At 59.9% G+C, this 122,182-nt stretch overlaps 7 protein-coding genes, 1 long non-coding RNA gene and 2 other non-coding genes across 31 annotated transcripts; 7 read left to right on the top strand and 3 right to left on the bottom strand.

Moving 5' to 3' along the window:
- Nucleotides 1-6,737: 6,737 nt before the first annotated feature.
- Nucleotides 6,738-22,359, top strand: PWWP3A (PWWP domain containing 3A, DNA repair factor). 5 transcript variants are annotated; one of them, XM_037018375.2, is made up of 14 exons: nt 6,738-6,816; nt 8,481-8,605; nt 9,166-9,251; nt 10,357-10,427; nt 11,890-12,720; nt 13,737-13,838; nt 15,645-15,715; nt 16,777-16,853; nt 17,167-17,227; nt 18,704-18,779; nt 18,982-19,032; nt 19,544-19,980; nt 20,247-20,310; nt 22,038-22,359. In XM_037018375.2, the coding sequence occupies exons 2-14, from the start codon at nt 8,549-8,551 to the stop codon at nt 22,127-22,129; spliced, it is 2,076 nt and encodes a 691-aa protein (XP_036874270.2). In that variant the 5' UTR covers nt 6,738-6,816; nt 8,481-8,548; the 3' UTR covers nt 22,130-22,359. The 5 variants fall into 5 exon arrangements, with proteins under 5 accessions (XP_036874270.2, XP_036874271.2, XP_036874267.2 ...); XM_037018376.2 differs by having other exon boundaries at nt 20,222-20,310; XM_037018372.2 differs by having other exon boundaries at nt 10,339-10,427.
- Nucleotides 22,360-24,257: 1,898 nt separating this feature from the next.
- Nucleotides 24,258-24,330, bottom strand: TRNAF-GAA (transfer RNA phenylalanine (anticodon GAA)). The gene has a single exon. It is a non-coding gene; the product is annotated as a tRNA-Phe (tRNA).
- Nucleotides 24,331-24,455: 125 nt separating this feature from the next.
- NDUFS7 (NADH:ubiquinone oxidoreductase core subunit S7) lies at nt 24,456-29,890 on the top strand. Of its 3 annotated transcripts, none has more exons than XM_037018417.2 (8): nt 24,456-24,888; nt 25,721-25,754; nt 26,527-26,595; nt 27,021-27,138; nt 28,287-28,466; nt 28,548-28,594; nt 29,270-29,358; nt 29,737-29,890. In XM_037018417.2, exons 1-8 carry the CDS (start codon nt 24,801-24,803, stop codon nt 29,832-29,834), a joined length of 723 nt encoding a protein of 240 aa, XP_036874312.2. In that variant the 5' UTR covers nt 24,456-24,800; the 3' UTR covers nt 29,835-29,890. The 3 variants fall into 3 exon arrangements, with proteins under 3 accessions (XP_036874312.2, XP_017519711.3, XP_017519710.3); XM_017664222.3 differs by having other exon boundaries at nt 24,469-24,816; XM_017664221.3 differs by lacking the exon at nt 24,456-24,888 and adding an exon at nt 24,909-25,051.
- On the top strand, nt 24,460-24,533 carry TRNAN-GUU (transfer RNA asparagine (anticodon GUU)). The gene has a single exon. It is a non-coding gene; the product is annotated as a tRNA-Asn (tRNA).
- Nucleotides 29,891-30,463: 573 nt separating the features above from the next.
- GAMT (guanidinoacetate N-methyltransferase) lies at nt 30,464-33,242 on the bottom strand. Of its 2 annotated transcripts, XM_037018418.2 has the most exons (6): nt 32,981-33,238; nt 32,073-32,218; nt 31,806-31,869; nt 31,509-31,576; nt 31,295-31,405; nt 30,464-30,776 (listed from the first exon to the last, which is right to left on the bottom strand). In XM_037018418.2, the coding sequence occupies exons 1-6, from the start codon at nt 33,159-33,161 to the stop codon at nt 30,636-30,638; spliced, it is 711 nt and encodes a 236-aa protein (XP_036874313.2). In that variant the 5' UTR covers nt 33,162-33,238; the 3' UTR covers nt 30,464-30,635. The 2 variants fall into 2 exon arrangements, with proteins under 2 accessions (XP_036874313.2, XP_036874314.2); XM_037018419.2 differs by lacking the exons at nt 31,295-31,405; nt 31,509-31,576 and having other exon boundaries at nt 32,981-33,242.
- An 8,407-nt stretch (nt 33,243-41,649) lies between these two features.
- Nucleotides 41,650-61,554, top strand: DAZAP1 (DAZ associated protein 1). Of its 6 annotated transcripts, XM_037018090.2 has the most exons (13): nt 41,650-41,883; nt 48,766-48,806; nt 49,261-49,427; nt 49,640-49,705; nt 50,818-50,928; nt 51,934-51,982; nt 54,767-54,849; nt 57,211-57,364; nt 58,114-58,143; nt 58,214-58,354; nt 58,946-59,122; nt 59,733-59,805; nt 60,629-60,767. In XM_037018090.2, exons 1-12 carry the CDS (start codon nt 41,855-41,857, stop codon nt 59,789-59,791), a joined length of 1,107 nt encoding a protein of 368 aa, XP_036873985.1. In that variant the 5' UTR covers nt 41,650-41,854; the 3' UTR covers nt 59,792-59,805; nt 60,629-60,767. The 6 variants fall into 6 exon arrangements, with proteins under 6 accessions (XP_036873985.1, XP_036873984.1, XP_036873983.1 ...); XM_037018089.2 differs by lacking the exon at nt 59,733-59,805 and having other exon boundaries at nt 41,654-41,883; nt 50,821-50,928; nt 60,629-61,554; XM_037018088.2 differs by lacking the exon at nt 59,733-59,805 and having other exon boundaries at nt 41,654-41,883; nt 60,629-61,554.
- A 3,577-nt stretch (nt 61,555-65,131) lies between these two features.
- Nucleotides 65,132-66,829, top strand: RPS15 (ribosomal protein S15). The gene is made up of 4 exons (XM_017672513.3): nt 65,132-65,199; nt 65,564-65,649; nt 66,365-66,599; nt 66,683-66,829. The coding sequence occupies exons 1-4, from the start codon at nt 65,197-65,199 to the stop codon at nt 66,794-66,796; spliced, it is 438 nt and encodes a 145-aa protein (XP_017528002.2). The 5' UTR covers nt 65,132-65,196; the 3' UTR covers nt 66,797-66,829.
- Nucleotides 66,830-69,476: 2,647 nt separating this feature from the next.
- APC2 (APC regulator of WNT signaling pathway 2) lies at nt 69,477-90,874 on the top strand. Of its 6 annotated transcripts, XM_037018149.2 has the most exons (16): nt 73,471-73,664; nt 74,749-74,894; nt 75,936-76,094; nt 76,256-76,346; nt 76,470-76,650; nt 77,458-77,566; nt 77,672-77,788; nt 78,396-78,473; nt 78,673-78,771; nt 79,280-79,661; nt 80,252-80,347; nt 81,277-81,416; nt 81,863-81,940; nt 82,094-82,210; nt 82,538-82,752; nt 83,565-90,874. In XM_037018149.2, the coding sequence occupies exons 3-16, from the start codon at nt 75,954-75,956 to the stop codon at nt 88,504-88,506; spliced, it is 6,786 nt and encodes a 2,261-aa protein (XP_036874044.2). In that variant the 5' UTR covers nt 73,471-73,664; nt 74,749-74,894; nt 75,936-75,953; the 3' UTR covers nt 88,507-90,874. The 6 variants fall into 6 exon arrangements, with proteins under 6 accessions (XP_073076781.1, XP_036874040.2, XP_036874041.2 ...); XM_073220680.1 differs by lacking the exons at nt 73,471-73,664; nt 74,749-74,894 and adding an exon at nt 69,477-69,875; XM_037018145.2 differs by lacking the exons at nt 73,471-73,664; nt 74,749-74,894 and adding an exon at nt 70,368-70,501.
- C13H19orf25 (chromosome 13 C19orf25 homolog) lies at nt 90,838-93,470 on the bottom strand. 5 transcript variants are annotated; one of them, XM_037018152.2, is made up of 4 exons: nt 93,335-93,470; nt 93,047-93,178; nt 91,812-91,961; nt 90,838-91,078 (listed from the first exon to the last, which is right to left on the bottom strand). In XM_037018152.2, the coding sequence occupies exons 2-4, from the start codon at nt 93,174-93,176 to the stop codon at nt 90,852-90,854; spliced, it is 507 nt and encodes a 168-aa protein (XP_036874047.1). In that variant the 5' UTR covers nt 93,177-93,178; nt 93,335-93,470; the 3' UTR covers nt 90,838-90,851. The 5 variants fall into 5 exon arrangements, with proteins under 5 accessions (XP_036874047.1, XP_073076782.1, XP_073076783.1 ...); XM_073220681.1 differs by having other exon boundaries at nt 90,838-91,100; nt 91,858-91,961; nt 93,047-93,423; XM_073220682.1 differs by having other exon boundaries at nt 91,858-91,961; nt 93,047-93,423.
- A 29-nt stretch (nt 93,471-93,499) lies between these two features.
- Nucleotides 93,500-94,709, top strand: LOC140845741 (uncharacterized). The gene is made up of 2 exons (XR_012124600.1): nt 93,500-93,707; nt 94,156-94,709. It is a non-coding gene; the product is annotated as an uncharacterized lncRNA (long non-coding RNA).
- The last annotated feature ends 27,473 nt before the right edge of the window (nt 94,710-122,182 follow it).

The raw sequence follows: 122,182 nt of genomic DNA, 5'->3' as shown, positions 1-122,182 counted from the left end.
TCCACAGGCAGAGTGTGTGCCAGGGGCTGGGGAGGGGTGGGGTGACTGCTCATGGGGACGGGGCTTTTGGGAGCATGGAATGTCCCGAAACTGGGCAGAGGTGGTGGCTGCACAACACCGTGAATGCCACCGAACTGTACACTTTAAATGTCTGAGTTGCGTAGTCTGTGGATTTTATCAGCCTAAACCTACTTAACATTCGTTCAAATTTCAATAAAACCAGTTTTAAATGTTTGATTTAAAAGAAAAGGGCAGCCGACATCTAATTTTTAAAAACATAAGCCAACTTTCCTGCTTCTGGAAGCTCATGTGCACGTGAGTCCCGAAAGCTTTCCTGTCGGCCAAGACGCGACCGCTACTGGGGCCTGGGGTAGTGAGGCCGACGTGACATCCCCGATCCAGGGCGGCCCTGAACCCAATGACGGTGCCCTTGCAGGGAGGGAAATTTGGACACAGACCCACAGGGAGAAGACAGGTTGTCCTCTACAGCCAAAGGGCACCAAGGGACGCCGGAGACCCCAAAAGCTGGAAGAGGCTGGAGGGAGCCTCCCCGGCCCCACCCCCCTTCAGGTTGGATTTCTGGCTTCTAGAACGGGGACACGATAAATTTCCATTCGGGGCCCTTTGTTAGGCAGCCCTGGGAAAGTAATGACCGATGTGATCTGCATGCTGGGCAGACACCTGCCGGCACCCGTTAGCATTCTGCCCGAGACACACTCATCCCGCGGTGAGGGAGCCCCTGTGGGCAGCCGCACATCGGTTGCCCCAGGAGCAATAACCTCATTCATGCCAAGTGCAAACGGCTGGCCGCTGGGGTGGACAGGCCTTGGTGCTCAGGAAGGAGTGTTTTGGGAGGAATGGAAAATTAAGCTCCGTTTGCCTAAATCAGTTTGGAATGCCGGGAGGTGGTGACGGGGAAAGCAGGGCTCCCCACCTCGGCTGTGACCTGCCACCCGAGGGAAGTCCAGCCCGACAAGTGGAAGTTCCGGAAGAGAGAGCTGTCAGCTGCAAGGGCCGTCCTCGTTTCTGTTTACTCACACACCAGGTCACAAGGGGTGTGGGGGACCCCGCTAGTCCCAAGGCCCCCCAGGGGGCAGGCTGACCCAGAGGCAGTTACTTCCAGCAACGATGAGGGCGATGCAATTAGTTCTTGGCTGTGGGCCTCACCCGGGGGGATCCTGTCCCTGGGGACACTGGGTCGTGTCTGGGGATGTGTGTGGTTGTCACAGCTGGGGGTGCTCCCGGCATGGAGTGGGTGGGGGCCGGGGTGCTGCTCGCAGTGCCCAGGAAGGCCCCGAATGGGTGGCAGCCGAAGGGGATACTGTGCTCTGCGGCTTTAAAGCGGGTCAGTGCAGAGAAGAGGGGCACACGCTCCCTCACGGTATCGGCAAAGCCACCATGAGTCCCAAAGCCCCTGTGGGGGGCCTGGGTCCCCGAGACAGCCGGCGTGGGGCAGCCGCAGGCAGGGGGCAGCCGCACTGCATCATGCATCAGTTCCTGGGGGCTGGAGGGGGCCGGTCCCAGACCAGGAAAGGGTGCGCATTACACAGATGGTTTAAAATATTTTACTTTCTTGTTTTTTGCTTTTTTTTAAGCAATTACAGAAGTAATGCGGCCCCAAGGTAACCGGACAGAGCAAAGGCACAAGGTGGAACGAAGCCCACGCGCCTCCTCGCCCAGCATGGCCCGGTGCCCGCTGACAGCTCGGTGTCGTGGCCGGGCCGCATCCCTGGGCCTCGGATCTGTGTGGGCCTGGGCACGTTTCTCCCTGGTTTGTCGACAGACTCTCTTTGGGTTTCTTGTGAACTGCAGGCATGTTCTGACAATCATCTCCGTATGTATCCTCGGGCTGGACCCCGTCGTACTGCATGCCTCGGGGGCTGGCCGGGCGCCCCTGGGTGACCCATCCGGCTGGCCGGTAGGCCTGTTCTCTGCTTTGGCTGAGCAGGTCTGGCCTGGGCGAGTCTGGCCGATTCCGTTTCCTGGCACAGGGCCTGGAGCAGGACGTGGAAGGCCGCCTGGCCTTCCCTCCCCTCCGCCCCGTCTCCCTGCTGCCTCCCTGTCTCTTGATCTCAGGGGTCCCCACCCCCTCGGACTCCTGTCCCTCTCCTCCCAAACTGCAGCTCTTTACTCATGCAGAGGAGTTCGCGGCCGCTCTGGGAGCCCTTTCATCTCCTGTCCTCGGGGCCTCTGACTGTCCCCTGGTACTAATTAGGGACTTTTCCTGAACAGGCCCAGTCACATCTCTAAAATGAGTTCTTGTGCCAGCTGGTAAAATTAATTTTTCCCCTACCCTCTATGATACAGTGATGAACGGCACACCGTCTCTCATCGGCAGGGAGTCAGCGTCTGGGGGAAGACGACCATGTAAATAATTACACTGCGGTGTGAACCAGCAAGGCTGGGCGAGGTAGTGCCGCAGCTCAGCGTCGACCAGCCCACGCATGCTGGCTGGACTGTGCTGAGTGGAGTCCCCCCAAATTCACATCCTCCCCTGGAACCTCAGAATGTGACCTTACTTGGAAATAGCATGTTTGCTGACCTAATTAGTTAAGGGGAGATGCCGCTGGATTCAGGTGGCTCTAAATCCAAAGACTGCGTGTCCTTAGAAGAGGGGACCCGGGGGGAAGGAAGTTCATGTGAGGATGGAGGCAGCTGGGGGGGGACATGTCTACAAGCCAGCGCCAGCCAGAAGCCGGCAGAGAGGTTTGGGGTGGATTCTCTGCAGCCCCCGGAAGAAACCAGTGCTGCCCGCACTCTGCTCTCAACTCCTCCAGAAGCGCAAGCTCATACGCGTGTTGTTCTAAGACACCAGCTCATGGTGTCTGTCACGGCAGCCACAGGAGCTCACACACCAGCCGTGTGGCAGGGCTCAGCTGTGTGTCACGTCCTCCTGATTCTTGGGCGCAGCTGACAGGGCAGCCAGTTTCCAGGGCAGAGCTGGTCCCTGGGGCAGACGGCAGGGGAACCGGGAGAAACGCATGCTGGCCACAGCGCTCTGCTCACGTTCACTGGCCAAAGCATGTGCCACGGACACGTCGTCGAGTGTGGCCGCAAGTGCAAGCCACCACGTGCCCTGTGGAGGGGAGGCGACCAAGGAGAGGAGACCAGCGCCCATGGCCACCGTGCTTTAGATGCAGACCCACCATGGGCTCCCGGGGAGAGTTTCGGGAAGGACCTGAGACGTGAACTGGGCCATTTGAGAGCAAGGTGGTCGGGGAGAGCACAGAAATGGACACTGAGGGCGGCACGTGGGGGTGCATGGAAGCTCCTCCCCAGTGGTCGGAGTGGAGTGGCACCAGGTGTTTGTGTCCCTCTGTGACTTAGCAAGTTGCCACAAACTCGGTGGCTTAGCACAAGCCCATCTGAAGGTTTCTGCGGGTCGGGGGCGGGCACACGGGGCTGGATGTCCCGCTTAGGGTCTCCATGGCGGTGTAAGCATCTGCGGTAGCCCCTCTTCCAAGCTCACAAGGTCACTGGCAGAAGTCCTTTCCTGGAAGTTGCATACCTCACGACGTCCTGCTTCTTGGTGGGCACAGGACAGCCTCTGCGACCTCAGGAGGACCCCGTTCTCGTTTCTGAAGAGGTCCCCTGATTAGGTCAGGTCCACCCAGGATGTTCCCTTTTGATTAACTAAAGGCCAAGTGATTAGGGACCTTAATTCTATCCAGAAAATCCCTCACCTTTGCCGCGTAATATCCCATAATCAGGGGCATGCCACCCATCACTCTGCAGGTTCAAGGGGAGGGGATCACACAAGGGTATGAGCCGCCAGAGACCCTCTTAGGATGCCGCCTGCCACACAGAGACACTGAGAGCAGGTGGGAGACTGGGCCAGGGGTGGCTGAGAGGAGGCCGGAGGGATGAGGGCTACAGGTGTGGCCGGTGGCTGCGGGCAGCCGGTATTAACAGGAGCAATTCAGGATACGTGGGTGCGTTTCTCTTTGAGGTCTGTTCTCAGACCCCTGGGTCACAGCACCAGCCTCCCCCACATCATCTTACCTGCTTCGGGTAAGGTTCCTGAGTGACAGAAGCTCTGCTCAGGTCTACAAAGGGCTTCCGTGCACCAGCCCCACAAGGCAACAACTGTGCAGTCACTCACTCACTGTCATTCCCTCACAGGGGGGAGGCCCAGCTTCCCCCTTCAGGCTGGGCGGGGGCGCAGACGGGCCACCGAACCCTCTCTACAGGGAAGAGGCCGTGGGATCCGGGAGTGGCGCCTGGTGCTGCCTCCCCAGTCCACAATCAGCCAGGCACAGTGGTGTGGGTGTGCCCTGTGCGGCATGGGGTACACGGCGGTTATCCAGCATCTTGATCCTGCCTTCTACTCCCCCTTGATCCCCTGCAGGGAGCAGATGGGCCTCAAAGATGCCCACATCCTCATCCCTGGCAACTGTATATTAAATAATAGGGCAGAAAGGATGTTGCGGGAATGAAAAACAACTCTTGATTTATGCAAGAACTTGGGTGCATCTCTGGGGAGTTGTGCTGAGTGGGAGAAACACATCCTGAGGTGACGTGCGGTACGGCTGCAGAACGTGCTCATGAGGGCAGGTTACAGCATCGCGGTGCCCGGGGCTGAGGGTGGCGGTGAGGTAGGCAGGATCGTGGCGCAGCTGGAGGCAGCTCTCTGTGAGATGGAGATGCCCTGAATCGGTAGGTACATGAATCTACACATGGTACAACAGCACAGAAATCTACACACATGCTGTACCCACATCAGTGTCCCAGTTTTGAAATTACCCTGTAGTCACATAAGCTGTAACCATGGGGCTGAGCTGCTGCATGAGGACAAGGGACCTCTCTGTACTGTTTGTGCAAATTTCTGTGAATCCGTAATTACATCCAAATAATAAATTAGGAAAAACAACCCCTTCCAAGGACATGTGCAAGCCCTGAGAAACTTGCTCTGCTTTCCCTCCACCCGCTAGTTCCTAACCTGGTCCTGGCCTCACCAGGCTTCACTAGGTTCCTCTGATCGGTTGGGCCTTCCGCCACCCCAGGGCCCCTGCACAGTTGCCAAGCTCTGAAAGCACTCTCCCAGCGCCTGGCGGGTCAGATGTCCCGTTTTAGGATTCAGTGCCACTTCCTTAACTGCCTCTACCACCCTGGGGGCATCTCTGTTCCTCTCAGCTTCCTGCACTTCTCCTGGGTTACCTTTGCTAGAATCCATATTGACACTATTATGGTGCAGTGGTTGATGGTGCACTTTGGAGGTGAATGACCCGTTTCAAATCTTAGCTCTGACTTGGACAAGGGACTTCACCTTCGCTGCTTGATTGCCGTGTCTGTAAAATGGGTGTCGGGGCCCCAGCAGGTCACACCCGGTACGGTCCTCTGCCCAGATAGCTGAGCTGGCCCGCTGATGCTTTGACCAGGAACAGCGGTGGCGGGGAGACCCCCCCAGTCCCAAGCCCTGGCTCCGGCACCGGAGCCTCCCGCGAGCTGTTCCTTTTCCACCGAGTGTCTCCTGGATGGGCTGTGGTTCCCTGCGGGCTGTTTCACCTGCATTCCACGCCGTCACCGTCACCCAGTGGCACTCAAGCATCTGCGGAAAGCATAGTCACAGGTCCCAAATCATCAAGGCTCACGGGTGCATGAAAGGCTCAAAGGGGACTGACAGAGTTGCCGGGACCCATCCTTCCCAGAGAGCATCATGGCTTTAATTAAAAACTCTCCCTTCTGGAAATAATCACGCACGTTTCCGTATTGGTTTCTTCCCTCTGTCTGCTAACTGCGCCCCCACGGTGGGACACTCGGGGAGCCGGATTTTTTTTCCAGGAGAAATCATGGTGGAGAAAGCATTGTGGCTTTCCTCTTGGCTAGCCTGGGGACTGGTGAAAACCGGGTAACTTTGTTACCAAACCACAAATGAAGGCAAAGATTGAGTCTTTTGCACGTGCACACAGCCAGGGAGTCGGCCCTGGGTCAGAACCGAACCCAAACTTCCTGATGTGAATGAACCGTCACAGCCAAACAGCCTCTGAACTGAGACCCACGGGGGCCTTGAGCCATTTGAGTCCCCAGGTGAAGAGAAGGGGTCCGCACTGGAAACTGGCGGCCTGGGTCTCTCAATCCCATGGGTGCCGCCCGTGCGGCCCACCTGCCCCGGGGCCTTCAGAATGGGGGCCCCCAGCTCAGCCTGGGTCTCGGCCGCGCGACCCCGTCGCCACCCGCTGTGGCGCGCGTTTCAGGGACTCGAAGCTGCTGGAAGGTTCTGGAAGGCTTGCTCAGGGCCGCGTGGTTCAACTGTAGGCTGCGGCGCGAGGCGGCGGGCACCCGCAGCAGCGCTGAGGGTGGCGGTGGGGTGGGCAGGGTCCACGGGGCAGCGGGGGGCAGCTCTGTGCTGATGGAGATGCCCTGCATCCTGATCAGCGGTAGGCACACGAGTGTGCACACGTGGTATTAAAGCACAGAAATCCCGGTGCGAGGCCAAAGCTGGTCACGGACCTGCGTGCAGGGAGCAGTGCAGAGGGAGCCAGTCCGCCGCTCGGCGCCCGGCGGTCAGTCGGTCAGTCAGTGCCTGTCCGCCCGCCCGTTGATAAGTCAGTATGTCAATCTGCGCCCGCCCGCCCGCGCCGAAGTCAATCCGTCAGTCAGTCTGCGCCCGCCCGCTCCGCGACTGCCTGTCAGTCACAATCGCGCCCTCCAGTCCTCCCGTCAGTCTGAGCCCTCCAGGGCGGAAGGGGCGGAGCCTCCGCGGGGGCGCGCTCGCCCATTGGTCAGAGGCGGGGCGGGGCTTGGCGGCGGCGCCGATTGGCCCGCCCCTGGCCCGCGGGAGCGGCGGCGGCGGCGGTGGCGGAGGCGGCGGAGGCGGTGAGCGTGGACTGGGTGGGCGAGCGGGTTGCTCGGCCGTTGGGCCGCCGGGGCCTCCTCGCTGGGCGCGGGGCCCTGCGCCGGGGAGGCCGGTCGCCCGGTCGCCCGGTGAGCCCTGCGGGCTGCGCCGCTCGCGTTGGCCCGGCCGGGGTCTGAGGCGGCGGGGCCGCGCCGGGCCTGGGGGGAGGGGCGCGCCCGGAAAGGCCCCGGGGGCGTTGGCCCGCCTTCCGCGGCGCGGGCCCCCTGCCGCCCCGCCCCGCCCCCCGTGGCCCTCGCCGCCTCGGCTGCGCGACCCCACTGCGCTGTGTGCAGCCCGCCTCCGTGCCCCGAACTTCCACCGCTGCCTCCCGAAGCCCGTCCTCCTCCGCTGCGGGAACCCCCTGCGGGCCGGCCCCACCTCTGCTGTGGGGGGGCAGCCTGTTCGCCGAACTTCCTCCGCTGCCCGCACCCCCTCTGCCCTGTGAACCCCCGACTCTGCTGCCCGCACCCCCTCGTCTGCCCTGTGAACCCCCTTCTCTGCTGCCCGAACCCCCTCCTCTGCCCTGTGAACCCCCTTCTCTGCTGCCCGAACCCCCTCCTCTGCCCTGTGAACCCCCTTCTCTGCTGCCCGCACCCCCTCTGCCCTGTGAACCCCCTTCCTCTGCTGCCCGAACCCCCTTCTCTGCTGCCCGAACCCCCTCCTCTGCCCTGTGAACCCCCTCTGCTGCCCGAACCCCCTCCTCTGCCCTGTGAACCCCCTTCTCTGCTGCCCGAACCCCCTCCTCTGCCCTGTGAACCCCCTTCTCTGCTGCCCGCACCCCCTCTGCCCTGTGAACCCCCTTCCTCTGCTGCCCGAACCCCCTTCTCTGCTGCCCGAACCCCCTCCTCTGCCCTGTGAACCCCCTCCTCTGCTGCCCGAACCCCCGACTCTGCTGCCCGAACCCCCTCCTCTGCCCTGTGAACCCCCTTCTCTGCTGCCCGAACCCCCTCCTCTGCCCTGTGAACCCCCTTCTCTGCTGCCCGAACCCCCTCCTCTGCCCTGTGAACCCCCTTCTCTGCTGCCCGAACCCCCTCTGCCCTGTGAACCCCCTTCTCTGCTGCCCGAACCCCCTCCTCTGCCCTGTGAACCCCCGACTCTGCTGCCCGCACCCCCTCCTCTGCCCTGTGAGCCCCCGACTCTGCTGCCCGAACCCCCTCCTCTGCTGCCTGACGCCCCCTGCACAGACAGCCCCCCACCTTCGTCTCGTCGGTCCGCAGCGGCAGAGTGTGCCCCATGGACGGGAGGAAGGCGCGCAGCCGTCCTGCCCTTCCAGGGACACGCAGCCCAGGGCCCCTGCTCCGGTCGGCTGTGGACGCCCCAGCGGGAGAGGGTTTTCAGCTTTGGTTTGAAACGCGCCTCTCCTGCCGAGGTTGGCGCAGGCCTTCAGCTCAGAGATGGTGTATTCAGGGCCCTTTTAAAGATAACGGAGACACAAGCCGGGGAGGGCTTCTGGCTGTATTTTATTTGTGGAAAAATGTCGGGCGCCTCCCTCAGAGCTGAGGCCGGCCGTTTCCTTCTGGTCCTGAGCATCTGGGTGTGAGATTCTGGAATTGAACCGCCTACCTGAGGATAAGCTCCGCTCACCTTTGCCCTTGAGCATCGCATGCAAGCAATTTTATGAACCAGTGTGCACATGTTGTTTCAGGGCACATCGAGGCAGACCTTCAAGAGCTCTGTGCCAAATCATTGCCGCTTGCCACATGAGTCTAGATCATGACGGATGCCGAGTATGTCCTCTGCCGATGGGAAAGCCGGTTATGGCCTGCAAAGGTGACAGCCATTGTCCCATAGTTTCAGGGATTACAAGTGACTTTCGGGTGACAAGTAAAATCTTTATCAGGAGATACCTAGGAGCTGCTTCAGAGAAATAGCTGAGCTTGAGATTTAGCTCCTCTATCTGTTGGCAAGGATTGTCTTTCCCCGTTTAATGGGGTTTTGGTCGAGTGCTTACAAGGTTATACTTGTGGGAGTATCTTTCTTTCCTCACTGAAAAAAAAGAAAAGTCAGCTGTAAAAAGGCATGTGGGGCCATAAGCCAGGGGAATATCTGGCAGGGAGCCCCGTGATAGTAAATAAGGGGAGTTTTCCCCGAGACTCCAGCAGCGCCATCAGGAGAACGCTGAGTGACAAGGCCAGATCCTTTGCTCCTTGACCAGGTCTGCCCCTGACCTGTGCCTCAGTGTCCCCAACTGCGAGACCGCAGGGCTTGGACGGGGCCTCCCTGAGGGAGCGCGGCTGCATACCGTAAACACCTGCGCCATTTGCATGTGTATGTTGCTGCTTTCTGTCAACTGTTGTGTCTCAATAAGGATTTTTTTCTTTTAAATGTAGGTTTTGGCCAGAACTGAGATGTCAACAAAAAATAAGAGGAAAAAGGAATTCCTTCTAACTGTTCAAATACTCTCCCTAGACAAAAAGTTAAGTGTTGTGTCTTTTTTAATGCTCTTATTTTCCAAATGGGATTTATGATGCTGTATCTCCCCCCAACCCCCTGGCACGCACACACAAGTGAAGTCTGCTGTTAAAAGGTATTATTAAGTCTTTAGTTATTTGAACTGATTAGTGCCCACAGTAACCTTAAGAGGGAAAAACAATGGATTTTATTTATGTTCAGTTTGGGAGTTGACGAGCACAAGGCATTCTGGGCCGATCTGCAGGGAGATCGGCACAAACACTGAATATAACTTAGACACAGGGTGTACCCCGTTGGGGTCTGGGCAGGGATAGTTCCTTCCCATGGATCTGTTTGTGTTTGTTTTCAGAAATTTGGGTAACAGCCCCATCAGTTGTGAAATACTCGGTTTCTGGACCTGTCCTTCTAATAATAAACCGTCACAGAGCGTTCAGAGGCACACATGGGATTGTGGGGCCGCACATGGCTCTCCTGCTCTGAGTCGCCCAGTGATGGGCAGCCATAAGCTCTCGTGGCGAGGTTAAAATGCCCAGATGGCATACGACTGTGGTGATGTTACGTCTAATGGAAGAATTCCCAGCTCTAAATAGAGAATAAACCCAAACCAGCTCCCGTGACAGGTTCCCCGGGTCCCAAGCTCACAGGTTCCTGCGGCTGGGAAGATAATTGAATACTGGAGATTTAAAAGGAAAGCACATCCTTTTAAACCAAAACACACCTGCTGGGCTGTAAACAGCTTTTACTGACATTATCAGCTACTCTGAAAAATCTAACAAAGGGTTATCTGTGCAATTGAAAGCAAGGTTTGCCTCTTAAAAGTCACAATTGAATTCATTTTTTACTCTTACATCCAGCCAACCTTTTCTGTCTTAAAAGAGAAAAGAGGGAAGGAAAAAAAAAACAAAAAACCCCATCGCAGTCACCAGGGTCCTTGCTGCCTGTAACCTCAGGCACATGAATTCCTAGTTGGCTGTGACTTTCAGTTTTAAGTGGAAGGCTGAGAAGGAAGAAAATGAATCTAAAGCTTTTGTCATCTAAAGAAAAACACGTTTGAAAATGTCTTCGCGGCCTTGGCTGTTGGCGGATAACAGCCGTTTCTGTCCCTGCAGAATCAAGGTGAAAAGTGCAGAAGCCCAGACCCTGGAGCAGTCTCACATCGAAGACATCGCCTCGTCCTTAGGTGAGAGCAGGGCACTGGGTGAGCACTAAGTCCTAACAAGTAGGAGGTGGCGTGGGCAAATGGAGGGGCTCGGCTCCCCGCGTCGGAACCGACCCTGTGCACCAGCTCTTCCCTGCACGCAAGGGAACGCACAGTCCCTGAGCTGAAGGAGAGGAAAACAGGTCTGCTTTCCAAACCTTTCCCGAATTTGCCCCAGGACCTATCCTGTTGTTGACTTCCAGGGTGGCCAGCAGCGAGCATGCAGGGCACAGAGGGGGTCTGCTTCTGTGAGGAGAGGGAAGGACCCTGCCTTTTTTTTTTTTTTTTAATTCCTCTATTAAGACTAAAACAGTTCTGATGCTGGTCTGGTGTCTGCCTGAGATGTGAGCAGCAGTGGGCTGTGTATGTAAAGTCCACGGCCGAGTCTGGGGCAGAAGGGTGTGCCTGTTCAGCCCAATGGGGAATCTGTGCCTTTCGCAGGTGACAGCTGAGCTGGGGGCACATGCTGCATGCATCTCCCTAGGAAACAGGGACTACATACTGCCCCTGTCTCTGTTCTGCAAACCGACATGTGAAGGTGTTTTTTTCTCTCTGCAAAGTGGAAGTGCGTGTGCCATATGCAAAAAAAAAACTCTGCCTGTCTCTTGAAAAGATTGTTCAGAATCCCGTCCAAAGGTGTTTACAAGCAAGGGTCTGTTTTCCTACATCTTTGGAAAAACAGCCATTGCTGAAAGCGAGACCCTCAGGCGGGGTCACCTGTCACCTCTCAGACAACCGTGGTTGTTCAGGTCCTGTTGGGGGTGCCAGTGATACTAAGCAGGGAAATGCTGTGCTGATGAGGCATTACACCCACTGAGTTGTGACACCGCACTCATCGTCTTGTTGGGATAAATGGTGCCCTGTCTGTGTGTCTGAATGAACGAATACAACTATTGCGGGGCCCGGAGGGGGACCTGGGCTGGACTCCCAAGCCTGTGATGCTGTCTCTGGAGTTTGAAAGGCCCTTGCAAAGAAGTGTGGAAAACACTGGCCCATGGAGGCTGCTTTCTGTCAGCTGCCCCCACCCTGCCCCACCCCGAACACGTTGCCAGCAGAGTTCATTATTTGTGGGCATGAGTTTTTACTGACCCTGATCGAATTTGAAATTGTAATGCCGAGAGAGGATTTGCCAAATGTCTGAATGCGTCCTGTTGGCGGTATTGTTCTGTAACCTGAGAGAATTCATCTCTGTAACCCAGTCGTGTTAGAGGTCAGCCAGTTTGCTTTTAAAAAAACTGGAGCCCCTGAGCCCAGAAGGAGCAGCTGTTCTGCAGCCTTGTCCCCTGTGGGGAGGATGTAGGTGAGAGGTGTTAGTCCTCCCCGCAGGTACGGAAGCTAGCGATCAAAAGTAGACCAGTGAGCGTGGCGCTTGTGGAGGGAGGCTCCACAACAGGGCCCGGGAGTCTGGGTGTCACCAGGCTTTCTTTGTTTCCTGGCTGTGCAGGCTCACAGAACCAGGTTCCCGCTGAACCCCTGGAGGAGCTGGTCTACAGACGGTCGCTTCGCGTGGGTCTAGATGTTCTGAACAGCAGCAACGGGCCATGTCAAGAAAGCTCGTCATGGGAAGGAAGAACTGCCCTGTCTCCACGAGAGAAGCCCACGGAGTGGGCCTCTTCCGGCCCCTGTGACCCCAGTGCTTCACCTCCTTCCCCCCGAGCTGTGTATGACGGAGCCGAGGGGAAGGCACGTGCACACCAAAGGCTGTGGGGGTCACCCACTTGTGTAAAAGGCCCCACGTGCGAAGCAGACCAGCATCAGGGGCTCTGGAAGAGTGAAGGTCCACGAGGCCTGGTGGTCTCATCTGCTGGGGGTCCTCAAGACGGCCGGGGGTCAAAGACACACCGCAAAAGTCGGACAACCCCCAGCAAAGGGGAAAGAGTTTCGGCCCAGGAGCCGCATGCATGCCAGAATGCACCTTCGTCTTCAGAGGGAGGCCGCAGGGGAGCAGACGAGGAGGAGGCCAGCGGTCCGGCCTCCCCCAGCTCACCTTCCAAAGTCAGGGAGGGGGGCATGTGGGCCAGAGGGCCAGACCCAGGGCAGCCTGCGGGCAGCCCCACCGTGCTCCCGGCCCCCAGGCACCTGGCCTGCCCCGACACCCAAGGCCGCCCTGCCAAGCGGCGGTGCCCAGACGGCAGCCAGAGGCCTCCCACCGAGCCGGAGCCAGGGGCAGCGCCATCCCCCAAGCGGGGGCCCAGGCGACTCACGACTCTGAAACCTGGCCTGCCCACCCTGCGCGTGCCCGCAGAGGAGACGAGCCGTCGTGCCGGGGAGGAAGGTAAAGGACCGCCGGCTGAGGGATGGTGTGGTGCCGGGAGAGGGTGGCCGTCTGGTGCCCGGGCCAGGCCCCGGGCCAGGCCCTTGTGTGTTCGCAGCCACATTTTAATGAGATCGTCACCAGAATAGATGCAGAGCAGAGATTCCCTGATTCCTTTTTGTCGCCTCCCAGCTGGGCTGTGACGACTCCCACTGCTCCCGAGTATTTGTGTCTTTGTCTGTGCTCTGCACTGGAGAGAGGGAAGGGGGACAGGGGGCCTGTGACGGGGTGGCGGGGCGTGGCTGGAGAGGCAGGACCGGAGAGCGTGGCCGTGGCCACGCTGCGTCTGCGCCCCGGGGACCAGAGCGGTCAGCACCGCCATCAGATTGGCAGGAGTCTCCCGAGGGAGGGAGCCCCCGGGCCCTGCTCTTCAGGAATGCCTGCACGGCTGTGCCTCTGGGAGGCCTGCAGTCAGGCGCCGTGGTGTGTCCATCTTAGCATCGCAGCGTCCCACTTGTTTCCGAAATGCTGATTCAGAAATGCTCGTTTCTGCGCGGCAAGGAGCCCGGAGGTCTGGCCACGCTTGCTATGTAGGCTTCGGCCTTTATTGTGAGGCCACGTCCCAGTGTGTTGGAAGGCTGCAGAGAGCCGACCCGCCTTCCCAGCCACTTCCTCATCAGAAAGTGGCCGCAGCTGCCCTGCCTGCCACCCTGCCCGCTGCCCGTGTGCCGCTGAGGGCTTCCACGCGGGATCAGCTCCACAAAGGGAGCCACCACAGGGCCCAGGCACCTCCCCGCAGCCGAGAGCTGCACTCCTGCTTGCCCTAGTTCATGCCTCGAAAGCCGGTCCCCCCTCTGCGCTCTCCCACGATCTCCTTTTACGTGTGCTCTGGGCGGCGTGCCCCCTCCCGAATCCTGCCATGCAAGTAAGCGTAACGCGGGAGCTTTTTGCAGCGATGCTCGTGTATCAGGAAATGTTTCTCGGGGGTGAGTCACCAAGATAACGGCGGTGAGGGTCTGACCTGACATCTTCGGCAGGCCGTCCGCATTCTGAAGAGTCCGTGGAGTTCGGGTCCGTTGATTCTATCTTGGAGGAAGATGAGGAAGACGAGGAGCCGCCCAGAATCCTCCTGTACCCCGGTGAGACGGGAGGAGTAGCCCCAGCTGCGTCTGGTGGTGGATCCGGGGTGTGTCGCCAGCACTCCCGCAAGGCCTGTTGCCATTTCGTTTTCCTCCCGCCGAGCCGAGACCTTGAGTGCCAGGTGTTTGGTCCTTGTCTCAAGGATGGGGACACAAAGGGAAGGACCCCCAGGGAGAGGGCTGGCCCGGCCTGTGAGCACTCCGTTCCCTTCATCAGCACCCTGGCCCCTCATGGGTCAGCCCAGCCCTGGTCCTAGAGGGGTGCTGCAGCCTTGGGGGCCTCTGGGTGGGTGTGGTGTCTGTCCAGGCGCGATCTCCGGCTGCGGGAGCAGCGCCCCGGCACCCCCAGGGCTGCGTGCGTGCCTCGAGCCCACCTAGGAGGGGTCACGCACCTCCCCAGCTCATTCAGGACCACCTTCAGCGTGGAGTCATCGTTAACTATCTCACCATAGTCTAGTTGGGTTTTAATTTAGTTTTTTTTATTTTGAAATAGTTACGGATTCCCAAGACATTGCAGACATAGCACACGGAAGTCTGGGGGCCAGGAAGCCGACCGGTGTGCCCGAGCTCTGTGGGCACACCCACTCCCATGGTTCTTTGCTTCCCAGCCCATGTGCCACCACATCGGCACATTTGCACAGGCCTGTCCTCCCCTGTTCTTAACCTACGATGAGTCGGGCAGTTTTGACACCGTTACGTGGTGTCAAAGTTAGTGGCACCTACTCACTGCTTACGGGACTGGTGGGTGACCCCTTGCAGAGCCCTGCCCTCGCCTGTCCCACCCCTGGGGCTACAGTGCCCGTGTGTGTGCTTATGGGAAATACTGGCGCATCAGCCCCCCTGCTCAGGGCTCACCAGGCCCCAGATGGGGCCGCACACCTTCTTCCAAGCGGGTGCCTCCTTCGCTGCCAGCTGGGGGTCCGGTCACCCCACGGCGTTTGCGTTTGTCCTTCCCCTTTGGTCTTGTCTCCCGGCGGCCTGACCTCTGCCTGGTGGCTCCCTGGCTGGCCCTTGACACGGCTGCGGCCCATTTGTGCTCACGGGGCTCTGACGTCCCTCTTGCGCGGGTCTGTGGGTGGGTTATGACCCCCCACGAGTCGGCTGCAGGCCCTTCTCCAGGCGGCCTCCCCACTCGGCCCTGAGGTTTCATCTTTAGACCTTTAAATTGTCAGGTGGTCGGACATGGCAGCTTCCCCCACACAGGGTGGCTTAGCCTGGGTCCAGAACGGCCTCTGCGAGTTTGTAGCTGGCTTTTTGTCATTTATTTGCTCATTCTGGAGGCTTTTTCTTCTGCCTTCTGGTTGAAAACATAGTTGTGTTCACAGATAGTTCTCCAGCTACCTGACAGTTACTCAGTTCTTTGTTTCCCTTTTAAGACTGCAGCTTCTCAGACGGTGAGCCACGTAGAAAACCGGTTCTCATGTTGGTATCTCTGTCATGTGCCCGTCTCCCTCCTGTTTTCGTGCCACATGCTTCCTTAAAAATGATTTATTCTGGATTGATTTGAGATTTACAGATAAGTTGCAGAGATGATACAGGACCCCCCCACACCAGCTCGGCCTCGCTTTCACCCCTGATGGGACTGTGGCATGCTGCCCTGGAAGCTGGCCGCACGCCCTGCTTGTGACCGTTTCCCGTGCCCACGGCCAGCTCTTAGGCTTCAGCGGGCATCACAAACCCATCTTCCCTATCCTGGTGTTCCTGACGCCAGGTTCCAACTGTCCTGAGAGCCGTGTGTGCTCAGGCTGCCTGCGTTTGGCACCTGATGATGGTCCTGACCTGTCTGTTCTGTTTCTCTAATTCTAGAACCGCGTTCCTTTGAGGTCGGAATGCTGGTCTGGCTCAAGCACCAGAAATACCCCTTCTGGCCAGCCGTGGTAAGAGCAGCAGCCCTCCCACCCCGGGCAGCCGGCAGCCGCGCCTTCTACCCTCCCCTTTCGGGCGGCTGAGGAGGATGGCCCAGGAGCAGGGTGTCCTGTGGGGACACATTCGCCCAGTCGGGGAGTCCAGTCCTTTTGTCCCTGTGAGGAGGGTTCCCGGGCAGCTGGTCGCCCAGCAGGTGCAGAGAACCGCCCAGGAAACCGCCTGCAGTTTGCTCATCTTGAACATTGTGGGCGTCAGGCCTGCCCACCTGCTGGAGCTCCTTAATGTGTCAGCGTTTAGGGTGGCTAGGGCTCAGCTGTGCATGTAAAGGCCGGTGTTTGAGTCCTGTCCACGCCTCCTACATGGTGCGTGAGCTCCGGTGCAGCTAAACCCTGGGCTCGGCTTCTCTCCTGGACGGGCAGCTGGCCGGTGTGCTTTCTGGGCAGAGGCCCCTTCCTGTTCCCTTATCCTCCGGCAGGCGGGGTTCTGGGACCTGGTGCTCCGCTAGTCAGAGACAGTGGTGCGCGGGGGCCTGCACTGGGGCAGTGATGCTGGCGCCCTCACGGGTCTGCCCACGGAGTCGGCAGAGCCTCCGTGTGTGGGATCGACCGTCCCAGTGGCTCTGGGGTAGCCCTCTGCACAGCACTTCCCTGGGGGTCATGAGGCAGGGACAGAGGCCCAGGGACAGGGTCTGGCTCAGCTGTCGGGGCTGTTTGTCCAGTCCCCTCAGCTCCCCTTGGCACGGCCTTCCATTTGGCGCCCACACCCCCTGGCCCCTCGGCCCAGCCCCCTCCTCCCCTTCCCCGGGTTAATGGGTCATGAGGACAGACTGCGCAGAGGTGGCCGGCCCAGACGGGAGGAACCCCACCTGGGTCTGCCCGGCGGCAACTCCACCCGGGTGGTCTCTGAGCATCAGATGGTGTCCGCTTCGCCTGGGTTGCCCTGAGTTGGTGGTGCTTGGCGTCACCCATGCAGGCATTTGCGGTCCCGTGCAGCAGGACAGTGTCAGGAAGATGTGTCGGTGCGCGGCTGCCCCTGGGCTCTCCACACTGTGTTTTTCTGGGTTTGCTGGCAGGTCAAGAGTGTCAGGCGCCGGGACAGGAAAGCAAGCGTTTTGTTCATCGAGGGACACATGGACCCGAAGGGCCGGGGGTGAGCCTGCTCACTGCGTCTGCCCTGGGGAACGCCTCCTGTGGGGCTGGGGGCCTGGGAGGGTGGGGTCGGGGTGCAGACCAGGGACACGCTGCCTGGACGCGCACGCACCGGGATGTGCCGGCCGCAGAACAGGAGGCGAATGCCTGACCCTTGTCACGTGGGTGTGGGACCCCCCCCCCTCGTGGGGACCTTCCTCAGACAGTTGGGGTGGGCAGCTGCTGCACGAACAAATGGCAGGCCCCCCCCAAGCACTCCCCGAGGGGGGCACCCCGGGCCCACGCTGCCCTGACTCCTGCCTCTTTGCCTCAAGCATCACCGTGTCTCTCCGGAGGCTGAAGCACTTCGACTGTAAGGAGAAGCAGGCGCTCCTGGTAGGTGGGTCGCCGGTGCTGTCCCGGGGATGAGGCGGGGGGTTCTCCCTCAGGCTCCTTCGCACAGCCCCGAATCCCAGCTTGTGTGCGGGCGATGGGGGAGAGGCCAGGCTTCTGCGGCCCGGCTCCACCATTGGGCCGATCTCACAGCCGCCCTGCAAGGTAGCCAGACGTGTCTCCATTGCAGGGGTGAGGAAACGAGGCCGAGCGTGGGGGGGCAGCTTGCCTGGGCACGAGGCTCGCTCCTTCCAGGGCTGTTGTTCTCAGGTTGCCCGTGGAGCGGGCACTGCAGACCCCGGGCCCCTCGGAGTGCTGCCACGTGTGCTGTGAGCCAGAGCCTGGCACGGCTGTGGCCGTGGCCCCAAGTCCCGACTTCTCTGCTTGGCGGTAGCTGGGTCCCTTCGGTCCTGTCACCATCTCTTTACATCAGTGCTATGGGGGGCTGTTCGTTCTGCTCTGAAGTAGGGCGGGCTCTGTGCCACCTTCCTGGGAGCAGACCTGGGCTGGGTGGGCCGGGCCTGTGCCTTCCACAGCCGGGGTCACAGTGCAGCGAGCTGATTCCGTAGCTGTGGCGTCAGGAGTGGGAGGCCTCGGGAACCTCCTGCCTGCAGGCTGGCTTCAGGTGCGGGTGGGTGTTTGGAAGGTGGGCTCCCATGCCGGACCCTTAGGCTCTGCCTGCCTGTCCCCAGCGTGTCCAACCCCGGCATGAGCCTGGTGCCCTGCCTGTCCCCTGCTGCATCGGCCCCTGTGAGGCTGCGCGACGTGCTTCCCATGCTCCCTGGGGAGCGGCCTGCGAGCACATGCGGCTGATCGTCTGGCCCTGTTCCCACTTTTGGGGATTGGATCGCTTTCCCAAAATGCCGGGGGGTGGGTGGAGGGGAGGGCACGAGTCTTGCTTTGAGACCCAAGTGCCTCGAGCACGAGAAGATGCCCCATCATAGGGAACCCAGCTTACAAGGGGGTGGTGTGTGGGGATGCCCAGGGGCTGTCCTGTGCCTGCCACCCCTGCTTCCGGGGAAGAGGCCTGGCCGAGGGCAGGAGCCCAAGAGGGGTTCATCAGCCAGCCAGGGTCGCTCTGTGGTGTTCCCCTCAGTTTGAGGACCACCAGGCCTGGGTGGGTCCTGCAGCTGTGGCCCAGTGTCCCTCCCTGCGGGGGCAGCGCTTCCTCTCAGCTGCCCCGGCCCCCTCAGTGACGGGCACAAGGGCGTCTCAGTAGGGTTTGCTGCAGCCACTCTGAAGTCTCCACCTGCAGTGGTGGCCCAATAGTGGCGTTTTCCACCTGCTCTGCTTAGGTTCTGCTGTTCTGGGCAGCCCCAGCCCCAGATCTGGCATGACATGTCCTTCCTGTCTGGCCTTGGGAGCCCTGCACTGTGGTGGCTGCTGGGTCCCTCATGGACAGGAGACCTGAGGTCTCAGAGATGAGGTCAGAGGAGCTCTGTGCCTCCTGCAAATGCCTGCCTCTGGGTCTTGTTGCAGAAGGAGGCCAAGGAGGGCTTTGACCAGGCCATTGGCTGGTGCGTCTCCCTGATCACTGACTACAGGGTCCGGCTCGGTACGTGGGGCCTGTGCACCTTCGGACAGCAGGGTCAGAGGGGGCGGCAGTGCAGGCCCCCTGGGAGGACTGCCTGGGTGGTGAGGGTTTATGGGAGCAGCCCACTGGGGCCAAGATGCAAGGTCAGGCCGTCTGGACCCTGTGGCCCCGGCGGGTTTCTAGAGGGTCTGTGACATGCGGCGGGCTTTCCCCTCCTCCACAGGCTGTGGTTCTTTCTCCGGCTCCTTCCTGGAATACTACGCGGCTGATATAAGTAAGTCCCCCAGCTCCTCTGTGAAGGTGTGCTGTTCCACAGCCGCGATGTTCTGTGGGGGGCGCTCTGGAGGGCTGGTGTCCAGGAGGAGGCCCTGCCACGTCCTGAGCCCAGTCCTGCATGCCAAGAGCAGTCCAGGACCACACAGGTCGTCCGGGTGCCCATGGGGAGGGCGCCCCGGTCTCTGGGGCATGTGGAGGCGGCACTTTCTGCCCGCCCTCCCCGTCGCTTGCCGCCCTCAGGTAACTGGCAGGCATGCCGAGCCCCAGGCTTTCTGGCTGATACAGTGCGGCGGATGGCCGGGCGTCCTCAGGAGGGCAGGGCCGGGCCGAGGGGTGAGGGATCCTGACAGACGAGGAGCCTTTGGGGAACGTGGGTCTCTGCGTGGGGGGCTTGCCTCGGGCCTCTCCCCACAGTCACCAGTCTGTGCGGTTGCCCAGGGCTGCCCGGTTCATGAAGGGAGGCGGCAGGGACCTGCCAGCGGCCTTCTCACAGACGCACCTTTCTGCAGGCTATCCCGTCCGCAAGTCCATCCAGCAGGACGTCCTAGGGACCAGGTTCCCTCAGCTGAGCGCGGGGGGCCTCCGGGAGCCCGTGGCGGGAGTCCCCCAGGGCAGGAGACGGCCCCGCAGGAAAGTCCTCCCCGACCGGTCCCGGGCCGCCCGGGACCGGGCCAACCAGAAGCTGGTGGAGTACATCGTGAAGGCCCGGGGCGCGGAGCGCCACCTGCAGGCCATCTTGAAGAACAGGAAGCCGTCGAGGTGGCTGAAGATGTTCCTGAATTCAGGCCAGTACGTGACCTGCGTGGAGACGTACCTGGAGGACGAGGAGCAGCTGGACCTGGTGGTGCAGTACTTGCAAAGGGTGTACCAGGAGGCGGGCAGCAGGGCCCCGGTGGGCGTCAGCAGCGACCGGATCCGGTTCATCCTCGACGTCCTTCTGCCTGAAGTGAGTGGGCTTCAGCAGAGGCCGTTGTGCGAGTTAGGGGGCCTGTGGTGTGGGGGGCCTGCCATTCCGTCTCTGCCTTTAGTGACCGGCACTCGTGTCTTTAGTCCAAGAGAAAATGTTACTGATTGAATCCAGAAACTTCATTACAGGCAGAGATAGGCGGGATTCTGTAGAGTTTGGTGACCCCTGACCTGGGAGTGTGCCAGCTGACAGTGCACTGGCCCCCACTGCCCTCTTGCAGGCTATCATCTGTGCTATTTCTGCAGTTGATGCAGTGGATTATAAGACTGCTGAGGAGAAGTACATCCGAGGACCTTCGCTCGGCTACCGGTAGGCGCCCAGAACTCAGTTCCCACCCATTTCCCACTTTGTCTTCAAAGGCGTGTTTCTGACCATGCGTCACTCAAGGCCACTCTTCCTGACACTTTAACCAGATGCCTGGTGGGTAAATGAATCACGTCAAGTTGGAAATACACGTTGGCACTTGGCCAGGGGATGGCCAGATGGACCGAGCGAGGCCAGCAGAGGCCGCGGGTGGGCGGCAGGTCCAGGGCCCGCCTCGAGGCCTGCAGGAGACCGGCCAGCGCGGCCCGCGGGTGCGTGCTGGGGGCCGCCAGGTCTGCTCCCCCTTCACAGGGGGCTGATGTTCGCCCCCCGAACCTTCTCCCTTTGCCCCAATGTCATGGCTGTCGGAATAATGCAGTGAGATCAGGCTACCGCCCCGGCCATCCCTGGCTGGTGAGAAGCGTGCTGTGATCGAGATGTCTGTCTCCACTGGTGTGGGTAGCCACCCTTGGATTTTTGGCCCCCAGAGCCCCTAATCCTGTCTCTGGGCTGGCTGCCAGCCTCGGGGGCAGGCGGGCCGCGTGGCTGTGACAGGCGGAGGACTCAACTAGCGTCTCAGGCCGGGCTCTCCGCCCAGGGCCAGCCGGACCCATCACGGGACGCTCGGTGAAGACTCAGGGCCTGCAGAGGCCCCACGCCCTCCTGAGCAGGGCCCCCTTGTGCTCCAGGGCGGCTGGGCCGCTGGTGGTCAGGCCTCCGTGCACAGGGAGGCCTGCAGGACTGTCCATATAAGAAGAGACGCGGCTCCATTTGCAGCATTCCGACTCAGCTGAATTGATAGGGCCTTTGGAGACAGAAACTTGGCATCCCTGTTGCTGGATCTCCACAGTCTGTCTCGCCTGTTGCCCCTCATGCATAAACAACCTCCTCCTGGGAGAGCGGTTGGTGCTGGCACATACCCACCGTGGCCCGCGTTTTCCTGCCCCTCGGCCGAGGAGCTGCCACTCTGCCGTAGTGTCTGTCTGTCCGCCTTCCTGTTCTTCCTTCTGTGAGGCTGCTATCAGGGTGCCTGGGGTCAGGGTGCACCGAGTTCTTCAGCCTCTGCCTGCTGTAAACATCTCCAGCCACTGTGCTGAATTAGGTGCATGCACGGGCTGCTGTTCCGCCCCCTCGGGGACCTGGCCTGAGCAGCAGGACCCGGGGGCGGAGGCCGCTTGCCGTGGGCCCCAGTTCCTGTTGCATGGTTGTCCCTCCCAGGATCCGCCCTCCCTGATGTTGGGTGTCCTTGGTTCATGCTGCCTGCTGACACCTCGTCTTGTCCTTACGTTTAAGGAGTTGGCACAACCCTGGCTTTATGCGACCTGGGCATCTCGTGGTGCCAGTGAGCCATTTCCCCAGGCCTTCTGAAGGGGACTCCTGCGTCTCCCCTGGAATCGCCGCACCCTGGCCTGGCCCGCCTCCAGCGTTCTGCTGAGCAGAACTGCTGTTGCTTGTTCTCTCTGTCCTGCGAGCAGTGGCCAGCCAAGCAAGGGTTAATGCAGTTTTTCTTACCTGGGTCCCTTTAGTGGACAGTTTGCTACATCGTATTCCTTTAAAACTTGCCATCTCAAGTACACGGCTCAGCGGCTGTGCAGTGCCCCCACCATCACCCCAGAACTTCCCGTCTGCCCAAGTGGAAGCTCTGTCCCCGTGAAACAGCAACGTCTGTGTTCCGTGCCCTTTAAAGCATGGTCAGTTACTAAAACGGCAATGTCTCCATTTGTTTTCCAAAGGGAAAAAGAAATATTTGACAACCAGCTCCTGGAAGAAAGGGGTCAGCGCTGCTGAGGCTGGTGGAGGCACGCGGCAGACGGCGAGCCAGTGAGCGCTGCCTGGGAGGTGGGCTTGCCTCCGAGCCGCCTGCGGGTTCTCTTTTCCGGTTCTTCCTGGAAGCTACAGTTGCTGCTGGGAGGTTTTAGAAAGGATAAAGATGAATAGTATTTTGCTTTATATCATTACAGCGACTGATTTAACATAAGGTACATGTTTGTTTTTTACGTTAAAAAGCATTGTATCCAGTATTAAACAGGAGTTTTAAAGCGAGTGTGACCTGCACGCGGGACTCCAGAAACCTCCGTGTCTTTTGCCTGCCCTCCTCTGCGTGGGCTGCCCCAGGCGGCTCCCGGATCGCTGGTGAGGGGGGCGGGGAGGCTCTGCACACGGTGGCTGCGTCTGTCCCTGAGCTGAGCGCCATCACTGCCAGCCTGCCAGTGGCTGCGACTATCCTGGGCGTGATGCTCCTGCCCTGGCATAGCCAGGCCCGTGTGCGCGGCTGAGGTCGCAGTGTGGGGAACGCAAGAGTCCATCACAGGCCGAAGCCCTGGGCCAGCGAGTTACTCTGAGCTGAAGGAGGTCGGATACGGGAGTAAACGCTGGCAGTGACTCAAGACCCTGGCTGGATCGGCGCCCCCCGCCAGAATGACTGCCCTGTCCCCGCAGCAGCCTGCAGGGCGAGCGGGAGGGTGTGTGCTCCAGGGCCGCCGGCCACCCCTGTCTTGGCCGAGTGGGACATACAGACGTGGCCCTGCCGATCCGCCTCTGCCCTCTCAGGAGGGAAACGGTCGTCATTGGCCAGGAAGGCTCGTGATGCTGGCTGCCTGGCCCTGTGCCGGCAGGTCATGCTTCCCGATGGGCCGGCCCAAGGAGGACAGACCCCGGGCACAAAGTGGTCCCCACCCCCTTCCAGGGAAATGTGTGCAGCCCACCAGTGGGGGTTCCCTACAAGAGCACCTCCGGCTGCCGACTCACATGCCCTCAGCTGCTCTTCCCCGGGTCCCGGGCTCCGACCCTGAATGAACTGTTCAGACGCGAATGAAATGCCGTCTGGGAGCAGCCCTTGCTCCTCAGGCCTCACCCATTGCCCGCCTGCCACCTGGTCTGATGCAGGGCGGAGTCCACGTCAGCCCCAGCTGAGCAGATGCCTGCCAGTCACGCCGGCTGCCCACCTGTGTGCCCGCCTGACTGTGTGCCACCCTCCCTGCTCCCTGAGGCTTGTGGGTCAGAGGGCGCTTGTCTTCACACTTCATGCTCAGGCCATGCGTGAGGTGGGGATCTGCTGACTCCAGAGCGGGAGCGCAGGCTAGGGCACGACTGGCTGCCCACCCACCGGCCCGCCCCTGCTCTCCTGCACCCCGCCATTCTCTATAGCGACCGCACCCCTTGGCCCAGCTTACCCCTGGCCTCTGAGCCTGGGAGCCCTACACTGGCGTTACCCCTGCGGCAGTAACAGCCTCTCCATGGGCTCCCACCCTCCCAGCACACCATCCCATCCAGGCCCAGACCCTGACGCTCTTCCAGGGGTGCCAGGACCCTAACGGAGTAGCACATGTGGACACTCCCCAGTTCTGGGGTGGGCAGTTTGCACCCCTGCGGGGGCACCTCAAACACAAGTGAAGGGTGGCCCACACCCAGGGCAAGCGTCTCAAAAGCACAGGGGTGCAGAACCCCTCTCGCCCGATTCCCAGCCGCAATGCCTGGGGACCTGTGCCCGCACCCCTCCCCTCATCCACCCCCTGCTCTCTCACTGACGCTCGGCCCACCCAGTTCTGTCCCCTGAGGCCCCAGCTCCTGGGCCGGGCTCTTCCCTCCCTGCCCATCTCACCTCCCCTTCCTATCAGGCCCGCCCTTTCCCGCCGCCGCTCCCTCCTCCTGGGCGGCGGCACGGCCTGAGTGAACACGTCCCCAGCCCGGCCCCGGCCCTCCTTCCCCAGGGACCTCGAGCTCCCGGAGGACGGGGACCCTGGGGCAGAGCGCGAACCCCAGCGCAGAGCGGGGACTGATACGCGCCGGGAGCCAGCGCTGGCGATCACGTGCATTGGGTGACGAGGCTCAGTTTCCCCACCTGTGGAAGAGCAGAAGCGATACCCAGCTGATTGTCAAAACTGAACAAGGCGACGTGTTTAGGGAAGGAATTACTGAGAACAGTCGGAAGCTCGCCGGGGTGCCAAAACACGTGCCGAAACCCGGGATCGAACCAGGGACCTTTAGATCTTCAGTCTAACGCTCTCCCAACTGAGCTATTTCGGCCGCGCGGCAAAGGCCGCTCTCACCCCGACTCCGCCCCGCGCCGTGCCGCCCGCGCGCAGGCGCAGCTCGCCCCGCACTCACCGGCCGCGCATGCCTCGTAGGGTCATGCCCGGAACCTGCCACAGCATCGTCTCTGTGGCGCAATCGGTTAGCGCGTTCGGCTGTTAACCGAAAGGTTGGTGGTTCGAGCCCACCCAGGGACGCGCTTTAGACTTTTGCCTTCCTGGGGGGGGAGAAAGTGGACACCTGATCCCTGCTTTTGCGAGCCGGCCCCCGCGCACCCCCTTGTCCCTCTGTTCCGTGTGGGGCGTCCGGGGGCGCGCGGCGGGGACGTGGCCACGGCTGCGGAACGTCCCGAGACCGGGTTCCGGTTTCCGCGCACCAGCCGAGCCGCTTTGGTCGAAGGCCCCCGGGCACCCGGAGCGCCAAAGCGGAAGGACCCGGGAGGTTGTCTGAAGGCCGAGGGCAAGATGGCGGCGCTGGCGGGTGAGCTGCCCGGGGCGGCGGGGTCGGGGCGTTGTTGGCTACGCTCGGATTTGCAGGGAAAGCCGATCTGCAGTAAGAAAATGGTCGGTGCAGCAACGAGGCGGTTTCCTTCCCGTGCTGGGTCGCGGGGCTCTTAGCTCGTCGCCGTCCAGCGGCCTCTGGCCGAGAGCGGTGGGTGCAGAAGCGAGGGGTATGCACTGCGCTCGGAGCCGGACCCAGAGCCCCGCATTCTCAGGTGGGGGGACCGAGGCTCGGAGAGGAGCGGTTTGCACCGAAGGCGGGCCGAGCGGGCAGTCAGCCCGTCTTCCCGGCCCAGCGTCCGAAACCCCAGAGCCCCCAGGGCCTGGAGCGTCGCTGGCGCCCGTGACCCGGCGCACACCTGTCAGGCACCGCCCAGGCTGAGGACACACCCTGGGGGGGAGGCGGGCACCACACAAGTGTGGGCATGGAGGTAGGGCAGGAGACGGGGCGAGGGGGCCTGGGGCCCGCGTGTCCCGGGGCGTCCGAGCTGACACCTGCCCCGTGAGAAGGTCCTGCACAAGCGGGCAGGGGGCTCTAGTGCAAAGGCCCTGAGGCAGGAGCGGCACCGACGCGCAGGAAGAAGGGGAAGGTGCCCTGCAGGGAGTTTGGCTTTTTGTCCCTGGGCCGAGGGATTCGAGGCAGGGATCCCTCGAGGCAGGGAAGGGGCAGTTTGGTTTGTGTTCTGAAAGAGCCCTCTTTGCCAGCCTTTTATTACGTGACCTTGACAGAGACTGAGTGGGGGAGGGAAGGTGAGCCCGGTGTGGGCATGATGGGCAAACAGGTGGAGGCCGGACCCTGCGGTCGGACGCAGAGGCCCGAGTGCACGCGTGGCCTGTGAGGGTGCCCGCAACTCACTGCCCCCACCCTGCACTTCCCCCTGCAGCTCCTGGCCTGCTCCGCCCGGTCCTTGCCCTGCGGTGAGTACCTGCCTCTCTGACCCTGACCACCTGCCCTGGCTGGGGGGTTGGGGGGCTCAGACGGGAGGTTTCAGAGTGCCTTTGTGCGGGGAGGGGCCCTCAGCAGCATCAGACGGGGCGGCCTGCTCAGGGTCCCAGCGCAAGTCAGAGGCCACACCGGGGACAGCAGTGTACACTCCAGCCGGTGACGCTGGGGCCCTCGGTGGGGACAGTCCGTGGTGGCGGCGCCTACATGCACCTGCCCTCGTGTCCTCAGAGCTCCCGCGTTACCTGCCGCAGGAAGGCACTTGGTGCCCTGGCTCAGAGGGCAGCCCCGCACAGGGACAGGAAGGCAGGTGGCCGCCAGACCCTCTGCGAGGACAGAGCGGGAACCAAGCCCCCAGCACGCTGGGACCAGGGACATGGCAGATCTAAGGGGAGAGTCTTCCGGATGGAGGGGAGTTGGGGGGCTTCGAGGACGCCACAGGCCGGGGCTGACTTTGCCTGGGGTTGATGAGGGCTTCTTCCTAGAAATGAACTACACATTCACTGCGGATCAAAGGGAATACGGGACGGGGGTCACAGACCCTGTGGAGGGGCGGGAAGCACGTCTTCAGTGTGTCCAGACCCCGCACCTCTGCCTTTGGAGGCCAGCAGCAGGCAGCACAGAGGTGGATGATGTGTCAGACCAGGCAGAGGGCCGCGTTCGGCTGTAGTCCCACCCTCCCTGCCCCCAGGGCAGCCCCATCACGGCCCCTTGGGGCTCCTCTTCACATGCACTCTGTGCCCACAGCTCTGGCGTGGTTGCGGCTCTGCAGGTCAGAGATGTCCATCTGAGCGTGGCCACTGATGGTCCTAGCAGGTGAGGCCGCCCTCCTGGGAGCCAGCACACCCCAGAGCCCCCTTGTCCCCGCAGAGGCCTGGGGTGACTCCAGGCCCTCCCGGCACCTGGCAGGATGGAGTGGCTCTCAGAGGTCTGCCCAGTACCCCCCTGGTGTCCGGCCAATGGCTGCACGTCCCCAAGCGAGAGGGGTTCCCGCCATAGCGTGAGTCAGCCTGCCATGCTCCAGAGAGGGAACCGAGTCCCCGAGAGGACGGGCCTGGTGGGGCCACTGCCAGGCAGGCCACCTTCCGTTCCTTCGTGCAGCAGGCAGGTCCCGCCCAGGCCCAGGCTGTGACTGCAGCTTTGTCCTGTCCTCTGAGAGGCCACTGTGGCCGGACCCAGGGGTGGGCTTGGGGAGAGCCACACCCGGCTAACGCCTCCCCTGCCCCATGTCCTGTGCCCAGCACCAAACCTGCTGTGTCCACGGCCGGAGCTGTGGTCCCCAAACCCAGCGCACTTCCCAGCAGTCGGGGCGAGTATGTGGTGGCCAAGCTGGACGACCTCATCAACTGGGCCCGCCGGGTGAGCCCCCCACCCCTCCCGTCCCTGGGGCCTCCCCCTGCGTGCCCACATGGGTGATGTGCACACACACACATGCACGCCGGCCCGGGGCTTGAGACTGTCTCAGGGTGCACGTCCCACCCTGTCTGCTCCTGGCCCTGATGTCCCCTCAGCTTTTCCCGTTCTCTTTTTCGTCTTTTAACATAATTTTTCTTAACTTGAAAAGCAATGTACTGGTAACAGCCCCTTTCTAGCAAAAATCCAAAACCATCCCCGTCCCCAGCGTCACCCAGTGACAGTTGGTGCGTTGTGTCATCTCTGACCATGCGCGTGTCCGTGTAGCCCACTGGATATGTGTCCTTTGTCGTGGCACAGTGGCTTCTTTCAGTGCCCGCGGGGTGCTGGGCCAGGCCCGGCTGCAGTCCGCGGTCTCCCACGGACGTGTGCTGCTGTGTCTGCCTTCTGCCAAACACACTGCAGTGAAGGCCAGCCAGGGCTGGCAGCTCCAGATGGGGGTGTCTGACATGCATACACAACCCAGAGACGCTGGCAGGGTCGGCCAACATGGCAGCGGTCAGGTGGCCCTGTGTGCTGAGCAGCCCTTACCCACTGTACCCGCATCGGCACCGCAGTGGGATGCTGGGGGCCACTTCTGGGTCCCAGACTAGACATGGCAGAGAAAGCTCTGGAAGAGGAGCTCAGCTGTGGGGAAATCAGGCACCAGACAGAGGGTGGCTGTGGGCATCTAGGAGGGCTTCCTGGGGGAATTGGCACTTGAAGTCCTTGGACACAAGGAAGCACTGGGGACAGGACCCTAGTGAGGGCTGAGTGTGCCACATGTGGCTGCCAGTGGGACGTGCGCAGGAGGATGGGGCTTAAAATTTACCAGGTCACGTGAACTATTGTTACAACTAATTTCACCTAGTATTTTAGCTTTTCTTCCTTTTTTGGTAGCCTGGCTGCAGGCAAGTGTTGACCTGTAGGCCTCACACACTTCACCTTCCTTTCTGGTAGCCTTTTGGGGCCTGGGGGCCACATGATTGCTCTGGGGGACGTGGCTGATGTATTGTTAAGAAAGGCTAGAAATCAGGTTTTTCTATGTGAATCACCCCGTTTCCTTAAGCGTGGCGGGCCAGTCACCCACGGGCTGACCACCTTGGCCCCCGCAGAGCTCCCTGTGGCCCATGACTTTTGGCCTGGCCTGCTGCGCCGTGGAGATGATGCACATGGCGGCACCCCGCTACGACATGGACCGCTTCGGTGTGGTCTTCCGGGCCAGCCCGCGCCAGGCGGACGTGATGATCGTGGCTGGGACGCTGACGAACAAGATGGCCCCCGCACTCCGCAAGGTAGGCCCGGCCCTGGCCCTGCCACACGCCTCCCTGCGCTGGCTTGAGCCACACACAGACCCACCCTGCTGTCTCTTCCAGGTCTATGACCAGATGCCAGAGCCTCGCTATGTTGTGTCCATGGGGAGGTGAGTACCAGGCGGCTGGTGCTGTGACAGACACACCTGCGACACGCTGGCCCACTTCTTCCTAATCTGTGCCTCTCTGCATGTTCAGTGAGGTCGCCCTGTGCGCAGAGGACAGTGAGACACATCTGCCCCATTCCCGCTGCCCGCCCCCGCCCCCAGCAGCCCATCTGATTTCCGTGTCCCTGCTCTGGGAACATATGTGCCGCCTCCTTTCTCACTGCCACTGTCACACAGGCCTTTCCCCGCAGCGTTCTAAGCTGTCCAGCCACTTAACGTTTTTGTTAAGGTAGAATTCAGGTGCCGTGAGGTCCACCCTCCTGAGGTGTATGGTTCCTGGTTTCATGGTGTTCAGTGCTGGGAAACCAGCACCGCTAATTCCCAAACATCCCATTGTCCCGGAGAGCAGCCCTGCCCCTGGGGGGCAGCCCCTCCCCAGCACCCGCAAGCCCACGTTCTGTCTGGGTTTGCCTGCTGTGGACGTTCCACAGAAGAGGGTTCACGCTTTGTGGGGCCTTCGGTGTCTGGTGTCCACCTGGGCACCATGTTCAGGGCCCATCTGTCCACTTCTGCCCCACCTGCACCCACATAGGCCTTGGGCCCCATCTTTTCCTGTGTCTGGAAGGTGGGAGAGGGCGGTGCAGGCAGCGCGGCCCTGACAGCACCCCTCCCCGCCAGCTGTGCCAACGGAGGGGGCTACTACCACTACTCCTACTCGGTCGTGCGGGGCTGTGACCGCATCGTGCCCGTGGACATCTACGTGCCAGGTGAGCCCCCGTGAGGAGCCTGTGCCCACCCCGCCCCTGAGGTGGCTCCCTCCCCTGAGGACGAGCCGGTGGGGTCCACAGGGGCACCAACACCCAGACGGTCCCTCCACCGCCCCTCGAGCATCTCCTGGACCGAAGGGCCTTGGATTCAACCAGACGTTGGACCAGGCCTGTGTCGGGGTTACACTGAGCTGTGGGGGGGCTGTCACCTCTAAACTAGTTTCATGGGGCTCCACCTGCTAGGGACAAAACCAAAGCAGAAGTGTGGTTAAAACAGAAGAGCCAGAGACAGAGTCCAGCGCCCGAGGGGGAGGCCCGGACCACCATCCCTGTGGACAGGGAGACCGAGGCACACAACCCCCACCCCCTGCCCCGCAGGCTGCCCGCCCACGGCCGAGGCCCTGCTCTTCGGCATCCTGCAGCTGCAGAGGAAGATCAAGCGCGAGAAGAGGCTCCAGGTCTGGTACCGCAGGTAGTGCGGGCTGCCTGGCCTCCGGGAGCCGGTCAATAAACCTTCATACCCGCCCCCCCACCACCCGCCCCGTGTTGCGCGCAGAGGGTCTGGGGAGGTGGGAGGGCGCGGTCCCAGCAGGTCCGGCCTCTCTGTCCTGCACCTGCGCATGGACGTGCTGGCTGCAGAGGTAGCTGGCCAGCCCTGACAACCCGGTGGGTGGCGCTGGGGCGGGCAGTTCGCTGGGCTCAGGACAAGGCACTGGATGAGTGAAGAGCCGCAGGCCTCATGCACAGCGCCTGGCCACGTGACCTGCACTCCCCCAGTGGCCCCGGGGGCCTGACCCGCCAGGTTAAAGGGGTTACTGCTTCATAGTTCACTCTGACCGGGTGGGACCAGAGGTCCTCCCTGGTGGCCGGAGGATCTGGGCCTTGGGGCAGCCACAGTCTGCAGCCCTGACCTGGTGTGGCCTCTGCATCGCCAGTGCCAGAGAGGAGAGGGACTTTGACAGCCCTGTCAGCCTTTGCGGAAGGACCGTGGGGGTGGGGGGCGTGGCCGTGGGCAGGCTCAGAAACCAGCACCTGCCATTTTCCTGAGAACATCTGATAGATTATTTTTCTTTCTTGGGGATGGGGAAGCGGCTGAACAAACAAAGTTGGATGGCACTACTGGCCGGCCCTGCGGCAGCTTTATTTCATCCCCAGGGCCCCGGGGTCAGGTAGCTGTGTCCACCGGGGCTCGGGAAAGCCTGCTCCTACCCATGTCGCTGTGGTGGGGCCTGAGCGCACAGCTGGTTGCAGAGGTGCCGAGTGGCAGTGGGGAGGGCTCAGTGCTTGGTGACCAGCGGTGCGATCACGCGAGGGAAGGCATAATAGCGGCAGTCGGCCGGGGGGACCAGCTCCATCTCCTGCGTGTGGATGTTCTCTCGCCTGAAGCCCGCCTCCAGCAGGGCCGGCACCTGCGTCTCCTGGCGGGAAGGAGGTGCCAGGTCACCTGCAGGGCCCTGGTGCCCCCGCTTCCTGGGACAGTGTCTAGAAACGCCCAGAACCCTGGGGCCAGCCAGGGGCCGAGCAGTCCCCTCCAGAGGCCCGTTGGCCGCAGAACGAGGAAGCCTGAGTTTCACGGGACTCCGGGTGTGTAAACACGGCCACAGCTCCCTGGCTGTCACATCACCAGGCTGCCCACTACACGTCCCATAGGGGCCAAGACTGGCATGGCTAAGCTAATAAAGATGTACTGGGTAGAGGTGGGCCTGTCAGCCGGGGTGGGAGCTTGGGCTGCACCCCCATATCCCAAGGGCACTTAGGAGCCATGGAAGGTCCAGGAGCTGGGGAGGCACCTTGTTCAGTATTTTAAGTAGAGGCTCGTAATCCACCCAGATGACCCCGAGGTCGGGGGAGGCCATGCCAGCTGCCTCCAGGCCCAAGGATGCCCCCAGGCTGGGTGGGGAGGGGAACCCCAGGGTGCCCCCTGCAGCTGCCACACCTCGAACATGGTGGTGAGGTCAGAGTACTTGGACTTCATCAGTTCCCCCCAGGAGGTGAGGTTGCAGTAGGTGAGAACGCCCCCTGGCTTCAACAGGCGGAAGGCATGGCCCTGGGAGGGGGACAGCAGTCAGGAGGGAGGGGCTGGGCTGGGCTGAGGCAGTCACCAGCAGACCTCCCGTGTCCCGGCAAGTCAGCATGGCACCCGGCCCTACCCTGATGAAGTTGAACTGGTGTGTGTGCCAGGTCTCCTCGGACAGTGGGTATGTGTCGTACAGGATCCCTGCGTGGGAAGGTGGGAGCCACATGCAGCCAGGAACCCCAAGGGCTGTGCCCAGAGGCTGCCATGCTGCCTCCACCTCTGCACACCTCCCGTTTGGCTGCCCCTTTAGGCACCCACCCAGACTCCCCGAGTGCCAGGCCCTGTCCATGTGCTGGTATCCCCCCAGGCTCTGTCACCCCAGATGACAGAGTATGCCCTTCAGAAGGTCCTTCGGGCAGAGCCTCCTCACCATCAAAGTGACCGTCCGGCAGGGCAGGTGCCACCTCTTCCCACAGGCCTTTCAAGGGAACCACCTGGGGGCAGGGAAGAAAAAAAAGAAGGCTGAGGATCAGAGGGGTCCCAGGACTTCCCACCTGCTCGGGAGAGGCCAGGGGCTCCCCAGGGAGAAGGCCGCCTCTCCCATCTCTGCAGACACCTCGGTGCTCAGTACTGTCTGGGGGCAGGGCCTTCACCCTAAGCAGTGGGCTGATGGAGACCCACAGGCAGAGGTGGGCACCTTGTGCGGCTGCCGCTGGGCCCAGTCCTGGAGCCGCTGGAAGACGCCGTCATTGCACTCGATGATCCAGTGTTCATCGATGGGGGCCTCCTGCAGCTTGGAGGCTGCGATGGCCATGCCAAAGCCCACCTCCAGGACCCGGCCCCCTGAGCAGACAGAGCGCCTGGGCAGCATTCACCAGGCCCAGACTGGGGAGGCTGCCCAGAGGGAGGGCAGGGGCGGCCCTTGGCACACACAAACTTTGCCACAAGGAGGCGAGGGCAAGTGGGGCAGAGCTGAGGGGGGGCACAACACAGCAGCCCTGGTGGGGAAGAGCGCGGGCCCTGGCCAGTGGCAGGGAGGCAGCGGACGGCAGACCCTGGACTTTGAGCCCCGGCCCACGCTGCTGGCGCGGCGGCGTATCTGTCCCCTCCCCTGCCGCCCTCCCACCCTGGAGTTCACAGAGAGGGGTCAGGGAGGACCGGGCCAGGAACCACTGGGAGGCCCGAGTGTACCTCAGGCGGAGAGACGCCCTATGCACGAAGGAACACTGGGTGTCCTGCCCTTACACGGGGAGCCTGGGGCCTGAGCACCCCTCGGGCTCGGCTCGGACACCCGCGGTGCGAGCCCGTCCCGCCCCCGCCCCCGCCCCAGCTGTCTCCGGCCTCCCGCGATCCCCGGCTATTCTTATCCAGGGGGCGGGGACAGCCCTCCCTGGCGTCCAGTAAGCTACCCTCGGGCAGGGGCGGCGGGGGCCTCATCACCGCTGGAGAGGAGGTCCCGGTACCGGCGGGCTCCTGCGGTGCACAAGCCCCGTGCCTGCAGCACCCCCGTGGGCTCCCCGTTGCTCCCCACACAGGCAGCCCCCTTTTCCAGGCGGGGAAACGGGGGCACAGAGCGGCGCCGGCGCGCACCGGCCGGGGGGCTACCTCTGGAGGCGGCGGCGGCTGCGAGCGCGTGCATGTAGGGGGTCTCCCAGCGCTCCATGACCGGCTTGCCCAGGATCTGCAGGTGCGTGTCCGCTGCGTCGTAGGCCGCGGGCGCCGCACGCCACCCGGGGCTACAGTTCTCGCCTGGCGCAAAGATAGGGGTCGGGGCGGGAGCGTTCATGCTGCTGGTGGACGGCGCGTGGGTCCTCGGGCGGCGCGGCCTGCAGAGCCTGCGGGGCCTTGTGGGCCGGGGGCGGGGCCGTGCGGGGGTGGGGGCGGAGGGGCGTGGTCGCGCCGACCGCGGGGCGGGGCGTGGTCGCTCCGGGGCGGGGCCTGGACGGGGGAAGGCGCGGCGGACCCGCCTGCGGACTGCGCGGCGTTCCGAGCGGCCTCTAGCGGCCGCTGCGCGAAAGGCGGCCCGAACGGTGTCCCGGAACCCGGCCGCCGCCCCCTCCTCACGGAGTCCAGCGCCTGGTCTGCGCAGCGGGCAGTGGGCACGGGCGGCAGCAGCGAGCCCGCAGGGGTTTCCCCGGGGAGCCCCCAGGTTCCCCGTCTGCCCATACCGCATGAGGCCCTCGCTGCAGGCAGGGTAGCCCCTCAAGGTCGGCTGCATCTTCGCCCGCCCTCCTGGGACCGAGTGACCCGAGGCAAGCCGGGTCTCGGTTCCCAGGCTCTGAAACGGGATTCCCCTTTCCCCTAATCACATGGAGGGACACCCGTCGTGAGTCCTGAACTCTCTGACGTGCTTGCACATCCCGTGGAACTCAGGGGACACTGAGGCCCAAACAGGCTGAAGGCACTGGATTTGAACCCAGCAGCCTTCTGGCAGCTCTTGAGTGTGTTTCCTGCCCTGCACCTCTTATGTCCATCTCTGGACATCCGCTCACACCCCTGACCAGGCTCCAGCCTCTTCCCCGCAGCCCCCACCCCACTCCTGCAGAGCTCCCGCGTACCCACGCGCCCCCTGTGCCTGGACACCCCCTCCTCTCTCCCGGCCCGGTTGCCTTCTGTTTCCGCTTCATGTTTGAGCCCACGCCTTCTCTGGGAGGACCCCAGAATTCCCCCAGGCTCGGTGTGGCCCGGTTAGAAGCTGTTCTATCTCTAAGCACCTCTCTTTGGTAGTTCACTAACCAAATGTATTTCTTCGAGGCTCTCGGGTCCATCTGACAGGACTGGCCCATAGAAAATGCTTGATAAATTCGGAGTGCACCCTGGGGCCTAATGAGGCCTGGGTGTGACAGCACCGATTTCATAAGACCTTCCAGGAAGGTCTCATGTCATCAATTCATGCTGCCTGACGACCTTGAGGGGCTACCCTGGCTGCAGTGAGGCCTGTTTCCCCCCAGGGCAGCAGAGGTGAACCATGCCTGACTTTCTGAGCATGAGAAATAGGAAACTGCTGGGACTGGGTACCACTGACGTGTCGACATCAGGACAAGCAGATGTCTGATCAGACACCTGGGCTGGGTTAACACTGCTTTTCCCCTCATCTGAATCCGTCGTGTCTGGTTTCCCCACCACCAACGGCCATCCTGGGCACTGTGGTGGGTATTTTGCAGGCCTGGATCCAAGCACCGTTGGGCTGCCCATTTAAACAGCTGGCACCTATTCAATGTCATCCAACTGAGGTGATGCCCTGGAATGCCCTGCCTGAGGCAGGAGAAGGCAGGCTGTACTTACCACAAATGTGGCCACTGGAAACCGTAAACCGCACATTTGTTATGTGTTAAGTATCTCCATTTCTGTGGGTCAGGAATCCAACTTAGCTGGGTCCTCGGCTTCACAGCGTCTCACAATGTTGCAGTCAAGGTGCCAGCCAGTGCTGGGGTCTCATCTGAAGGCTCAGCTGGGGAAGGGTCTGATTCAATGCTCACTCGCTGGTTGTTGGCAGCACCCAGTTCCTTTGGGCTGTTGGTTGGAAGGTCTCAGCTCCTGGCCACGTGGGCCCCCCCAACATGACAGCTTGCTAGACAGAACCAGCAAGATATGAGTCTGTTAGCAGACAGATGTCAAGAGTCGCTTGCAGTCTGATCATGGAAGGGGCGTTCCTTACCCTAGCCATATTCTATCCGTTAGGAGCCACATACACATGGGGAGGGAGCCCACAAAACTGTGAGCACCAAAAAGTAGGGGTGACTGGGGCTTGTTAGAAGCTGCTGCCTACACAGCCCCTAAGAGAAATCCAGGAGGGGAGCGGTCAGCTGGGAGCGGCGGACAGGGGTGTGCCTGACTCCAGGCTACCGTCTTAAAAGACATTTGTATATATGTTTACATATTTCTGACATATATATTTACTGTATATACATGTCTATAAATATTATTTTATGATCAGAAAGGTGACACATTTGATCAAAATTTGAAATTTATAGAGTCAGCAAACATCAGCCTGCACAGCCCCTTCTGCTGCCGTTTTGGTGCAACTTGTGACCTAGAATGGTTTTTAAATTTTTAAGTGGTTGGAAAAAAAATCAAAGTAAGATTATTTCAAAACACCTGAAACTATACGATACTCATGTCTGCATGTGGGTAAAGTTTAATTGGTATTTGGTTACAACCACTTGTTAACATATGGACTCTGATGCTTTCTGGCTCAAACAGCACAGGTGAGTTGTTGCCGGGAAAACCAAAAATATTTACTTTCTGGCCCTTTATGGAAAAACTTTGCCAGCTCCATTATAGAGCAGTGGGTCACAGGGAGTGAAATTCATTAATCAAACATACACGGAGTACCTTACATTGGTGATCCCAGCCCCAACCTCCCCGAGAGCTCACAGTCTACTGGGGGGATAGAGAAGTAAATGACACTTTCTGACATGGCACCAATGACAGAATAAAGTCCCTGTGACTCCTGCCCCATGTCCAGGTATCCGCTTTACCAGGCAATGTCCATGTTGCCATATTTTTTTCTGTGTATATAATTTATATATAATTTTTAAGTTAAAAGGGAAAGAACGGATATTTGCACACCCATGTTCACAACAGGCAAAAGATTGCAAAAACTCAAGTGCCCACCATGGATAAACAGGTGCTCAAACGTGGTCTGTCCACATGTGGAATACTACTCAGCCTTTAAAAGGAAGGACATCATACGTATCAAGTGTAGGATCTCAAGAAATGCTTTTTCTTTCTCCCAATACCCTAGATCATCAGCATCAACAACAGAAGATGCAAAGTGAATTTTATAACTATTAAATTATAAAACATAGAAAAAAATTAAAATGCCCAGTTCTGGAAAAGGATGTAATTTAACTGATGCAAGTATGTATTTCTGCTGGCAGTGTGAATCCTTTGGAAAGCAGTTTGGCAATACATCTGATCATTTACTAAAATGCTTATAGACCTGACTCAGTAATTTCATTCCTATGAATCTGTCTCCAAAAGTAATGTGATTTAATAATCAGAGAGATGACTGTTGCAGTGTTATTTGTGTCAGAAACAACCTGAATATACAGCAATAGAGGCATGTTTAAATGGATTATGGCTCACCAACTGCATAGAATATTATGCAGTCATTAACATGATAATCATGCACATTATGTAGCAACAGGAAAAATGTTTATAATTTTTTTTTGACTTTTTAAAAAATTTTGTTATCATTAATCTACAATTACATGAAGAACATAATGTTTACTAGGCTCTCCCCTACCCCAAGTCCCCCCCCACAAACCCCATTACAGTCACTGTCCATCAGCGTAGTAAGATGCTGTAGAATCACTACTTGTCTCCTCTGTGTTGCACAGCCCGCCCCGTGCCCCCGCCCCCCACATTATGCATGCTGATCATAATACGCCCTTTCTTCTTCCCCGCCCTTATCCCTCCCTACCCTCCCATTCTCCCCAGTCTCTTTCCCTTTGGTAACTGTCAGTCCACTTTTGGGTCCTGTATTTCTGCTGCTGTTTTGTTCCTTCAGTTTTTCCTTTGTTCTTATGCTCCACAGATGAGTGAAATCATTTTATACTTGTCTTTCTCCGCCTGGCTTATTTCACTGAGCATAACACCCTCTAGCTCCATCCATGTTGTTGCAAATGGTAGGATTTGTTTTCTTCTTATGGCTGAGTAATATTCCATTGTGTATATGCACCACATCTTTATCCATTCATCTACTGGTGGACACTTAGGTTGCTTCCATTTCTTGGCTATTGTAAATAGTGCTGCGATAAACATAGGGGTGCATCTGTCTTTTTCAAACTGGAGTGCTGCATCCTTAGGGTAAATTCCTAGAAGTGGAATTCCTGGGTCAAATGTTAAGTCTATTTTGAGCATTTTGAGGAACCTCCATACGGCTTTCCACAATGGCTGAACTAATTTACATTCCCACCACCAGCGTAGGAGGGTTCCCCTTTCTCCACAGCCTCGCCAACATTTGTTGTTGTTTGTCTTTTGGATGGTGGGGATCCTTACTGGTGTGAGGTGATATCTCATTGTGGTTTTAATTTGCATTTCTCTGATGATTAGCGATGTGGAGCATCTTCTCATGTGTCTGTTGGCCATCTGAATTTATTCTTTGGAGAATTCAGCTCCTCTGCCCATTTTTTAATTGGATTATTTGCTTTTTGTTTGTTGAGGTGCGTGAGGTCTTTATATATTTTGGATGTCAACCCCTTATCGGATCTGTCATTTATGAACATATTCTCCCATACTGTAGGATGTCTTTTTGTTCTGTTGACGATGTCCTTTGCTGTACAGAAGCTTTTCAGCTTGATATAGTCCCACTTGTTCATTTTTGCTTTTGTTTCCCTTGCCTGGGGAGAGATGTTCATGAAGAAGTCAATCATGTTTATGTCCAAGAGATTTTTGTCTAGGAGTTCTATGGTTTCATGACTTACATTCAGGTCTTTGACCCATTTTGACTTTCCTTTTGTGTGTGGGGTTAGACAGTGATCCAGTCTCATTCTCCTACATGTAGCGTCCGGTTTTGCCAACACCATTTGTTGAAGAGACTGTCATTTCCCCACTGTATGTCCATGGCCCCTTTATCGAATATTAATTGACCATATATGTTTGGGTTAATTATGATATAATTTTAAATTAAAAAAAGGATGCCAATTATACCCATAATGACTATGCTGTAAAAATCATATGTGTAAATGCATAAGATTTAAAAGAAAACATGGATAATGGGGTATGTGGGGGGTCTTGATAACAGGGGGAGTCTAGTAACCATAATGTTGTTCAAGTAATTGCACACCATACCAAAACAAACAAACAAATAAATAAATAAGAAAACATGGAAAAGCGGACTCTAGGATGTGTAAATTTATAGTAATTAAAAAATACACTTCTCAAAAAAAAAGGGGGGGAACGACATCCTGACACCAGCTACAGCGTGGATGGACCTCGAGGACAAGGTGCTCAGTGACATAAGCCAGACACAGGACAGACCCTGTCTGACCCACTCCCAGGAGGTCCCCAGAGGAGCCCCATCCACAGAGACAGAAAGTGGACGGTGGGCCCGGGGGCTGGGGGAGGGGATGGAGAGTGTTTCATGGGGACAGAGCTTCCGCTTGGGAAGATGGAAAGTTCTGGAGATGGGGGGGGTGGGGGATGGGGACGGCTGCGTGACATGCAAATGAGCTTCATGCCGCTGAGCTGTGCTCTGAGAAATGGTGAAGATGGTATATTTTGTTGTTTATTGTACCACAGTAAAAGAAAGGAACCAAAACTGTATTTTGTGTACTGGGTGTGCATATATTTACGTTAGGAATAAATTCAGAAAAGTGTCCACATTTTTGACACAGCGTTTGCCATAAGGCGGGAGGGGGAGGAAATGGATGTGGGGGGGGAAATCCAGCTATTAATCTTTTTAAAAAGATCTGTAGTAAGTGTAACAAAATCCTAACAGGTGTTCATTTCTGGGGCAGGTATGTGGCTGTTTGTTCCTTTACCCCGGCAGATGTCTGTACTTTAAAAAATTATATTATTTTAAACAATTTATGTCTGGCTCTCTTCACTGGACCATATCCTGTGCATTTATTCACACCATTCCTGGCTTGTTTATCCAGTCACCAGGGGATGGACATGCGTGTTGTTTCAAATTGTCTGCTTTTCTGATGGTGGGCTGTGAGTATCCTGGGGCACGTGTGCACAACTCAGCCGCTGTGTTGGGGGTAAACACCTCAAGGTAGTGTCCTTACACTTCCACCACTGGAAGGGCAATGCTGCCTCCCTTTGATATTTGCTCAGACTGTCACCGACAGCCAACTCACCCTGTTCCCAACGCTCAAAGTCCAAGTGCCTCAGACAGGTCCTTCCAGCTCCCTGCGTCCCCACAGCGGGGAGCCAGCCACCCCAAGTGTTACAGATTTATTTTGACCTGCAAAACTTTATAGACAGGTGTGTGAGGACAGTCCCCGGGCGGGGGTGGGGGGACAGAACACCTGCCTGGGGCCTCCTGGGGCCCCTCCTCCACTGAGCCTCCCCTTCCTACCTGCAGATGGGGACTGATGGGGTACTCCCATCTGGTGGCTACTCTGTCGGGTGAGCCGGAGGCCAGCCTGCTTCACAAACTGTAAAGTGGGCAAGGCGGAGTGTATTTTAAATGTTTTGTACTGTTTGCCTGCAAGCTAGGCCCTTCAGTCCGTACATTCATTTAACTTTATGATGATGACGACTAAACTGAATGATCAGGCTCTCTGGCCCTTTACAGAAAAACTTTGCCAGCCCTATTATAGAGCAGTGGGTCGTAGGGAGTGAAATTCATTCATTCATCAAACGTATATGGAGTACCTTGCATTGGCGAATCCAAGCCCCTACCTCCCCTAGAGCTCACAGACTACCAGAGGGATAGAGAAGTAAATGGCACTTTCTACATGGCACTGAGGACAGAATAAAGTCCCTGAGAGAGTGGAAAGTCACCAGGCAGCAAGCACTGCCCTCTGACAACGGCACACAGCTCAGCTCCTCACCACGGCCGGTGCAGACCCGATGCACTGACATGTTGGGTGGGTTCTTCTGCTGTGGGGACCATCCTGGGCACTGCAGGACCCTCAGCAGCGGCCCTGGCCTCCACCCAGTAGATGTCAGGACCACCTCCAGTGGTGACACCCCCACTACATCTCCGGACAGGGCCATGTCCCCTGGGGGTTGGGACAAGCATGGGCGAGAAACACCGGTGTGAACACCCAAGGGCAGGCACAATCCTTGGCATACAGTAGGGACTCTGTTTCCATAACCACTTAATTTTTTTTTAATTAAGGTATCACTGATATACAGTTTTATGAAGGTTTCACATGAGCAACATTGCGGCTCCAACATTCGCGCATATTATTAAGTCCCCCCACCCGCCCCACTGCAGTCACTGTCCATCGGTGCAGTGAGATGCTACAGTCACCGCTTGTCTCCATGCTGTGCTGCCTTCCCCGTGCCCTACCTGTGAGTGCTGATTATGATGGCCCTTCATCCCCTTCTGCCTTCCTCCCCACTCGCCCTCCCCAACCCCTTCTCTTTGGTAACCTCTAATCAACACTTAGGTTGCTTCCATATCTTGGCTATTGTAAAGAATGCTGCGATAAACATAGGGGTGCATATGTCTTTCTGAATCAGGCATCTTGTTTTCTTTGGGTAAATTCCTAGGAGTGGAATTCCCAGGTCAAATGGTGTTTCTATTTTTAGTTTTTTGAGGAACCTCCGTACTGCTTTCCACAATGGTTGAACTAGTTTACATTCCCACCAGCAGTGTAGGAGGGTCCCCCTTTCTCCGCATCCTCGCCGACATCTGTTGTTGTCTGTCTTTTGGATGCTGGCCATCCTAGCTGGTGTGAGGTGATAGCTCACTGTGGTTTTAACTTGCATTTCCCTGATAATTAGCGATGTGGAGCATCTTTTCATGTGCCTGTTGGCCACCTGAATTTCTTCTTTGGAGAAGTGTCTGTTCACATCCTCCGCCCATTTTTTTTTAATAGGGTTATTTGTATTTTGGGTGTCGAGGCGTGTGAGCTGTTCATCTATTTTGGGTGTTAACCTTACTTGATAAGCTGTTTACAAATATACTCTCCCGTACTGTAGGACGCCTTTCTGTTCTGCTGATGGTGTCCTTTGCTGTACAGAAGCTTTTTAGTTTGATATAGTCCCGTCTATTCATTTGTGTTTTTGTTTCGCTTGCGCCCACGGAGATGTGTTCAGGGAAGAGTTGCTCATGTTTATACCCAAAAGATTTTTGCCTGTGCATAACGACTTAATTTTCAGGATTTGATTGCAGTTCTGCCCGGGTGTGTGACCTTGGGCGGGTCACTGACCCTCTCAGGCCGTCAGTACCGTTTTCTGCGTTGCCCCTTCACCATGCGAGCAGCAGGGGAGCACAACGCGGCGCCGTCGCCGTGCGTAACCCCGCGGGGGGGCGTGGCCTCCGCGCGCCGCTGACCCCACGCGGCTCTGCCGTTTCCGACTTGAGGCTGAACAAGGAAGCCGCAGCCGCGCCTGCGCCCCCGCGGTGCCTAGCCCGGTGCGCCCCAGCGCGCGAGCGCGCGAGCGAGCACGCACGCCCGTCACGTGCACGCACGCACGCCACGCGCTTGCACGCGGCTCTGTCTGCGAGCTCTCTTCTTCAGGGACTCCACTTCCCAGCGCGCCTCGCGGCGGCGCCGGCCAACTCCGAGAAAGAAGGCCGACGTGCGTCGACGCACGCAGGCACGCACGCGGGCGCACCCCTGGCTCCGCCCCCGGAGGCCCCGTGCGGGAGCGCGCCCGGGAGTGCGCAGGGCGGCGGCGCGGGCGCGGAGGCGCGCGGTCACCGTTGGCGCCGAGGGGAGGAGGCAGCGCACCCGCCGCCGTTGCGCAGATCCGGGCCGCGGCAGTGGGGAGGGCGTCGGGGCCGGTGACCTTCCGGAGGCGGGAGCGAGCCAGGGGCCCGGGACGCCGAGGGCCGCCGCCGTCGCCATGAACAACTCAGGCGCGGACGAGATCGGGTGAGGACACCGGGCCCGCGCCGCCGCCCGGCCCCCGCCCAGACGGCCAGGCCCAGTCAAGGTCACGCCGCGGGGCCGCGCCGGCGGCCTGGGGGCCGGAGGCCCGACGGGGCTGGGATCGGAGCGAGGATTTTGGGGTCCCGGTAGGCCGCGCCGCTGCCTGGCCGCGGGGGACCCTCGAATGCGAACCTGGGGGGTTCCTGGGACTTCCTGGCCGGGCAGGGGGCCTCGAACGGGAATTTGGGGGTGTCTTCGTTTGTTCTTGGCTGTGGAGAGACATCCAGTGGGAAACTTGGGTGGGGGGGGGGGTCCTGAGGGTCCCCGCCGCTTCCTGCCGGGGGAGAAACCTTGGACGGGAACCTGGGGGTCTTGGGGTCTGGGGCCCCCGCTTGGCCCGCGCGCCTGGATTTCCCGCTAGGGCTCACCGGATGGGGACCTGTAGGGGCCGGGGCGGCCCCGGCACGCGCACCGACTTGGCGGGTCGGCGCACGTGGCGGGCCCAGCCCGGGGGTTCCGCTTCTGCAGCCTAACTTCTTCCACTTTGGGGCTCATGGCTGCTGCTCCCGCCCTTTCCACTGCCCCCGCCAAGGAAGGTGCGCACACCGAGGGCCCCGCGGGGCCAAGGTCGAGGGGAGCGGTCCCGGGTCCCGTCCGGCGGGCCCCGCGGTGTCCACCATGCAGCACCCGGCCCCGATGGGGCGTCTGCAACTGTTGTTTTCATGTCGTTGGAGCCCCTTCCGCGCAGCCCCCATAGCCCTCGTGAGCGTATTGAGAATAAAGAAAAAGGGAACCTCGGGCCGAAGGACGGAACAGGCTTGCTACCCAGGCCTTTCTGCTCCACACAGCTATTAGCTAGAGGAGGTTTGTTGTAGCTCAGCTTTCCCCTTTAATTATAGCCTTGCCTGATGCTAAATGAGCCGGAGTTCCCAGAGAAGTGATCCCGAAGGAGCCAGAAAATCCATTTCTGTCCTAGTCGAGGGGTTTGGTCTAGTTTTCTTTGCAGAGACCCGCTCCTTAAGGAGTAGCGTGATTTTACAGTTAAATCCTTTCTTGAAGCAGCGGAACGGTGGTGGCAGGGCGTCTGTGCCCTTGTGCACGTTTCTTGTGTCCGTGGCTTTGAACAGACGCAGTGTTTACAAAGCACTTGATTTGGTGCGGGAGGTGGCCGGCCACCCCCCAACAGGCTCCAGCTGCAGGTTTCACCTGTGGACCTAAAATGATTATTTGTGGGTTCCCCTCTCCAAAAGTTCCCCACCATGGAGGCCTAGTTTGTGTCTAAGATGGTCCTGGCGCTAGGAGACTGCGTGGTGTGAGGTGGGTGAAGAGCTGCCGCACCTCCAGTGGGGGCACAGCTGAAACCAGTGAGTCCCACAGGCCAGTTAGTGGGTGTGCCCCCCAGGCTCAGCCTTCTGCAGCCAGGAGGAGAGCACAGGCAGCCTGGGGGGGAGGGAGGCAGGAGAGCGAGGATCCGCATCTGCAGGCCGCTCAGGGAGGCTGCCTCGCAGGTAGCAGAGCCAGGATTGAAATTGAGGTCCCTGATGGGCCGCTTTCCCTCCCCACACTGGCAGATCTACCCGGGTCACCAGGTCTTAAACTTGTAAACCACAAATGTCTCATAGCTTTTTATTGCTTTGGAAGTAAAAAAATCTGTTGCCAAAAAATATTGACTAGTTTTTATTTCACGCAGGAGCCTTGTTCCTGTTGGATGTGGAGTCTGGGGTCCACTCTGACCCCCCGCTCTGTACAGTCATGCCAGTACTGTGCTGCCACCCCAGTGGGCTCGCCGACAAGGGGTCCTCTTGCAGTTTACTGGCTGGACACCACAGCTATGGCTTTGGGTTATTACCATGTGGGCTTGTGTGCCATGCCCATCATAGTGATGGCAGAGTTCCCCGGATGTACCAGTCCGAGTGGTCTCTGATGACCCAACCTTCACTTGCAGCCCCTGTTGCTTTGGTCTCTGGTCAGCCCCACTTAAGCGGTTCCTGAGCAGTCCTCTGACAGGGCCCTGTGTGGGGGGGTTGTGGGGTCCAGCCCTTGGAGTGTGCGGTGCCTGGGGCACCACCCCATCAGGCATCTGTGCTGTGGAGTCTTGTCTTGAGTCTTGGAAGGAAGAGTTTCACTAAGTCTCACCTCAGCCTGAGCGGCTCAGAGGTCGGTGCGGAAGTCTGGTGGGAGCACAGAGCTGGATGAGATTCTGATTTTAGGGTTCCTGGTGTCCTGGTTGTCACAGCACAGAGGGGTGGGTGGTAGGAGCAGTGGGCGTCATGGGTGGCCCATGTGCCTAACGTGTGCCGAGCAGATGGCCACCCTTTGGAGCCAGGCCCGGCAGGGCAGGCGCTGCTGAGCGGACTGACCGAGTCCCCTTCCCTTGCTTTGACCTTTGAAAGTCCACTTAAAGGCCGCTTGATGCAGGTTCTGCCTGGCGTCTTGTTACCTCGGCACTGGGGAACAGCTCATTCCCGGTCAGGTGGTCAGGTGCCCACAGGTGTGGGGCAGCCGACTTGTGTCAGGGAGCTGGAGACTGGTGAGACAGGACACCTGAACATCGCAGAGGGACAGTCAGAGAGGCGGGGCTCTGTGGGGGGAGGCGAAGCCGGACAGACGGGAGTCTGCAGCCGCTTTAAGCCAGCACTCCTGGCGGCAGGGTGCTGGGCTCCTTCGCAGCCACGGCTCTCTGGAGGCTCACTGCTGAGGCTTAGAAAGTCGACGCCGTGAGCTGAGCTCTGGCTGTGCCTGGGCTGGTGGGGGCCAGGGCCGGAGAAGGCCAGCTTGTCGCATGCCTGTTTGTGTGGAGCGCCCAGGAGGTGGGAGGGCCATGTGTTTGGGGGAGAGGCTCCTTTGTGTGGTCGGTGGAGGTGCTCCTCTCTGGCTGCCGCCTCTGCGTTCTAGAGCTATTTGGGCTGGGGCTCCTCCCTTGGCACTGAGGCACTGGGCCATCATGGGCACTGGGACTCAGCGGCCTCATTGGCCCCCAGCCCTGTGATGCCAGGAGCTCCCCGAGTCATGGTGAGCACAGGCGTCCCCAGGCAGGATCTCTCCGAATGAGCCCCTGTGTGGGAATGCTGTCTCCAACCTTGTTCTCGAGGAGTGCGTGGCACCCGCTGTTGTGGCTGAGGACACATCCTATGCAGGCCTAGCGTGGCGCCTGCAATGTCGGCTGCACTGTCCGGAGGCGCTCCGGTTGGCTTCCTCCTGCCTCCAGTGGCTGCAGCAGACCTAGCACCAGGTGGCATGCCCTCCTGCATGCAGAGGCCCTCCCAGAGCGCATACTGTGGCGCAGCAGGCCTTCAGCAACTGGACAGCTGCCATGTGCGCAGACCCTTCCCTCTTCAGGGCGGACCGAGGCTTCGGGACCGGGGACTGGCCCAAGGTGACCCAGGGGTGGACAGATGGGAGCTGGGAGTCCTGCAGTCCTGGCGAATCGAGGGGCTTGGTTGGGCCCACTCCAGGGAGCTATGCCGTGTCCCAGCGCCAGGCCCTTAGTGGTGAGCCATGCTTTGGCAGAAGACAGCTCTTGCTGGGTGGCAGGGTGGTGGTGAGGAGGACACGAGTCCTGTCTGGGAGGTGATGCCAGGCACCAGGTGTTCCGTGGGCCCCTCCCAGGTCGTCAGCACAGGGCAGATCCTGGGGCTTCCCTGGTATCACACAGCCCCTGCAGAAACCCGGGTGGGGGGGGGTACAGTACTACCCAGGTGGCAAGAGAGAGGCTGGAGGTGCGATGGGCGAGCTCTGGGGTGAGGCCTACGCCCCAGCAGCTGCCTCTGGGCCTTCGTGTCTGTTGTGGCAGAAGGGCCCAGAGGTGCGGTGCCCTCCTGGCTCCTGGGCTGTGTGTCTCTCCAGGGGCTGCGTCCCTTCCTTCAGGGAAATGAAGGCACAGGGAGCTGAGGCCCCACCCACTGGAGAGGCAGGAAGCGCGAGCCTGGACTCTGGCCGTGCACGCTGAGAACAGGGGCCTTTTGCCAAATAACCATGACGGTCCGGGCCCTCCGGTTCTTGCCCGCCTGAGCACAGCTCTCTCCCTCTCTGCTCCCCTTCTGCGGACCACTTGCCAGGTGGGATGGCACCTTCCCAAAGCCACTGAAGTTGTACTTCTGGCCTAAGTATTATGTGGACGCCCTAAGGTACACAGCAAGGGCAGGATAGCTGCCCAGGAGCAGGTTTCGGTTTCCGCAGGCAGAAGAGGGTGAATATTAACTGAGGTCGGGGCGCCAGGTCACTGCTGCAGAGCCGCTTCTAGGATGATGTCCCCGGCATCCGCTGTTGAGACAGAGCCCTGGGCACACTGGGTAAACAAAGGAAACAGAGGCAGGTGGAGCCTCAGGCCCTGGGAACAGGCGTGCTGGCCATGGACAGCCTCTCATGCTCCTTGTGGGCTTACAGGGTACGAGGTCCGGGGGCCTTGACTTCCAGCTTCAGCCAGGTAACTAAGGCTCCCAGAACCCAGCGGGTAGCTAGCCTTGAATCTGAGTCCTGGGTGCTGTGGTTCTGCGCTTGCCGTGCCCCTGCGCCAGGCATGCACGCCCATGTTGTTAGGAGATGGCTTTGCTGCAAGGACCCCTTTGTCTTCTGGGGTGCTTACTTGGGAGGCTGGCACCCAGGACCCTTCTGACTTTATTGGTTGGAAGTCTGAGGCTTAGAGGTTTGGGCTTTGTTCTGGGTCCTGGCGGTGGTCAGTGGGGTCTGCTGGGGCCTGTGGGGCCCTCCTGTCTGCAGACCTGGGAAAGTTTGCTTCTGGGGCAGGAGGAGAGGAAAGAGGGCCAGGTGAGGGGCCCAGCGTGGCGCTGGCATGGGGGCCCTGAGGTTTTTCCCTCCTGAGCTAACAAACTGTGTTCTGAGCTGTCCCTTTCTGTGAGGTTCCCTCCGGGATGGGCCTGTTTCCTGTCGTCCTGTCATTTCCTCAGGAATGAAACTTCCACAGAACTTCAGGCTTACAGAGCGATGGCAGGCATAGTGGCCAGCCACCCGTCGAGCCTCGCCGGTGGGCAGGCGTGCCCCTCATGCTGGGTGTCTTTCAGGAAGTCGTTGGGCATGTAGGGACGCCTGTGCCCCTGTGTGGACAGCTCCGTGTGTCCTGTCGTCCAAAGACAAAAGCGCCTCATACCAGAACATAGCACGACAGTGAGGCCAGGGCAGCGTTCGCGCCGAGTCGCCGTCCAGTCCCCGGGCAGATCCCAATCGTGCTGGTTGTGTGGACGGTGGCTTTTCTGGTCTGTTCTCCTTGGTTCCCAAATCTGAAACTTAAACGAGGGCTGGAACTGTGACCGGTCCACGAGGCCCTCGTCTGGGGGCCGGGGGTGGCCGGCGGTTGCCTGGGGGCACCTGCTTGTTACTCTGCTTTTTGGGTTGGGTGCAGTGCCAGAGGCCACATTTCCACGGGAAGTATTTGGTTTTTGGTTTTGGTTTTTGAGAACATTTGAGGTCTTTCTTCCTGAGTGAAGCTGCTCTCCCACAGTGAACCCTTGTTTGTTCCTGTGCCTAAGGGTGGCCTTTGTCATGTCTGCCCTGCGCCCCTGCTGTGGCCAGGCCCGCAGGAAGTGCCGGCCTGCAGGGCCTCAGGGAGGGGGGAGCGGCCTGGTCGGTGCGCGCCTGAGCCGTGGACGTGGACGCCACGGCAGCCCGTTTGCTGGTGCTCTGAGGGTGGCGGGGGGCTTGTTTCTCAGATGCTAAATCGAGACCTTCCTTCCTTGGCGAGGAAGCCGGAGTGGGAAGGAGCCCCAAAGCCATTCAGTCGCCGGCATTGTGCGGGGGGCTGGCGCCCCGGCAGCACCGGGCAGGGGTGGGGGTTGTCCTCTGGCGGAGGGAGAGCCGCCCACCTCAGGCTGTGCAGGCCGTGATCTGCAGGGGGCTGTGGGGCCCCATGTCCCAGGTGGGGACCAAGCCTGGTCCACGCACTGGCATCTGCAGGCCCACCAGTTAGTGCTGGGTGCAGCTTTTCTTGGGGAAGCAGGCAGGGTGGAGGGTCACTGCCACCCAGGCCCTCCTGTCACACCCGTGTGGGTTGAGGAGGCCGGACATCCTGTCAAGAGACACAGCAGGGAACTTGTCCCCCGGCAAGGTGTGAGCGGGAGGGCACTCTCCCGGCTGCTCTTGAGAGGCCAGAATGGGCTCAGCTGGGCGCGGCGCCCGTCCCAGGGTGTGCAGACCCGCGGCAGTCTTCCCCAAGTCCTGCTGCACCCGCCCAGAAGGACAGCCCAGGCCCCGGGGGTGCCGTCTGGAGCTGTGGGGACCTGACCAGTGATGGTGGGCCCCACCCTTGGCCACAGGTGGGCGTCTGGGGCTCTGCCCTTTGGTCTCCATCTCAGCGTTGTTCTGGTTTATCTGTAATCTCATGTCATCTAACTCTACAAGTACAGCTTGACCCTTGAACAGTGTGGGGGTTAGGGGTGCTGCTCCCTCCCGTGTGCAGTCATAAATCTGCATACAACATACAACATTTGACTCCCCAAAAACTTAGCCACTTGTAGCCTGCCATTGACCAGAACCTATGACCAGAACGTACGGCGACATAAACAGCTGATGGGCACACATTTCGTGTGTTCCGTGGATTCTATTCTTACAGTTGGTAAGAGAGGAAAGAGATTTTCTAGATCGTTGCAAACCTCCAAAAAACCTGTGTAGGTGGACCCGGGCAGGGCAGTCCCTGCGGTTCCGGGTCTGCCGTGGTGGCAGGAGCGGTGGGCGGCCAGCCTGTCAGAGCTCCGGCTCCCCACCAGCCCCCTCCGGCGCAGCAGATCCGTGGCCCACGAGGCCAGGGATGGCGTGACCCCGACCTGGGGGCACCACCTTGGGGAGGGTGGGCGGGCGGGCAGGCGGCCCCCTGAGGGGAGCTGCCCCCTGATGTGAGCTGCCTAGGCCTGATGCCGGTCTGTTGGGTTGCAGGAAGCTCTTCGTGGGCGGCCTGGACTGGAGCACCACCCAAGGTAGGCACGGGCGCGGCGCTGCCCTGCCCTCAGCTGGGCCTCCCTCCTGCTACCCCTGGGTGGCTCTTTGATTCCTGGCGGGCGTTGTCCTGCTCTCTGGAGAGGAGAGGCAGTTGATTGGGCACTGGCCGGGCACAGAGGACCCATCTTGTTTTAAAACTGCAGCTTTCGTCCTGTTGCGCACCGCACAGCTGGTCAGCTGAGCCGGCTCCGTGGCGATCGGTGGCCCAGCTCAGTGGAGCGGGAAGTTCGGGCCGGGTTGGCACTTCCCTGGGCTCCCTTGGGCACCTGTCCCCGGGTCCCTCCCTGTCCTTCACCCTCCCTAACACCCCCCAGGTGAGTCGACTAGTCAGGTTAGAAGTCTCTGGGTCAGGCTGGTGAAGCGGCACATGTGCGCACACGTCTGCGCGTAACTGGCGTGCATGTTTGTCTTTCTCTCCCAATCCCTGAGCAGAGACTCTCCGCAGCTACTTTTCCCAATATGGAGAAGTTGTGGATTGTGTGATCATGAAAGATAAAACCACCAACCAGTCTCGAGGCTTTGGGTTTGTCAAATTTAAAGACCCAAACTGTGTGGGAACGGTGCTGGCCAGCAGGCCACACACACTGGACGGCCGAAACGTGAGTGTCCTTCCGGAGCCACATCTCCGTACCCGTGTGCAGCAACTCCAGCCCCCTCTGTCCCTGACCTGGGGGGGTTCAGCCTGGGGCCAGCCTCTGCCCAGTGGAGCGCATGCGGATCTGGGGTGAGGCTGGGGCAGGAGCTGGCCATGCAGACACCTTTTCTGGGTGTGGCCCTACACTCAGCACTGGCTCATCTGCAATTCCTACAGATCGACCCGAAGCCGTGCACGCCTCGGGGGATGCAGCCAGAGAGGACGCGGCCCAAGGAAGGATGGGTAAGAGGCTGGGCAGGCGGCCTCCCTCCCTGCCCCACAGCCACAGCTTGGGGGAAACCTGTGCCTCTCATCTGCTGACTTTGCCCGCAAAGATCGAGGGCGACAGGAGGTCTAGGTTGATGTTTGAGCGACTAGAACTACTCAGGTGTATCCAGTGCTGTAAGTTTTTTGTCTCACAGCCAAGAGTGTTCTTATAGTCTGCCTTAAAGAAAAGGACAGCTCTTGCTGGCCTGTCGGGAACCTGCCCCTGTGGGCCAGCAGCCAGGGTGCCCTCTGCTCCCGCCACCCATTGCTCTGCACTGCGCCCTCATCATCCTCGGTCTGAGGCTCCACCATCCAGATCTGCTGGGGCTGGTGCAGGGGCGCCCCCTCCCCCCGACTCTGTGCCCACCATGTGTGGCCCTGGTGCTTGCCGGCTGGCAGGCTCCTGGCCGTCACCCACTGCCCACACCCCTTCCCTACCCAGCACTTCTCAGAGAAGGCCGTCACTGGGTGTGCCTGTCCTCGCGGAAAGTCCTCCTGGGCGCAGTGCAGGCTCTCGGCATAGGTCTGATTAGCAGGCTAGGCGGCCTGAGCACCTGTTGGCCCCGCCAGGGCATCACTGTCCCAGCAACCACCTGTCAGCCCAGGTGCAACCCCAGGGCTGCCATGGGCCTCACGCCACAGGCAGGCAGATCCATGCGCAGGCCCTGCTGCACCACAGCCCCTGAGCCGCTCACTCAGAACAGGCACGACCAGAGCCCACACCCTGAGTCCCAGAGCCCCTCGCCCACCTTCCAGTTTGGTCCTCGTTAATCCAGACCAGTTGGGTCAGCTTAACCCATGAGCCCCTTGGGTGGAGAGGATAAGGGGCGTCAGGAGCGGGAGCCGAGATCGGGCCCCCCCACCTCTGCCCCACGTGAGGAGCGTGGCGCTGCCCTAGGCCTCTCAGGAGGAGGAGCAGCCGCTCGCCGCCGGCTGGGTTCTCAGGTTCCCTGGGTTTCTGGTTTGGTCTGGCTTCTAGCTGCTCCTAAAACCGCTGCCGGGGCCTCGTCCTGCAGGACCAGGGCGAGCACGGCGGCGGGGGGAGGGGGGTCTAGCATGAACTGACTTCCTTTTCCTTTTTAAAACAGCAGAAAGGACCCAGGAGTGACAACAGTAAATCAAATAAGATATTTGTCGGTGGGATTCCTCACAACTGCGGTGAGACGGAGCTCAGGGAGTACTTCAAGAAATTCGGAGTGGTGAGTTCCCCGGACCTCTGCTCGGTCGCACAGGCGGGTACTGGAGCCACGTCCACAGCAGGTCAGGCCTGCTGGCTTTCTCTAGCCCCTGAGCCGCCCCAAACAAACCGGACCCGTGCCCCGTCCATGCTCTTCATGTCCGTTGGCCACTGGGAGAGGATTTACGGCTTTTCCAGGCAAATCTTAGCCCCACGCCAACGTCCTGGAGGGCCCTTTGGGCTGGCCATGCACAGCATGTGCACACCGCTGGGGGGTGCTGGGGGGTGCAGGGCTCAGCTTGGCCACGGGAGCCGGCCTGCTGTGCCTGGGTTCTAGACACGGTCCATCTGGATCCTTGGGTCAAATCCTCCCCCAGGACCAGCAGTGGCAGCTGTGGCTGCATCCGAGGGTAGGCCTGGGCCAGGGCGGGAGGGGAGGGGTGGGGGTTCTGTCCCAGGGTGCCCCACTGTCTTGGGGAGCACCGGTGCCTGGCTGGGCATCTCGTGAGATTTCCTCTGACGGCGGATCTGCTTCCAGGCCGGGTTTGTCTTCTGGATAAGACTAAAGTCCCTTATAGGTGTAGGGTGTTTAGAGTTCCGTGGGGTCACACACAGCTCTGCTCTCATGGGGCAGGCAGAGTGTGGGCTATGGCATGAGCAGGGCATCCTGTCACACTCTGGGCATGTCACCCTGGGCTGCTGCAGGTCACGGGCCCTGTTGGCTGGGCGGACAAGGGGCAGGGAGGCTGCTGACCGAGGCAGGCTGGCATGGACGTCTGAGCACTGAGTCTGGCCCGTTCCGTCCCGGCACCTGCCCTGGCCCTCGTGTGGGCCCTGTGGGGCACGGCCTCCCAGCTTTCCACTGACATGCAGGCCAGGCCGGGCATGCCCTCCTTGGCCTGCTCCTAGCCTGGGAATCCCTGACCTCTGACCCCACAAGGCCTCCGTTTGCCGCGGGACTTGCAGCAGGCAGTGTGCTTGTGACTGCCCGTGACACCCAGGTGCCAGAACGCCGTCTCTCTTCCAGGTCACAGAAGTGGTCATGATCTACGATGCGGAGAAGCAGAGGCCTCGAGGTAAAAGAGATGGATTTGTCCTTGACCTTCCCCTCAGATGGCAAACTATTTCACAATTAGGTGGTGGTTGTAGTGAGCATTGCCTCAGAATAGGACCATTTGGAGGCCCCCGATCAAAATGTAGGCTCCGAGCATCCGCTGCCATGCCAACCAAGGTCAGATGCCGCTGTCTTTTTTTTGGCTCATTCTTTTGAAGTTTTTACAACCTGACATGAATTTCAACCCAGTTTCTGTTTTTACATGTGTACTGACAGATCTGCCTTCTTTTAAATCGTGACCTCCCCTCACGATGCTCCTGTTTTCAGTCCCCCAGTCAGGGCATTGCAGTGTCGGGCATGGTCTGCCTGTGCCAGCTCGGACGCGGGCTCCCTGTTTCCATCCCAGGGTTTCTTGTTTTTCTTGTTTCTTCTCCCGAGTCGGGGGGGACCAGGCCAGGGAGGCCCTCTCAGCCCATGTCTGCCTGGTCCCCGGGCCACCCACGCCACGCCCAAATTGGTGTGGGGGCAGGGGCCGCGGGCGCCTAGTTCCCATGCCCCTTTCTGTGGCTGCTGCTGCCCGCTCCCGCCTACACACTTTGGTTCAGCGACGGCTTTTGGCCCAGCTGCGAGCCGACCTGCCACCCTGGGCTCTGCAGCCACAGCCCAGGCCGGGCGGGGCCCCCAGCGCACTGGGCCGCGCTGCCCACAGCATGCGCCCGCCGTGCTGGAGAATAGTTTGCCATTTGAGCCTCATCTTCCCCCTTGCTCCATGATTGGTTAAGTGACGTCTCCTCACTTCATGTCGATTAGGCCGTTAAGTCTGAGTCTTATCTTAACGTAGACATATGCGCTTAGTGACATAATTAAGTGTTCACAGTACAGTAACGCTAAGTAAGTTGTTTTCTTTCTCTCTGTGAATTGTTTGTGATTAACGATATCTCTTTAGATTTCTTTTCTCCAGGTGCTAAATTATATCACACAGGTACAGGCCAGTCCCGCAGCCAGAGGAGGGGACGGGCTTTGCTCCAGTGGGGTGTAAACGAAGTTTCAGTGTGTTTCTGTCCACTTCCTCAGTGGTGATGTCGCCTCTTGAGAGACAGACGCATCCCTAGATGTCTGCCCCTGGGCTCCTTCCCCTCGACTCTCCGCCTCTCGCGCTATAACGGGCCACTCAGCCCTGTGGTTCCAGACTCTCCTGCACTTTGAGAGAATGTTGACTTCTAACTTGCTGTCATCACCCAGGCTGTGTTCCACCATTGGCCTCAGGACCCGGGACTCCTGAGGGCGGCTCTTAGCTCCCTTGGTCAGCCCGAGGCAGGATGCGCGCTTGGGGCCGGGCCGTGGGCCGGCCTGCCCGTGGGCTTGGGTCCCCTGAGTCACCCAGCCCTCGAGCTAGGCAGGCGGGGTGGGACTGGCGCTAGGAGCAGCAGGTAGCGGGTCAGCGGGGCTTCTGGGGGCTTCTGGGAGAGCTCACGCCCACTTTCTCAACCTTCTTCCTCCCCCACCCGCCCAGCCCTGTCCGTGCTGCGTCTCAGACTGTCCCTGTCCTCCCCAGTGCCTGTCCCAGGGCTCCGCACGTGTCTGGCTGCTGGGCAGCGAGCCCTGACCTCCAGCCCCCTCGCCCCACAGCCCTGCTCCAGCTTTTGCCTTCCCTGTGCCTTTAGTTCTGCAGCTGCAATTCCATTCTCGCCGTGCGCGCGTTCTCTGTGCATGCGTGTGCATGATCAGGCCTCAGGCACACGCATGTGCACAGAGAACATGTCCAAGGACCCCAGGTGGCCTTTCCTGCCAGTGTCAGTGCACCTGTCCAAGGTGCCTCCCCCACTACCCCTCCCATGGCGGTTCTGCTGACGTTCTTGCCCGTAGTCCTGGCGACTGCAGCCAGCGTGAGAGCCCCTGGGTGGCTCTCCTCCCACGGGGCCCTCCCTGCATGGCCTGCCCCGCCCTGCGGCTGCCCCAGACTGTCCCCTGCCCCTGGCTCCTACATCCCCCACGCCCCTTGAGCCATCTTGACCCTCAGCCCAGCCCCCCTGCCCACCTTGTGTTCTGTGGAGTCTCCGGGCAGCTGACTGCCACACGCTTCCTCTGGGCATAGAGCGGGTGGGCCCCTGGAGCTAGTGCAGCGGACATGGCCCGAAACACCTGTTAGCAGGCGGGCACGCTCACGCAGACCAACCAAACTTCGTTTATACTGCCACTTGCTTGTTTGGGAGATGCTAAATTTTCCCCTTAAATTCTCTTTGATGACATGGCACCTCTCTCTCTGCTGCCGACAGCAGTTTGACCTGCTGGAACCCGCTGTGGCCTGTATCTTTGTGTATTTTACTCACGTAGATACGTACAGATAGATACCTGTATGCACATGAATGTTACCTTGATGGGACTCCTTGGGCTTACCCAACGTGTTGGGTAAGCTTAGCGAGGCACTAACTGTGGTAGAGACGTACTGGTTAACGCGCTAGAACGATGTATGGCTGCTGTCAGCACTAGTGCAAAGCAGATGAAGCCAAGGGGGAGAATCCTGGGTTCCAGATAAGCAGACACGCACCCACACAGCCGACTGAGGCACCCTCACCCGCCCTGCCCCGGGGCCTGCCCCGGGCTGGCCCTCGCTTCCCGAGCTGCAGCGCTGGCTGTCCCAGGCCGCCTGCACCCGGAGCGCTCCCTGCTGGGGGCTCCCCACGGCCACTCACACGGGCTTCTCTGGAACCCAGGGTCGATCCCTCGGCCTGTCCCTAATACTGTTCATCATCCTGTTTTGTGTCACAACACCCTGCTACCTGATTCACTCTTCGTCGTTGGCTAGGTTTTGGATTTATTACTTTCGAGGACGAACAATCAGTGGACCAGGCTGTCAACATGCATTTTCACGACATCATGGGCAAAAAAGTGTGTAGTTGTAGTTTTATTTTACCTTAAGACCAAACCAAGTCTTAGGCAACTTCAGGATTTCACTGGAAACAAAAAATCTCTAGCAGAAAAAAGGCCGGGTGAGCCGCCCTGGGACCCTCTGCTGTGGGCAGACCTGGTTCTGCGGAAGCGAGGCCCGTCCTGCCGAGCGGCTCTGTACGCGGCTCCGGGCTGTGCCCTCGGCCCTGGGCCCTGCGCTGGAGGGAGGGCGGCCAGGCGGGTGGGGCGGCAGCGGTGGGTGGCCTGCTGGGCGGCCTCCAGTGAAACCGCAGGTTGCCTCAGGCTCGGTTCCAGTGGCCACTCCTTCAGATGTCTGTCCGCATTCCGATTGTCTCCTGCCGCTCCCTAACGCGATGGCAGCGACCCTAGTGAGCCTTTGACAACAGTTCCTTGTAAAACCGAACGAGACGTAAACATCCTGAAGGATTGGTTTTTTGATTGGGTCACTTACTGTCACCCGGCCCCAGCCACATGCTCTCGGTAGTACTTAACCCCATGCAGTCCAGTGACCTCCGGTCCATCTTCATACTGTGTTGCCTCGGAGGGGGCCTGGTCAGCACACGGCCAGCGCGTTGGCAGGATTCCTGTCCGGTCCTCACTGCCCGCTCCCCGCCTGCTGGCCGCTCCCTGGAAGCCGGTAAACGCTGCAGCGTGCGTGGCTGTTCTCTATATGCAGGTGGCTGAGGTTTTGTGGCAGCTTAATTAACTCCCCTCGAACCTGACTAAACAGGACGCAAGTCTCCCTCTGACATTCGTTGAATCTCTTAGTTTAAAATTAGCATGCGGATTCAAGGATGCATGCCAGTTAAGAGCACAAGTTCATGGGAGTCCACCACCTTCAGTGTTTTAAGGTACTGTGACATTTAAAATTTGGAAGAGGCGTGGTCCTGCTTTGGGGGCAAACAGGTGTGCTGATCGCACCATGTGCCCCCGTCCCCGGGCAGCCCCTGGTTTTGCAGGACAAGGAGAAGACCGAGGGGCCAGACCCCAGCCCCACCCCTGACCTTCGCTGGCCAGACACGGCATCCCCACTGCCCTTCAGTGAGCGCTTCCACCGTAGAGGGCTTGGGTCCCACTCGTAATTAGAGCCGAGTGCCAGGGACTGCACCCCTGTTCCAACAGGAGGGACATTCGTCTCAAATCCCAAGGCCTGCTCTGCTCTATGAGCAGAGACCCAGGCCCCTGAAGGAGAGCCGCACACATCCATCGGTGTGAGTCCTCAGCGATGCCCCCTCCGTCCTGCTCTCACCGTGCCCTGTACGATGGGGACTCTGCCCCTCCACCAGGCTCTGGGAGGCCAGGGCCTCAGCCCTCGTTTCCTGCTCCTCCCCTACCAGAAAGGGCCTCACGGCAGATTCTGAAACCAAGGCTTAGCTCACCAGACTGAGACCCCAGATGACTCCAAGTCTCTTCTCGTTAAAATCTATCATTAAAAACGAGAAAAATTCAGGATTCCCAAATGCCGAGGCAGCCCTAGAATTTGGGGCCTTGCTGCTGTCGGTCTGCCTGCGTTTGACAGGCTGTGTGGGGGAGGGAGCTTTGCGGCAGCCCCCGCGTAGAAGCAGGGCACGCCCGCTGGTCCCCACCGCCCCAGCCCCGCGTTCAAAGAGGAGGGGTCCTGGGCTGCTGACCTAACACAGTATGAAGATTGCTTACTGATTCAAATGTCCATTTTATTGCATGTTCGTTTACTTTTTTGTTAGATGTAATTGTAAGATTCTCTTTACCCATCCATTCCCTCCGACATTTTGAGTTAATTGAGATTCTTTAAGCATTAGCCTGGGGAAGGTAAGTCTTTATTTTCCATTAGACATTTAAAATGAACCTAAGTAAACCAACTGTTTCTCAGGTATGAGCTGAAAGCGCAGGCGGGGCGGGCTCGGAGGGTCCTCGTGTCCGTTGGCTTGGCCGCTCCCAGTGGAGGCCCCCCCCACGGCACCCGCGAGGGCGGCTGTGCAGGCGTGGTGGTGTCTGTCCCTGGGCCTACAGGCCGTGGGCGGCGGGCGCTGCCATTCTGCCTTAACTGAGGGATCCCGTGTCACCTGAAAGCGAGGGCCCTCGGCTCTTGCCCCCTGCCCTGCAGCAGATGGGGCGCAGCGTGTCTTATGGTTGCATCTGTTGTACCTGAGAAACACTTTAAGTAAAAAATTAAACAACCAGAAAAGTACTTTTTAAGAGAAAAAGCTACTGCTACTGGCCTAAATAAGGATTTATAGTTAAGTACTTAGTTTTAAGTTGTAATAAGATGCTAAGTGTAGTCATAAGTAATTGAGGGTGTGTCTGAGGGCAGGGGGTCCAGGACCCTCGGCGCCTCCCTAAACCAGAACTCCGTTTGTCCAGGTGGAAGTTAAACGGGCTGAACCTCGGGACAGCAAAAGCCAAGCACCAGGACAGCCAGGTGCCAGCCAGTGGGGCAGCCGGGTCGTGCCCAGTGCTGCCAATGGCTGGGCAGGCCAGCCCCCTCCCACCTGGCAGCAGGGTTACGGCCCGCAAGGTGAGGCACGCCGGGCAGGCTTGGGATGGGTGAGGTTCCCAGCCGGAGGGGTGGCAGCTTCCTGCAACCACAGGCACCCATCCCTCTGACTTGGGGCTGCGGTGGGCCCTGCCGGAGTAGGTGAAGGCGGGTGGGGGAGCATCCCATCCCAGGCATTGGCCGGCAGGTTGGTGTGGGCCGCACTACAGGAGCCGCGCTCAGCAGGGGAGGGGTCGCAGCAAGGCCATGCCCATGCACTGGGGTCCTAGTCGCCTTGAGGCCTGTGTGATCCTGGGCCGTGTGCTCGGGCCAGACCGAGGTCCCCACATGTGGTTTGGGCAGTCAGGCTTCACTGTAGCCAGCAGAGCTGTGAGCGTCTGCCCCAGTGCAGGGCTTCGCAGAGGGGCTGCGTGGTCACCACAGTTCTCCGGCTGTCCCTGTGGCCTCTGCCTCTGGGGCGTGATGGGGGGTGTTTGGAACTCGTGGCAGACAGCCTGCAGCGGGAGAGGGGGTGGGCTTGGCCTGCCGGGACCCCAGTGAGGTGCTGGGGAGGCCCGGGTCCCTCCTGCCCCAGGCCCTGTGCTCTGCTCCAGCTCCCCAGCTGCGGCCGGCAGGCCTGGGTCTCCCATGTGGGAGGGAGTGGGGGTCAGGGACAGTTGGTGTGGGGAGGCCAACACCGATGCCAGACTTGAGGGGCCGCAGGGTGGCTGTGCCCCGGTCTGCGCCATGGAGTGGCACAGCGCCGACCCCTTCTTTGTCTTCCTGTATAGGAATGTGGGTGCCAGCAGGACAGGCAATTGGTAAGTCCTTGTTTGTGGGGGGACAGGGGGAGGGGGGCAGGGGTCACCGTCCTCACCGCACCTGTTCCAGGAGGCTACGGACCACCCCCTGCGGGAAGAGGAGCTCCCCCGCCGCCCCCACCGTTCGCCTCCTACATCGTGTCCACGCCTCCTGGAGGGTTCCCGCCGCCGCAGGGCTTCCCCCAGGGCTACGGCGCCCCCCCACAATTCAGTAAGTCTGTCACAGCCCCCTCGTCACACAGTGTCCCTGCCTGCCAGGCGCCCTCAGCATGGAGCTGTGAGGTGCGCCAGGGCCCATGCACTCGCCGAGAGCGGTGCCCCCAGTGGCAGGCCCGGCACCCTGCCCCCGCCCCTCCAGCAGCAGTAGAGAAGCTGGCGCCAGAGCTGGCGGGGCGTCAGCACCAGGTACGTCCCGTCCCCTTTCCTGCCGAGCCCTTGGACCTGGGTGTGGGTTCCTCTCGGGCAGGCCATGGTCTGGACCACATCTTACTGAATTGTAAGGACACCAGAGGTGGATAGAAACAGTGTCTCGGTCCAAGGTCCGGGCAAGGGGGGGGCATTAGCCCGGCCTTGCAGGGTGGCTCTGGGACTCCTGTCCCCCAGAGCAGTGGGGCTGGGCTGCGGCCGGCTCCTGTCCTCGTCGGGTCCCACAGTCGTCTGCACTCGGTGTCTGGCACTCACTGGCACTGTGGGCAGCTCCTTGCCTGCGCCGCCCCTGCGGTCCCCCTGGCTGCCCGGGGTCTCAGGTGCGTGTGGGCCGGGGGCAGGCGCCGTGTCTGTGTTCTCTCCTGTTTGTTTGCAGGTTTTGGCTATGGGCCTCCGCCTCCCCCACCGGATCAGTTTGCTCCTCCGGGGGTCCCTCCTCCACCGGCCACTCCAGGGGCTGCACCTCTGGCCTTCCCCCCGCCTCCGTCTCAGGCCGCCCCAGACATGAGCAAAGCCCCGACTGCCCAGCCAGACTTCCCCTATAGCCAGTATGGTGGGTGCCCCCTGCCCTGCCCTGCCCTGCCCTCTGGGGTCTGCCTCCCTCGCGGGTGGATTCCTGGGTGGGCTGTCAGGGGAGGGCACATGACCTGGGGCCTAACAGCGTGGAGCGGTATTCTTGTCTTTTGCTAGGGTGGTGGTCGCAGAAAAGTGTGGACTGGGCACTGGGGGTCCCAGGGCCTCTGGGTCTGGGACTCTGAGGCTATGTGCGCACCAGCAGGCCCGCCCCTCACTTGTCTGGGTTTTCTGAGTGCGGGGCAGGCTCTCTGGGCGCACGGCCCTGCAGCCCTGGTCTGGAGCAGCTGCTGGTGGGGCCTTGGTGTTGTTCTTCACTGGAGGGGCCTGGTTGTGGAGGCCTCCGAGCTCTGGCCTGCAGGAAGGTGGTTTGCAGCCGGATGGGCGGGGCTCGTGGGAGGCCCGGGGCGCCCGGGGAGCAGCCTGTGCCCAGGGGTCAGGACTTCTGGGGCCTGCCCCACCTGGGGCTCTGACTGTGTCAACTAAGAGTGCAGTGTCTCCGAGTAGAAACCGCTCTTGCCTGCAAATGCCACCGTTGGCGGCTGACACGATGCCTGCACGGGGACACCGTGCCCTTTCCTCCCCCTCAGGGCTTCGGGGGCCCCAGGCAGAGTCATGGGTCCCACACCCCATCCGGAGCAGGCCGTGAGCTGGCCCAGTGGGGTGAGCACGCCCCCCGCCACAGGCCTCTGCCAGGGCTGCCCTGGGTTGTCATCTGGCCTCGTCTCTCCAGGCCTGGGTATCTGTTCTTGAGACTTGCCCAGCTTTGGGCTCACACTGCTTACACCCTCACAGTCAGGTTGTGTAGTGATGTAGCCTAGGTAGGTGGCACCCTCTCCACCCTGCCTGCACCTGGGCATCGGGCATCACTGCCTCTGCCATTCCAGCAGGGGTGGGCCTGACTGTGCCCTCTGGGATGGGGCCCTGCCTTTGTGCGCCACCCCCCCCCTTTCCCCCGCTCCTCCCAGGAACCCGGGGCCAGGGGCTGGCCTTCCATGTGTGGCCCCCCTTGCAGAAGGGCCTCTGCCTGCAAGGTGAGTGGGGCAGGCTGTGCACGTCATTGAAGCCCAGGGTCAGTGCCGGTTAGTTGTAATAAGCCCCAGTTCTGTGCTGGGGCCAGTGGGGCGTCTGCAGGGAGCCCAGGGCCGGCCAGTGTTTCCTCAGGTACTGAAAGCCATGCCTACATTCCTAGCAGCCAGCATCCTCGAGGCGGGCAGTCCATCCGTCTCCAAGCTGTGAGGCCACCGGGGGCGCAGAGTTGCACTGGGCCCTGAGCCCCAGCCTTTGGGAATGAGTGGGGAACAGGCAGAGGGGACAGGACGGACTGGGAGGTCTCAGGGCTGCTTCTCTTCCATGTGGTAGCTGCCATGGGGTCAGCCTGGCCCAGGCCAAGCTTGCCGACCAGCCACCCCTACGCCTCCGCCCGCCCTGCCTCATTGGAAGTAGGGCCCCCTGCTGCCCAGCTCACTGGACTCTCCCCTGGCAGGTTACGGACAGGACTTGGCCGGCTTCGGACAGAGCTTCTCAGACCCCAGCCAGCAGCCCCCCTCCTACGGGGGTCCTGCAGTTCCAGGTTCGGGCGGGCCCCCCGCCGGTGGAAGTGGCTTTGGACGAGGTCAGAACCACAACGTGCAAGGATTCCACCCCTACCGACGCTAGCCAGCTGGCGCCCGTGCACGGCAGGTCACCGAGACCCAGAATTCGAGACTTGTGAACTCGTGACAATCACAGACTTGGCGGGAAAAGAGCAACTCCACCTCGGGGGGTGGGTGAGAGGCTTTTGGAAGCGGCTGTGGGTGTCTGGACTGAAGTTTTTAAATATATTTCTTTCTCTAACCCATCAGCACAATAAAAAGAAGTCACTGGTTCAACAACAGGGTTAAAAACATCTTTCAGCTTTAATTCAGAACTTCAGGTTTCTTTTTCTTCCTTTTTTTGAAATTTTTTTCCTGAGCCTTTTGTTTTACCGTATGTTGTAAACTTTTATGTTAAAGAAAAAAATATACATTTACAAATTGTGAGATTTTTAAGAGAAATTTTCTACGATGTATGCTGGCTTATTTTTTAATTTAAAATAGGGTTTCGGTCGGCACTGGTGGGAACGAGGTGCTTCTCTCCCCTCGCTCTTGGCTTTGAGGGTTGGGACTCGGTCCAGAAACTCTGGGAGCTTAAGAATCTACTGAGTGTGTTTTGTTTTTTGTTTATTACTTGGTTTTGTCGACTGACTTGCCTGGCGGGATCTGCGGGTGCACCGAGGGGGCTGTGCCCAGCCGGCCTCGCGGCGTCCACCCCGCGTCTGGGCCTGCGTCCAGGACAAAGAGGCCTTGTCAGCCACCCTCCGTGCTCGGGGCTCCTGGGCGCCCACTGACCAGTTTGACCCTGGTTTGAATAAAGAGAAGTGCATTTGGATTAGACAGTGGGTTGTGTCCGTTTGTTCCCGCCCTGCCCTGGCCTCGCCCCCCTCCACGCCCGGAGCCGCCCGCCCGCCGAGTGGGGTCCCTCGGGTCAGCACAGCCGGTGTCAGGCTGTGGGTGGGGGCCACGGCCCCTGCGTCGGGGCTCTGCAGTTTGAAGGCCACTTGCAGGCTGCCGTGGAGAAGGCGTCTGTGCAGACGCGGGCAGGGATCGGCCGGGAGGGACATGTGGGCCGTGGCTTCCCTTCCCACAAACGGCTGTTGGCAGTGTGGCCATGGGGCCCCTAGCTGTCAATGCAGCGCCACATGGCGGCCAGTGCTGCAGCCAGGGGCTGCCGCTGGGACCTGCTTCATCCCGCAGATGAGCTAGTGCGGGCAGGGGAGGGAGGCACTGGGGCCGGGGAGCTCCGGCTGCCCTCTGGCCTGTCTTGTGCCTGTGGTGAGATGCCAAGTCCTTCGAGCCGCCAACAGTGTGGTATTGAACCGCATGACGCCTGTCCGCTCCCCGGGTGGAAGGGGCTGTGACAGGCCATGGAGCCCCGCCCCTACATGCAGCCCTCAGGAAGGGAGCTTCTGGGGCCCAGGCTGTGAACGGGGGTGGATCCGCCCTTCCTAGTGTGTGTGGTCTCCACGGGCCGCTGTGACAAATCACTGAAACTTGATGACTTAAAATGACACACGTTTACTCTCTCAGGTTCCAGGGGCGGGGATCCACACAGGCCTCGTTCCCCTAAATCCCGGCGGGCAGGGCCGGCCCCTCCGGGGACCCTGGGAGAACCGTGTCCCCCTCTTCCAGCTTCTGGAAGTGCCGTGGCCTCGGCTCGGGGCCCCCTCCTCTGTCTGCACCGCCGGCAGGGCCATACCTTTCTGTCTCGCTGACCCTGACCTGTCCCCTCTCATGGGGACCTTTGTGAGGACCCTGGGCCCCGGGACCCCAGGGCCACCCCCATCTCAGAGGCCTTGATCTAACCCCCTCTGTGAGTCCCTCTGCCACGTGAGGGGACAGCCTCAGGTCCCTGACCAGGATGCGGAAGCCTCCAGGGGCTGCTGTTCTGTGGTCCTAAAGACCACATTCAATATTTTAAAATGTAAAAAAGAACTGAGGGAAGCCATGAATTTGTAGGCATCTTTGAGCTTGTGGAGTAGATGTGAGCAACCCACACCTCCCAAATTGGAAAAAATTATGGACAAGAGGTTATCACTGAAATTAAATGCAGCAGACACGTCCAAGGAATATGGAAGGGATCTGATCCCTTTATGAATCTTGGGGTGGATGAATGTGTGGAGATGGATGATGCTGGAAGGGTGGTAATGCCAGGAAATAGCGCCATGTTAGAAGCCTCGGAATGGGGGCAAACTGCTGAGTCTGGAAAAATCGGCTGCTTCACAAATGTCCCCAATCCACGGCACATTTTCACTGCAGTGTGAAAATCAGGGGGTGCTTGTTTTTATATTGAGCTTTCTAAAACTTTTATAAGAGTCCTCCCAAAAAATGTAGAAATAACTGATGTGTCCAAAATGTCCCGATGCCTCCAGTGAGCCAGGCTTGAGGGGAAAGTGGCGACCCCACAGCCAGACAGCCCCACACCCCACCCCACCCCACCCCAAGAGGGCACCGCTGTTCACCCTGGCCCTCCACCCAGCTCTGCAGGGCTGCTGCTGTTTGCGGAAGGGGTAGGAGCAGGCGAGCGGACCTCACACTGCACCCTCCCGTGCATACCACGGGTCAGCACAGTGTTAATGTCAGCTCCTTTCCTTAGCGAAGCCAGTTCTGGGCAAAATGAAGGTCCCCTGGCAAAAGGGCATTGTGACAGCAGCCAGGAGCGCACAGGACCCCGCCGGCTCCCTGGACCTGGGCAATCCCGAGTCACACCCTGAAGGATGCATCTTGTGGTTCCAAACAGGGTGACCGTACTCAGGTGGTGGCAGGGAGGGGCGTCCAGTCTTTTGGCGTTTACTGGCTGTCTCCTGGGATGGTGGAAAAGGCTGAGAAGGGCTCTGTTGTCTCCAGGCCAGCCGAGAGGCTGGGAGTGGCCAGTTGCTGCCTGCCCTGTGGGAAACTGAGGCACATTGGAGTCCCATGGCCTGAGCACCTGGGCTTCTGTTCTCAAAGCATCCAGCTCTTGCTGCCTCAGGACCTTTGCATGTCTGCTCCCTCTTCCAGAAACCACCTTTCAGCAAGGCTGCTTGCCTCCTCAATCCACGAATGGTTGGTTCATGTGCTGGCGGATAGGTTTTCCTGTTCCATTTCTCTTTGTTCTTCTGTTTGGTTCTTTTATGCCTCTGTTAAGCCTTACTTTTTTGCATGAAATGAGAGTTTTTTCGAGCATAGCATTTTAATTCTTTTAATGACTTTTTTCATCCTATTTTTGAATGATTTTCTTAGAGCTTGCTCTAAGAAGCTGTATTCATCTGTTTGGTTGTTTTTACTCTGGCAAAATATACATAATATTTGCCATTTTTCACCATCTTATAAACATACGATTCAGTGTATTCAGCACATTCACATTGTCCTGCAGCCACCCTCCATCTCTAGAACTTTCCATCTTTCCAAACTGAAGCTCTGTCCCCATGAAACACTCCCCATCCCCTCCCTCAGCCCCCAGCCCCACTATTCACTTTCTGTCTCTGTGGATGGGGCTCCTCTGGGGACCTCCTGGGAGTGGGGTCAGACAGGGTCTGCCCTTTGGGTCTGGATCATTTTCCCGAGCACCGTGTCCTCAGGTCCACCCACACTGTGCAGGCATCAGGGTGTCCTTCCTTGTTAAGGCAGGGTAACATTCAAGCACGTGGATGGACCCCGCTGGTTGTATCGGTTCATCCATTGATGGACACCCGGGTTGTTTCCACCTTTTGGCCACAGCTGCGGTGCACAAGGTGTGCAAGTCTGTTTGAGGCTGGTTCACTTCCTGCGGTCCACACCCAGGAGCGGGGCTGCTGGGAGCACGCGGGTACCGCGCACATCGTAAGTACAGAATCACCTTCCTAAGGACACGACCGTCCCTCCGGTGAACGTAGAAGAGAACTCCTATGTAGCTCTAGTCCTTCTCCCCTCTTGAGCCATTGTTATCATACATGTTACATCTGTGTGTGTTACGAACCCTTTCTATGAGTTTATCTATTGAAGACCTGCTGGTCCTTATCAGGGATGCCTTTCTGACCATCTGTGCAAAGCCAGTGTCCCACCCCTCCTGGCTTTTCCTCTTGGCTCTGATCGCTGTGAGACCTTGTTTCTTATGCGTCCCGTCCCCCACTGGAACGCAGGCTCCCTCTTAGAGTACTGGGCCGAAGTGTCAGGGGGGCTACCACTGTAATCAGTAGGTGCTCCATAAATGTTTATTAAGTGGGTTTCAGAATGGCTGTTACAGAGCACGAATATGAGGCTCCACAAGGGGCAGGGACGTCCCCCAGTTGAGAACGGGGCTCCCAAACACTAGGCGGCCAGCCCCCCGCCCAACGGAACCATGCCCCAGGAAAGGCCTCGGCCCCTTTGGGCCACGCCGCCTGCGCTTTGCCCTCCGAACAGCAGAGGCGCCCTCCGCGGGGGCAAGCGAGGGAGCGTGTGAGAGGCGGGGCAAGCGGGCGGCCCTGCGATAACTGCGCAGGCGCAGAGGGGCGGTCCTTCCCGAAGAACCGACAAGATGGTGAGTCCCTCGCTTCCGTCCGCTGGTGCCGGAGCCATCCGGCGCCATCAGCGCGCTGGCCGCACAGGGGGGGTCGGGGACAGGCCGCACACGGCTGTGGCAGCCTCCAGGCCTCGGGAACCGCGGGATACGGGGACGCGGGGCGGGCCTGGCGGGTGTCGGGAAGACCCGAGGCGGGGAAGGCCTCTGCGGGCAGGCATGTCCTCGCCGAGCCCCCCGGAGGCGCGCGTGCCTCCCCGGGACTGGCCCGAGGCGGTGTGTCTCCGCGGGGTGCCGTAGCTGGGAGCCCTGCGCCCGATGAGCGCGCCGCCGCGGGGGTGGGAGGCGGTCCCGAGCTCCCGCTCACCCGCCCGTCCCCGCGCAGGCGGAAGTGGAACAGAAAAAGAAGCGCACCTTCCGCAAGTTCACCTACCGCGGCGTGGACCTGGACCAGCTGCTGGACATGTCCTAGTAAGGGGCGGCCTGGGCGGTGGCCCGGGGCGGGGGCTGCGGGCCGGGTCAGCCGCCGGAGTAGAGATGCCACGTGTCCCCTGGATATTTTCCCGTTTCTGTAAAAAAGGTGAAGACCTACGTTTAGCTCCAGGCCCTTCCCCAAACGGGCAGCGGGCCGGGAGTGGGCTCGTGGGCGGGAATTTGGCGACCCCTGCTCTAAGATGTGCTCGGCGGTGGAAGCCGCAGGGCAGGGCGGTAGTGGTCAGACTTGTGCACTTTAACATCCCGCTCCCGGCGCAAGGTGGGTGTGGGGGGCCAGGGCCCCTGATGGAGAGGGAGGCCTGCCGACAGCCGGGGACACTGCCCTCACCCTGGTCTCCCGAGGCTGTGGCGGGGCCGGCTGCCTCGGGACGCGGGACTGCAGGCTCCCAATTGGCCCGGGGCTTCTCCTGGGTCCTTGAGGCCTTGGAATTAGGAGTTGTCCACGGGGTGCCAGCTGCTTGGCCATCGCACCTGAGCCACTTGCCCTTCCGCCTCGGTGTCCCTGTCTCTAGACGGCGATGGGGAGGTTCTGAATCAGCGGGCTTCACCCCGAGTATTAGGCACGGGTTACCTGGCCCGGCCCAGCGTTGCATTGGGTTGGGGGCGGGGGGCGTTGCAGGGACTGGAGACGTCGGGGGTGGGGGCTCTGCCGGTGTCCCGGGCCACCCATGCTGTGCCCGGCGTTCCTCAGCGAGCAGCTCATGCAGCTGTACAGCGCGCGGCAGCGGCGCCGGCTGAACCGGGGCCTGCGGCGGAAGCAGCATTCGCTTCTGAAGCGCCTGCGCAAGGCCAAGAAGGAGGCGCCGCCCATGGAGAAGCCCGAGGTGGTGAAGACGCACCTGCGGGACATGATCATCCTGCCGGAGATGGTGGGCAGCATGGTGGGCGTCTACAACGGCAAGACCTTCAACCAGGTGGAGATCAAGGTGCGTTGGGGGGGTCCCCGGGGCTGGGGGGCCGGGCCTGCCCACGCTCACCACCTAACGCCGGCCCCGCTCCACCTCCGCAGCCGGAGATGATCGGCCACTACCTGGGCGAGTTCTCCATCACCTACAAGCCTGTGAAGCACGGCCGGCCTGGCATCGGGGCCACCCACTCCTCGCGCTTCATCCCCCTCAAGTAGCCCCTTGGCCAATAAAGGCACAGACGTACCTCGCCCCGAGTCTGACCGGCACTTCCAAATGCGCGGGGTTCCTGGCGGGATCCCCTCAACACCCAGAGAAGGGCGCTGGCCCGGCTACAAGGCTGGAGGCACGGTGGGCCGAGGGCGGTGCTGGCCAGCACGTGTCCAGGGGTTTCCGCTGTGGACGGGCCAAGGACTGGGTGGAGTGAGTGCCCCCCACTCCCCTCCTGTGCTCTGCAGTCAGCGGTGGGTGGTCCTCATGCTCGAACCTCCACAGCCCTGAGCCTCCCCCGCCGCCTCCGCACACCTGCCCAGGGCCCTCGGGGCTCTGTGCCCTCATCACGCCTGTGTCTGCTGCTCTTTCTGGGGCCTCTGTTCCCACCAGCTTCCAGAGCCTCCTGTGGTGACCGCAGGTTCCCTGCCCTGGGTTTAGCCTGCCCTGGTCTCGCGCCCATAGGTGGGGTCACACCACCCCCATAGGGCTTGGTGCAGAAGGGTCTCAGTTCAGACATGGGATTCAGACATGGGAACTGGTGGCCGGCGCCTCTGTGGGTGGGCTGGGTGTGTCCAGGCAGTGGTGAGGCCTGGCAGGCCCCCGCAGCTCACACACAGCCGTGGTATATGGGAGAGGGTGGAGGCGGCACGCTGGTTCTGCCTGAGCAGATGGAAGGTGGTTGGAGTCGCTGTCTGTTGATGTGGGGGCCTGGCCAGTGAGGAGTAGGGATGTGGGCGGCAGTCCCGGTGCTTTACATGTACGAGCACGTCGCAGTTCACCGCTGAGCCCCACTGGGCTTCAAGCAGAGCAGCGGGAAGCCCCGTGGTGGGGGGTCGGGTGAGAGCCACAGCAGCTCCTGTCTGCAGTTAGCTCTCGCGTCAGCATTGCTGGCCGCAGGTCTGGCCTGTAGGACTCGTGGGGGCAGCCGCAGCGTTCATTCTGGTCTTTGGTTCATTTCTGGAATTGCTGTAATTTACGGTTGAATTGCCAAAACAGGAAAAAGAATCAAGGGTGCCCGTGCAGATAGCCCCTTTGTGGAACAGGGTCTTTGACCCTGAGTACGGAAAGCCATAGGGCAAGCCCCCAGGCCCACCAGGCAAGAGCCGGATGTTCCTGCCCCACCCCTGTGCCGACCGGGTGGGCAGACCACAGCCCTCCAATGTCCTGCAGCTGGGTTTTTTTTTTTTTTCGTATCATTAATCTACAATTACATGAGGAACATGTTTACTAGGCTCCCCCCATCAACCCCCCCCCTACCGACAAACCCCATTACGGTCTCTGTCCATTCGCATAGTAAGATGCTGTAGAATCACTACTCATCTTTGTGTTGCATAGCCCTCCCCGTGCCCCCCCACATTATACATGCTAATCGATGTCCCCTTTCTCCCACCCCGTAGCCCTCCCTCCCTACCCATCCTCCCCAGTCCCTTTCCCTTTGGTAACAGTCCATTCTTGGGTTCTGTGATTCTGCTGCTGTTTTTTTGTTCGTTCAGTTTTTTCTGTTCTTAAACTCCACATATGAGTGAAATCATTTGGTACTTGTCTTTTTCTCTGCCTGGCTTCTTTCACTGAGCATAATACCCTCTAGCTCCATCCATGTTTGAAATGGTAGGATTTGTTTTCTTCTTATGGCTGAGTAATACTCCATTGTGTATATGCACCACCTCTTCATTCATCTACTGATGGACATGTAGGTTGCTTCCATTTCTCCGCTATTGTAAATAGTGCTGCAGCCTGTTTTTGTGAATAAAACTTGGTACATGGCCATGCCCACTCATGGGTTATGGTGAATTTATACCACAACAGGCCGGCCCTGGCCTGCATAGCCAAAATTACCAGCTGGTCCCTGAACAGCTCCTTGTGTTCAATACTGAGGTGGCTGCCCCTCGCCAGGCTCCCCACAGTGTGGGTTGCCTTTTGCATCTTCACAGGAAGCTTCCAGCGTGGTGGTCACTAATTTTCTGCCGTCTGAATCTATATGGCCAATGACACGGTTAGGGGACAATGCATATTAGTGTTCCAGTGAAACCTGGAGTCCTGGTCAAGGCAGTTGCGGCAGTCGTGGCTCCCTGTCCAGGAGCCCTTGCGGAGTTGGGGCTGGATGCGAGCTGCATACGACTCCCCCTTTCCTGTCCCAAGGTTCTGTCTTCAGACCCTCCCAGCCTGTGCCCCATCTCTCCCAAACCTGCCCCATCACCACCGTCTCACTGGGCTCCGGGCTCTACCCCCTGCCTCCCTGTGTCACTCGCCCCCAGTCAGATGACTCAAGAGCTCTGTCCTGGATCTGTCCGCTTACCACTTCCTCCTGGTACTGCCACCAACCTGGCCAGGCCTCTGCCCTCTCCTGCCTGGGCATGGATTTGCCCTGATAGCAGGCCCCAGATGAACGCTGGAGTCCCTTCATCGCCCAGGGAGCCCTGCCACCCACCTCCCTGCTTGCCCTTCTGTTATTACTGCCCAGCCTCTGCCTGGGCTGTGCCCTCTGCCCCATGTCCTTCCGCCGAGTCACCGAGGACTTAGCAGGACTCCAAATGAGGCCCTCCGTGCCTGCACCATCTCTCTACTCCTTACCCCAGCCCTACCCCCCTCCATCTTCCTGGGCCAGGGTCCCCACCACCTAACCCGACTCCTTTCTGCAGCCCCTCGCCGCCCTCCCCCACTCGCCATCCACCTCCACCCCACACTGACTGCGCCCTGCGGCCCCTCTGCGCGTTTCCCGGCACTGCTCACGGTCCGTCCTCCCCGTGGCCGCCAGAGGGCGTGTGTGAGCCCCGGGCCCAAGTCCCTGCTGCGCCCGCGGCCTCCGGCCCGGCGTCCCCAGGGTAAAGGCCCAGGACCTGCGTCCCCGCCCCGTCACCTCCTTTGCACTGGCTGTTCCTACCAGCGGATGCGCTTCCCACTTAGTCGCCACTCGGGTCTCTTAAGTGCCCTTCCCAGCAGTCCCCTACCGCCCTGCTGTTTCCTCCTCAGCGCTAACCGGGGCCAACATGCCGTTCTGCTGGCGGGCGGAAGCTCTCCCTACAGTGACACTTTCCCACGGTCAGGGTTTTTGGCTGTTCCGTTCATCGCACGTGGCCCAGCACAGTAAGTGCTTGGTAAATGTTAAATGACTGAATGAATGTCTGCTTCCGTGTGCTGTCGCCCCATCGGGGTCCTCCCTCAGTGCCCAGCCTGAGCTCAGCACTCGGCAAACAGCGGGCGTGCAGTAAACGTTTGCTGAATGACTAATGAACCGTGCGGGCTTAGGGGGGGAGCCGGGCCGCCGCACGGCACAGTCCAGGCGGGAAGCCCACCACCGCCGCGGGACGCACCCTCTCGCCATCCTTCGCGGGGCCCCTCCCGCTCCTCTGCCACTCCCACGGGCTCTCCTGCACTGCTCCAGGGCCCCCCAACCCCGGCAGACCCCCGCCCCTCCCCTTCTGTTCACGCGACCCCCCCACCCATCTCTCCCTCCCGACCTCCTCACCCGTCCCTCCCGAGCCTTACCTCCCCGAGGCTCCCCCCGCCTCTGTGAAGCCCCCAGGGTCCACTCGTTCGCCCCCTTCCCTGAGTCCCCGCCCCACCTCAGCCTCCGCGCAGGCGCAGCGCGTCCCGGCCGTCGCCCCCAGGCTAGCGGCTGAGGGCGGGGCGCGGGCTGGTCCGGACTCCGCGGCTCCATGGGGCTCCTGGGGCTGCTGAGCCTGCTGCACTCTGCCTTCTTCGGGGACCAGGTAGGGCGCGGGAGTCCCAACGGCCGGGAGGTCGGCCCAGGGCGCGGCCGGGGAGGGAAAGACGCAGCCGGGGATGGGTTGAGGACCGCGGGAACGGAGGTCCGGGCGGCTGGGGGCGCACAAGCACGTGCACGGGGGCTTGAAGGGTCTGGGGTCCCGCGCAGTCGCCGTGGAGACCGTTACCAGGGAAACTTCCTCGGCCTGCTAGCCGGGCTAGGAGCCCCTCCCCCGCGACGCAGAGGACACCCCCAAACACCCCAGTCTGCGCAAGCGTGGCCTCGCGGGGCCCAGCCCTTGGCCTCATAGGGACCCCCAGCCCTCTCCTCATTGCGCGGACTTGGAAACCCGCAGGGACTGTGGGGGCTGCGGCGGGGCGCGGCTCCTCCCGCTAGGCGGCCAAGCCCTGCATCTCTCTGGGCCTCAGTTTCCCTCCTCCGGGCTGCTAGGGTTGGGCCGCCTCTGACGTTCGCGGAGGCTAATGTTCGTAATATCCATCCCACCCCCCACCCCCAAGCTCTCTGCCGGCCCCGTCACCTTTATAAATCCTGGGGCCCTAACATCCCCTAGTTAAGAGGAAACAGGCTTGGGGTGTGGTGGGGAGCCCAAGGTCACGCCTCGAGCAGGGCGGGAGCCTGAGCACCGGGCTGGGGCGGCCACAGAGGACGCGGTCGGAGGCCGAGGGGAGCTGTCCGCAGTGCTGACGGGCCGCGTGCCCCTCCCGATCCGGGAAAAAGGCTCAGAGCCCCGGGCAGGCCTGCAAGCCACCACGGGTCGCCTGTCGGGGGAGCGGCCAGGACCGCCCCACTCCACCCCTCCCCCACCTCCGAGGCAGTCCCTCCTCCCGGGGCAGGGCTCTCCCCGTCACCCAGCCCTCGCCACATCCCTGTGGTCGCATGATGACCTGGTGCCTTCCTGCTTCCCCTCGGCTCCGCGGTGGGGACGCCCCTGGTTCTGCCCCCAGCCATTGGCACCGCGGAGGCTCAGTGGGGAAGGGCGGGGCATCCAGGGGGCAGAGCCGCCGGAGGGGAGGCTCAGAACGCGAAGACGCTCAGTGGGCCGTGAGCGACTCTGTTGTGTGTCGGGCCACGTGCTGGGGGGTTGGTGGGGGGGGAGGCAGGAGGAGAACCTAGCCCTGTGATCCAACTTTCTCCTGGAGGACCTAGCAGCGGTAGGGGGCATAGAGGATACCAGGGAGAAAGCCTGGGAAGGGGCCACCTTACAGCTGGGCACTGTGCAACCGGGAAGCGCTCAGCTCCCCAAGATTGTGCCTGGGGTCCTGGGGGGCTGTGGGAATTCCCAAGGCTCTTGTTCTAGAACTTGCAGTGATGTTGAATATTGTTGTGGCTCAAGAATACACAGGGTAAAGGATTCTGGGGGTGTCAGAGGTGTGATGTCCTGGAGGCTTGGGGACAAGTGTATCTTGCCTTGGGGTTTCAGTCCCCATGAGGATCATTTGTGAACTCACGCACTGTGCTCCCTGGTCTGAGCCTCAGTTGCCTCACGTTTACAAGGACAGGAGTGGACACTGGACAACCCCCCATCTGCCTCCGCTCCTACCACCCTCCCACCCCCAGCCCCTGACAGCTGTAAGGTTCTGGCTAAGTCGGGCCTGGGAGCAGTAATCTCCGAGACTGGAAGGTGGATGTGAGGAGGTCTTAGTTCTGTGGGGTGCAGGGGGGGGGCGGGGTTCTCCAGCCCACCTCCCAGTGAGCAAAACAGGAAACTGAGACCAGAGAGAGACATGCCCAAACACATGCAGGGAAATGACCGCCGAAGCCAGGGCCAGGGCTCTGTCGTCTACCTGCCTCCTTTCCAGCTTTGCCTGGCGTACCCTGCTCTCCCAGCTCAGCTCAGCCGCAGGATTCCTCCAGGGGGACTGCCCCTGATCTAAACCCCTCATAACTGTCCCGGGCTGGCCTCACCACCCATGGCCCCACTGGAAGCCCATACCCACTGAGCTGATGTCTCCAAGCCCCTGGCATTGCTCATGCTGTTCCTTCAGCCTGGAATGTCTTCTTGACCCCGTAGTCAGCCCTTACTCATCCTGAAGAGGCCCGGCTCCAGTGTCCTCCTCTCAGGGCAGCCTTCCCAGCATCCACAGAGGGCCCCTCTGACCACTGCACACCGTCCATGAGCTGCGCGGGCTGGGGACGGCTGTATCCCGTCTCCAGAGGCTCTGGGGCAGCCCCGGCTGAGTCCTCCTGGGGCCCACACAGGACATGGGGGGCCTCCCGCAGACCCAGAAGGAACCACCTGGCCTCTGTGCCCTTGGCTACCCGTCCTGTTGTCCTCGGGCCCATCCTCATGAAGGCTGCAGCCCCCTCCCCTTTTCACAGAGAGGAAAACTGAGGGCCTCGAGGTGGACGATTTCGCCCTGGATCCTCAGCAGGGAAGAGACAGAGGCAGGCCCCAAACCAGCGTCTCCTGGGGCCAGTGCCCCCTTCTCTGGCCTTGAAGTGTGCCCAGGCTAGCAACCGAAAGGACTGTCTGCAGCGGGGAGGGGGAGGTGTGGAGTCGAGGCGGGTGCCCACGGAGTTGCTGATGCTCTTCGGGGAACACGGGGAGAAATGCACGGTCCCAGCCTGCCCATCCCCCACCCCCGCCAGCCTGGACCCTGGGGAAGAGGGTACAGCATGGACCCCCAGCCCTGTCCACCCCGACCCATCCGACAGGCAGGGCCGGATCCATGGGGGGGACCTGTTCTGGCCCCTGCCCCTGCTAAGATTCTGATGTAACGTCCAAGGCCCAGATGTTTTACTCCTAAATTATGCGGATCCAGCTCCGGGAAGCGCTAAATGGCCGTTTCACCCCGGAATGGGGTGGGTGCCGCGTAGTCCCAACCTTCCCCCGCACCCGCAGCCCGTGAACCCGCGCGAAGGCCAGAAGCCCAGAGGCCGCAGCCCCTCCCCACCCCAGCCTGCCATTGGCTGTTGCCATGGCACCAACCATCTTCCCGCGCCGCCATTGGCTGCCGCTCCTGCACCCCGCATCCTGCACCCCTCATCCTCCACCGCTCGCGGTGGTCTCGCCCAGCGCCGCTCGCGGCGGCGCCGCCTGGCTAGGCCTGGACTGGGCTTTGTCCGCCCCGGGGTCCCTGCCCGCGCCGCCAAGATCTCGGACCCTGGAGCCGGCGCCCACGCCAGTCCAGCCCAAGTGAGATAAAGTAAGCGGCGCTCTTCTCTGGATGGAGGGTTGGGGGCGCGGCCTCCGCCTTTGTCGGGGGTCTCTGTCACCTCCGCCCGCCGGCGCACACTGTGGAGTTGGAGGGGAAACTGAGTCCCAGGGAGGTGGGCGCTACGTCGCTGCCGCAGGTCCTAGGCACACACCCACCCGCCGGCTGCAGAGCCCCGATCTCCCGGCCTCACGGGCAGGCCTGCTGTGTGCCTTGAGGGGCTGTGCTGCACCTGCCCAGGCAGCAGCGTCCTTCTCTGTAAAATGGGAGTTTGGGCTGAGGGAGAGAAGGGCCCCTTTGGGCCCCCCCTGTGCCGTCCTCCCCTGAAATTCAGCCACACACCGTTCAGATGAACCCCCAGTGTTGGTGCTTTCGCTTTGCTGATGCAGAGTTCTCAGGGAACCTGGGGGTGAAGGGCGGGCAGGAGGGCTTCCTGGAGGAAGATGTGCCTGGAGGGATGGCAGGAGTTAGGAAAGGTGCTCCCAGCGGACGCCTGCATGTGCAGAGGCCTGGGGAGAGAGGGCTGTGGTGGTGGTGAGGCAGGTGTCGGAGCAGGGGAGGGGTGGAGCCCAACCAGTGGCTTTCAGAGGTTCCCTCCGGCTGTGCAGGAGCCGATGGATGGTGGAGGCCCGCGAGGCCTCCGTGGAGAGGGTCCCGTGGGGCAGAGCTTGAGGGACTGGTGGGAGTGCAGAGTTGGGCACGCAGGCTGGAATGAGGCGGTGCCATGTTTGGGGGAGCTGCTGCCAGGCTCAGTCTGACGGGGATGTAGGAGTGACTGCCAGACAGGGGGGCGTGCGTGAGAGGGTCTGGGTTTGGAGAGCGGGAGGGAGCCTTTTGCTTCACCCAGTGCTCGCCCCAGCCAGACCTGTGTCCACAGGGCTCCAGCCAGACCCCAGGGGTCTTGCCGAGCCCCTGGGCTTGGCCCTCAGCCAGGCCCCCCGATTGAGCCTTGGGCAGGATCAGTACGGGGGTGGGAGGCAGAGGTGTGGCCGAGAGGCAGCTGGCCTCCCACACTGACAGGCCGCCTCCCATCCTGTCCCGTCTGCACTGTGATGTGCTGTTTGCTCCGTGTCAGCTCTCCTTGCTGGCCCAGCGGTGGTCCCTGAGCACTGTGACAGGAAGACGGATGACAGGGTGCGGCGTACAGTAGGTCTTCGGAGCAGTTCGGGACAGCCTGAGTTCACCTCCCCGCCTGGGGCTGGACCCCCACTCCTGCCCCAGGTTCTGCTTGCACCCTCAGTGACCTCAGGGAGGAGAGATTGTCGAATGAGTGAAGTGGTGCCCCTGCCCCCGCCGCTGTGGGCAGGGGAGGGCTGGCGATTTGGGGAGTGGGGGAGGCGGCGCCGAGAGGAGGCAGTGGAGGGGTTGGGCTGCCATTGGTGCGCCTCAGACAAAGGCAGAGGAAGGAGGAGCGCCGGTGGGAAGGGAACAAAGAGGGCAGGGGGCTGGGGGCAGCACAGCTCCTGCAGGACCAGGCCGGAGGGGGTGCTGGCCAGCGGGACGAGGGAGGGGGCTGAGCCAGAGCGAGAGGCCAGCCAGACAAACAAAGAAGCAGGCTCTGGTAGCAGAGCCCAGGGGATGGGGCACGGGGCACTGCCAGCTGCAGGGGCTCATGGAGCGCTGGGTGGGGGGAGGCGGAGCCACCCAGGTGCTACTCCAGGCCCAGCTGCTTTTGGACAGAGTGTGGGGGCTTCAGAATGTCCAGTTTCTGGTGCCTCAGAGTAACCGTGGTAGGTTTGGGTCCATCTGTCCCACTGTCCAGCTGTGGGGGACCGTCAGCCTGACCCTTCTGGGAAAGCCCTCCATTGCTTTCTTAGGTGCTTGTGTTGGCCTTCGTGGCATTTTTATTGTCCACCAGCTGAGCAGCTGCGCTTCTGTGGCGAAGGGCCTTTGCTCTGTCCATCTGTCTGTCTCTCTGGCTGTGAGTGTTTCTGTGAGCTTGGTGATACAGGGCTGGCCAGTCCCATCTGCCGAGTGGTACTTTCAGGGTCTTGGCTGCCCATCTATACGTCTAGCTGTCAGTATGTCTGGGAGCCCGGCACTAAGGGTGGACATCTATCTGTGTCTGTCAGTCAGTTGGGTGTTTGGGCTGTGTGTCTCTCTGTCTGTCATCCTGTCTGCCAGGCCATCTGTCCCTGGACTCCTTGCCTGCAGTGGTCCGTGCCAGACCCCACCACCAGGACTGGGTGGGAGGGCTGGGGTTAGGTCAGGTGCCACCCCCTTCCCAGGCCCTGCGGTAAGCCCCCTGCTCCGTGGCCCCAGGCACTGCAGGAGCTGAAGATGATGAGTTCCGTGGCGCCCTACAAGCAGCTGGTGCGGCAGGTGGAGGCCTTGAAGGCCGAGAACAGTCACCTGAGGCGGGAGCTGCGGGACAACTCGAGCCACCTGTCCAAACTGGAGACAGAGACATCTGGCATGAAGGTTGGAGGGGCTCTGGGTGGGGGGTGCAGGGACCAGAGTTGCAGGGACAGAGCCCAGGGCGGTGGACCCAGAGGTGGGCATTCAGGGCCCCAGGTGTGTCGCAGGGATGGACGGGGCAGCAGGCCTGTGACCACAGGTGCTCTGCCCACCCCCACCCTCAGGAAGTCCTCAAGCGCCTACAGAGCAAGCTGGAGCAGGAGGCCCGAGTGCTGGGGTCCTTGGGGCAGACCGAGGTGCTGGAGCAGCTGAAAGGTGACGGGCCAGCCTGGGGACCCCCTTGCACCCTGGGTTGATGCCCGGTATGCCCCCACAGGGAGTCGGGAAGAGGGAGACAGGGAAGGGTGCTGACCTCGCCCTGCACCTCCGTGCCCCCAGCCCTGCAGATGGACATCGCCAGCCTGTATAACCTCAAGTTCCAGCCGCCCGCCCTGGAACCTGAGCCCGCTGCCCGGACCCCTGAGGAGAGCCCAGTACACAGTTCCGGGCCCTCCAAGGATAGCTTTGGGGAGCTGAGCCGGGCCACCATCCGGCTGCTGGAGGAGCTGGACCGGGAACGGTGAGCCCACAGGAACCTGCGCAGGGGCAGGGTGATGTGGTTCTACCCCGGCAGTCTCTGCCTTGGTTGGCCCATGGGCATGGGCAGGCCCTGCTCCCCGGTAGAGGCCGCCCCCTCTCCTGGCGCCGCTGACCTCCGTCGGAGGATCGGGGACGTTCCTGGCAGAGGGGAAGAGCTCCTGGGAGACATCCCCAGGGGTCCCCGACACGCAGGCGTCGCCAAGGACAGGGCTGTGTCCAGCTCCAGGGCTGAGTCAGGCCTGCAGCCAGAGGGGCTTCAAGGCCGCCTTTGTGGAGGGAGGGCTGCAGCCCAAGAAACCTGGGCCCAGGGCCAGCAGAGGGAGGCAGGGGGTGGGCCCTTGGCTCAGCTCTGCTGGGTCGTGTGGGGTCAGATGGGGCCGCTCCAGATCGCATGGAGTCCAGTCCGTGTTCTGCTGTGTGGCCGCAGGCAAGTCCCCTCACTGTCCCAGACTCAGACTTCTGCTCTGTAAAATGGGTGCGGTGTCCCCCCCGGAGTTGTCCAGAAAGCGACCTGACGCTGGGGCAGTCGGAGCCTGAAGCTGACCCTGCAGAGGCTCGAAGGAGATCAGCGAGTTTGGGCGAGGGATCGGAGCCAGGCCGCGCCCCGCAGCCTCCCCCGGGGTCGATTCCCTGCGCCTCACACAATTAGCCAGCCCTATCCCCCACTCCCGGGGCGGGAGCCACAGGGACGAGGCGTCGCCACGCCCCCTGTTAAACCTGGCCCACAGTGAGCGCCCACAGTGACGGCAAAAATCAAAATAAACAGCGCCCGCCCGCCCGCCCCCAGGTGCTTCCTGTTGAACGAGATCGAGAAGGAGGAGAAGGAGAAGCTCTGGTACTACTCGCAGCTCCAGGGCCTGTCCAAGCGCCTGGACGAGCTTCCCCACGTGGAGACGGTGAGCGCGCGGGGGGGCGGGCGTCTGCGCGTCCGGGACCCGGCGAGCGGGGCGGCGGCAGCCCCGCCCGGGCGCCCCTCACCGCGGCCCCCCCGCCCCTCCCAGCAGTTCTCGATGCAGATGGACCTGATCCGGCAGCAGCTGGAGTTCGAGGCCCAGCACATCCGCTCGCTGATGGAGGAGCGCTTCGGCACGTCGGACGAGATGGTGCAGCGCGCGCAGGTGCGGCGCGGGCGGGGCGGGGCTGGGCGGGCGCGCCGGAGGGCGAACCGGAGCGCAGAGGTTGCCTGGTCAGCGGCGGGAGACGGGCCCTGGGTGAATCCGACGGCAGAGACTGCTGTGGGCGGAGCCTGGGCCAGGAGGCGAAGCCAGAAGCTGGGGCCGCCTGTGGTTGGGGCCGCCTGTGGTTGGAGCCGGAGGGCAGAGCGGGACGCAGAAGGCGGAGTCCCGGAATAATGAGACGGGGCGGGCCAGTGGACGGACCCGAGTCTGAGCAAGCCGCGGGCGTTGACTTGGTCCATGGACTGGACCAGACCAGGGGGTGGGCGGGTCTAGATGGATGGGGTGGGGTCTAAATAGGGCTAGGGGCAAACAAGGAGTAGGTGGGTCTAGATGGCGCCTGGATAGGGGCGGGGCCCACTCGGAGTGGGTTCGCCTAGGAGGGTGGGGCCAAACCACGGGGTGGGCGGAGTCAGCCAGGGAGGCTTTTGGGGGTGGGTGGGGCCATATCAGGCAGAGGTTGGAGTCTTGCGGGGCAGGGGGTGGGTAGTGGGCGTGGCCAATTGGAGTGGGCGGGGTAAGCCCTAGCTTTCAAGTGTTCTGGGTGCAGATCCGCGCCTCGCGCCTGGAGCAGATCGACAAGGAGCTGCTGTCAGCGCAGGACCGGGTGCAGCAGACGGAACCACAGGTACTGGGAGGGGCGGGGCTTGGGCCCTGGGTCTGCTGATGGCTCCGGGCAGTGAGGGAACCGCAGGGCCCTGCCCCGGGTGCAGGACTGGGTCTGCAGACCCCACCCATGTCATCACAGGGGTGTAGCCGGCCTCAGCTGCCTGGTGCCTTGTGAGGTGCTTCCTGGCCAAACTTCTAAAAGCCTGGCATTTCCACAGGCCCTGCTGGCGGTGAAGTCGGTGCCGGTGGAGGAAGACCCCGAGACTGAAGTCCCCACGCACCCTGAGGATGGCGCCCCACAGCCAGGCAACAGCAAGGTGAGGGGGAGTGCGAGGGGCATGAGAGCCGGGGCGGGGCAACAAGCTGGGTTCGGGATGTGGGGCTCCTATCTCCCCAGGCCTTGGTAAGGCGTTCCAGGTGTGGGAGGCTGCCCTGGGTTGGGGGTGCATGACGCTGCTGGGACCAGCATACGGTCTGGAGCCTGGTGAGATGGGCGGGGATACCGGTTCTGTGTGTTTGGAGGTGCACTTTAGACTTAGATGTAAGATGCCCCCCTGGAGTATCCATTGAGGCAGATAAGGTGGGCACTTGGCCCTCACGGGCTGGGGGCATCTTGGCAGTGACTGATGCCACCCTCCGTCTGTCCCCCCAGGTGTGTGTGTGCGGTGGTCTCAGGAGAATGCGCGGTAACGGTGGTCCGGGGAGCAGGCGGTCCTCCTGGGCTGGGGTCTCAGGACTTCGCCGTGTGTTGCGAGAGAGCCGTCAGGCTGGGCCAGGTGAACCGGGCGGGGTTCCCACCCTGACCCCATTCCCTGCCTCTCGCAGGTGGAGGTGGTCTTCTGGTTGCTGTCCATGCTGGCGACGCGCGACCAGGAGGACACCGCGCGCACGCTGCTCGCCATGTCCAGCTCGCCGGAGAGCTGCGTGGCCATGCGCCGCTCGGGATGTCTGCCGCTGCTCTTGCAGATCCTGCACGGCGTGGAGGCGGGCGCTGGGGGTCGCGGCGGGACTCCCGGGGCGCCTGGGGCCAAGGACGCGCGCATGCGCGCCAACGCGGCGCTGCACAACATCGTCTTCTCACAGCCGGACCAGGGCCTGGCGCGCAAGGAGATGCGGGTCCTGCATGTGCTGGAGCAGATCCGCGCCTACTGCGAGACCTGCTGGGACTGGCTGCAGGCGCAGGACGGCGGGCCAGAGGGAGGCGGCGGTGAGTGACAGCCTCATGGGACCTCCCTGCAATGGGCCTGTGGCTTGGGCTCCCCGGTGACGGGGCCACGTCGTTAGGGGAACAGCGGTCACCGGCCTTTGCTGTGTGCAGCACTCTGTGCTATGCCCTCACTGACGCCTTTCGGGAACCTCCTCATGACGGATTCTCAGAGATTGTCACCAACAGCCTGGTTGTGCCTGGCACCGGGTGGATGCTCAGGAAGCAGTCCCTGAGGGTACAGCTGGGTGTGGGTCACCCTGGAACCTGGGTGCACAGTTTGGGATTCCTAGTTTCTGCTGCTGATTGCAAAGTTAATGTGGGACAAAGCATGCCCGAGGCTCGGAGCACCAGGCTTTACCGCAGGTTTGCAGTGCTGGGCGAGGCAGGCACCCTCTTTATTCATCTTAGGTTAAGTAAAGGAGGCCCACTGCCCTGGCAGTGACCCCTCGGGGACAAGCATGCAGTCTGAGAAGCTCTGGGGTCTTAGCAGGCCTGCAGGGTGGAACAGGCAAGGAGGGAGGGGTAGGGACAAGCCCAGGGAAGACGTTTCCCAGAGAGGGAGGGCCCTGACTCGGTCCCTTGGCTCACAGCCCCGGTCCCCATCGAGCCACAGATCTGCCAGGCCACCTGTGCTGTGATGAAGCTGTCCTTTGATGAGGAATACCGCCGCGCCATGAACGAGCTGGGTGAGTGCCCCCTCGCCTCCCCGCACACGCTGCAGCCCCCTATTTGGCCCCGAGGCTGCTGGGCCTTGCTCAGTCCAGGGCAGGCTTTCAGCCACAGTGGTCTTGGGGCTCAGAGAACAGGGAAGTGGCCGGGAAGCCAAAAGCAAAGGTAAGAGACCCAACTTGGTAATACCAGGAATTGGAGCTGTTGGGTGGTTTGGGGGTGGGGGAGTGGGGGGCAGAGTTTTAGGTTTGGGAGCATATAATACATTCTCCTTTTCCATAAACAGTAATGGAAACATGGAAAAAGGAACTATAAGGGCCTAAACTCATCAATATGCTCACTTTATTACAAAGTGGGGTTCTTCGTACCCACTCAGCAGACGATCAAAACACCCAAAGGTTTTATGGGATCTGGCTTGGCCTGGCTGTGCGGCAAGGGGAGCTGGCAGCCCTGGTGAGGGAGTGCGGTGGTGCTGACACTCCAGGAGAGGGCACACCGTCTGCGTCATTCCTGCCCTCCTGCTTCCCCAGCACCAGCAAGGGATTGATCCTCTGGCTGGATTTACTGACAAGGGCAGGCAGGCAGGCAGCAGCCCAAATAAAACCTCAGATCCAGAAGCAATGTGTGCCCAACAGTAGGGGATGGGTCGGACGCCCTGGCACGTCATACGACCATTCAGGTCCACAGTGTGTCTCTGGGGAGAGCCATGCATGGTGTGCTGTACCTGCTTGCGTGTGCCTGAGAATACAGTTTAAACACAGGAAGACAGTGCCCTGGGCATTGGGCTTCTAAGCACATCTGGGGGTGAGACAGAGGAAGGGCTCTGAGGTGAGGGGGCCTCGCGGACAGAGGCTGGAAAGCAGGCGGGCGTGTGCAGGGCACCAGGCAGAGGACCTGGCTCGCCCTGCATGTCCCCAGCCTTGCTGCGCCTTCCACGTCCCTGCAGGCGGGCTGCAGGCCGTGGCAGAGCTGCTGCAGGTTGACTATGAGATGCACAAGATGACCCAGGACCCACTCAACCTTGCCCTGCGCCGATACGCTGGCATGACCCTCACCAACCTCACCTTCGGGGATGTCGCCAACAAGGTCCTGGGGCTGACCTGAGGCGGGTGGGGTCAGCAGCGCTCCCCTGGCCTGAGCCTCCCTCGACCTCATCTGAACCTTGAAACAGCCCTGAGGGGTGGGGGCAATTGTCCCCAATTTATGATTTATGGGCAGGTGGACCAAGGCCAAGAGAGGGCTGGGGAGGGGTGGGGCAGTGTCTGGATGAGATTGGCCAGGTTGGCACATGCTGCCATCTCCTGGGAGAATGGGCCCTCCAGGCCGGGGAGGCTAGTTGTCCTGCGTCAGTCTGAGCCTCAGTTTCCTCATCTGAGCAATGGGGTGACTGCCTCCCTCCCCTGTGGCAGTGAGGATGAGGCCTGGGGCTCAAGCCCTAGCACACAGACAGTGCTCGCTGGCTGAGAGAGGGGGCCTGTGGGTGGGAGTGGACCCCCTGCTGGCTGAGGCATGACTTTTCTCTGTAACAACAGGCCACACTGTGTGCCCACCGGGGCTGCATGGAGGCCATTGTGGCCCAGCTGGCTTCCGAGAGCGAGGAGCTCCACCAGGTACCCAGGCAGGGCGGGGCAGGGTGTCCCGCTGCCCGAGGCCCTTGCCGGCAGAGCCCCCCCAGTGGGTGCTGTGGGCAACCCTGGCTGAGGGTGGCGTGCGGGGGCACCTTGGGAGCCAGCCCCAGGCCCACCTTGCCTGCCCCACCCCAGGTGGTGTCCAGCATTTTACGTAACCTGTCCTGGAGGGCCGACATCCACAGCAAGAAGGTGCTCAGGGAGGTGGGCAGCATGGCCGCCCTGATGCAGTGTGTCCTGCGGGCCTCCAAGGTGGGCATGGCCGGGGAGGCGGGGCTGGGGGAGCGGGAACGCCCATGGCTGTGGCAGGAGGGGCCTCCAGGGCTGTTTGGCACAAGCCATGGGGCAGGGAGACCCTGGCAACAGGTGGGGAGTTCTCCATCTCAGGGAACAAGACCAGACAACCCGCCCCTTGGCAGGTGGCCCAGGCCAGGGCCGCTGACTCTGTGACGGCCAGTTTTTTGTTTCTTTTCACTGTCACTCGGGGACCAAGTGTGTGACTCAGTGATGTTAACAGTAGTCACTTGTGGGGGCCACGTGGGTGACCCCACCGCTGACCTGCCCCACCTCCCCGCCCAGGAGTCCACGCTGAAGAGCGTGCTCAGCGCCCTGTGGAACCTCTCGGCACACAGCACAGAGAACAAGGCGGCCATCTGCCAGGTGGATGGCGCGCTGGGCTTCCTGGTGAGCACGCTGACCTACAAGTGTCAGAGCAACTCGCTGGCCATCATTGAGAGTGGGGGCGGCATCCTGCGTAATGTGTCCAGCCTCATCGCCACCCGCGAGGACTACAGGTCGGCCCCAACACCCCCTGGTCGTGGTGGGCACAGGGCACGGGGCAGGCGGGCTGGGGCTGGGGGCCGGTCCTGCTCTGCCCAGCAAGCCGGCAAACGGCTGTCCCTGACTTGCTCTGCGGGGGCTGAGTTTCTTCCGGTATATCTCAAATATTGTGTGGGATGTGCTTATACTAAATTTTGAATGAATTTATTAAAGATGTATATTGTTTTTTAAGTAATATTAGTAATACATCCTTGTTCTTTATTAATAAGATATTAAACAAAACTAATAACTAATACTTTACTAAAATGAAATACTTTTTAATTTAAGTAATATTAATAGTAAATAATGCTTCTAATGCATGAAAATACATAACATTTGCTTTTGATAAAAGCACATCCCAGATGTTGTTTGGGATGTACTTGTGTGAAAGATTTTAAGGTAAATAGAACATTGATTGATTAAACAAGGCTAGTAATAAACCATAACACAGTGTTTTTAAAAACAAAGTCTGTCTTCAGTACAAGTACGCCCCAAACATCACGAGATGTGCTTAAAATGAAATCTACTGGAAGGAAGCTTTAGTTTGAAAAAGTCCTATTAACTCATCGTTAGTATTACTTAGCACAAGTCTTACCTTCATAAAGGACAGCTTTGGCACAGGTGCACCTCTTTAGGTATTTGGGATGTGCTCCAATGAATGTCGAGTCCTTTTTCTGTCTCCTTATTGCTTTGGAGCCACGAGCTCTGCTCCTGGAGTGGGAGGCGGGGGTGCCAGGGCATGGGGCCCACAGCCTGATGCCCCTGCCCCCGTCTGCCCACGCCCCAGGCAGGTGCTGCGCGACCATAACTGCTTGCAGACGCTGCTGCAGCACCTGACGTCCCACAGCCTGACCATTGTGAGCAACGCCTGCGGCACTCTCTGGAACCTGTCTGCCCGCAGCACGCGAGACCAGGAGCTGCTCTGGGACCTGGGCGCAGTGGGCATGCTCCGCAACCTGGTGCACTCCCGCCACAAGATGATTGCCATGGGCAGTGCCGCTGCCCTGCGCAACCTGCTGGCCCACCGGCCCACCAAGTACCAGGCAGCAGCCACCGCCGTCTCCCCCGGCGCCTGCGCACCCAGCCTGTATGTGCGGAAGCAGCGCGCACTGGAGGCCGAGCTGGACACGCGGCACCTGGTCCAGGCGCTCGACCGCCTGGGGAAGCAGGGTCCTCCTGAGGCTGAGGCCGAGTCCGAGTCCGAGGCTGCCTCCAAGAAGCCGCTGCCCCCACTGCGGCTCCTGGACGGGCTGGCCCAGGACTATGCCTCGGACTCAGGCTGCTTTGATGATGACGACGCACCCTCCCTGGCCGCTGCGGCTTCCGCCGCTGAGCCTGCCAGCCCAGCTGTGCTGTCCCTCTTCCTGGGCAGCTCCTTCCTGCAGGGGCAGGCACTGGGCCGCACCCCACCCACCTGCCTCGGTGGCCCAGAGGTGGAGAAGGAGCCCGGTGGAGAGGCAGCTGTGGCGGCCAGGGCCAAGGCCAAGCTAGCGCTGGCAGTGGCGCGAATAGACAGGCTGGTGGAGGACATCTCGGCCCTGCACACATCATCCGATGACAGTTTCAGCCTCAGCTCAGGGGACCCAGGGCAGGAGGTGCCACGGGAGGGCCGTGCTCAGTCCTGCTCGCCCTGCCGGGGGCCCGAGGGTGGGCGGCGGGAGGCGGGCAACTGTGCCCACCCGCTGCTGCGGCTCAAGGCAGCCCACGCCAGCCTCTCCAATGACAGTCTCAACAGCGGCAGTGCCAGTGACGGGCGCTGCTCCCAGGACCCCACACGGCCCCGCCCACTGGCTGTGCTTGCAGAGCACCACGAAGGGCCTCTGAGAGGGCAGGCGCGGCCCCACCTGCTTGACCTCAACCTGCCAAGTGTCCAGGTTGATCTGGCGGCCAGAGACGCGGTGGCCGACGCCCACGTGCGCACCATCAAGCTGTCACCCAGCTACCAACATGTGCCACTGCTCGAGGGCAGTGCCAGGGCGGGTGCAGGGCTACTGGGCCCTGGGACACGGAAGCAGGCCTGGCTGCCTGCAGAGGGCCTGAGCAAGGTTCCCGAGAAGCTGGTGGTGGGGGCGCCACCTCTCTGCATGTCCCACTGCAGCTCCCTGTCCTCCCTGTCCTCGGCTGGCCGCCCGGGCCCCAGTGAGGCTGGGGACCTGGATGACAGTGACACTTCCCTGGAGGGGCTGGAGGAGGCAGGCCCCAGTGAGGCAGAGCTGGATGGGGCCTGGCGCAGGCCTGGGGCCGCTTCCCTGCCTGTGGCCATCCCGGCGCCCCGGCGAGGCCGGGGCCTGGGGGTGGAGGATGCCACGCCGTCCAGCTCATCAGAGAACTGTGTGCAGGAAACCCCGCTGGTGCTGAGCCGCTGCAGCTCGGTGAGCTCCCTGGGCAGCTTCGAGAGCCCCTCCATTGCCAGCTCCATCCCCAGCGAGCCCTGCAGTGGGCTAGGCAGCGGCACAGTGAGCCCCAGCGAGCTGCCCGACAGCCCTGGGCAGACCATGCCACCGAGCCGCAGCAAGACACCGCCGCTGGTCCCCGCGCCATCCTGCGAGCGTGACACCACACAGTTCAGTCTGCAGTGGGAGAGCTACGTGAAGCGCTTCCTGGACATCGCCGACTGCCGGGAGCGCTGCCGGTTGCCATCAGAGCCGGACGCGGGCAGCGTGCGCTTCACAGTGGAGAAGCCCGACGAGAACTTCTCGTGTGCCTCGAGCCTTAGCGCGCTGGCGCTGCACGAGCACTACGTGCAGAAGGACGTGGAGCTGCGGCTGCTGCCCCCCACCTGCCTGGAGCGCAGCCAAGGCCCCAGCCAGCACGTGGCCGGGCACCTCCGGTGGGACGAGGCTGGGAGTCGCCCTGAGGGGCTGCCGGCCGCTAATCAGGAGTTGGGGCTGCTGCGTGAGTGCCTGGGCGTGGCCATGCCCACCCGGCTCCGCAAGGTGGCCTCAGCGCTGGCGCCCGGCCGTGGCACGCTGCCTGTGTACATGCTGGTGCCTGCGGCCCGGGAGGGTGATCCCAGCGCTGACTCGGCTGAGGGCACGCCGGTTGACTTCTCCAGCACCACCTCGCTCAGTGACGAGACACTGCAGGGACGGCCCCAGGACCTGCCCGGAGGGCGTGCAGACAGGCACAAGCCCACAGGCCACGCCGCCCCTGCCAGGCAGGCCACTGGGCACGGGCAGAGGGCAGGAGGCACAGGCCGGAGCACAGGGCAGGCCTGGGGGGCAGGCAGGGGCCGGGCAGCGCTGGAACTACCTCTCCGCCAGTCCCCCAGCACCTGCGTGGACAGGGACAGCGCCCGCATGGGCCGAGCACGAGGGGACGGGGCGCTGCAGTCACTGTGCCTCACGACGCCCACAGAGGAGGCCGTGTACTGCTTCTATGACAACGATTCTGAAGAAGAGCCCCCGGAGGCGGTGGCGGCAGCCCCCAGGCGGGCGTCCGGGATCCCCCGTGCGGTGAAGAGGGAGCGCCCAGCCGCGGCCAGCAGGAAGGAGGTGCAGTCCGCACCCAAGGCCGTGCCGCCCACCCGGGCCCAGCCCAGCCTGATCGCCGACGAGACACCACCGTGCTTTTCCCTCAGCTCCTCCGCCAGCTCCCTCAGCGAGCCCGAGTCCCCCAAGTCTGCGGCAGGCCGGCCCCAAGCCCGCGAGCCAGCGGTCCCCAGGGACCTGGGCAGCGGGCGTGACAGCTCCCAAGGCCCGCGGGCCGAGGCCGAGCTGCTGCGGCACCGCATCACAGCTGCGCCCAGGCGCCGGCCCCAGGCATCAGCCCCACGGCACCGCAAGCCCCCAGCTGCCCAGCCAGACAAAAGGCCCGCGGAGGGGCCCCAGGAGCACAGCAGCGAGGCCGCAGGCTCAGACCGCGCCTCGGACCTGGACAGTGTGGAGTGGCGTGCCATCCAGGAGGGCGCCAACTCCATCGTCGCGTGGCTGCACCAGGCAGCGGCAGCCACAAGCAAGGCCTCGTCTGAGTCGGATTCCATCCCATCCATGTCGGGGCCCTCTGCGGGCTCCCCCCAGCAGCCTGCCCCGCTCAGGAAGGGGAGACGGCCAAGGCCAGAGGGCCGGGCAGGGAGCGCCGTGCGGCTGGAGAGACGGGGCCCTGCCCTGGCCCAGCGTGGCGGCAGCAGCCGGCCGCGCTCTCCCGGTGGCTCTGAGAAGCCGCGTGGCGCTCCGAAGACCAAGTCTGGAATGCCAGCTGTGCTCCGGGGGCGGACAGTGATCTACATGCCAAGCCCAGCGACCCGGGCTCAGCCCAGAGGCACCCCCAGTCCCCGTGCAGCCCCGAGGAGGATGGGACCCCTGAGCCCCCCACAGCCAGCAGCCCCCTCCAAAGTGCTGGGCCCCGGACAGCAGCGGTCCCGAAGCCTACACCGGCTGGGCAAGACCTCGGAGCTGACAGCGCCCACCCCGCCCCAGAGGAGTGCCACGCCACCCGCCCGCCTCACCAAGACTCCCTCGTCCAGCTCCTCCCAGACCTCCCCAGCCTCTCAGTCCCTGCCCGGGAGGTCACCCCCTGCCACCCAGGCTTCAGGGCCCCTGCCTGGCCCTGGGGCTTCTCAGGTGCCCAGGGTCCCTGCGCGGGCCCTGCTGGCCAAGCAGCACAAGACGCAGAAGTCGCCAGTTCGGATCCCATTCATGCAGAGGCCCGCCCAGCGGGGGCCACCAGCCCTGGCCAGGGCAGTCCCAGAGCCAGGCCCCAGGGGCCGGGCAGGGGCTGAGGGGTGTCCAGGTGTCCGGGGAGGCCGCCTGGGCCTGGTGCGCATGGCCTCTGCCCGCTCCAGTGGTAGCGAGTCCTCTGACCGCTCAGGTTTCCGGCGGCAGCTGACCTTTATCAAGGAGTCCCACGGCCTGCTGCGCCGGCGCTCAGAGCTGTCAGCTGTGGAGGCCACGAGCTCCGCCTCCCAGGGTGGGTCGCCCCGCCGAGGCCGGCCCGTGCTGCCTGCCGTCTTCCTCTGCTCCTCGCGCTGTGATGAGCTGCGGGCAGACCCCCAGAAGGCCCCGGCCCCCCAGCGGTCCCCCGTGTCCAGACCCAGTCCCAGCGAGCGGCTGCCCCGGCGCACCAGCTCTGAGAGCCCGTCCCGCCTGCCCGTCCGCACGCCAGCTGGCCAGCCTGAGACGGTCAAGCGTTACGCCTCCCTGCCTCACATCAGCGTGGCCCGCAGGTCTGACAGTGCCACCCCCAGACCCACAGCTGACAGCACCCGCCGAGGCAGCGATGGGGAGGCCCGCCCACTGCCCAGGGTAGCCACACTGGGCACCACGTGGCGCCGCATCCGGGATGAGGATGTTCCCCACATTCTGCGGAGCACGCTGCCCCCCACTGCCCTGCCACTGATGAGTGCTTCGCCAGAGGGGGTCACCAGAAACTCCCCTCAGCGCAAGACCAGTGATGCTGTAGTCCAGACGGAGGACTTCATGGCCACCAAGACCAATTCCAGCACATCCCCCAGCCTAGAGAGCAGGGAGCCCCCCCAGGCTCCAGTCGGTGGCCTCACACCCCTCCTCGGCAGCGCTGTGGACGGGCCTGGGCCCGCCAAGGCACCCTCGTCTGCCCACGAGAGCCCAGGGGTGGCTGCTGGGGGCTTCCCCACAAGCCGGCATGGCTCCCCCAGCCGCTCAGCCCGTGTCCCCCCCTTCAACTATGTGCCCAGCCCCATGGTGGCAGCAGCCACTGCCTCGGCCGTGGAGAAGGCCACTACTCCAACCCCTGTCAGCCTCCTGGAATAGTGGCCCAGCCTCCTCCTGCATTCTCTCCCCACTGGCCAGTCCGGCTGCCCCGAGGGTGGTACCAGGGCCACCGGCCCACCGGAACCCCAGCCCTTGGAGCCCCCACCCAGCCTGCATCGGCCTTACATCTCATGCGTAGACGCTTGCTTCTGTGCTGTGGGGAGCCCGGAAGGAAATGGGGCTGCAGGCTGGACCTCAAGTCTGGCCAGGGAGCGTACGCAAGGGTGCCGGGTCCCAGCATGGCCCATACGCAGAGACCACCCTCCTGGCTCTGCCACCCCAGCTGTGCCCAACAGGGCTGGGGCCTCAGCACAACCTTCCCACGTCAGGAGCCGCAGGGAGGTGACAGCACCGGCCCGGGCTGGGGGACAGGACTGGCAGGGTGGCGCCCTGGAGGGCCTGCCCCTGGGGGCCCAGGCATCTGCAGGGCTGGGACCAAGCCTATAACCACAGCGGCTGAGTAACTTGTTGACACGGCTTGCTTGCTGGGTCTGCCTTCTCAGACTCTCGACCCAGCTAGGGGAGCGCGGGAGAGGGTGTGGCACAGCCCGGCAGGAAGACAGCCCTGACCCCAGACAGCAACATTTCAGGAGCCTGGGGCACCCACGGCTGGTGGAGGGGACGCTTTCAGAATAGGCTGGAGTAAACAGACGCAGTGCGGATGACCAGCATCTGATGGAGACACCAAGGATGCAGTGGGTGGGCTGACGCAGGCCTGTGTCCATGTCCCCACTGCTGGCTGTGGGAGGTGCTGGCCGCCAGCTGGGGTTGGGGCCCCATGGAGGTGGCTGTGGTGGGCGAGGAGTGGCAGGAAGGAGGCTGAGGATGGCAGGGAAGTGCCCCTCTGGGAACTCCAGGGACTGGAACACGGCTGAGGTGTGGTGACGCCCCTGGCATGCTGCCCTGCTAAGGGTTGCTCCCTCTCAATGTCACCTCCTTTGGGTGACAACATACTGGGGCCATGGGCTCAGCTGGCAGGGCCTCCTCCCCTTCAGGACAGCACAGCTGGTACGGGGGTAGAGCTGCTACCTGGCCTTTGGAAGGAAGTGCAGGCTGCACCCTGGGACCGCAGCTGCGGGGCTGAGGCCAGGCCGGCGCCAAGATGCTAGCCACCAGGTGCTAGAGTGCACACCAGGCTGCTGGGGACTGCGGGTGGGTGCTCAGGCCCTGCCCCAGACATGCCCTCCTGCAGGAGGACCCAGTCCCCTCTCCTGGGGACCGTTGCCCTGGAAAGTAGCTTCTTGGATCTACTGTCCCAGCTGTGCACAGAGCCGGTCCGAGGGCAGGGGAGCAATGCCTCTGAGGAGACCTGTAGCACTCTGAGCCGAGGGCCCTTCCCTGCGCGGGGGGTGGGGGATGCACGGCCAAGGCCCAGCCACAGCATTCTGACTCGAGCCCCCACCACACTGCTGCCTTCGACGACCTGTCCTGCTGCGTCACGCACCCCCAGATGCCTCGCCTGAGGGCCCACAGCGGGAGGAGCGGTGGCAGTGAGAGCTGAGCAGGACCAGGCGAACGGCTACCCGCAGCTGACCCCGCAGACAGCCAGGCGGCTCTCGGACGAACCTCGGAAACCGTGGGCCCCTGTCCAATTCGGGCTGCCAGATGTCGTCCAGTCGCACTGGCCACAGGCCAGCCTTCCCCAGAAATGGCCTGTGGGAGGGGACAGGCCCGGCAGTGCAGGCTCCCGCACACCGTGAGAACCCGGGCAGTGCCATGCCTCTGCCTCAGTTTCCCCATGTGGGCCGTGGGGAGAACTCCCAGAGCAGCCTCTCAGGAGAGAGGCCTGGTACTGCCAGAGAGCCGGATGGCCCCGCCCCGGCCAGCATGCCAGGAGGCTGTGCGCATCCACATCCGGTGGCCACTGGTGCCTCCTCCATCCCTGTGCAGGGGGCACAGCTGCACCTCATGATCTAGCCCAGGTGGGCGGCTATCCGCCCTGGGTGGGCCTGCTTCCTGGAGGCGGCGGCAACCAGTGGACAATCAGTCTGAGACAGGAGCCAGCCCAGGGGACACACAGCAACCCCCTCTGCCTCCAGACCCAGCTCGAGGGCCCATGACCTTGGTCTGGGCAGATGGGCATGGCCGGCAGCTGGGTGAGGAATTCAGGGACAGGCTGGCCGGCACAGCATTACCTCAGCCCGTGACCCCGCCTGTTAGCTGGCCGCCAGCCCACCCCACATCCCATGCCTGGTCGTCTCGGCCCACCCCACTCCACCCCGTGTCGCCAGCCTGGGTCTCGGCCACACTGCAGGGCACATGTAAATATTTGGTCCTGCCCGCCCCCTGAATGCACTGTCGTCTGGCAAAAGGAAACCGCGGAGCCGGGTGTCTCACGCACACCTTTAATAAACAGCTGTTGAATCACGCCTACTGCCTGCTCCCGTTTCACGCGGGCAAGCATGGGGGTGGAGGTCGGGAGGATGATGTTTTGGGCCTTCTGTCCTGGCTGCCTCGGCCCTGGGTCCACATGTGGATGGGAGCCTCACTCCCTCCAGGAGTAAGACCAGAGACGACAGGAGCTGGGCTGGGTGCTCCAGTGTGATCGAATCCCACAGCTGGCAGGTGGGTCCTGCACGGCACAAGTGCCAGCCCTGGGGTGCACCCACACCTTAGGTCAGGGTCCCCACCTGAGGTCCCAGCTCAGATCCAGCCCTCCCGGGCAATGGCTCCTCACATGAGCACTGCCCCCACAGGGGACAGAACCCCCATCCTCTGCGGGAACCTCTGGGGACCCACAGGTCACACAGAGATGGGCAGGGCCAGCGGGTGGGTCTCTCCAGCTCAGTCTTATGGGAGGAGGCAGTGAAGCAGGGTCGCCCGGGGGGAGGATGCACACGCCGGCCCTTGGGTGCTGGGAACCCTGCAGAGGCCCAGTCTGGGCCCCATGGTGATCGGGCCCCAGCACAGGAGCCCTGGGGCTGGTGGCATCCATGCTGTCCCAGACCTGACCCTCAGGGGAGGCGCATGCCTGGCTGGGGCAGGCGCGTCTGTCAGACCACGAGCCATGCCTGGTACAACCACACGCCCCGGGCAGGCTCTGTACCCTGGGTCTCCAGTATCCAATTGTGCGTAGACCACAGAACACTCGGAACCCGGAACCTGCTTCTGGGACCCAGAGGCCTAGCTCCAGGGTGAGTCAGGTCAGGTGTCACAGGGAGGAGCAAGGATCCCGTGAGCCCTGGACACGCTGCCCAGGGTGCGGGCTTGTGTAAGCTGCCAGCCAGGTCAGCCTGAGGAGGCAGCCACAGTCCCCGGCAGTGCCACCTGCTTCAACTGGCCTACGTCCCGCTCCAGCTGCTCACCGGCCCGCTGCAGGTCCTCACACTTCTGCTTCAGCTGGTTGCCCACCTGTTGTAGCCGCTGGTTCATGGCCACATAGGCCCGGCTCTGCTGGTAGAGCTGTTCCTGCTGGGCCTCAGTGTCCTGGGCCCTCCCAGAGGGGCCTGGGAAGTCTGGGGACAGGACACACAGCCTGTTGGTCATGGAGGAGGCAGGCAGAGGACTCAGTCTGCCCCTGAGCAAAGCATGTGACTGGCAGGCTTGGGTCACGGAAAAGGCCTAATACCTGCATCCCACTGCCCTGCCTGGGGGTCACTTCTGCTCCTGTGAGAGGCATTGACCCCATGATGGAATCAGTGAGCAGGCTGGCTCTCATGCCTGCTCTAGCAGCCTAATGTGCAACGTCCACCTCCCAGAAATCTCCCCGTGGCCGTGTAACTGCATGAAATCAATACTCATGGAGCCAGGAGGTGGAGGAGGCGAGGACAGTATTGACATGCATTTCCCCGTTGACCCACTTTTTAAAAAGCGAGGGCCCAGGGGCAAGGCAGAAAAACTGCAGGCTTCGGGGTCACTGAGGGACATGCCCGGTCCTTTCCTCTCTCCTGCTCCCCTTGTCTATAAGCACGCCGAGAAACTCTGGTTCTGATTAAAATCGTTTCAGCACCTGCTTCAGCAATAAGGTGGACAAGGCCAGATTAATGCACGTGGAGAACAGGTTTGGCAGCGGACAACACAGGCCAGCAGGGGAGCCCCCTCTCCATTCGGTGGGCCCTGGCACCGCCCGTGCTCAGCAGGCCTGGGTCCCTGATTCCTAAACCAGGGCTCAAGCCGCCTCGGGATGACCCCAGCTGCAGGCTGGGGATAAACAAGGGGTGAAGAGGTTTTCAGCAAAAGACTGGACCCAAATATTTCTGGCATGGCGGGGCCAGGTCCACGCATAAATGGATGAGCGTGGTTATGTGCCCATACGACTCCACAGGCACTGAAATCTGAATTTCCTATCGTTTCCACTTTTCATGAAACATTCTCTCCCAGCAATTAAAACACGCAAAACCCATTCTTAGCTCTCGGGCTTGACAGGAACGGGGTGCAGGATTTGGCCGAGGCCCCTCCCTAGGTTGCCGACCCCTGTTCCAGACGGCCTTCGGAAGGTGCCAGTCTGCGCTCTCGATGCCAGGGTTCCCCCGGGCAGCGGCGGCGTGCTTCCCCCACGCCCTCGGTGCTGGGCTCTCGGGTCGGCCTTGGCTCCGCCTACCTGCCGGCGCCAGGGAGGTGAAGACCGGGTCGTCGGCGGGCGCCCCTCGCACGTCCGCCAGGAACTGCTCCACCGTGGGGGGGGCAGGGCGGGTGGGCAGCACCACGCGCTTCTTGGCCTTGGAGCCCATCCCTGAAGGTGCCGACGGGGACGCTGACCAGGGCGTCCACCTCTCGGCCTTTGCCTGGGCCGTTCCTCCCGCGCACCCGCCGCAGCCCCGCTCCCGGGGCAGCCCGCCCTGCGCTCCGCTCTCAACCCGCCTCGGGCCCTCCCAGCGCCGGGCACCACCTCGGCCTCCGCTTCCCCGTTGAAGCCTTGAGCGCCGCCGCCACCTCACCGGGCCGCGCGCCCCGACCGTGCCAGGGCCTCCGAGCAGCCACTTCCGCTTCTGGTCGCGGAGAGGCCCCGCCCTCCAGGCCCCAGAAGCTCACTTCCGGCCTCCGCCGCCGGCGAAGCCACGCCCCCTATTAAAGGAACCGCGCCCGCGAGGGTCCGGCCGAGAGAAGCCCGAGGGCTGAGCCTGGGAGCGCAGGTGTGGGCACGGGGTCCGGTGCCGGCGCCTTCTCCGCGTGGCAAAGCGTCCGCGGCCCCGACTCCACCAGACCGGGACGCGGCCTCCAGCCCACGTGGCTGCTGGGGGAGCGCAGTTGCTCCCCGCAAGGTGGGTTCCGTGCGGCCGCGTTGTCAGTCGCCTTGGGAGCGGAGCCTGGGGTCTGTCGTGTGGGAACCGGCCTGTTCCCAAAGCGGCCGCCCGCGCTGGCACGCCGGGGCGCTGCGTGCCCGGCGGGAGCGCTCCCCCCTTCCGGCCCGGGCAGCGTGTTCGGGGAGCAGGGGCGGAGGCCAGGGGCTCGGGACAGTGTGGCCCTGCCGGGGCCCGGCTCCTCTCTGCCCCAAGTCCGGGGCCGGGGCTGAGCCGTGGTGGCGCTCGGGGTGCTGGCAGGAGGGGAGAGCGGCGGAGGAGGTCAAGGTCCTGAGAAAGAGCTCCGAGATCGGCTGCAGGCCTGCCGCTCCGAGGAGAGAAGCTGTTTCCTCCGCATCCCCACTCCGGGGCCGGTGATTGACGTGCCCTCGCCCGGGCCTTCACTTCCCCGCTTCCCCACTCCCCGCAGGGCGCTCTTCTAAGCCGGGCAGCTTCCTTGAAGGACCTTGCATTCCGGTAGGAGGACGTGGACCACCAACAGACCCTCTGAGTGATGCAGTAAATGCATCCGAGAAAGACTTAAGCGAGGCAGGCTTGCTGGGAGCGCTGGGTGAGGGGCGGGCAGGTAGGAGCTGCCCCAGTACCCAGGACACTGCATCAATATCCCTCAATTTTTTCAGTGCTCAAACCAGTAACTTAGGGTTTCGCTGTGGTTGTTGTATCGCTTAGGATGTCTTATTCCTGAAGGTCTTTTTAAGGCAGAAGCCGACTGGGGCTTGAATGCTGTGTGTAATCACCCGTGATCACCACAACCCCCCAAGATGAGTTCTAGGGAACAGCGGGGGGCTGACAGTGATGTTGTGTGGACACCTCCAAATGTGACTTACTGTTCTTTCGTATTTTTCACCTTGTTGCTTTTCCTAAGACTAAAGCAGTTGAGAAGTGTTTCTTACTGAATTATTCCACTATGCACAAAATCCCCAACAAGGTATCTACTAATAAATTGCCCCATCTTTAAATGTCCTTTTTATATCTCTCTACACTAAAGATTTTCACTTCCAGTGTTCACCTTACAAATATTCTAAATAAGAATGTAACTGAATATTAAGAGAAATCATTAATAATAAAGCTCCTACATAGCAAAAGTCGGCTTATGAATAATTTTAGGATGTTGTCACGTCCACAAAGAGTGTCATCTAATTGATTGTTTGCTCCTTGTATGGTTAATGCATTATAATGTACAGATGTAAATAGCGTGGAATTAGGAGTCAGGCAACCTGGAAGTGAGTGCCAGCCGTGCCCACTGCCAAGGCGATGATTCCAATCTTATAGGTATTTTGTAGCAAAAAGTCACCATAAAATCTCATGCTGCCTAATGGCTTAGGACCATAGCTTCTGGAGTAGAAAACCTGTGTTGTGTCCCACTGGGCATGTACTCAACCTGTCCATTCTTAATTTCCCCAGAGGGTCCTGCCACCTTCCCAGCACACGCCGGGTGGAGAAGGTGCGCTGCAGCCCGCAGTCAGGGTGGCCACGCCGCCGTGTGAGCCTGGTGTCCCAGTACCAGCAGTCTAGGCCGTAGCGCACTTCGGGCCCCTGCACAGACCCGGGGCAGGACGGACCGCTGGCCCAATGACCACCCAGCAGGCCCAGGGCTGCTGCTTTGTTTCTGGGCCCAAAGCTCTTCTGCGTCAGGTTGAGGCTTGTGGGCCGTGAAGGATGACAGGTCTGACCTGGGCCCCTGCCCTGCCAGGGGCCTGTGTGCCCTCCTCCTGCCCAAACCTCCCTCCCTATGTGGCCGGGGAGCCTGAGGTCATCCATGGGACCACCGTGCAGGCAGATGGCTCTGAGGGTGCTATGGGCAGGACCAGGGAAAGGAGGGTGGCCTGGGTGTCCCGATTTTACCTCCTGTCACCTGGTCACCTGAGGCTGTCAGGAGGGCCCACGCCTGCTTCCCCAGTGCCCAGTCTGGGACTCCACCTGCAGCATAAGGCCTGTAGACTGTCTCCAGCCTGGAGCCCCCCAAGGGGGTGTTTGTGCTGATCCTGGAACTCCCCTCCAGGCCAGGCGTCCCCTCCTGGGAGGGTGAACACGTCCTGAGGGCCCTGGGGGAGCGTGTGGGGAGAATCAGAGCCAAGTGCCTCCGCTCAGCCTACCCAGCCTGTTGTCACAGATTACAGGCCACTCAGCCAGGACCCAGGAGCGGGACACCAGGGGCCTCACACCAGCGTGGCCTGGGGATGGGCAGCTGAGGGGCACCGTTGGGGAGGACTGGGGACCTGGGAGCTTTGAGGGGTGCTGTGAGGTGTGAAGTGTGGAGAAATTGGGCTCAGAGAAAGCCCCCCCAATGGAAGGCATGCACCTCTTGGAGGTGCTTTGACAGACCAAGTTCCACATTTTTTGCAACGGAATTTCTGGAATGTGTGGGGCAGCTGTGTCTCATCAAATGGGACAGTGCTAGACTGGTGGCCTGCAGCGCTGTGATCTACATGGGTTACATGTGCATTGGTGTCCCAGACGTGAGGAGACACCCGGGGGCTTCTAATCAGTAGATTTTCATGTCTGATCATAATCTATAGGTGACAGGCAGTAAGGCCCAGGTTCTTTTTGGGCAGCCCTCCCCAGTGCTGCCAAGGTGTGCCCGCCTGGGGCTTAGAGCGCCCTGCTCTTCCTGAGCACCTTATGGGGGAGGACGGAGGATGGAGGGCAACCTGGCATACACGGGTCGGGACCACCGTGGGTCAGAGATTTTGAGGGCCGGGATGGGTCGGGGGGCACACAATGTCTGCCTGTGGGGCAGAGCTGTGAGAAGAAAGAGCAGGGTGGGGGCAGTCCACTCACTGACTGCATCCCACCTGCACAGGGGTGACCCCCAGGGACAACATCCACATCACACTGCCCTCAGGGAGGCTAGTTCTTTTTTTTTTTTATTATTAAGGTATTAGTGACATACACTCTTATGAAGGTTTCACATGAAAATACAGTGGGGGTCTGCAAGGGCCAGGGCCTCCCCTCCTCCGGTGGCCAGCTGCCCCTCTGGCCAGCAGGCCTCCCCTGAAGGGAGGGCCCGGGGCTGTGTCCATACACTGGGCACCCAGAGGATCTGCCCACTGCAGCGGAGGAGGGACAGGCTCCTGACGTCCCTGTCCCTGGAGCAGCAGCTGCGGGCATCGATGCTGCTGGCAGCCTCGGCCACATGGCTTCTCTGTGGGTTCGATGACGGGCTGTGCCCAGAGCCCCGTGCCTGGGCCCAGAGCAGCCCTCCCCCTGTGCTGCCACGTTTTGTATCCTGCATCTTTGCTGAATTCAGGTATTAGTTCTCGTAGTGTTGGAGTGGATTCTTTAGGGTTTTCTATGTACGATATCATGTCATCTGCAGACAGGCACAGTTTGACTCCCTTAGCGGTCTGGATGCCTTTTATTTCTTTGCGCTTTCTGATTGCTGTGCCAAGGACCTGCAGTACTGTGTTGGTGAAAAGTGGGGAGGGTGGGCATCCCTGTCTTGTTTCGGATCTCAGAGGAAAGGCTCTCAGCTTCTCGCTGTCAGTATGATGTTGGCTGTGGGCTTGTCATCTATGGCCTTTATTATGTTGAGGTGCTTGCCCTCTGTGCCCATTTTGTTGAGAGTTTTTATCATGAATAGGTGTTGAATTTTGTCGAATGCTTTCTTGGCATCCATGGAGATGATCATCTGGTTTTTGGCCTTCTTTCTGTTGATATGGATGATGATGGTGGGTTTTCTAATATTGTACCAATCCTTGCTTCCCCGCAATAAATCCTACTTGATCATGATGGATGATCCTTTTGATGTATTTTTGAATTCATTTTGCTAATATTTCATTGAGTATTTTTGCATCTATGTTCATCAGGGATGTTGGTCTGTAATTTTCTATTTTTGTGGTGTCCCTGCCTGGTTTTTGGTATGAGGATGATGCTGGCCTCATAGAATGCGTTTGGAAGTATTTCTTCCTTTTCTACATTTTGGAAAACTTTAAGGAGGATAGTTATTAGGTCTTCACTAAATGATAAAATTCCGTGGTGAAGCCCTCTATTCCAGGGGTTTTGTTCTTAGGTACTTTTATTATTACAAGTTCCATTTTGTTGCCAGTAATTGGTCTGTTCAGATCTTCTGTTTCTTTGTGCGTCAGCCTTGGAAGGTTGTATTTTTGTAGAAAGTTGTCCATTTCTCCTAGGTTATCCAGTTTGTTAGCATATAATTTTTCATAGTATTCTCTAATACCTCTTTGTATCTCTGTGGTGTCCGTAGTAATTTTTCCTTTCTCATTTTTGATTCTGTTTATGGTTGTCGACTCTTTTTTTCTTGATAAGTCTGGCTAGGGGTTTATCTATTTTGTTTATGTTCTCCAAGAACCAGCTCCTGCTTTCATTGATTCTTTCTGTTGTTCTTTTTTTCTCGATTTTATTTATTTCTGCTCTAATCTTTATTATGTCCCTCCGTCTACTGACTTTGGGCCTCATGTGTTCTTTTTCTAGTTTGGTTAATTGTGGTTTTAGGCTGTTCATATTGGATTGTTCTTGTTTCCTGAGGTAGGCCTGTATTGCCATGTACTTCCCTCTTACAGCGGCTTGTCTGTGTCCCACAGGTTTTGTGTTGTTGAATTATTGTTGTCATTTGTGTCCATATATTGCTTGATCTCTGGTTTTATTTGGTCATTGATCCGTTGGTAATTTAGAAGCATGTTGTTAAGTCTCCATGTGTGTGTAGGCTTTTTCACTTTCTTTGCGTAATTAATTTCTAGTTTCATACCCTTGTTGTGTGAGAAGCTGGTTCGGACAATTTCAATCTTTTTGAATTTACTGAGGCTCTTTTTGTGGCCTAGTATATGATCTCTTCTGGAAAGTGTTCCATGTGCACTTGAGAAGAATGTGTATCCTGTTGCTTTTGGGTGGAGAGTTCTGTAGACGTCCAGTAGGTCCATCTGTTCTAATGTGTTGTTCAATGGCTCTGTCTCCTTATGTTCTGTCTGGGGGATCTGTCCCTTGGAGTGAGTGTACTGTTGAGGTCTCCTAAATGAATGCATTGCATTCTAGTTCCCCTTTGAATCCTGTGAGTATTTGTTTCACATATGTAAGTGATACTGTGTTGGGTGCATAGATATTTATAATGCTTATATCCTCTTGTTGGATTGACCGTTTATCATCACGTAATGTCCTTCTTTGTCTCTTGTGACTTTCTTTGTTTTGAAGTCTATTTTGTCTGATAGAAGTACTGCAACCCCTGCTTTTTTCTCCCTGTTAGTTGCTTGAAATATCTTTTTCCATCCCTTCACTTTTAGTCTTTGTATGTCTTTGGGTTTGAAGTGAGTCTCTTGTAGGCAGCATATAGTTGGGTCTTGTTTTTTTATCCATTCAGTGACTCTGTGTGTTCTGATTGGTGCATTCAGACCACTTACATTGAGGGTGGTTATCCGCAGGTATGTCCTTACTGCCATTGCAGGCTCTAGGTGTGTGGTTACCAAAGGTTCAAGGGTAACTTCCTTACTAAGAGCCTAACTTAACTCACTCAGTATGCTATCACAGACACAATCTAAAGGTTTTTCTCCCCCTCCCCCTTTTTCCTCCTCCATTCTTTATATATTAGGTATCATATTCTGGACTCTCTGTCTGTCCCTTTTTATTACCTCTGGTGACAGTCATTTAGCCCTGGGAACGCTTCCATCTGTAGCAGTGCCTCCAAAATACACTGTAGGGATGGTTTGTGGGAGCTAAATTCTCTCAGCGTTTGCTTATCCGAAAATTGTTGAATCCCTACTTCAAGTTTACATGATAATGTTGCCGGATCAAGTCTTCTCGGTTCTAGGCCCTTCTGCTGCATTGCATTAAGTATACCATGCACACCCTTCTGGCCTGTGAGGTTTGTGCTGAGAAGTCTGATGACAGCCTGATGGGTTTTCCTTTGTATGTGATCTAATTTCTCTCTCTGGCTGCTTTTAAGAGTCTGTCGTTAACCGTGATCTTTGCCGTTTTAATTATCATATGTCTTGGTGTTATCCTCCTTTATCCCCCTTGGGTCCCTTGTGTTGGGAGATCTGTGCACCTCCATTGCCTCAGAGACTGTGTCCTTCCCGAGATTGGGGAAGTTTTCAGCAATTACCTCCTGAAAGGCACTTTCCACCCGTTTTTCTCTCTTCTTCTTCTGCTGCCCCTGTAATACGAATATTGTTCCGTGTGCACGGGTCACACATTTCTCTCAGTATTCTCTCGTTCTAGAGATGCTTTTTTCTCTCTGTTCCTCAGCTTCTTTGTATTCCTTTTCCCTAATTTCTCTTTGACTTATCATCTCCTCCACCGTATCAACCTGCTTTTAATACCCTCCATTGTGCTCTTCAACGATTGGATCTCCTTCCTAAATTCGTTGCTGAGTTCTTGAATATTCTTCTGTACCTCCATGAGCATGTTTATGATTTTTATTTTGAAATCTCTTTCAGGAAGATTTATTAATTCAGTCTCACTCGATCCTTTGTCTGGTGTTGAGAGTTTGCTTTGAACGAGGTTCTTTTGAGGTTTCATGTTTGTATGTGGCGGGGGTCGCAGGGGAGTGGTGCTGGTGCCTTGGGGGAGGACAGAGCTGTTTCCTGTTTCCCGGCTGCTATCCCTGCCTCCACGGCCAGAACCAGTGGCCGCACACACAGGTGTCAGCCTCTGTGCTTTGTGTTTGTACCTGGTGTAGGCGGGACGTCCCTCTGGCTGGCCTGATGCCAGGGCAGGGGCAGCCGGTTTGCGAGCCAGGTACAGGCTAGCCCGGAGGAAGACACAGCAGGCTGCATATCAGCGTGGGGGTCCTCGGAGCTGCGTGGCCAGCCAGGGGGATGTAGCGCCTGAAGATCGTTTTGAGTTCCCAGGCTGCTGGGCAGAGTGCACCCGCCCAATTCTGTCTACCTGTCCTTTCTCCTGAGCAGTAAGCTCTGTGCAGTCCTTGCCCCTTCAGCAGCCCTCTTGGTTTTAGGAAGGTTTTGAGACTGCCCGCCCAGAGCAGCCGCATATGAGTCCCTGTTCTCCACAAGCAGCGGGAATCTCCATCTCTGCAGGTATTCCAGCCCCGCTAATCACCAGAGCACCATGCAATGTAGGTTTGTGCTCCGAACAGATCTCCAGGGCTGGGTGTTCAGCAGTGCCAGGCCTCCACTCCGTCCCTGGTCTGTGTCTCTTCCTCCCGCCGATGCGCGGGGGTGGGGGAAGGGCTCGAGTCCCGCCGGGTCACAGCTCTGGTACCTTACCCTGTTCCGTGAGGTCTGCTCTTTTCCCCAGGTCTGTGCAGTCTGTGTAGCCTTCTTTCCTGTTATTCTTTCAGGCTGAGTTGTATGAATTATGTATTTATATTATATGTGGTTTTGGGAGGAGGTCTCTGGCTCACCTCTCACCCCGCCGTCTTTAATCCCTAGGGAGGCTATTTCTCAGGGATGAGGGGTGGAAGTTGCACAGGGGGTGCCCCTGGGAGCATGTCCTGGGAATCTGTGGCGGTCGGCCACCCCTGCATCCTCAGATGCCTCCTCTGGGCTCCCAGGGGGTGGTGGTTCCGTGCAGCACTGCGCCGTGTCTGTGTCCATCCCGGGAATGTCCAGGCCTGGTGAGGACGGCCCCACCTTTTCCTGGAACCGTGTGGCTACAACTCGGTGGCTGATGGCACCCAGGCAGCAGGTGGTGTTGACAACACGGGAAGCATGTGCACAAGTGGTGACGCCGTCCGCGTGGTGGGGCAGCTCGCCTCTGTCCAGCGGGCCACGAGCAGAGAGGACGACCCAGCACGAAGGAGGCCAGATTGGCTGCAGCTACGTACGGGTCCTTGGGGTGCAGCGGCAGCCTGGGGAGCTGCCCGGGTCTGCCGACCGACGGAGGAGGTGCCAGAGGACCTGCCGCAGCAGAGGCTGAGGATGAGCAGGGGCAGGAAGAGGAGCAGGAAGCAGGCTAGGGCCTGGGAGTGCCGGGTGCCGCCTGCCCGAAGGGGGAGCTCTCGTCCGCACGCAGCCAGGGCACCACCAGGGCTGCGGGCCCGAGGACGGCAGCTGCAGGGCCACACAGGTGCACAGAAGAGGCAGGTTATCCCGGGTTCCCCCCGTTATCCTGCTTCCACCCCGTTCCCACTGCCCTCTGGGGCCCTGGTCCTGCACGGAGGGTCCTGTCAATCACAAGCACCCGGGGCGTCCCTGTCACGGGAAGTCTCCTGAGCGTCACCTAGTCACAGAGGAGGAGGCTGGATCCCGGAGGGGGAGGGGAACCACCCTTCAGTCTGGCAGGACTGGTCAGCCGTGGAGCTGGGATCCCAGACCCACCCACCTGTCTTTAGGACGCCCCCACACCCCATGTGGCCTGAAGCTTCCCTGAGGCCGTGGAGCAGCCCACCCCCTGCCGATCGCCCCCGCCCAGAATACTCACCTGGCCCTGGCCAGGAAGTTTAAATCTTGTGGCGCCTGAAGAACTGCAACAGCCCCTTTCTGCCTGCCCTCTGGCCCTCTGGCTCCAGCTCGCAGGACAGGTTGTAGCTGCAGGACAGAGGGACACCTGTGAGCCCCTGGAGCCACACGTCAGGGTCCCTTCTCCCAGAGCCTGCGGGCAGCTGCAGCCCACACCTGACTCCTGCCGGCCTCACCTCTGCTGCTCATCCAGGGGCTCCACGGCCTGGAGAAAGGACTGGACGCGCTCATCGGGATCCAGGTCGTACTGCCTGGCCACGCGCTTTTGCATCGCGATCTCGTCGAGGATGGAGATGACCTGGGGCAGAGGAAGGACAGGATGCAGACGAGGAGGGAGGTGAGGAGGGGGGGTACTGGGATGGTCCCGGATCTTTGCTCACACGGGGACCCGCCTTCCCTCCAGTGCCATCCAGGCCTGCCTGTTCCCCCTGTTGGGTCTCCAGCTCCTCCTCCAGGAAGGCGGCCTTGATGCCTCCCCCACCCCCACCTGACAACGCCTTCAGTGTCCTCAGCTCTGTGTGGCTTAACTCTCTCAAGACCCAGGGGATGGGGTGGACAAGGTCCCGCCCAGGGGCTCCTGACTCCGTCCCTCACCTTTCATGGCTGGGCACTCAACTCTTATTTTATACCATCACACTGGAAGGCAGCAAGGCTCCCAAAGTGCATTGGAAGCAGCCCCCAGAGCCCAGAACGAGGCTGGAACATCCCCACCCTTTCTCAAGGTGAAGGACCTCCAGGGCCCTCCAAGGGGCAGGCCTGCCCAGAAACAGCACCCGGACCTGGCCCGGGATCGGGGCTACCGAGAGGCAGGGAGTGGACTGGGGAGCTGAGGCCAAGCTTCCCACGCAACTCTCCGTGATGGCAGACAGGGAGACGGGGCCTCAGGCGGGCAGGCACTGCCAGCCCCCTGATGTGCTTCCTGCCCTGAAGGAGCAACACGCCTCCCCCTGGGCAGGGCCTGAGGGGGAGGACAGTCCTGCCCAGATGCTGCACCTCTAGCCCTCAGCCCCGCCTTCCCTGGGGCCAGGACTAGGGAGCTTATGTGCGTCCTCTCCTAGAGGTCCAGTTCCTGGGGTGGACGGGAGACTCTCAGAAGTACTGGGGGCCGGGTGCTGAGAGGTGTGGGCTCACTGGGGTTCTCTCCTCCCCAAAGCTCACCATCCTGCCCCCCTGTGCCCCTCTGGGCTCACTTACTTCATCGTTATGTTCCGGTAGTGGGTCCATGGGCACGTCATCGAGAATATATCCGAGGAAGGGGACCATGCCCTGTGCCACGGGGGTGGGGAGGTGATGAGTCCCCGCCTACTTCAGGGGAGCCCACAGAGCTTCTCCTGAACCCCACACCCGCAGCCCCAGCTCCCTCGGACCACCTGTGCTGCCTCCCTCCCCTCCTCCCTTCACCCTGCGCCTCTCCCAGTCCCTCCCAGGGCTGGCTTTTGTCCAATCCCAGGACCTGTGGTCCCTGCACCCGTCCTCCAACTTCTCCCCATACCCAGCTGCTCTCGCCCTCCTGGTCACCCCAGTGCTGGCAGCTCAGGGCTCATGGCACCAGGCCACACCACTCTCACCTGATTCTCCTGGTAGTCGGGTGTTCTCTGCTCCCACTGCCATCGCATCAACAGGCGCTTCGCCTCCTGCAAGGTCCAGGACACTCAGGCGCTCGTGCTCCCCTCCCACTCGGCCTCCCACCACCAGGCCTTGGTTGATGGGTGCCTGGCGCGCGTCCCCTGGCACCTATGCTGTCCCCACCTCCAGCAGGCTCTCAGACTAGAGCGACCCCAGCTCCGGCACACACTCATCCTCTCTTGTGTCCTTGGGCCGCGGCCAGCTGCCGTGAGAGGTTCCTCACCTGCAGAGTGTGTGGGGAGGTCCCTGCCTCCCAGGGTGCCCTGAGCACCCACTGTCACCTGGCTATCACCACGGCTCCCCTCACACGACAAGATGGGATGGGCACCAAGCTGAAGCCCGTCTTGTGCTCCCTGGACGCCGCTCACCTGGCAGGTCCGCACCCCAGGGTAACGGTCTGAGGGGACCCAGGAAGAGGCTGACCTTGCTCAGCCACGGGCCCCACCCCTGCTTCCAATGCCGCCCCAGCCGCAGCCCTGACCCGAGCCCTGTCCTCTGGGTCCTCACTGGATGCCAGGCCCCCAGTCAAGTGGGGCCAGGCAGGTAGACAAACGAGGCCCTTGGGGGCCTGGGGGACCCTACTTCCCCCATCAGCTCCCCCCTCTCACCCCGCACAGCTCAAGTCTGCCCCAAGGCTGGGCCGCAGCATGGCAGGGGACTTGCCCCAAGGACCCCTCCCTTCCAGACCTCTAGCTCCATTTACCTCGTGGAACCACTGCCGATCAGCCTTCTTGTCCATCTTTTTAAGTTTTTTAAACATGTAGGAGCTTTTCCTAAGGGGCGGGGAGAGGAGGAGGGGACATGTGGCCAGCAGGTGGGGAGTCTGGGGGCAGACCCGTTATCCTGGAGACCCCAGATATCAACTAGCCTGCAGGAGGCTTTCCAGCACGGCCCTGAGCCCTGGGGACTCCGTGGTCTGGGGAGGGGGCTGCGTGTTTCCACCCGGGGCCTCCATTCCCAGGTGTCCTGGGGGCGAATCTGCTTTGGGCCAGGTCGCTGTCCTTGGGGCAGAGACCTCCTGCTGCAGAACGCATGCTCGAGATCCGCAGTTGGCTTCAACCCACAGCTGACATTGCGGGAAACTGATTCCTCCAGGGGTATCGCTGGCCTAACCCACAGGGGCTCCAAGAGCCCACCATCCCTGTCCCTAGGCTCTGCCACCTCCCAGGAAGACCCAGCACACTGAGGGGACACTCCCAGACCTAGGGGTATCCCTGTCCCCTCAGGTGCCCTGGTCCCGGGGACAGGACTACTCACCAGGAAACATGTCCCCAGGTGCTTTTCAGACGACCTACAGGAGGGCACTGCAGGGCCAGGAGAATCGCGTGGAGGGATGCAAAATTCAGGAAGGTCTCACACTCCTGGGAGAGAAGACAGAGCTGAGAGTGTGGCCTGCTTCTCTGCTCTGTCCCCCCATGAACGCCTGTCCTTAAGCCCAGCACACCTGGTACCTGGTGAGCCGCCCTCCTGGGTGGAGGTCTATAGCTCAACCCAAGGAAGGGGCCAGGGATGGATGCCCCCCTGCCCCCTGGGGCCTGCGAGTCCAGGTCCGCACGCCCCTGGCAGGAGGGCCCAGGGACAGTGCAGGGCAGACCGCAGGCATTCATCATGAGAGTTGGCAAAGGGGGGGAGCAGGTCCCAAGACGCCAGGATGGACCCCGGGGGCCGTCCCATGACTCACCTTGGCCACCCGGATCCAGAACTCCACCACTCGGGCCCTGTCCTGGGCCGTCATGCTCGGGGTCCCGAGGCAGGAGGTGGTGACCAACCTAACCGTGGCTTCAAACTGCTTATTGACCTTATGGATGGTGGGGGCCACGTGCTCAATGCTTGCCTTCTCTGGCTGGTACCTTCTTCCCATCTGTGGCTTGTATGCAATGTAGGCCTCGCATTCATAACGGGTGACGTTGGTGAACAGCTCCTGGGGATGACAAGGGGTGTCATCCAGCTGTGCCCCTGGTGCCCCTGTGCCAGGCAGCCACTGGTTGGAGCTGGAGCCCAGGCAGCTGGGGGTGTGCTGTGAGGCTTGTGGCCGTCCAGGCTTTGGAGCCCATCCACTGAGGCGCCCGGATACACAGGGCCCCACAGTGGTGGGGAATGGAGGGGCTCTGTTCGCAGGCACTCTCGCTCACCCCCTCCCTGCAGCACAAGGCAGCTCACCCCGACATCCTGGGGCACCTGCCTCCCATTCTGCCACCCCGGGGATCCCGGTACCCACTCAGGTGCACTTTCCCCCGAAACAACTCCACCCAGGGCCTTTGCTGGTGTCAGTGTCTCCCACGCCGTCAGGTCCATGGCAGGTGCCTCTGAAGTGCCGAGGCTGTGGAGGCCTGCCAGGCCAATGGCCCGAGGACCTAAGGCCCTGGCGGCACCTCTCTGAGCACCCCTCCCCTGCCCTCCCCCTCCCACCCCGGCCAGGCCCTCCCCACCTTCCCTCCACTCCTCCTCCTTGGTCGGCAAGGACCCCTAAGGGCCAGCCCTACTGTCCCCCTGTGGTCAGTGCAGTCTTGGGCGTGGGGAGGGTCTCTCAGGGCACAGGGTGAGTCCGTGGGGAAGCTGGGACGTGGGCCCACATCACAGGAGTCCACGTCAAGGGAGGGCAGGTCTCGGGCAGCCCGTGACACAGGGAAGGCCCAGCCCCGACCCCGAGAGCCCGCTCTGCTCACCGCACACATCAGGGTCAGCTGCTCGGCCACCAGGCGGGGGGGGAACTGCAGGATGGTGAGCGGCTCCTCCCTCACGGCACAGGGGGTGCTCGCGGCACAGGGGCTGGTGGGCGCTGGCCCTGCCTCTGGCTCTGCTGTGCTTGGTGCCATTCCGGTAGGTGCTATGCGCCCCGGGCCCGAGGGCTCAAGGGGCTCCAGCTCGGGGCATGAGACCACTCCTGGGATGTCCCAGGGGCTCATGGCACAGGGTCTGGTGGGGTCCAGGCACGCCTCTGGCTCTCGCAGGCCTGGTGCCATTCCGACAGGTGTTCCGGGCCCCACGGCTGAGGGCTCATGGGGCTCCAACTTGGGGCCTGGCACCGGGGCTGAGGCCACTGCTGGGACATCCTCCGGCTCTGCTGGGGCTGAAGCAGGTGACACCGGCCGTAGCTCCAGCTCAGGGGTCTCATCGAGCTCCGGGATGGACTCTAGCCTCGAAGACGGCCTTCTCTGTGTCTCTGGACCCAGCTGCATCTGCCGTAGTGCTGGAGGAGGACACAGAGGAAGGGTCACCCCGGGCCCGATTCCCCGCGCCTCCCTGCCTTGAAGGGAACCCCAGTCTGGGAAGCCCACCCTAGATGGTCCCCTAGCTGCAGCCCCTCACCTTTGAGCACGGCCACCCTGGGCTCCAGGTCCTCCTTCTTGCCCAAGTAGTGGAGGACGTGGCCCTGCAGGGTGCATGAAGGCTGGGTGCAGAGGAGTACGCTGGACGCACTCTCGGGCTCCCAGGCAACGCGCCTAGCCCGTCCCGTCCTCGGGCTGCGGGAAAGCCGGGGGGTGGCAGAGTGAGAAGCCTGGTCTTTCCAGACACTCTGCCCTCCCCTGCCTGCCCAGGCACCTGCCACCCCCCTTCCTGACCCTGCGTGTCTGTCCTGGCACCCCATGCTCTCCCGTCCTCCCGAGTAGGAAGTCCCCAGTTGTCAGCCCGCCCGTTGGAATCCAACGATGGGTGACCTGCTGGGCTCTGCTGGGCGCCCCCTGTCCCAAGCCCCAAACGTCTCCTCTGCCCATTCTGTGCACACGGGCAGCGCCCCGTCTGGTCCCAGTGAAAACTCACATTTTAAGTTCCTCCTCTGGGCCCTCATCATGCTCCCCATCATATAAGGAGGCCCTGAGGGCATCGCCTATGACGCTCGCCGGCCATGACCTGCGGATGACGCCTGAAGTGACTGCCCGACTCCCCCCGGGACGGGGTCCCAGTATTGTGTCTGCTTCCTTCACGCAGTTATGCTAAGTGTGCCCAGAGGACCTGCACCAAGTGGGTGCTGCACACCTATTGTTGCTGAAGGAAGTCCCCCCAGAACCTGTCCAGGTACCCCTCTGCTGCCCCCAGAGGCCCCTCATGTGAACTCAGTGAGGACAAGGCCCGGGCCCAGCCACAGGGAATCGCGAGCCTCTGCTCCCAAGGCTGCTTTCCATGTGCTTTTCCAAACTGAGGCCACTGACGGGTGAAGCCAAAGGCTTTTCATCAGGTGCAGAGAAGTAATAGCCCCGAAGTGGCCCAGCTTGGCCTGCAGTCCTTTCTGCAGCACCCAGTGCCTGGGGAGCCCCTCTGAGGCTCCTCCCGTGTTCCCCATGGGCACCTTAACAGGCTGATCACCATCCACCCTACCTGTCAGAGGAACAGACCACGCTCAGACACATGTGGGGACGCTCAAGACACACCGCGGGCTGTGGGCAGGGGCCCGACTGTGCCGAGGAGGGGGTGGGTGCTCACCAGGAGAGTCGCTGTCCCGTGGTCGGCTGCATGGCTTCCTTGCTAGGGCGTCTTAGCTCAGGTGCGCTCCGGCTGGGGTGCAGAGCTGGTCCCACTCGTGCCGAGCGCTTTCTCCCCTTCCTCCTCACGCGTGTCCGGGGAGCCCTGCGCCTGGGGACCTCAGTCCCATGGACAGTTGGCTCATGTTCAGGCTGAGGGGGGCAGCAGGGATATAGTCAGTGGGAAACCCAGGTACCCCCAGGATGAGGGAGGTTCGCAGCTCACCCGAGAGCCCCCAGCCCCCTGGGTGCGAGCAAGGATAGGCACGGGGTGCCCCTAGGGACGAGGTTCCAGGCCCTCTGGAGTGGGCCTGTCGGCCACTCTCGTGGGGCAGCCCTGGGAGGGCCCTTTCAGGTTGCCAGGTTTGGAATGGGGTCCTGGGGTGTAGACAGCCTGCCCCGGGTCCAGGGAGATGGAGTAGGTGAATCCATCCACCAGCTCCTCCTCGCTCCCCATGGTGGAGCTCTGCAAAGCCGGCGCCTGGTAGCCAGGATGGCTCACACTCGTGGCCTGGCCGTGGAGGCGCCCGCTCTGGGCCGCCCTGTGTTACCTCGGGGCTCCTCGGGAGACACGGACAGAGGCGGTGGAGGAGGTCACTGAGCCAGCGCCCACAGCGAGCAGCAGGACTCTCCGTCTCGGCTTCCCTGACTCCCGCGCCTTCAAAAGGCTCCACACAACAAGACCGCATGTTGCTCTGTCGAGCGCCTCCGGTCAAGTGAACAGGACTGGGGTCTGCGGCCAGGATCTGGGTTCCCTCCGTCCGGGTCACAATTCAGGTTCTACTGGGCGTGTCTTCAGTGACATCACTTCTTCAAGGGTCCATTTCCGGGGCCCCTCCCTCCATTCAGACACGCCCACATGCCCCTCTGGGCTGCTGACTGCCCACCCTCCTGGCCTTTTCCCTGCACGGCTACCCACATCTCCACCAGAGCCCTCCCCTCGCTCTTTGGCCGTGTCACCAGGGTCCCAGCTCTGAGGGGACAAGAGCTGAGCTCAGGCCTCTTTTTCGTACCAGTTCCGTGTCCCGCTGAGGCCACGGTACCTCCCAGGAGCTGCCCAACGTCCCAACCTGCGCAGGCAGGGTCATGCCAGACGTTCCTCCCTAGGGACATCCCCAGGGATACTTGGATGACCCCTCCACCTCCTGAGGGCTGGTGTCACGTGTGTGTGATGCACAGACTCGGAGATGGCAGAATGCCAGCCAGGCTTGGCACGGAGCGTGGAACACCACGCAAGTCAGGCCTGGGTTCAGGCCTTGTGATCTTGGGCAGGTCAGTCCCCCAGTAGGCCGTTTTCAGGTGTGCACCTCTAAGGGGCAGCAATGAGAGGGGATCCAGGTGTTGCCATCTACTGGCATCCACCTTCCAAAGGTCCAGGCTGCTCTCAGACTAGGTGCTTTTCAGACCAATCAGTAAATGGGTCAGAGTAGCACACTGGAAATGAGGTCTGTGCTGCCTCTGAAATGCGAGGTGGTCTACCAGGCTGCTGTGCCCTTTGTGTGTGGGGGGTGGAGGAGGGTCCAGGTACAGCACCTCATTCATCACCTTAGGAGAGCTAGGCATGCCCACGCGATAGACTTGTAGAAACTTCTCAGAGACGAAAGGCCCCTGAATTTGTGTTGCGTTTATTTCCCACCTTCTGACCCGTGACTGCTCTATCAGGGTGCTTAGACAAGTTGTACTTCCTGATCCCTGGGTCCAGTGGGCGTAGTGCCATCAGTGGGATGGGCCAGTGTGACGGCTTCTGGAAGGAAAAGGACAGGAAGGTTCCTTCGAACTAAGGGACAACCTAAGTCTGGAGATTTGACATGCCTCTGAGATAGTTTTCTCTCCTTGCCGGCTGAAAGCTAACTGCCCTGCTGGTCTTTACTCACAGGAGGAGAACAGAGAGCATTTTCCTGACCACTACTTACACACTGGGTGCTTGGGGACCAAGTGATGAAGTCCCATGTGCAGCAGTAGCTGCAATCTGAGACACTCCGATCACGGTGACCATCATGTACTGTCATCTCCAAGATTCATCCGTTTTCTGAGTAGGCCAAGTGAGTGACTTCAATAAGGGTCTGTGGAAATCACCACCCGACATCTTCCAAGGCCTTGGTGGTCACTCCAGTCTGTAAGCTCTCCTGGAAGGCAGTACTGCTTTCAATGTATACTTTGGAGGGAGTTCAAGAGGCTTGTACCTGACCCGCCACACAGCAGGAACTCCTGGCCGGCACAGTCCCCTGTGGCTAGCAAGGAGGAAGCCGGGAGCTCTGCGTCCCTGACAGCTCGGCCCTGTGGCCTCTGACACTGAAGGAGCGGCACTGCGGGCACTTGGTAGGGGTCGGGGGTGCTGCTCGTGATACCAAGGCCCGGTCCTCGTCCCTGAGGTCAAACCACAAAACACAATGACAACGTTTTGAGGAAAGGAAAGAATAGTTTATTGACTTGCTAGCAAATGAGGGAGTGGCAGGCTCCTGCCTTAGAGAACCGCCGTCCTCCTGACACGCAAGCGGTCAGGGCTTTTCAAGGGGAAATGGTAGGAGAGAGGCTGGGCAGTCCAATCTTGGGTTCTGCGAGTCTGCTGCTGTTTTGTTCCTTCAGGTTTTTTTTCTTTGTTGTTACACTCCACACATGAGTGAGATCATTTGGTGCTTGTCTTTCTCCGCCTGGCCTATTTCACTGAGCATACTACCCTCTAGCTCCAGCTATGTTGTTGCAAATGGTAGGATTTTCTTCTTCTTCTGGCTGAGTAATATTCCATTGTGTATATGTACCACATCTTCTTTATCCATTCATCTACTGAGGGACACTTAGGTGGCTTCCATTTCATGGCTCTTGTAAATTGTGCTGCGATAAACAGGGGTGCATCTGTCTTTTTCAAACTGGGCTGCTGCATTCTTAGGGTAAATTCCGAGGAGTGGAATTGCGGGGTCGATGGTATTTCTATTTGGAGATTTTTGAGGAACCTCTATACTGCTTTCCACAGTGGTTGAACTAATTGACATTCCCACCAGCCGTGTAAGACGGTTTTAATTTGCATTTTCTGATGGTTAGCGATGCGGAGCATCTTTTCATGTGCCTGTTGGCCATCTGAATTTCTTCTTTGGAGAAGTGTCTGTTCTAATCCTGTGCCCATTTTCTAAATGGAGGATTTGCTTTTTGTCTGTTGAGGTTCGTGAGGTCTTTATATATTTTGGATGTCAACCCCTTATCGGATCTGTCATTTATGAACATATTCTCCCATACTGTAGGATGTCTTTTTGTTCTGTTGATGGTGTCCTTTGCTGTACAGAAGCTCTTCAGCTTGATATAGTCCCACTTGTTCATTTTTGCTTTTGTTTCCCTTGCCTGGGGAGATATGTTCATGAAGAAGTTGCTCCTGTTTCTGTCCAGGAGATTTTTTCCTATGTTTTTTTCTGAGAGTTTTATGGTTTCATGACTTACATTCAGGTCTTTGACCCATTTTGACTTTCCTTTTGTGTGTGGGGTTAGACAGTGATCCAGTTTCATTCTCTTACATGTAGCTGTCTGGTTTTGCCAGCACCAGCTGTTGGAGAGGCTGTCATGTCCCCATTATAAATCCATGGCTCCTTTATCGTCTATTAATTGACCGTATATGTTTGGGTTAATATCTGGGGTAATACTACATTGTAGTAGATCTTGACCTTTTATGCAGATCTACTAAGATTTGAAGTTTGGAAGTGACATCCCCCCGGCGTCATTCTTCCTTCTCAGGATTGCTTTGGCTATTCGGGGTCTTTTGTGGTTCCCTATGAAGTTTAGAACGATTGGTTCCGGTTCGTTGAAGAATGCTGTTGGTATTTTGATAGGGTTTGCATTTGAATCTGTAGATTGCCTTAGGTAGGATTACCATTTTGACAATATTAACTCTTCGTAGGTTTCTCACAAGTATCCCAAACCTAAAGTCTTCCAAACTTAGTCCATTATCTTCCTCTGCCCACAGCTTTCTTACCAGTATCGGTACCTGTCCCCCAGCCATCCCAGGAAGAAACCTGGGAGACGGCTTCGCCTTCCATCCTGCGCATAGCGAGTCAGGCCCGGTTCCGCGGACTTTGCTCTTTCTCACCTCTGGGTCTCCTCTCAGTTCTCACCACCACACTGGGTTTCCAAGCCCTCACCGTCTCTCCCCTAAGCTGTGCAGTGGCCTCCTACTTGACCCCCAATCCTTCAGTGCCTCCCACTTAAATTCTTTCCCCTCACTACTGTAGATGACCTACCTATAAGAAAGTGATCATATTTCGCTGCTCAAAATCCTCTCTGACCCTGTATGGCCAATGAAATAGAGTCTGCACTTCTTAATAAGGTGCACGGGGCTCTTTGGCACCTTGTGCTTCTCCCTTCTCCAGGGTAAAAATAGCAAACTAAGAATATAGGCATTCTTCAGTGAGATCAGTTAAGTTCCAGAAGCCAGGAGTAACTGGCCTGGAATGCTTGAGTATTCCCCAGACAAAGGAAGGTCTCTCGGCATACCCTTGTCTTGATTGTGTTTAGTGAATCATGTCATGGTGAGACTCACGTAGCCGGCTTAAAGGCCCAGCTTATTTTTTACCTTTACCTATGTGCTCTTTCTCCTCCTCCATCCCCGTATCAAGTAATTAGCGGACTGGACAGTTCACGTAGCACGCCAGCCCAGCCATCGCAGCACAGTAAGACAGGAAAGATTCCATCTTAAAGCTAAGATTGCATTTGAAAGCCCAGGAAGTGAAGAATTAAGATTTTTAGTGTCCTGCCAATGGGCTTCAACCCTGGGCAAGCTCGCTATGGATTCAGTGTGACCAAAGAAATGACAGTAAAACGTTCTTGGCGTGAAAGGGCTATACCCAACTTTATTTCCACAGTGGCAGGTCAACCCCTAACATGCCATCCAATCAGAGCGAGTCTGCATGCAGCAAGCCGGTCTCTGCCCCTGGGCCTCTCTGCCTGCACAGCCGTCCTGCAGACATCCTCTAGGCCTCTGACCTCAGCGCTGCCACCACTCCAGCCTCTGCTCTGCTCTCCTGCAGCCTCGCAGCCGTGTCACCGTGTCACCCAGAGCACTGGGTGGGAGTTCTTTTATATAGAGTCAATAGCAACCTATTGCCCACATGAGTGGTGAGCTAGCCAACTAGGCCCAGGTGAGAATCCTGGCCCCAGGAATTTTCATTTTATCCACACATAACATACCCTTTAGCGAACATACAGTAACTCAGCCCACCTTAGAGGCAGGGAAGGCAGTCTTAATTGATATGCTCCCCAACCAGGAAGCTGCTATTCTGGAGGGAATCCAAGCAGTGCATTTCTTGTGTTACGCTAATTTTGCAGAATTACCCGGTGGACTGATAAGAAACGTCATGTGTCATCTTGAGACCACTTCACAGGTCCACCCATAGCCCTTTGTCACATTCCTGAAAAATCCTTAAAAGGGGGATCCCCCAACCTTTCAATGCGCCTTTCTCTCTGAGGTAGCCCACACTCCCCTCTCTCTGAGTGTGCACTTTCTCTCCGTAAATAAAACTTTTACTCTCCTTCACTACTGTGTCTCTGCAATTCAGTTCTTTGCTGCGGCGGGGACAAGAACCCAGGAGAGCACACAAACCCTCCTAATAGGAGTCCCAGCCCAGGGGAGGGGTGGGGGAAGGGGAAGGCTGGGAGGGCGGGGGGAGAGGGGTGCGAGCATGGGAGGAGAGAGCTTGGGGAGTGTGGAAGGGAAGCCTGGAGGAGGAACTCGGAGGGGATGGCAGCTGGGGAGGGAAGCCACGGGGCCTGAGTGCTGGCGAGGCAGGGACCGTGGGTGCAGACAGAGCCGGGTGAGGGCCTCCGGAATAAAACCCCTACTGAAACTCCGTATCAGACAATTAAGCAAAGTCAGTCACATTCATTCTCTGAAGTAACATAAGCGTTCTTGTGTGAGATTAATTAAAACTAAGAAGCCAGGAGTGACTTGGCCTGAAATGCTTGAAGATCCCCCACATACGAGAAGACCGCAGCATCGCCCATGTCTTCACTGTGTCCATTCAATGAGGCTGTTGTAAAATGTGCCGTAGCTGCTCAAAGGCCCGGCTCATTTTCTTTAACTACCCAGATGCTGCTTTTCTTCCTCTCGCCCTAATCAGATGATGTGCAATGTAGGCAAGTAATACAGGCACGTACGCAAAATAATCTGGAAGACTGGTCAGAAACTTAGTGTCTCTTCGAAGATAAGCATTTGGGGACCGTTTAGCAGGTCTGCATCCCTGGCCCTTTGTCTCTCACCTGCCTCTACATCCCCTAGACAGTGCATCACCCCGGGGCTCTCTTGTCCCCTCCGGGCAGGGGCAAGCCAGGAGCTCTGTCCTCTGCGTTATCTGTAAACAGAAGCCTCGCCCATGCTCTCCTTCCTTGAGTGTTTGCAAAGTTCATTCTCTGAGCCTGCGAACAAGAACACCAGCATCAGCTTCTCTGAAGAGCCCGAAGACGGGGAGCCCCCAGAGCCCGTGCCTGGGTGCAGAGGAGCGCACCAGGGGCCAGACGGCCCAGCCACCTCCCCAGCACACGCCGGGTGGAGAAGGTGCGCTGCAGCCCACAGTCAGGGTGGCCACGCCGCCGTGTGAGCCTGGTGTCCCTGCACCAGCGGTCTAGGCCGTAACGCGCTTGGGGCCCCTGCACAGACCCGGGGCAGGACGGACCGCTGGCCCAATGACCACCCAGCAGGCCCAGGGCTGCTGCTTTGCTTCTGGGCCCAGAGCTGTTCTGTGTCAGGTTGAGGCTGGTGGGCCGTGCAGGATGTCAGGTCTGACCTGGGCCCCTGCCCTGCCAGGGGCCCGTGTGCCCTCCTCCTGCCCAAACCTCCCTCTGTATGTGGCCGGGGAGCCTGAGGTCATCCCTGGGACCACCGTGCAGGCAGATGGCTCTGAGGATGCTCTGGGCAGGACCAGGGAAAGGAGGGTGGCCTGGGTGTCCCAATTTTACCTCCTGTCACCTGGTCACCTGAGGCTGTCAGGAAGGCCCACGTCCGTTTCCCCAGTGCCCAGTCTGGGGCTCCACCTGCAGCATAAGGCCTGGAGACTGTCTCCAGCCTGGAGCCCCCCAAAGGGGTGTTTGTGCTGATCCTGGAACTCCCCTCCAGGCCAGGCCTCCCTTCCTGGGAGGGTGAACACATCCTGAGAGCCCTGGGGGAGCGTGTGGGGAGAATCAGAGCCAAGTGTCTCCGCTCAGCCTCCCCAGCCTGTTGTCATAGATTTCAGGCCACTCAGCCAGGACCCAGGAGCAGGACACCAGGGGCCTCACACCAGCGTGGCCTGGGGATGGGCAGCTGAGGGGCACCGTTGGGGAGGACTGGGGACCTGGGAGCTTTGAGGGGTGCTGTGAGGTGTGAAGTGTGGAGAAATTGGGCTCAGAGAAAGTCCCCACAATGGAAGGCATGCACCTCTTGGAGGTGCTTTGACAGACCAAGTTCCACATTTTTTGCAACGGAATTTCTGGAATGTGTGGGGCAGCTGTGTCTCATCAAATGGGACAGTGCTAGACTGGTGGCCTGCAGCCCTGGGATCTACTTGGGTTACATGTACATTGGTGTCCCAGACGTGAGGAGACACCCGGGGGCTTCTAATCAGTAGATTTTCATGTCTGATCATAATCTATAGGTGACAGGCAGTAAGGCCCAGGTTCTTTTTGGGCAGCCCTCCCCAGTGCTGCCAAGGTGTGCCCGCCTGGGGCTTAGAGCGCTCCGCTCTTCCTGAGCACCTTATGGGGGAGGACGGAGGATGGAGGGCAACCTGGCATACACGGTTCGGGACCTCCCTGGGTCAGAGAGTTTGAGGGCCGGGGTGGGTTGGGGGGCACACGATGTCTGCCTGTGGGGCAGAGCTGTGAGAAGAAAGAGCAGGGTGGGGGCAGTCCTCTCACTGACTGCATCCCACCTGCACAGGGGTGACCCCCAGGGACAACATCCACATCACACTGCCCTCAGGGAGGCTAGTTCTTTTTTTTTTTTATTATTAAGGTATTAGTGACATACACTCTTATGAAGGTTTCACATGAAAATACAGTGGGGGTCTGCAAGGGCCAGGGCCTCCCCTCCTCCGGTGGCCAGCTGCCCCTCTGGCCAGCATGCCTCCCCTGAAGGGAGGGCCCGGGGCTGTGTCCATACACTGGGCACCCAGAGGATCTGCCCACTGCAGCGGAGGAGGGACAGGCTCCTGACGTCCCTGTCCCTGGAGCAGCAGCTGCGGGCATCGATGCTGCTGGCAGCCTCGGCCACATGGCTTCTCTGTGGGTTCGATGACGGGCTGTGCCCAGAGCCCCGTGCCTGGGCCCAGAGCAGCCCTCCCCCTGTGCTGCCACGTTTTGTATCCTGCATCTTTGCTGAATTCAGGTATTAGTTCTCGTAGTGTTGGAGTGGATTCTTTAGGGTTTTCTATGTACGATATCATGTCATCTGCAGACAGGCACAGTTTGACTCCCTTAGCGGTCTGGATGCCTTTTATTTCTTTGCGCTTTCTGATTGCTGTGCCAAGGACCTGCAGTACTGTGTTGGTGAAAAGTGGGGAGGGTGGGCATCCCTGTCTTGTTTCGGATCTCAGAGGAAAGGCTCTCGGCTTCTCGCTGTCACTATGATGTTGGCTGTGGGCTTGTCATCTATGGCCTTTATTATGTTGAGGTGCTTGCCCTCTGTGCCCATTTTGTTGAGAGTTTTTATCATGAATAGGTGTTGGATTTTGTCGAATGCTTTCTTGGCATCCATGGAGATGATCATCTGGTTTTTGGCCTTCTTTCTGTTGATATGGATGATGATGGTGGGTTTTCTAATATTGTACCAATCCTTGCTTCCCCGCAATAAATCCTACTTGATCATGATGGATGATCCTTTTGATGTATTTTTGAATTCGTTTTGCTAATATTTCGTTGAGTATTTTTGCATCTATGTTCATCAGGGATGTTGGTCTGTAACTTTCTATTTTTGTGGTGTCCCTGCCTGGTTTTTGGTATGAGGATGATGCTGGCCTCATAGAATGCGTTTGGAAGTATTTCTTCCTTTTCTACATTTTGGAAAACTTTAAGGAGGATAGTTATTAGGTCTTCACTAAATGATAAAATTCCGTGGTGAAGCCCTCTATTCCAGAGGTTTTGTTCTTATGTACTTTTATTATTACAAGTTCCATTTTGTTGCCAGTAATTGGTCTGTTCAGATCTTCTGTTTCTTTGTGCGTCAGCCTTGGAAGGTTGTATTTTTGTAGAAAGTTGTCCATTTCTCCTAGGTTATCCAGTTTGTTAGCATATAATTTTTCATAGTATTCTCTAATACCTCTTTGTATCTCTGTGGTATCCGTAGTAATTTTTCCTTTCTCATTTTTGATTCTGTTTATGCTTGTCGACTCTTTTTTTCTTGATAAGTCTGGCTAGGGGTTTATCTATTTTGTTTATGTTCTCCAAGAACCAGCTCCTGCTTTCATTGATTCTTTCTATTGTTCTTTTTTTCTCGATTTTATTTATTTCTGCTCTAATCTTTATTATGTCCCTCCGTCTACTGACTTTGGGCCTCATGTGTTCTTCTTTTTCTAGTTTGGTTAATTGTGATTTTAGGCTGTTCATATTGGATTGTTCTTGTTTCCTGAGGTAGGCCTGTATTGCCATGTACTTCCCTCTTACAGCGGCTTGTCTGTGTCCCACAGGTTTTGTGTTGTTGAATTATTGTTGTCATTTGTGTCCATATATTGCTTGATCTCTGGTTTTATTTGGTCATTGATCCGTTGGTAATTTAGAAGCATGTTGTTAAGTCTCCATGTGTGTGTAGGCTTTTTCACTTTCTTTGCGTAATTAATTTCTAGTTTCATACCCTTGTTGTGTGAGAAGCTGGTTCGGACAATTTCAATCTTTTTGAATTTACTGAGGCTCTTTTTGTGGCCTAGTATATGATCTCTTCTGGAAAGTGTTCCATGTGCCGCACTTGAGAAGAATGTGTGTCCTGTTGCTTTTGGGTGGAGAGTTCTGTAGACGTCCAGTAGGTCCATCTGTTCTAATGTGTTGTTCAATGGCTCTGTCTCCTTATGTTCTGTCTGGGGGATCTGTCCCTTGGAGTGAGTGGACTGTTGAGGTCTCCTAAATGAATGCATTGCATTCTAGTTCCCCTTTGAATCGTGTGAGTATTTGTTTCACATATGTAAGTGATACTGTGTTGGGTGCATAGATATTTATAATGCTTATATCCTCTTGTTGGATTGACCCCTTTATCATCACGCAATGTCCTTCTTTGTCTCTTGTGACTTTCTTTGTTTTGAATTCTATTTTGTCTGATAAAAGTACTGCAACCCCTGCTTTTTTCTCCCTGTTAGTTGCTTGAAATATCTTTTCCATCCCTTCACTTGTAGTCTTTGTATGTCTTTGGGTTTGAAGTGAGTCTCTTGTAGGCCGCATATAGTTGGGTCTTGTTTTTTTATTCATTCAGTGACTCTGTGTGTTCTGATTGGTGCATTCAGACCACTTACATTGAGGGTGGTTATCCGCAGGTATGTCCTTACTGCCATTGCAGGCTCTAGGTGTGTGGTTACCAAAGGTTCAAGGGTAACTTCCTTACTAAGAGCCTAACTTAACTCACTCAGTACGCTACCACAGACACAATCTAAAGGTTTTTCTCCCCCTCCCCCTTTTTCCTCCTCCATTCTTTATATGTTAGGTATCATATTCTGGACTCTCTGTCTGTCCCTTTTTATTACCTCTGGTGACAGTCATTTAGCCCTGGGAACGCTTCCATCTGTAGCAGTGCCTCCAAAATACACTGTAGGGATGGTTTGTGGGAGCTAAATTCTCTCAGCATTTGCTTATCCGAAAATTGTTGAATCCCTCCTTCAAGTTTACATGATAATGTTGCCGGATCAAGTCTTCTCGGTTCTAGGCCCTTCTGCTGCATTGCATTAAGTATACCATGCACACCCTTCTGGCCTGTGAGGTTTGTGCTGAGAAGTCTGATGACAGCCTGATGGGTTTTCCTTTGTATGTGATCTAATTTCTCTCTCTGGCTGCTTTTAAGAGTCTGTCGTTAACCGTGATCTTTGCTGTTTTAATTATCATATGTCTTGGTGTTATCCTCCTTTATCCCCCTTGGGTCCCTTGTGTTGGGAGATCTGTGCACCTCCATGGCCTCAGAGACTGTGTCCTTCCCGAGATTGGGGAAGTTTTCAGCAATTACCTCCTGAAAGGCACTTTCCACCCGTTTTTCTCTCTTCTTCTTCTTCTGCTGCCCCTGTAATACGAATATTGTTCCGTGTGCACGGGTCACACATTTCTCTCAGTATTCTCTCATTCCTGGAGATGCTTTTTTCTCTCTGTTCCTCAGCTTCTTTGAATTCCTCTTCCCTAATTTCTCTTTGACTTATCATCTCCTCCACCGTATCCAACCTGCTTTTAATACCCTCCGTTGTGCTCTTCAACGATTGGATCTCCTTCCTAAATTCGTTGCTGAGTTCTTGAATATTCTTCTGTACCTCCATGAGCATGTTTATGATTTTTATTTTGAAATCTCTTTCAGGAAGATTTATTAATTCAGTCTCACCCGATCCTTTCTCTGGTGTTGAGAGTTTGCTTTGAACGAGGTTCTTTTGAGGTTTCATGTTTGTATGTGGCGGGGGTCGCAGGGGAGTGGTGCTGGTGCCTTGGGGGAGGACAGAGCTGTTCCCTGTTCCCCAGCTGCTATCCCTGCCTCCACGGCCAGAACCAGTGGCCGCACACACAGGTGTCAGCCTCTGTGCTTTGTGTTTGTAGCTGCTGTAGGCGGGACGTCCCTCTGGCTGGCCTGATGCCAGGGCAGGGGCAGCCGGTTTGCGAGCCAGGTACAGTCTAGCCCGGAGGAAGACACAGCAGGCTGCATATCAGCGTGGGGGTCCTCGGAGCTGCGTGGCCAGCCAGGGGGATGTAGCGCCTGAAGATTGTTTTGAGTTCCCAGGCTCCTGGGCAGAGTGCACCCGCCCAATTCTGTCTACCTGTCCTTTCTCCTGAGCAGTAAGCTCTGTGCAATCCTTGCCCCTTCAGCAGCCCTCTTGGTTTTAGGAAGGTTTTGAGACTGCCCGCCCAGAGCAGCCCCATATGAGTCCCTGTTCTCCACAAGCAGTGGGAATCTCCATCTCTGCAGGTATTCCAGCCCCGCTAATCACCAGAGCACCATGCAATGTAGGTTTGTGCTCCGAACAGATCTCCAGGGCTGGGTGTTCAGCAGTGCCAGGCCTCCACTCCGTCCCTGGTCTGTGTCTCTTCCTCCCGCCGATGCGCGGGGGTGGGGGAAGGGCTCGAGTCCCGCCGGGTCACAGCTCTGGTACCTTACCCTGTTCCGTGAGGTCTGCTCTTTTCCCCAGGTCTGTGCAGTCTGCGTAGCCTTCTTTCCTGTTATTCTTTCAGGCTGAGTTGTATGAATTATGTATTTATATTATATGTGGTTTTGGGAGGAGGTCTCTGGCTCACCTCTCACCCCGCCGTCTTTAATCCCTAGGGAGGCTATTTCTCAGGGATGAGGGGTGGAAGTTGCACAGGGGGTGCCCCTGGGAGCATGTCCTGGGAATCTGTGGCGGTCGGCCACCCCTGCATCCTCAGATGCCTCCTCTGGGCTCCCAGGGGGTGGTGGTTCCGTGCAGCACTGCGCCGTGTCTGTGTGCATCCGGGAATGTCCAGGCCTGGTGAGGACGGCCCCACCTTTTCCTGGAACCGTGTGGCTACAACTCGGTGGCTGATGGCACCCAGGCACTGGTGGTGTTGACAACACGGGAGGAACGTGCACAAGTGGTGACACCGTCCGCGTGGTGGGGCAGCTCGCCTCTGTCCAGCGGGCCACGAGCAGAGGGGACGACCCAGCAGGAAGGAGGCCAGATTGGCTGCAGCTACGTACGGGTCCTTGGGGTGCAGCGGCAGCCTGGGGAGCTGCCCGGGTCTGCCGACCGACGGAGGAGGTGCCAGAGGACCTGCCGCAGCAGAGGCTGAGGATGAGCAGGGGCAGGAAGAGGAGCAGGAAGCAGGCTAGGGCCTGGGAGTGCCGGGTGCCGCCTGCCCGAAGGGGGAGCTCTCGTCCGCACGCAGCCAGGGCACCACCAGGGCTGCGGGCCCGAGGACGGCAGCTGCAGGGCCACACAGGTGCACAGAAGAGGCAGGTTATCCCGGGTTCCCCCCGTTATCCTGCTTCCACCCCGTCCCCACTGCCCTCTGGGCCCCTGGTCCTGCACGGAGGGTCCTGTCAATCACAAGCACCCGGGGCGTCCCTGTCACGGGAAGTCTCCTGAGCGTCACCTAGTCACAGAGGAGGAGGCTGGATCCCGGAGGGGGAGGGGAACCACCCTTCAGTCTGGCAGGACTGGTCGGCCGTGGAGCTGGGATCCCAGACCCACCCACCTGTCTTTAGGATGCCCCCACACCCCATGTGGCCCGAAGCTTCCCTGAGGCTGTGGAGCAGCCCACCCCCTGCCGATCGCCCCCGCCCAGAATACTCACCTGGCCCTGGCCAGGAAGTTTAAATCTTGTGGCGCCTGAAGAACTGCAACAGCCCCTTTCTGCCGGCCCTCTGGCCCTCTGGCTCCAGCTCGCAGGACAGGTTGTAGCTGCAGGACAGAGGGACACCTGTGAGCCCCTGGAGCCACACGTCAGGGTCCCTTCTCCCAGAGCCTGCGGGCAGCTGCAGCCCACACCTGACTCCTGCCGGCCTCACCTCTGCTGCTCATCCAGGGGCTCCACGGCCTGGAGAAAGGACTGGACGCGCTCATCGGGATCCAGGTCATACTGCCTGGCCACGCGCTTTTGCATCGCGATCTCGTCGAGGATGGAGATGACCTGGGGCAGAGGAAGGACAGGATGCAGACGAGGAGGGGGGTGAGGAGGGGGCGTACTGGGATGGTCCCGGATCTTTGCTCACACGGGAACCCGCCTTCCCTCCAGTGCCATCCAGCCATGCCTGTTCCCACTGTTGGGTCTCCAGCTCCTCCTCCAGGAAGGCGGCCTTGATGCCTCCCCCACCCCCACATGACAACGCCTTCAGTGTCCT

Source organism: Manis javanica, chromosome 13, assembly GCF_040802235.1.
Source record: "Manis javanica isolate MJ-LG chromosome 13, MJ_LKY, whole genome shotgun sequence".
Lineage (NCBI taxonomy): Eukaryota > Metazoa > Chordata > Mammalia > Pholidota > Manidae > Manis > Manis javanica.
Note: the sequence above shows the minus strand (reverse complement) of the source record. Positions and strands in the feature narration are given on the sequence as shown.

What these genes read in the sequence shown, in the direction of transcription:
- PWWP3A (XM_037018372.2), top strand. Translation starts at nt 8,549, where the DNA reads ATGACGGATGCCGAGTATGTCCTCTGCCGATGGGAAAGCCGGTTATGG. An exon ending in GCCGGTTATGGCCTGCAAAG is followed by an intron (nt 8,606 to 9,165) that starts GTGACAGCCATT and finishes TTTTAAATGTAG; the next exon opens with GTTTTGGCCAGAACTGAGAT. An exon ending in TCGACGTCCTTCTGCCTGAA is followed by an intron (nt 19,981 to 20,246) that starts GTGAGTGGGCTT and finishes CTATTTCTGCAG; the next exon opens with TTGATGCAGTGGATTATAAG.
- NDUFS7 (XM_037018417.2), top strand. Translation starts at nt 24,801, where the DNA reads ATGGCGGCGCTGGCGGGTGAGCTGCCCGGGGCGGCGGGGTCGGGGCGT. An exon ending in TCATCAACTGGGCCCGCCGG is followed by an intron (nt 27,139 to 28,286) that starts GTGAGCCCCCCA and finishes TGGCCCCCGCAG; the next exon opens with AGCTCCCTGTGGCCCATGAC. An exon ending in TATGTTGTGTCCATGGGGAG is followed by an intron (nt 28,595 to 29,269) that starts GTGAGTACCAGG and finishes CCTCCCCGCCAG; the next exon opens with CTGTGCCAACGGAGGGGGCT.
- GAMT (XM_037018418.2), bottom strand. Translation starts at nt 33,161, where the DNA reads ATGAACGCTCCCGCCCCGACCCCTATCTTTGCGCCAGGCGAGAACTGT. An exon ending in CCCAGCGGCAGCCGCACAAG is followed by an intron (nt 31,870 to 32,072) that starts GTGCCCACCTCT and finishes CCCTGCCCCCAG; the next exon opens with GTGGTTCCCTTGAAAGGCCT. An exon ending in ACCTCACCACCATGTTCGAG is followed by an intron (nt 30,777 to 31,294) that starts GTGTGGCAGCTG and finishes CCTTCCCGCCAG; the next exon opens with GAGACGCAGGTGCCGGCCCT.
- DAZAP1 (XM_037018088.2), top strand. Translation starts at nt 41,855, where the DNA reads ATGAACAACTCAGGCGCGGACGAGATCGG. An exon ending in TCAGGCGCGGACGAGATCGG is followed by an intron (nt 41,884 to 48,765) that starts GTGAGGACACCG and finishes GTTGGGTTGCAG; the next exon opens with GAAGCTCTTCGTGGGCGGCC. An exon ending in GCCAGCAGGACAGGCAATTG is followed by an intron (nt 58,144 to 58,213) that starts GTAAGTCCTTGT and finishes CACCTGTTCCAG; the next exon opens with GAGGCTACGGACCACCCCCT.
- RPS15 (XM_017672513.3), top strand. An exon ending in CAGCTGCTGGACATGTCCTA is followed by an intron (nt 65,650 to 66,364) that starts GTAAGGGGCGGC and finishes GGCGTTCCTCAG; the next exon opens with CGAGCAGCTCATGCAGCTGT. An exon ending in TCAACCAGGTGGAGATCAAG is followed by an intron (nt 66,600 to 66,682) that starts GTGCGTTGGGGG and finishes CCACCTCCGCAG; the next exon opens with CCGGAGATGATCGGCCACTA.
- APC2 (XM_037018145.2), top strand. Translation starts at nt 70,448, where the DNA reads ATGGGGCTCCTGGGGCTGCTGAGCCTGCTGCACTCTGCCTTCTTCGGG. An exon ending in GGTGCTGGAGCAGCTGAAAG is followed by an intron (nt 76,347 to 76,469) that starts GTGACGGGCCAG and finishes CCGTGCCCCCAG; the next exon opens with CCCTGCAGATGGACATCGCC. An exon ending in GCCACCCGCGAGGACTACAG is followed by an intron (nt 82,753 to 83,564) that starts GTCGGCCCCAAC and finishes CCCACGCCCCAG; the next exon opens with GCAGGTGCTGCGCGACCATA.
- C13H19orf25 (XM_037018152.2), bottom strand. Translation starts at nt 93,176, where the DNA reads ATGGGCTCCAAGGCCAAGAAGCGCGTGGTGCTGCCCACCCGCCCTGCC. An exon ending in CACCTCCCTGGCGCCGGCAG is followed by an intron (nt 91,962 to 93,046) that starts GTAGGCGGAGCC and finishes TCCTGTCCCCAG; the next exon opens with ACTTCCCAGGCCCCTCTGGG. An exon ending in TGAGGACCTGCAGCGGGCCG is followed by an intron (nt 91,079 to 91,811) that starts GTGAGCAGCTGG and finishes TGTGCCGTGCAG; the next exon opens with GACCCACCTGCCAGCTGTGG.